The sequence below is a fragment of the Pristis pectinata genome, chromosome 2 (genome assembly GCF_009764475.1).
Source record: "Pristis pectinata isolate sPriPec2 chromosome 2, sPriPec2.1.pri, whole genome shotgun sequence".
Lineage (NCBI taxonomy): Eukaryota > Metazoa > Chordata > Chondrichthyes > Rhinopristiformes > Pristidae > Pristis > Pristis pectinata.
This window is the reverse complement of record NC_067406.1, coordinates 110,980,539-111,124,717: the sequence shown is the minus strand read 5'-3', so window position 1 is coordinate 111,124,717 and position 144,179 is coordinate 110,980,539. Positions and strand designations below refer to the sequence as shown.

The 144,179-nt window shown below is 39.2% G+C and overlaps 2 protein-coding genes across 3 annotated transcripts; both read left to right on the top strand.

Annotated features, from left to right (window-relative positions):
- Window positions 1-22,519: 22,519 nt before the first annotated feature.
- smad1 (SMAD family member 1) lies at window positions 22,520-101,692 on the top strand. Of its 2 annotated transcripts, XM_052041447.1 has the most exons (8): window positions 22,567-22,799; window positions 25,482-25,555; window positions 54,965-55,600; window positions 79,584-79,835; window positions 82,135-82,257; window positions 87,405-87,626; window positions 90,613-90,869; window positions 97,905-101,692. In XM_052041447.1, exons 3-8 carry the CDS (start codon window positions 55,198-55,200, stop codon window positions 98,046-98,048), a joined length of 1,401 nt encoding a protein of 466 aa, XP_051897407.1. In that variant the 5' UTR covers window positions 22,567-22,799; window positions 25,482-25,555; window positions 54,965-55,197; the 3' UTR covers window positions 98,049-101,692. The 2 variants fall into 2 exon arrangements, with proteins under 2 accessions (XP_051897399.1, XP_051897407.1); XM_052041439.1 differs by lacking the exon at window positions 25,482-25,555 and having other exon boundaries at window positions 22,520-22,799.
- Window positions 101,693-108,622: 6,930 nt separating this feature from the next.
- mmaa (metabolism of cobalamin associated A) lies at window positions 108,623-142,958 on the top strand. The gene is made up of 6 exons (XM_052040831.1): window positions 108,623-109,256; window positions 115,096-115,218; window positions 119,343-119,513; window positions 136,650-136,735; window positions 139,356-139,505; window positions 142,340-142,958. The coding sequence occupies exons 1-6, from the start codon at window positions 108,623-108,625 to the stop codon at window positions 142,625-142,627; spliced, it is 1,452 nt and encodes a 483-aa protein (XP_051896791.1). The 3' UTR covers window positions 142,628-142,958.
- The last annotated feature ends 1,221 nt before the right edge of the window (window positions 142,959-144,179 follow it).

Here is a 144,179-nt window from a genome sequence, read left to right as displayed (position 1 = left end):
TAAATTCCCCAGCTGCCTCAGTGGGATTCAAGCTCTTGTTTTTTGTGTCAATCAAACAGAACTAGTCCAGTAACCATGTTACCAAACCCTCGATGTATATTGTTCTTGTTTAAATTGCCCATGGATAAGTGATGTCAGGAGGTCAGAGGAAATGGCCTCCAGATCTTGAAAATAGGAGAATATTTCATTTGCCAATTTGCTCATATTCCCCAGTGTCTAGAAAATAGGCCAACAATTTATCTGATAATTTACAGAATGCTTCATAATTATGATACTGTGTCTACAAGTTTTCTTGAAGCAACTCCAGCTCCACCACTAACAGTTCAGTGGAAATCCTATTCCAGTATGTTTGCTGTGGTGGGCCCACAACCAAACCAGTTATTAGTGGGTCACATAACAACCATACAGCATGCAATGTAACTTTAAAGAAAAGCAAATCGCAATTCCTTGTCCTATTACTATAATGAATGAATTATATGAAGACTAGTAAATGAGGAATGTCTCCAAAGTGATATAAGGGAAGTGATGTTTTCTGTCAAAGTGGACGAATGACTTTTAAGGCTGTGCAGGTAAGTAATTGATGATAAGAATTGATGGCAAATTGGCACAAAGTTCAAGGGGGCCCGTAAGTGGTCCGACAAGAATCAAATCCAGTGCCTGGATAGGTACAAGTGCTCAGATCACTCTCTGAGGGCGAACCAGATGGACTGGAATAAAAACAGAACATGCTGGAAACACACAGCAGTTTAGAAGCATCTATGGAAAGAGAAACAGAGTTGATATTTTGGGTTGAAGACCCTTTGCTAGAACAGCAGCTGCAGATTTTTTCTTGATTTTCAGACTGTTTCAGAAATGAGCTTCCAACCATTGTCACATTGAATACCAAGACCACCCACTTCCATCTCTGTAACATTACCCACTACCTCCGCTCCAACCCATCTGCTGCTGAAATCATCATGCATGATTTTGTTCCCTGCAGATTCCAGTTCTCGAATGTCCTCTCAACTGGCTTCCCATTTTCTAATCTGCATAAAATTAACTTCATCCAAAACCCTGGCGCTGAAATTCTAACTCATGCCTCTTTTCTTTGACCCATCACTCCTGGGTTTGATGTTTTCACACTCTTAACCCTCATTGCCCCATTCCTGTAGCCCTGCAACCCTCTGAATTTTGCCAACTGTGGCCTTGCTGCATCCTCAACTTTTATCATCTCCTCACATTAAAATTACTGTAAATTTGAAATAAAAGAAGGAACTGCTGATTGGGTAACAACTGTGGGAAGAGAAACATATTTTACTTATCAGGTCAATGACTTTGAGCCAAAATTTTCTTTTTTCTCACCTCGTCATTGACCACCAGGTCTTTCCTATTTAAGCTCTTGATTTCCCTCCACAAACTTCTATGCTTTCCCATTTTTCCTTTTGCACTCTTCTGCTTAGGCAGTCCAGTGGCATTGAGGATGATTTGCTTCCTCTCCAGTTTTGTGGATTCTGAGGTGCTTGATGAGTTAAATGTGGTAATTGCAGAGCCTTCCACAGATGGGGCAGGAGGTTCCTACTGGTCTGGGTGATGTGCTCCTTCTACTGCCTAAGCAAGGCCTCTATGTGCTCCCAATGCATGAACTTGGGGTCGTCAACACTGTCCTGAACACTGCTTCCCCACTTTGAGCAGTCATGGGCCAGAGATTCCCAGTGGTCATTGGGAATGCTGCATTTTTTCAAGGAGGCTTTATGCACATCCTTGATCTATTCCTCTGTCTGTCTGGCAATTTCTTCCTGTGTCAGAGCTTGGAATATAGTGTCTTTCCACTACTCTGCTGCTTTAAGGTTACCTTCGGGGGTGGATAAAAGAACACCCAATGGAGAAAGGAATAGAAGTTTACAGTGAAAAGTGTAAGAGAAGGTTTATATGAAGCACTGACAAAGACCAGTAGGGCAAAATGAATCATTTCTAAACTGTAAATGTGATATAATTACATTTATTTTGCATTTCCCAATAACTCCTTCTTTGGATCAGTACTTGTTTTTGTCCGATTATACACCTGAGAAGCACCATGGGCTGGTTTATTATCATAAATCTGTTTTAAGTATACACAGTACTGTAAGTTTACTTGGAGTTTCAAAATGGAAATGAAAAATATGAAGGAAGGTATGGTAGGAAATATGAACACAATTAGAGTCATATTTCCCAAAGCCACAACATCTACGACCAAGAAGGACTGACTTGGAAATATATTGTCATTTCTTTATTGTCACTGCATCTAAGTCCTGGTAGTGTAGCGGTTAGCGCGACGCTATTACAGCGCCAGCGATTGGGGTTCGATTCCCGTCGCTGTCTGTAAGGAGTTTGTACGTTCTCCCGTGTCTGCGTGGGTTTCCTCCGGGTGCTCCGGTTTCCTCCCACATTGCAAAGATGTACGGGTAGGTTAATTTGGGGTTTAAAATGGGCGGCACGGACTCGTTGGGCCGGAAGGGCCTGTTACCACACTGTAAATAAATTTTTAAAAAAAATTTAAAACTCTCTGCAAGTACCTTCACCAGAAGAGTTGCAGTGGTTCCAGAAGGTGGCATCACCACCACCTTCTAAAGAGCAATTAGGGGTATGCAGCAAACGCTGGCCTTGGCAGCAACACCTTTAATCATAACTTACATTTTAAAAATATGTAAGTGTCGCTAATTTAGTTAAGACGTTATTAGCATAACTAAAATATTATTGATGTTTGAACAATTTTACAACTGTGAGTTAAATATTATTTTTGGTATCACAGTGTATGAATTGAAAGCAAACAAAATCAATCACCCTAAGGATAGCTGTCAATCTGTTGCTAGTCTAAAAATTGTTGACCAAATTGTTTTGGAAGAAAGATCTCTGTGAATTTATGACACAATTCATTATTAATGAAAAAATAAGGGATTCAGGGATTAACCATGAGCTGTGAATCTCCAGAACTTGCTGGTCAATTTATAACATCATTTATTATGCACACAAACATTATTCCACTGTGAGTTTCCTTCTTAATTTTTTTTTAAACTTGCTGATTTTGCAGATTAATTGTCCATCATCAACATCCTATGGAATGTTTGGTCTCACTATTAAAAGCATAATCTTATAATGCCAATGAATTTCTCTGGCCCAGAATGATACAATCTAAATTATTGTGTCTCATTCCTGCATATAGTCAATTGCAATCAGAGATGTTTTAAAAATTAAAGTTTCATTTTAAATTTATTTCTTATTTTTTCTGTTTCTTTCTTTTCTTTCTCTATCTTAATCCAATTTCTTTCACTCTCTTTTTCACTTTGTGTACCTGGTTTCACCCTAATACATTTCCCACGCTATCATTCTTCTATTTCTTTGTCGATCCATAAATCTCATTTTTGTCCCTATCATTTGCCAGGGATCTAAAAGCCATATTGCCTTGTTTGCTCTGAGGTAAGTCCATATTTCCAGCAAGTTACAGTGCAAATTATATTTGAACTGAACTATAATTAATGGTGCACTCTATGTGATGTCTTACTCAAGCGAGTATTAGCCCTTTGTGGTATATGCATACGCTTTTACAAATAAACATGGTATTTTTAAATTACATATTTGGTCACCATTATGAGGATGAGGTTTTTGTTTCCTGTTGTATTGTGTGAGTTGCCTTTACTTCCACAGAGATTTGCTTATCATTTTCAAATTCATATTTGTGAACAAATATTGAAAGCACACACCAATCAAAGCAATCTAGATGTCTTTACACTGCGGGGTGCTCTCTCTTAGGGGAGGGGTAGCATGAAGGAATATTTGGGGAGGCATAATGTGCAATTTTTTTTTCACATCGGATTTTCAGAACCCAAATGTTAGACAACAGACCCCATTCTATCAGGCTCTGGATCTCCTCTCCATACTAATTCCCTCTGTCACATCCTCCCCATTTTGTCCACTGCCTTGACTGTCTGCATTAATCAAGATGCAACCACAGAGACGGAGGATACCAATGTGATCTGCCAATATCCATGCTGATGCTACCTTTGATCTGCTGATCAGCAGGAACACATATGACTGAGTGAGACAATTAGGGAGAGGAGAGATGGAGGATGTGGAGAAAATGATTCAGAGAGTGAGAGAGAAAGTGAGTGAGAGATAGAGAGGGAGAGGGAGGGAGGGGGCAATGGGGAGAAAGAAGGGGGCAAGGGGGCGAAAGGAGATAGGAAGAGAGGGGTATAGAGATGTGCAAATCTATGTTTGACAGTCTAGTCACGTACATCAATTACCTACATCAGTAATTTTCAAATCTATGTTTCGAAATCCTCTGAGCTAATGTGATAGGTGTGCCTGCTTCTCAGTGGTTGGTCTAGCAATTTGTGGGGACATTTATGCATTGACACTCTGTGAAGCTTTTCTCCCATTTGTTTAGGTTGCAGGCCCTGTGCAGCTGCTAGACAGAAGCCAAAAAGAAGAGAACTAAATAAAATCCTTATTTTACAGGCAGCACAGAGATTTCCTTTCTGATTTCTTCTTGACATTCTAGTGAAGGATGGTAGTTAATCTTCCAAAATGTCAATAATCTCACTACAATCTAGTAGCGTTGATTGTTCCAAATTGATTTAACTCTGACAAAATATGAATTTTGTTTTCTTTCATTTAATGACTTCATAAGTAAAACATTACTTTAATCACTTCTCCCTTTGGTTTGGGTTGGTTTATTCAGCATTATTTTAGCCATTTTTCAAAATATTACCTCTGTCAAATCTTCCTGTTTTGCAAACTTTCCCTCATTATAGTTATTTGCAAACAATTTGTGGTTTAAGGTGAATAATGCAATTAGTTTATCACTCCTTGTGATTTATTAATATGTGTAGCTTGCATTGTGAGCCAAACATTGAGTTTGAGTTAGCAAGGCTTTTTTGCTGAAGTACATTCAATAATGCAATATATTAATATTAGTAATAAACTAGATGCTTAATAAAAAATTGCTATTTTTGAACTGAATATCTGGAAATATTGGAATAAATTTGTGATATCAAGTTTTATGCCAAGTTTACTTTAAGTAGGTAATGCGTAACCCCAAACATAAAATAGGCTGGGATTTGCTAGCTATTGCTAATGGTTCCTATCAGAATTGCTTGCACTCAGCTATTGAAACTGAGTACCGAATTAAGTCCTGAATTTCCATTCATGTGGAATTAATTACAGAAGCCCAGAACATACTGACAGCTACAAAGGGGCCATATTTGTCAATTTGACCCATCACTGAACTCTATGGGATCCAAGATCCCATTGATTTCAGTGGGGATTGCAGGGCAAAGGACGTTAGTAACTATAGGCATGCACTGTAATCCCTCCTCATATATCCTTCTTCTTAAGCAGTCCATCGAGATAGAGACTGACTTGCTTCCTCTCCATTTTGTGGGTTCTTAGTTGGCTAATAAAGCCAATGTAGGAGCTGCAAACTCTTCCACAGATGGGGCAGGAGGTAGCTGGCAGGGTGGGTGGGTAGGCAATTTATGAGGTAGTAAACTCATTCTGCTGGGGATCTTATGTCTCCCAGTGCAAGGCTTTGAGGTTCTCAATACCATCCTGAATTCTCCTTCTCCACTTTGTGCGGCAATGGGACAGACATGTCCAAGAGACAGCAGGGATATTCCATTTCTTCAAGGAGGCTTTGAGCACATCCATGAATCTTTTCCTCTGTGTGGCTGGTAATCATTTTCCATGACAGAAATTAATAGCGTCTATTTTGGGAGTCAGGTGTAGGACACATGCATAGCATGGCCTGCCCAAGTAATTGATTGAGAGTAACTAAGACCTCAAAGTGGGGGCTGTTAGTCTATAAGAAGATATTGGTGTTGTTCCCTTATCCCTCTAGTGAATTTGGAGGATTTTGTGGAGACAGCATTGATTGCATTTTTCCAATACCTTAGTAGGGCAGATCTCAGAAGCATCACAGGAGATCAGAGTTAGTTGTGTTCATCTCCAGCAATATTGCTGGAAGGTTATCTTGTGCTTGGAAATTGATTGATCAGTTACGTTTCCAGGTTTATATGTTCCTTGGCACCAATCCGCAAACTTAGTGATCTACTGCACATTAGAAATTTTGTTTGTGAAGTGCAATCTGTGAAAAAATAACAATCTATAGACTTAACTGTCAAAGTGGTTTGAGCTTGTCTCTGTAGGTGGCCATCAACAGATAATGAAAGTTTCAGTTAAGATAGCTACGTAAAGAAGATATCTTTCTCATCTGATCAAAACTATCTAAGTTTATTTAGGGTAGCAGACACCTGTCCCTTTCAGCAATTCATATTAGGCCCTGCTGAAATAATGAACCAAAATTACTCAAATGATAAGATGGATATGGGAACAGTGATTTGGCAATTGATTAAACCCTACCTCTCTCTCATCGTCATCCTTTTGTATTTAAAAGCATTCATGAAGTACTTACGTTGCCCATTTGTCCTTTCTGTTGTAATCATTTGAACTTAACTGGACAAAGTTGCAACTACTTTTGTTCAACGTACACACATACATTCCTTGGCTCCTTTTTTAGTTTCTGGAGTACTTCCCTTAATTTCATTACCTTTCAGGTGGATATAATTTGCAAATTTCACCAATTTACACTCACTTCATAGTCAATGTCCATGTTGGTAATTCACAATTTTGGATTTGCAGACCTTGTTGATCTTACCTGTACTTCTCAAACTGACAATGTATTCAAGGTTCCCCCAAAGACTTGTGATGGATTATGCCTGCTGTTTGAAGTACACATCCACAAGTAGGACAATATTGTCATTAGTTGTTAAAGTTGTAGCGACTCACCGTCCAAGCAAGTGAACCGGCTCGGCAGTCGGGTCGCGCGTCGTTGAAGCGGCGAGGCCCAAGATGGCGGTGGGCCTTCGTCTTCCCCGAGCGACAGGGAGAACCCGCGCGCGGGAAAGGTTTGATGACATGGTGTATACGTCATGGCTGTTTTGAGTGGGCGGGAACAGGCTCTCTTAAAAGGCCCGCGCAAGACAGGAAAATAAACCAGTTCTGTTCTGAAACCCTACGACTAGTGTCTTGTGTTCATTCCGCGGTAGCAACCGCTACAAAGTGACCACTTCACTGATTCTTCATAAAGCACTTTCAGGCAGACTTGAATGACCAATATCATGCCAATTTAGCACTGTATAGATTATATGAAGTCACTGATGCTGTGTTTAGATGCATTTAAGGGGCAATTGAAGCAAAAGACAATGACTTGAGACAAAGAAAAATAATTCTGATTATTTTTCTCAGTTATTTTCCAATTACTTTTAAATCAACAGATCTGTGAGCAAGTACATGACTCAGCAATGTTATTGAGTCCCAGGGCAGCTCAGCTGAGGACAGATATTTCTTTACCCCCAACACAGCAATGTCAACCAGTTTCCTTTTTTATCCACAGATTCACCTGCTTAATACTTCTCATAGTTTCACGTGAAGCTCTCCAAGGTGAGTACATGTGCGCATTGCTTGACTGCATTAGCTACACATGGAATAAGTGCAGTTGGCTCTCTTTGCTGAATCTGATGTTTCAGTGCATTCTGAACTGTTCATGAGACTTCCCTATGAGGGTAAAGAAAATGTTATTTTAGAAAATGTTAATGCTCAGATATTATGTCCATTCCCACAGTCTTGTTGCAGAATTCCAGCTGGTCACTGCCTCCTTCACATTGGAAAGTTAAACAATATCTCCTGAGGCACTGGGGGACAATCTTGAGAGAATTCTGTATGCTGGCCTTCAGAGACTTGAGGCAAAGGTAAAATCCTGAGGGAGGTCATTCAGGCCATCCTGTCCTTCCTGGCTCCTAGTTGAGAAATCTGGTCAGTCCCACCCCCTTGCTCTTTCCACATAGCCCTGCAAAATATTTTTTCTTCAAATTCTAGTTCATGTCACATTGATTGTGAACAATAATTGTTGCTTTAAGATTGTTATTTCTTTTAAAAATATCTCATGAGACTAATTGTGCTCTGGCTTGTGACAATGTCGAATGAGAATTCTGGGGCACTCTGTGAAGAACTCTTGAATAAACTACATATACCTTGCTTAAGCTCCTCTTGCCTCACATATTTCAGACTATGCATTCTGTAATGGTCTTCATCAGAGGTTAAGAACCCTCTCATCCCACTTACTTTACTCACAAGGATCCTATTCCATTTTGAAAATCCTCATTGTTTCTGTTTCTACTACTCCTGCAGGCAGCCAGTTTCAAGACACATTCCCTTGGAGATTTCAAGACTGTTGAAGTCTTTTTGCCTTTCTATCTGGCTGATCAGTTCCACATGGAACCTGTATCCTGTACCTCCGACGTGGAAGGAAATCTTTTGATATGAGGCAGTTTTTTTTCAAGATAGCGGCATATTCCAACCCAGTCATTAAAAATGGCTAGAGCTACCCGGAATGCCAATTAGAGCAGCAGCCCACAGAGCTTCTTGTACCTCTGTAGTAAACATCTATCTCTCTCAACATTGCACCTGGATGAAGAACAGAGCAGATAGGAACAAAGGGAAATCACAATGATAAACAGTAATGATGAGTAGTGGACTCAGCCCAATACATCACGGGTAAATCCCTCCCCACCATCAGTAGTATCTACAGAAGGCGCTGCCTCAAGAATGCAACATCTATCATCAAAGATCCCTACCATCCGGGCCATGCCATCTTCTCAGCTACTATCAGGCAGGATGTACAGAAGCCTGAAGTCCTACACCACCAGGTTCAAGAACAGCTACTTCCCTTCAACCATTCGGTTCTTGAACCAACCGGCACAACCCTAATCATTAGAGTTCAGCAATACTATGACCACATTGTTCACTTTACACTACAATGGACTTTGTCCTCTTTTGTTCTAATTGTGTTTTTTTTGTAAAAATTGTGTATGTTACGTTTCATTAATGGTTTTCTTGTGAATGTTGTGTATTTGATGCTATGTGCCTGTAATGCTGCTGCAAGTAAGTTTTTCTTTTCACCTGTGCATGTATGTACTTGTGCATATGACAATAAGCTCGACTTTTGACTTTAGCTTGACACATTTATTGTAGAATTAAAATATTACAGATTGAACATTGATTTGAGCATGGCTCCATGATATGGCAAGGCCTTGCGAGATTGGGTAAGGATGATGAGTTATCACCATTAATGAGATACAGAAGGAGACATGTTCATGTTTAGAATTTGTAAGAAGGCAAAGAAGATGTAAAGTAATGCTGCATAGGGTGGCAACTTAATCTGGGGAGGAGGTAATCCTAATTGACTGTTCTAGCCGTGGACATGGAAGAGCCCTTCAATACTTATCTTCCTGACACTGCTCTTCAGATTTCGGTATTTGGGACCACTTTTTCCTGCTACTCAATGGGAGGTCCATTCTTAATTATGGATTTGTGAAATCCACACAAGTATTTGAAATGCGCAAGATGCTATTCGGAACATGGTGCAAAACCGAACCTAAACTATCAAGGCTGCAGAGTTTCATCTTTAGAACCCCATAGACCTTTCAATGATGAATCTGGGAATGTGGCGACCTTCTCATAACAGAGTTCTGCTTATGAATTTGCCAGTCTAAAAACAGTTTGTAACTGTGAAAACAAGTGATGCATTCTTCTTAAATGAATATCAGTCTATGGTCTTTTCTGAATAGAGTTATGAGACTGGAATTCCTCTTAGTGAAAGCATTATGACAAATCCCTAAAAACTTGGCACTGACATTCAGAATTGTCATTAATTTGTGATTGGTGCTCATGAATAATTTCGACATTAAGATAGTGGAATTCATTTTTATCAGAAAACTCTTTGCTGTATAGTAAGAGACCTCAGCTAAATTTGGGTATCTGTTATTGCTTTATTAAAATTTAGAAGGCCTGTAACACAGTGAAAATGAAATTCTCTTATATAAGTCTGCTCAGGGATTCAATCCAAAATGATTGAATTCTTAACCATCCTAAAAATTGTTGTATACAGGACAGCATAACTACTATCTGGCTAACAATGCACAGGACATCCCTGCTACAGCCATGAACAGGGATATTCTATTAATTGTTCAAAGCATAAAAAGGAAGCTAAACATAGAGTCATAGAGCAATACAGTACGGATACAGGCCCTTCAGCCCAACCAGTCCATTCCGACCATGGTGCCCACCCAGCTCATCCCAATTTCCCGTGTTCGGCCCATATCCCTCCAAATCTCGCCCTTCCATGTACCTATGCAAGTGCTTCTTAAATGATACGATTGTACCTGCCTCAACCACTTCCACCGGCAGCTCGTTCCATATACTCACTACCCTCTGTGTGAAAAAGTTGCCTCTCAGGTCCCTTTTAAATCTTTTCCCTCTCACCCTAAACCTATGCCCCCTGGTTTTGGACTCCCCTACCCTGGGGAAAAGACTGTTACCGTCCACCTTATCAATCCTCTCATAATTTTAAACACTTCTATAAAGTCGCCCCTCATTCTCCTACATTCCAAGGAATAAAGACCTAGCCTGGCCAACCTCTCCCTATAACTCAGGCCCTCTAGTCCTGGCAACGTCCTCGTAAATCTTCTCTGCACTCTTTCCAGTTTAACCACATCTTTTCTATAACAGGGTGACCAAAACTGTGCACAGTACTCCAAGTGCGGCCTCACCAACGACTTATGCAACTGTGACATAATGTCCCAACTCCTGTACTCAAATGCCCTGGCTGATGAAGGTCAGCATGCTAAATGGCTTTTACACCACCCTGTCTGCCTGTGACGCTGCTTTCAACGAGCTGTGCACTTGTACTCTTAGGTCCCTCTGTTCCATTACACTCCCTAGTGCCCTACTATTCATAGTATAAGTCCTATGCTGGTTTGACTTTACAAAATGCATCACTTCACACTTATATGTATTGAAATCCATTTGCTGCTCCTTGGCCCACTTCCCTAACTGATCAAGATCCTCCTGCAATCTACAATATCCTTCTTCACTATCAACAACACCTCTGAATTTCTTGTCATCCGCAAGCTTACTGATCAAGCCTTGTGCATTTGCATCCAAATCATTTATATAAATAATGAATAACAAGGGTCCCAACACCGAATGCTGCCTCCATTCTGAGAAACAACCTGCAACCACTACCCTCTGCTTTCTACCTCCAATCCAATTTTGAATCCACTTAATTAGCTCTCCCTGGATTCCATGGGACCTAACCTTCCAGACCAGCCTACCATGGGGGACCCCGTTGAAGGCCTTTCTAAAGTCCAAATAGACAACATCCACTGCCCTACCCTCATCCACCCTTTTGGTTACCTCTCCAAAAAACCCTAAAAGATTTGTCAAACATGACTTACCATGCACAAAGCCATGCTGACTCCTCCTAATCAGATTCTGCCTATCTAAATGCTGATAGATACTGTCCCTCAGAATTCCCTCTAGTAACTTCCCCACCACTGATGTCAGGCTAACCAGCTTGTGGCTTGTCCTTGCTACCCTTCTTAAATAACAGAGTAACACTAGCCACCTTCCAGTCTTCTGGAACTACACCAGTGGCTAACAATGAAGCAAATATCTCTGCAATGATCTCCGTAATTTCTTCCATCGCCTCCCACAAAGTCTGAGGATGCACTCGGTCAGGCCCTGGGGATTTATCCACCTTAATGCGCTGTAAGGCTGCAAGTACCTCCTCCCTGGTAATATGAATGTCTTCCAAAGCATCTCCTCTTGTTTCCCTTATCTCTTGAGCAGCCATGATTTTCTCTTCAGTAAATACCAAGGAGAATTATTCATTAAAAATCCCACCCATCTCCCGTGGCTTGAGACATAATAGATGGCCCTGCTGATCTCTAAGGGGACCTACTCTCTCCCTAGTCATCCTTTTACTCTTAATATAGCTATAAAACCTCTTGGAATTTTCCTTAACCTTACCTGCCAGATCCAACTCATACTCTCTCTTTGCCCTCCTGATTTCTCTTTTAAGTGCATTCTTAATTTTTTTATAGTCACCAAGGGATTTACTCATCCCTGATCTCCTGAACCCAATGTATGCTTCCTTCTTTTTCCTGATCAGAGCCTCAAGATCTCTCGTCAGCCAAGCCTGAACTTGCCAGGTTTACCCTTCATCCTAACAGGAACATACTGCCCTGGACTCTTAATATCACACTTTGAAAAGCCTTCCACTTGCCATTCGTTCCTTTCCCTTCAAACAGGATCACCCAATCAATCTCTGCTGGATCCTGCCTAATTCCCCCAAAGATTATCCAAAGTTCCTTCTAGAGTAAGCTGCAAATGGCAGATCTCCTCATTATAAAATCTCTGTGCCTTTATACACATCATGTGGTATACTGTAATATAAGCAAACTCACAATCTCCTTTGTAACTGCTCATTCTCCTTTGCTTAGATCTGCTTGTCCTCCTTCACTAGAATAGCAAAAAGAAAAGTTATGCTGGTTGGTGGTAACAATATATGGTGAGTGGGGTTAAAAATTGGGTAGTGACTCTTTCACTCCAGAAGTTTTTGACAGCTCAGAAGCTCCAGGAAAAGAAATAATTTTGTCCAGAGATCAGATAAATATGAGAAACAACAAATCGTTTCAATTCTTCAAGCACTGTTAAAAATTTCCTTCTGATCCTCATTTGTATGCATCTAATTTACTCTGCTGCAAATTATATTTAATTGGGCACACATCTTGGAATCTCAATTCCTTCAGCCAATCAGGCATTAATATGTGTGTGGGTGAAAAAGTATGCTTTAACAACTGGAGTCCATCTGGATTTAGAAGATCAAAACATCAATGCAACTTTAATAGAAATCGGTTTACATAAGAGTTGCAAGTCACCAGGCTTTATCATTGCACTCTAAACTCATGATGACTATAACGTAATCCAGATCTTTGACAGCCTTGTGCTGCTCAGAGATACGATCACCTATGTGCAGGACAGAGGGGTGGACACCTGCCTGGTCAGCTTGGACCAGGAGAAGGCCTTCGACAGGATATCACACACGTACATGTTGGACATGCTCTCCAAAATGGGCTTTGGGGAGGGAATCAGGAATTGGATCCAACAGCTCTATACAGACATCCATAGCGCAAACCAACTCAGTGGGTGGGAAACAGAGACCTTCCCCATCAAGTCTGGAGTCAGGCAGGGCTGCCTCTCTCCCCTGTCTTGTTTGTGTGTTTTATAGAACCCTTTGCCGAATCCATCAGGAAGGACGAGAGTATCAGAGGGGTGACGTTGCCAGGCAGTGGGGGCACCCAGGTGAAAACCTCCCTGTACATGGACGACGTTGCTGTCTTCCGCTCAGACCCGAGGTCAGTTTGCAGATTGATTAGCATCTGTGACCAGTTTGAGTTGGCATCAGGGGCCAGAGATAACCGCGCGAAGAGAAAGGCCATGCTCTTCGGCAAGTGGCCCGACCGATCCAACACCCCTTCACCGTCAGGCCTGACTATCTGAAGGTGCTGGGGATCAGGTTCGGAGGGGCCGGGGCGTGCAACAAAAATTGGCGGGAGCGGATTGGGAAGGTGAAGCAGAAACTGGAACTGTGGGAACGGCGGTCCCTATTGATAACTGGGAAGAACTTGATCATCAGGTGTGAGGTGCTCTCAGGGCTGCTGTACTTGGCGCAGGCGTGGCCCGTCCCACGCTCCTCCAGTTTGGAAATCACCGATGCTGTTTTCCGTTTCATCTGGGGATCCAAGATGGAGCGGGTCTGACAGGTCACCATACACAAGTCCCTGGACAATGAGGGTAAAGGTGTCCCCAATGTCGCCCTCATCCTGATGACCACCTTCGTCTATGGCTGCATCAGGCTGTGCGTGGAACCCAAGTACGTGGGCACCAAGTGTCACTACATGTCGAGGTTCTACCTGTCCCGGCTGTTGTGAAGGATGGGCCCAGCCCCCTGGCCACAAGGCGTCCCAGTCAGCTGGACGTTGCCACACTACCTGTCCTTCGTGGAAAAGTTCTTCCGGACCAATCCCTTGGACTATAAGTCCATCAGGAAGTGGTCAGCATGGAACATCCTGCAGGCACTGCAGGAGAAGGACTGGATGGACACTGTGGGGTGGTTCCCAGAGCAGACTGTCCAGACCATTTGGAAGAATGCCTCATCACTAGAACTCACCAACAAGCACCAAGACCTCGCTTGGCTGGCAGTGAGAGGAGCCCTCCCAGTCAGATCCGTCCTGCATGGTCGGGGCATCACCCCCAGCGCGCGCTGCCCCCGGGAGGACTGCGCTGGGGATGACACAGTTGCCCACCTCTTTGTGGGCTGTGGGTTTGCGAGGAGGGTGTGGTGAAAGATGCAGGGGTCCTTGTCACATTTCATCCCCAGCAGCTGCATAACAGAGGATTCTCTGATCTATGGGCTGTTCCCGGGGACGCACACAGAGACGGACATCAGCTGCTGCTGGAAGGTCATCAACTCAGTGAAAGACGCCCTTTGGTCTGCCCAAAAATTGCTGGTCTCCCAGCACTGCGAGATGTCCGTAGGGGAATGCTGCCGACTGGCACATTCCAGGCTGCAGGAGTACGTGCTGAGGGACGCACTGAAGCTGGGCGCAGCCAGCGCAAGGGCTCGGTGGGGAAGGACAACAGTTTAGGGTTCTTCTGCCACAGGAGGGGGAGGGGTGGGGTCAGGCGAGGAAGCCCCTCAAATATTGTAAATATGGGATTGGGGTATCACCCCTGGGAGCCACACGTGTGGCATTGGTGCTGTGTTTTTTTTAATATAAAAAGGTAACACTAAGAATGGAACTGTACACGCTATGTAAAGGTTTGAACTGTTTTATTATTGTATATAGTTTCTTTTATTATGAATAAAGTATATTTTGTTAAAAAAAGTGAGTAAACAAATTTTTGTGCAGCCTTTTAATGCACAAATCCACCATGCAACAACCCCACAGAAATAACCTTTTGCAATATTCTGTACTTCTACTACAGCATCATGTGATAGCAGGTTTTTAGTGCAATAATTTCACACAATATTAAGCAATCAGATTGAACATTATTTCTAAACCAATACAAAATTGCTAAGTTTTCTGTAAATGTGGTTGAACATAAGAGCACAAGAAAGCAGGGACAGGAGTAAGCCAACTGCCTCTCAAGACTGCTCTGCCATTCAATATGACCATGGCTGAGCTCTCCAGGCCTCATCTCCTATTCTGTGTCCTCAGTTCCCAGATCTTTCAAAAATGTATCCATCTCCTCTTTAAATACCTTAAAAGATCTAGCCTCCACTACCTCCAGCTTAGAGAATTCCAGAAATTCACCATCCTCTGTGAAAAGGAATTCCTATGCACCTCGGTTTTAAATGACCATCCTTTTATCTTGTAATTATGTCCCCTCATTCGAGATTCTCCCGCTAGTGGAAACATCTTGACATCTACCCTGTCATGCCCCCTTTGGATCTTTTATGCTTCAACAAGATCACCCATCATTTTTAGGAACTTCAAAGAATTTAGATCTAACCTTTTTTAGCTGCTGGTGATAGGACAACCCTCTCATCCCAGGAATTAGTCTAGTGATTTCTGCTGGACTATCTCCAATGCTATTATATCCTTTCTTAAATAAAGTGATCAACACTGTGCATTGTTTTCCAGGTGCAGACTCTTCAACACCCTATACAATTCTAACAATGCTTTTCTATTTCTAAACTTCAACCCCTGGTAATAAAGGTCAATATGTCATTTGTGTTCCTAACTGCCTGAATCATCTGCATACAAACCTTTTGTCTACAAGACTACTATCATCATTTACAATCCCTCGCCATTTAGATAATAGTCTGCCTTTTGATTCTCAAACGGAAGTGTATGACCTCAGACATTCCCACATTAAACTCCATTTGCCAAGTTTTCATCTGCCCAGTCAACCAATCTATATCCTGTTGCAGAGTCTAAATATCCTCATCGCAGCATCTGTTTTCGTGTCATCAGCAAAGTTGGATACTATACATTCTGCCTCCTCCTCCAAATCGTTTATATAAATAACTGAGGGCCAAGAAATGATTCTTGGGGCACTTGACTAGTTACATCCTTCCAGCCTAAAAAAGACCCACTTATTCTGACTCATGTTGAGATCTGTCATATCTTTGTCAGAGTATTCCAAATCATGCTTCTCACTCCTCTCCTAACACAGAGTTTCGACCCGAAACGTTGACAATTTCTTTCCTCCCACAGGTGCAACATGATCTGCTGAGTTCCTCCAGCGTATTATTTGTTGCTCCATACTTCTTGCTCCTTTGATAACCCTCTGCCTTCATCTGTTTCTTGCTGTAGTGCAGTCAATTATCAATTTATTGGAGCACCCTAGAGAAGATCTAGAGAGCATTAAATGATTATGGTAAAATAAATGGCCAATTGCACTTCAATGCATCTAACATCCTTTTAATTAATTCTAAAATTTTAGTAAACCATAGAGTTCTGTGGTCCACCATCCATTAAAAATTTAAACAAGAAACTATCCAAGTATAGGAGAACAGAAATATAGTATATTTAGAGAAACTTGCCATACAAAAAATAGTTTATTGGATATGGAATTCCCCTATAGATAAAAACAAAATATTTCTCTCAAAACCTGCAGTAACAAGCTCCAAAAGTCTTTTAACATCCTCCAGGAACATCTGACAACCATGGAGCTTTACATCTCACAGACATGCCACATGGCCAATAAAGTGTGTTTACCAGTGGATTCCAAAACCATTCCCACTCCTGATTTTTTTATAATTCCTTTTCAGAATGTCAGTGTCACTGGCAGGGACCTCATCTATCGCCCATTCTTAATCCTTTTGAGAAGGTGATGGTGAATCAAGTTCTTAAACCCCTGCAGTCTTCTGGTGAAGATGCTCTCACAATGCTGTGAGGCACAGATTTCTCGAATTCAGACCCAGCAACAATGGAAGACCAATACTATATTCCCAAGTCAGGATGGGGCATAACTTGGAGGGGAACATGCATGTGACAGTGTTCCTGGTACTCTTGTTCTTTTTGGTGATAGACATCAAGGGTTCAGAAGGAACTGTTGGAGTGGACTTGTTGAATAGTTCAGTGTATTTTGCAGATGTAAACACTGCAGTGTTTACATCTGCAAAATACACTGTAATGGTGAAGGGGTGTGTGGATGAATTTCTACTCAAACAGGGTGTTTTCTCCTGAATGGTGTTGAGCTTCCTGAATACTGTTGAAGCAAGACTCATGCAGGGAACTGGAGTCTATTCTTTTGCAGTCCTAATGTGTGCAAGTTGTTTTTTTGTCTTATAGCTTAGCCTGTCCAACCTTTCCTCATAAGATAACTTGTCCATTCCAGTTATTAGTCCGGTAAACCTTCTCTGAACTATTACCAATGCATTAACATCATTTCATAAATAAGTAGAATATTTCTGTGCACAGTACTCCTGATGTGATCTCACCAATGCCCTTTATAACTGAAGCGTAGACTCCTTACTTTCGTATTTAATTTCCTTAACAATAAATAATAACATTCCTAATGATTTGCAGTACCTACATGCTAGCCTTTTGTGAATACTGTACTAGGACACTCAGACCTCTCTGCATTTCAGAACTCTTTAATCTCTCACCTTTTATGCAGTAAGTTTATTCTTTAAATTGTTAAAATGTGCAGTTTCACATTTTCCCACATCATACTCTAATTGCCAGGTCTTTGCCTATGCATTTGATCCATCTATATTCCCTTGTAACTTCCTTATGTCCTTTTTCACAACTTACGTTCCTATCTATCTTTGTGTAATCAGCATACTTGCAACTATACCTTTGGTACTTTCATCCAAGTCATTTACAAACTTTGTAAAAAGTTGAGGCTCCAGCAACAATCCCTGTAGCACATCACTCATTGCACCCTGCCAAGCAGAAAAAAGATGTATTTAAGCCTACTCGTTGTTTCCTGTTAGCCAGTCATTTTTCTATCCGTGTCAATGTTACTTCCACCACCATTAGCTTTTATTTTCCACAATAACCATTCGTGTGGCACTTTATCAAATTCCTTCTGGAAATCTTTATACATCCATTGGTTCACTTTCATCCATAGCACAAATTACTTTAAAGAACTTCAATAAACTCTATCACAGGTCAAACTCTATCACAGAACTTTATTGATTTTGCCCGATTACCTTGAATTTTTCCAAGTGCCTTGCTGTAGTGTCTTTAATAATAATTTCTAATGTTCTCTCTGTGTCAGCTGTTGAGCTAACTGGCCTGTAGTTTCCTGTTTCCTGTCTCCTTCCCATTTTAAATATAGGAGTTACATTTCCTATCTTTCAATCTAATGGCACCTTCTGCAAATCTAGTGAATTTTGGAAAATTAAAACTAACGTGTCATCCATCTCACTGGCCATTTCTTTTAAGACCCTGGGATGAAATTATATTTAGTGTTTGGGAGCACAGCTATGATCATATGCATTTTTAACAAGGTAATTGTTCATTCACAGATGTGGGCTTGATGGCAATGCCAACGATTTTATCCATTCTTTCTTTACAATATTTTTATTGAATCCATGAAAAAAAGAGTACATGCATCAAGAAAGAGAATAAAAATACTACTGAATACGTTTTATTAAATCATACTTAGATTACAATACTCTAAATTAATAATCACATATAGAAGTTAGTTAATAAAGGAAAAAAATTGAAATATTTTATTATAAAAATATCTACTCCCACTACCAAAACCTGAAGCTGTTAGATGGAAAAAAACAAGGAAAAACCTTTAAAAACGTAACCGTGTCAGCCAATATCTGCGTTTTAGTCCCCAAATCAGAGATTTTGAAAATAATTCAAAAAAGGTCCCCACAGGGTTTGAAAGTCTAGGTTAGATTCAAAAACTGAACAGCGAGTCTCCTCTAGATTCAAGTATGACATAACATCCCGTAACCATTGAGCATGAGTAGGCAGAGTAACTTTCTTCCATTTAAGCAATACAGCTCTCCTGGCTATAAGAGAAATAAAAGCCAGAATATGTAAATCAGAAGCCTTCAAAGTTATATCTTTTTCTCCAACAATCCCAAATAGTGCAGTCAATTATCCATTCTTAATTGCCTGTAAACTGATGGGTAATTAACAATGAATCAGAGCTAATGGATCTGAAATCACATGCAGTATAGGTCAGATGGCAAACAATAGTGAACCAGATTTTTTTTTACAATGTTGGACTAGTTACCAGCTTTTTAATTCCAGAGTTCTTTAAGTAAATGTACATAACTTCTCCAGCTGCTGTGGTAGGATTCAAATTCATGTCTTTGGGTACTATTGTGCATAGTACCTGGTTGTACGTAAGGGCATCAGTTGTACATTGGAGTCAATAGCCATCTCATCAGTGGGAAAGCTTTGTCACCCTGTAGCCACCATTTGTGCTGGTTTAAATACAGATGAAGAAATACCAGAATGAAAGCATCGTAACCACTGTTATGATACTTGGCACTGACAGCATGCTTTGCTGCCTAAAGTCTCGCTCTAGCTGGAGGTTGAGTGAGTGGATCCGTTCTTGGTCCTGGTACGCGGCAGGGTTAACAAGTGGTCCCTGCTAAGCAATGTGTGTGTAGCAAATGGCACTCTGGTCCATGGGGAAACCCACTATCTACTGAAACCACATGTTCACACTGACTGCTTGTCTCTCTGCAAGGGTCAATGAAATTTAATCATCCCTCTTTGAATGGAGAGTGTATTTGATCTTCTGTAAAAAAAACTGGAAAGTAAACTGTGAGATACTGCAGAAATATCCAGCTCTAGTCAGGAAGGAGCCAAATGTACAAAGGTTCATGAACTTGGTTACCCTGACAGTAACTGGTAATATGGTCCTTCCCCTGATCTGAGGACACTGTTGTGACTGAAGCTGGTGGATAGATTTCACTGAAATTCACCTTATGGAGTGCAGGTCTCACACATTGTCCCTCACTGATGTTAGGTATCTTGGGTTATAGCATAGCCTCCTGCTGAGATCCCTGCTATAACCCCCAACATTTGCTTCCTGCACATGCCTTGTTCTGCATAGTTTCTGTACAATTACTCAATATTCCAAGGGTAATATTTACCAATGCACTCATATCCATGAGCTTGAGTAGAGGACTTCAGCACCTACCACACCATACCCTACAGACCTCTCTAACTTGAAACAATTATAGAAAGCAACAAACACTGATGAATTGTAGCAGCAGTTGGAGTAAATCAATAGAAATAAAACTGTGAAGAGAAGATGAGACACTGAAATTGCATTGCTAGGGTCTTATTCTTGCTGCAGAATGTGCACTTAGTCATGCAAGGTTAAGGGAAGATGCTGGCTGGAAATTGATGCACATTCAGGATATGCAGTGTTGGCTCAAATCTGCCTCGCATATTGACTGATGTTGATATCTGTCTGCTCTGCATATTTCCAGTTCAAATTCACTATGCACATTATAATAGTTTTAACAATATGAAATACAGTATAATGTGCCCAATGAGTTTATAAGCGTGCCACAAACTATTTTGGCACTCTGAGTACTTGCAACATCTTATAAAGATACTGTTGATGTGATTTTTTAACATCTGTGTTAATTTCAGTGGCATAAGTTGTCTCTATGAATCAATTTGAATAATTGTTCCTTTTTTCTGATGGGTTTTATTCATAACATTGTATTCTCAACAAATGCAAGCAGCCTTACTTTGCTAAATATTTTACCTAACAGTAGAGGACAATGAGTTCCAATAAATTACCAGAAATTCCATGACTGATCTCTGTTGGACTCCAATGATAATGATAGTCCATTAATAATGTCTTGGTTTCTTGGTAAATGTTCGTTACGGAGATATGGAGAATGTTTCCTTATATATATATTTGTGTGTGTGTGTGTGTGTGTGTTTGTTTGTTTGTGTGTAGTATATATATGTATCTCAAAGAATATTGTCTTTTATTTCAAAATGTAAAAATAAAGAGAGATAATAATAATAAAATGCTAGCATTTCTGATTTTCTTCATCAGGTAGAACAGTTTGAGGCAGCTTGTTTTGCCTTGAGCTCTAAGTTAGCCATGGATGGAAGCATCAGATAAGTTTCTGATCATATTGATTGGGGTATGTGCCCCTCCTGGATTGAAGTGTTGATGGAGCATTTTGTGGGAGTGGGTTTTGACTGAAGTGATTGTTAGGTGATCTGCTGTTTCCCAGATCTAGAAGGAAACCAAACATTTATGTATGTTCCACAAATATATTTTTGGCAGGATGTACCACCACTGTTACAAAGGGAGAATGATTGTTTTTGCAGCTACCAAAGAACGTTGAGCTATTCTGCATTTTATGGAATAGGGAACCCCAACAAGTGTTAATTTGGGTCCTCTTGACTCGTGGGAACATACTGTATATATTTCTCAAGATCTTAAGTATAGAAAGGTTTTTTTTGGGTGACATCGCCTGCAATATTTTTTGTGTGTGGAGGAGCTGAACTTGTGGTGCCAGTGAACACATGATTCTATATTAACCTTCCTGCAGTTTGAAAGTAGAGATATTAAGGCTTTGACTACATGTCCTGCACCTTTCTTCCACCATTAACTGTTGCCCAATGTCTTGTCTTTGGGGATCTATATGTTTTTTTTGTTTGGTTCTTGATCATGCAGGTCAGAATACAAATGTGATGGAACTATGATCCCAAAAGGCTGGAAGAATAAAGGAAGACTGATAGTTCACATTGAAGTCTATAAATTATTAGTAATAAACATGAAAAATGCTGGAAACACTCAGCAGGTCAGGCAGCATCTGAGGAAAGAGAAATAGAGTTAATATTTCAGGTTGAAGACTATTGGTCTTAAATTATTGCAGAATTTTGAAAGTCATGTTGGGGAAATTGAAATTAGGTTCACGGCTCATGAAAGAGCAGAATCTAGTTCGTATGGAGCTAATCCAGTCAGATGTTGCCTTTTTCATGCCAAGCTTTGCGGAGTGAGCCTTTCTGGGACCCTTCCATTATACCATATTGGGGAGAGGTGTAATTTGTCTTAATAGCGTCTTTAGAAAGGAACAGGCTTGGTTATTTTGTCTCCCTCTTGGTCCCTTGTTCTTTTAATCCTTGCCAAAATTATTTCATTCAATATCGCAGTTTTTTTTCCAGCACCTAAAGGCATCAGTAAGACATCAATTACGAGACTCTAAAAAGTCTAAGTGGGAGCCATAAAAATATTCTTGTGTGGTTTTAAAAATGAAAAGAAACTCTGGAAATACCACCTACGGTTCAACTCAATTGGACATCGGGACTAAAGGCGTTTTTTAACGCAGGAAACTTCGGCGATCACAATAGCTGAATCTATACACGTTGTTTTAGTAGTACAAATTAGAAAAATAACGATTTGTTTAAACATATTTTAAAATTCGTCAAAAATATCAAGAACCTCGATGAATCATTACAGGTTTGATTTTAAACTCCAGCCTGTTAGAGGCTCCGGCAGTAGTATCTATTTATATATAATGAAATAAAAGGATAAAAGGAGCTCTAACTATATCAGGAAAATAAATGACTTTTGGAAACATAGTAATAACGTGCAATAAGGAACGTATAAATAATTAATAAATAAACTGCAAACAGAACCGTGTGGGATGTATCAGCAAAGCCGCTGCAGCATTGCAAGGTTTAGAATGGGTGGGTGCGTTAACAGGCGCTTGTAGCTTCATCTCCCCCTGGGAAAGGGATTGGGAAAGTAGTGCGTCACTCCAGCGGGCTGCTACACAGCGGGCGCGGTGAACAGGCGCAGGCTGGCTGACGCCGGGCTTGGCGGCTTGCAGCTTGTTGAATGAGCCGCAGATGGAGTGGCGGTGGCGGGGACGAAGTGGAGGTGGCACAGGGCAGACAGTCCCGGCGGCCCAGGTAACTCGACAGATACAAATCACCCCCAGTAATAGTTGGTTCATCCTTGAGCTTTTGGCTCCCTTCTGCTTTCTTTCTGTGGGGTGCTAAAATGTGGAAAGTTGTCGCGTTCTTTGCCTTCTTTTCCAAAAGTACTTTTCGACCAACATGGCGTCACCGGGAAAAGGGGCAAAAAGTAGTGAGATCCAGAGGGAAAAATGTACTGATCTCCGGGGAAACTTCGTTTAGTTTCAAGACTCCCCGCTTCCTAGCTGATAAATCTGCTTGTTAGTCCTTTTGTGTAACTATTTTAGTTCCAGTGTCGTTTATGCTGCTGTGAAAGTTCCCCCCCCCCAAAGTTCAACGAAAGGATGGAATGTTTTTTTCCCTCCTTGGAATGGAGTTGGGGTAATAACCACTCACTCCAGTCTTAAACGATGTAAATTACTGTATTGGAATGATTTTGTCTGCATTTAGATATTTCTGGTTGTGCGCCAAATAATGCTTTGCAGCTTCAAGAATCCTATCCTTTTGGATCATTCTAATGTTTCATATTTCTACTTGATTATATGAATCAAGTTTTGAATATGATTCGTTTATATCCAGCTTTGACATAAATCTTGTGAAATTATCTTCCTGATTCAATTTCCATTTCACGGGTCATCCGGTGAAACGCAGAAAGTATCAAAGATGCGCCACGTTTATTTTTCTTTTCTGTAATGAAAACATTTGGTCTAATGGTAGAATCTACCAAAATGAGGAATGTTGCAATTAACTATTTCTTTAAAGAATGCTTGGGTTGTAAAAAGGTTTAATTTAAATGTACTTCGTTTGAAAATATTCTGAATATATGATAGAAAATAGTATTTTTAAGTTCTTGTAGAAGTCTTTTTGAGTTCGTATAAAAGTATCTTTGAAAATAACTTACGAAAAGGTTTTGATTGGTTCCGTTTATTTTTTGTGCCTTTCTTAACTGCAATCCAGTACGAATACTGAAATGTCCAATGTGAATTAACATTTAGGTTACAATGTAATGTGTTCAGTAAATTTCCTTTATTTGTATGGAGGTCCTTTTTTTTACATGTGCTGGTGTATTATCTGCCATACATCCTTTTTGGCACTTTGACAGGAATCGGTTCAAGGCAGAGATTCAGTTACCAAAAGGACAGGAAATTTGTCCTTGTGTTGTTTTTTTCCCAATGTATCCTCTCACTATTAGTACTTTTCACCAGTATTTGTGTTCTTCCTGCCCTCAGTGAGTTTGATGTTCAATGGTTTATTTTGAAATGTCTTTTTAAATGTGTTTTTTTTTATATAAATGCTGTGTCCTTTTGGTGTACGTTTAATTAGTAGACAGCCTCTGACCAATTTATTAAACTGATAAGTAGTTCACATGCACATTGGCTTAAGTTTATCCCTGTTGTTGGTAAATACACATCCTTTTGAGCTTTCTGATTCAGGTGGGCAATCTTGTATTATTATCATGCTGTATTTTCTTAACAGCAAAATTCGCCGTCAGTCATTTCTGAGGGACTTCTCTGAATCTGAAACCTAAATTGCTTTTAGGGAGTTCCCAGTAGAAATTCTTGTCCCTTGTAATAATGAATTGTGCTGATATATGCCCCTTGCTTTCCTGATTTAGTGGTGTTTTATGCACTTGTGAAGTGGTATGAACTAGGTTTGCATAGGCTTTTGCAGATAGATACAGTAAGTTGCTGCTTGAATGGTAGTAGAAAAGCAGCCATAGGTTGAGAACAGTAGGCCAAACATTGGTTTTTCAATCTTTCTCTGCATAGCGGTGCCTAGTTTGAAAGCTTCATTTCGGGTGTGCTGATAAAATTCTCAAATGAATATGGATAACTAGATTTTGAATAGAAATTATGACTTGGTTGGAAAATTGTGATGGAGTGGTATCATTAGTTCTTTACTACAATGGTGAGTAATTCATTACTTGTTATTTAATAAAATTATAATTGAATTTGGTATTGTATTCCTTGAAGGTGTAGTCTTACTAATGCTCAACTGAATGCTAGCAGATGCATTTCAGTTAGTAGGTTTTATAAATATTGGAGAACATTTTGGCCAAATTCTGATTTATGATCTGAATTTAAATGAAATTTAGTTCCCTTCAAAGAATATTTTTAAACTGAACCATCCTTCTGTAGTGAATTGCATCATCTTTAGACTTGCAAAATTAGATGCAATGCTGTTTTTAAGATTCAGAATTCATTCGGAGAAGTTTTGCTGATAAGTCCTCTTATGAGATATAGTATTATCACAGGATTTTGGTGTAATTAAGACCATAAATGGACTTCAATGGGTGGAGAATTATTTTATTACTGAAAATGGAATTGCGATGCATTCTCTATAGTTTGGTTGTAGGCTGCTATTATATAGTGCCCAAATCATTTTCTCTCAGTTTGCTCATGATATTAGTTGTATGTCACCTTCCTCCTCTTTTACTGGCTGGTCATGAGGGGAAAATGAAAAGTGATTGAATTGAGTTTTAAAACTACAGTGACCATTGCAAAATGAATAATAAGTATGTCGTTTTACATAATTAAAAATTACACCATGGGGCAAACCTAATGAAAGAGGAGGTTTGATCTTTTATGAAGACTTCCTTGTTCTTGGATGCATGTGAGATTGTAGGAGCAACAGCTGTTGCAGCAAATAAGACATGTTTTATATCATGCTTTTCAGGGTTTGAAAGCACTCTTTTGCCATTGAAGTATTTTTTGGAAACGTACAAGAAAAGTCTGCAAAATAACTAAACAGTAAGTGGTCTGAAATAGTAATATGATAATGACCAGCTAATCAGTTTTTAATGATGTTTGTTGCGGCTTAAATGTTGGCCAGTACGTTCTGCTTTTTTTGTTTTTGATATACTGCCTTGGAAGTGGAAATCTCTCATTACTTAAATAGGTGTCAGCCTAGATTTTGTGCTTGGGTCAGTTAAGTGGGACTTTAAACTTGTGACTTTTCCTCTCAGACGACTATGGCATCAACTGATTCAATGCTACCAAGACCTTGGAGGTATGAAGCATCAAGTTTTAATCTGTTGACTGGATCTTGAGGTAATGGAATAGTAGATGTTGCTCTGTGAGATACAAACCAGGATGCTTTCAGTTTTTGTGTCTTAGGTCATCTGTCCTCTGCCACCTGTAAGACACAATTGATTGTAATGTTTGTTGAGAAAAATGGACCAGACTGCCCTTCGTTATTCTCAGTTGATCTTTGTTGAAGTGTATGTAGCTGGATCTAGGGGTATGTAGGTCAATAAGTTCTCAGACCAGTTTGTACCTTACACATTTCTTCCCTGTTTGAACTAGTCTCAAACATTGATGTTTAGTAGATAGAATTGTAAGTCTTAATTCTTTTTGGGAAGAACAGTAATCAGGGTAAAATCTTGCACTCAGTTTAATATTGTTTTAGGAATTGGTTTAGGAATAAAAAGTATGTTAAATGCTCCAGACACAATTTGATACAATCAATAAAGAAAGTATATTAAGATTTTCTCCTATTGGGTAGGTTTTGACATTCTCCACTAAAATGAGTTCAGGTATAAACTTCTCAGAAGCTGAAATGCCCACATATGTGGTTTAATTGGTAGATTCTGTCTCTTGCATTTGAGGTTGAGAGTTCAGGTTCCCTTCAGGAAACTTGAAACATTGACAATTCCTTTCCTCCCACAGATGCTGCTCGACCTGCTGAGTTCTTCCAGCAGATTGTTTGTTGCTCCACATTCCAGCATCTTCAGTCTCTTGTGTCGGAACAGTTGCATCTGGGTTGATTTTCCAGTGCAGTATAGTTGATATTTTATTATTTTAAAGGTGCTGCTTTTTGGATGAGACGTTTAACTGAGGTCCCTGAATTGTGCTATTTTGAAGATCAGGAGTTGGCCTCCGTGTTCTGGTGAATAATGTGACATTGCACCAGCAACCAAGAAGTACTTAATTGGCTGTCATTGGCTTTGGGACATTGAAGTTGTGAAAGTTTTGTTCGCAACTGTTTATTCTAGTTCTACAACTTAGTGCGTTTTGGTTTTAGTTTTATTGATATTTACAAACTTAGCCTGTTGGCTGTTCACAGGGTTAAAAAAAAATGTTGAAAAGTATTATATTGTTGTTTGGATAAAGTTGAGGTCTTGGGTGGTTCAGGTTAAAAATTCTGTGATATTCAGAAGAGGGGAATGCCCAGCCACCACCAGGAAAAATCAGATGACCCCTGTGATGCCAGGGGTTGTGTTCCCAGAAGACTGTTTGTATCGCCATTTTGCATAATGGGAAGCCACATCATTTGCGCATGCATCAAGAAATGCAAGTTGGGAAAAAATTAAAACTGGCACACATTCTTTGAGAGCAAATATTTATTTCCTATCTCAGTTTTTGGTAGCGATTTGTGAAATCCATACGGGTGAATTTCCATTACCTGAACTGTTGTAATGCTGGGGTCGCCTGTGGCTGATAATTTATAATTGACTGGAGCTACCTAAAGAGAAAATTTAAGAGTGCAGCATAGATTGTGAGGATTGAAATGCAAAAGCTCTTGTTTATTCTGAGCCTGAAAGCTTTAATGGACACACCAGCTACTCTTTATAAATAATGTACATTCCTTGTAATGTGGAATCCCAAGAGACTGCAGAGAAAGCATCATTACCAGGCTCTTCAACCTTCTTTGAAATCCTCAATTGATTTACAGCTCAGAAATGGTGCAAAATGATACTCTAGTCTACATCAGGTCAGTCAGTGAAAGTCAAGATGTGAGCCCATTATCCCAGACGTAGTAATTAAACCATTTGATTGGACAGGAAATCAAGTGTTTGGTATGGCCTTAGTGTTCTGAGCAGTGGGTGGCCAATAGATTTGATTACTACTGAGATGTTTTTAAAAAGTGCTAGTTTAAACCAGTTCAGTAGATCTGATACAATTTTAAAAAGAAGTCTTTGACCTGTGCAAATTGACATTTGGATCAGCAGACTGATAGAAGGTCAGGATAGTTTTGTTTTTAATGTTTGCTCATGCTATGAAACATTGTAACTGCTGAATAATTGTCTGCTGTCCAAAGGGTTTTACTTCTATAGCCTCTGTCCCCTATTCCCATCTACTCCCACCCTTAAATTGGTGAAAAATAAGGTCACGAGCAGTACACCAATGCATCATTCACTGTGCTGTGGTATCTTTATTCTACACAGGGTAACAAATGTCTGGGGTGAGTTACAGGGCTGTAATTCAGTTGTGCTTTACTGATGCTGTAAAATGTGAGTGGTTGGTGAACATCAGCAGATCTGAAAGATTGAATTACTCACTGCCAGGCTTATTTTGTATGGCTGCAGCAACAGTGTAAAATGGGAAGGCTTTGCTGTTTTGCCCTGGTGTCATGTTGGTTTCCAATTCTGGATCTACACACAGCTTGACATTAATGCAAAGCTAACACTTTTGGGGTAATTATGTGGTGTAAATGCTACTTGTATTCTGTGCTTTATTACAGTAGTTTTCTTCACATTCCCATTTTAAAATTATACTTTAATCATGTTTGATATCCTTTAGTTCAAATTTCATGGCTATAATAGATGAAGTAGCATAGAAGATTAGAATTTTACTTACTGGTTACTTTAGTGTGCTGGTAGGGGAAAGGGTAATGGGGTTGAAATTGGGTGGGACCACTTATGCAGGCTTATTATAGTCCATCTTAACTTTATCAAGTGGTTTGCAGTCATTCATGAATCCATAAATGTTTCCATGGTTTTTGAAATTCCATTTAATGTGAAGAAATACTTTGTGATACGGTCTTTAAATATGCCTGTTACTAAATTGAACCTACATCCCTTTGTCCTAATCTTGAAAGTTACTGAAAAATGGCTCTCTAGATGCACCCCATACCTTGATACTTTGAGAGCAGGTTCATGCATTCCATTATTTTCAATTATCTTTTCCTTTCACTGGTGTTCAGCGACTCCCTGAAGTTAACTTTGGCGCATATCCCCTCCCTGGTTACTGTCAGAGGTGATAGCTTAATGGTGGGAGTTTTATTTTGAACCCTTTTGGCTTGTCTGGTACTTCCAACTCAAGCATAGTCAAATCAAAATTGTATTTTTGCATAACGTGCTTCTTTGGGAAAGGGCATGTATATTATGCAGTTGGTGATGGTGTTTGCCTTCAATTTCTGTGTGTGTGTGTATGTGTGTGTGTGTATATATGTATGTGTGTATATATATATATATATATATATATAGGCTGATATGATTTATTGGGCAGCCAAACAAATATATGTTTATGGAAAAACTGCAGATGCTGGAAATCTATATGATTGTGGCTGGTTTTATCTGAAAACATGAAGTAATGTAAATTTGTTTAAACTATTAATTTATTACAATGATTGCATTAAGTGCTAGACTTGTGCCTAGTAAAGAAACAAGAGGAGAGAAATGACAGTTAAGCAGATAAGATGGATACATTGTTTGGCTAGTTATAGTTCAAATGTATCTCTGATCATTTTAATGAGGAGTCTTGCTTATCTTGGGGGATTCTGTCATTTGTATTAAATGTGCAAGTTAGAAGATATAATGGATATACTGAATGATTTGCAAAGTCAGAACAATAGTATGCTGTTCATATTCCGAAGACTTTCCAATCATTCTCTTATACATGTTTTTCTATCAGTTTTATATTTCTGTTGCAGTTCTTCGTTACTACTTCCAATAACTTGGAATGCATTTATGGATAGCACAGACTTTAATTTGAGAGCCTTGACCAATATAGTTATATCACATGCGAATAAGCCTGTGTGAAACACCTCTGTATAAATTTTGAAGTTCTACTTGCATTTGCAGTATATCAAGATTACTCAGTTCTTGTGTCTCCAATTTCCACAGTATTCAGAAGCAACAAAAAATTACCCAGTAAAATCACCTGAAAACAGCTAAGCATTTAAGTAATGGTAAACCAACTGCAGCAAGCACCATATTAAAAATATAATTTACCACATCAAACAGGCCTCCCTAAAATCCCCATTCTCGTGAATGGGCTTATGGATCTTGAGTCACATCTCACCTGGCATAAAATTGGGGAGCAGATTACCTCGTGTAAATCCTGGGAAATTTTAATGGGCTCTTTTATTGCTTTGATGCTTAACTCCAGTGGTAGTGTGCAATTGCTGGTGGAAATCAGCCACCAAGTTCAACATGTCTGTGATTACAAGGGAGACTTGAACTTGCCAACACTTATGAAGGTGAATGCCAATTCCATAAGGAACTGCAAGCAAAATCTTGATCAATATCAAGGGTATCCTGTTGAATTGGATGTCTAAATATATATTTCTGGCCATTGTGTTTGTTACCATGGAGAAATCTTTGGGCTGGGGACAGCTGTGCACCTAGGCAAAGAGGGAAGACAGCAGCTGCCATTACTTTCTGCTGGATGTAATGAGAGAGACTGGAGGATCCAGGTAGTCAACATGTGAAGGGCTGAACAATAATCTGTGCTCGCTGTGCCGACTGGGGTGCAGCCCTGAGCCACGTAACTTGGTGGCTGGGCTGTCACTTTGCCCAAAAATGGACTTTGTTTTCTTTTGTCCTTGTAAAAGTTGTGTGTAATTTTTGTTTTGAGTTTTTCTTGTGAATGCTGCTTCTATGATGCTGCTGCAAGTAAGTTTTTCATTGCACCTATGCATACGTGTGCTTGTGCATATGACAATAAACTCTACTTTGTCTTCGACATTGCTCACTATGGCCCACCTAGCCACAACCCTCATAAGCAACCTCTTGAGCTCGTGTGATTCATCACTGCTGGAGAACCAGGTTCCTGGCACAACAGTGTGCAGCAGTGGTCGGAGGTGGGGGGAGATGCGAGAGAAGAAGTTTGTGTCAGGTTTCTAGCACAGCAGTACTGTCAGTAATGCACCAAAGATTCCAATTGGTGCTAATTCATTTAATACTCTTGTTCCTAGGAATGGATGCTGAATGTTGAGCAAGGTGCCAATATACTTGTAATTATATATGGTCTTTTTGTAATGATCTTGTCCTTCATGAATGTAAACCAAGGGAAATAGTTAACAATATTTTAGAACATTTTTTGTTTAAATAATGCATTAATAAATTGGTAATTTGGTGTTGCACAGACTGTAACTGAGGAATATGAATGTCAAGTAGATATCTAGTAATTAATTTGGTACTTTGACTTAAATTGTGTGCTTATTTTGTGAGGGTAAATAACTACATTGTCTTCACTACTGGTCTTTGTAATCAGAGAAGAAAAAAAGTCTGAGGAGGTGTTGCATACAACAGTAAATGCACCTTTGTGTAGTTGTCTATGTTGAATTGTTTTTCTTTTCATTCTTGATAGGTACATCAGTTTCCGCAAGTATAGAGTTCTTGAAGAATCTGGTAATATTTTTAAGTCAGGTCCAAGGTTGACATGGGTGTAAGTTCTTCACTCTTGCAGGGAAGCTGAGCTAATATATTTTGATAATGGGATTAAGTTTGAGGTTTCACTATCAATTCTCTTCTATTTAAATATTTTTGCAACTTTGAAAGCTAACTTAGTTTTTCGGGTAGGCGGATGCTTTTGTAAATTCAATTCAACTGCATTTATGAAATTTGGTTTTCAGAGTGAATGCTTTAGCTTCAAAGTTGAGTGTTGTGGATTGATTAATTCTACGCATATGAATATATGAATTAGCAGGACTAGGCCACTCAGCCCATTTGAGCCTGGTCTGCCATTTAATAGGGCCATGGCTGACCTGATTGTAACCTTTATTGTAAACTACATTCCCATCTGCCTGTAGTAATCTTTTTGCCTCCATGCTTATCCTAGATCCATCTGCCCAGAAATTATATTGATGAACACTGTACATGTAAAAATGTGATTTTTTTTTTTTGCTGGACCTATCTAGTCTTTTTTATTGAGAATTTTTTGTACATTTTTTCTTGTACTAGAAGATGTATGAGGTTTAATTTAACTTTAGAAATGACTGTGTAAGACATTAGGATTAGACATCATAATTTGTCTGAAATTGGCCAAATCAGCAGATCAGATTAGACTTTAAAGCATAAGTTGTGTGGTCTAAATTGGTTGTGATCTTTAATAGTAGTGTTAATTTTGCTATAGGCACTCGTTCTTTAAAAAGAACTAAACCATCTGTCCCAACTTGTGATAACAGGTATGGCAAGCTTCTGATGATTCCACTCATTTGTAAGGATTCAAAGCCCTTTAAATAGACACAAAAGCATCAAAAGATGAGTTTAAATGATTTAAAAAGCATTTATAACATTTTGTGCCTTGTTGCACACCAAAGAAACCACTAAATGGTTTAATATATTTATAAATCATTTCAATGATTTTGGTATTTGCTCTCAGGAGTGCTAGACTAGACTCATCAAAAAACCTGTGATAAACATTTCCATCTATATTGACAGAATTGTACCAGGTTATCACTTAAGCCAATAAAGCAATTCAATGCTATATTTATGTTGATTGATTGAGAGATTAAAGTTATTATACATGCAATACATTATACAACTTGAGCCATAACTTCCCAGTTTTCTGCAATGAAGTTTCAAGTATAATTTGGTCAGGATTGCTGATGGCAGTCAATGTTGAAGCTCTACCTCACGAATTTGTAGGATATACACACTTTTTGAGCTAAACTGCCCAAATAAGTGGGCAGAAAAGCAGTGTTTTCTTGGTGTTGTGTGGAGCACAATGTCCAAGAGACCTTTGCCCTGCTTACTCAGATTCTAATCGTTTTGGTTGTTAGAACAAAATCAGATGCCAGAACATGTGCTTAGTACATTGGAAAGTTATCACCAGTGCAGATTTGATGGTCATCTGAACTAGAACTATGAGAAAGTTGCACATCCAAACCAGAAGAGAATTCGCAATGTTATCTGGAGCCACAAGTGGGGAAATGAGTCTTTTTTTTTGTCTTCCTTTGGACCAATCACTTGTGCATGCATGTTCTGATCATTAAAGGTCCATTAATGTACTGCACCAGACTGGTTGATTATTAAATGTCTTGGAGGGAGTACTTTATAGCAGTCTAGCTTTGACACTAAATTCAAAATCCTCAAAACTTGATGTTCTTAACTTTGATTCCTAGAACTTGTTGCTGACCATAGGTTTTTGCTTGATCGTTTGTGAACACTCTGTTTTTGAGCCTCATTAGATGGACGAAAGTTGTAGGGAAGTTCTTGTAAGAAGCATACCACAAACATAAAACAGTGTAGTTGTTAAATAATAAATCACTTCTTAAAAAGTCATATGGTAGAAAGATGATTAGCCTATCAGAAGTTTGAGCAAAGAAGGGACTTGAGGTGGGGGGGGGGGGGGCGGTGGTTTAGTGAAGAAATTCCAGAGATTAGATCTACTTTGCTGTAGGTGAAGCTATTAATGATAGGACAGGTCTTGTGAAAGAAACCAGATGAAGGAATGGCGAGTTCTGGAGGTGGGATTATGGTTTTAAACTTGGAGGTTACAGATATACAACAAGGCCATATTTGAACAGTGGGTTGGGCACTTTACAGTTAAGGTGTTTAGAAGATTGGGAGCCCAATGTAGCAGTGTGTGAAATGGACAGTGCAAGCTAAGATGTTGGATAGCCTCTTGTTTGTTGACACTTCAGTGGTGGGGAAGTAAGTTCTTGTCGATTATCAAGTCTTGAAATATTGAACAACGAACATTGGCTCAGGGGGCAGGTGTATAATGTACTGAAACTGTAAGCAGTCTTTGAGTGGGAAAAGTTATTGGACTGGAATGAGAGCAAACAGGCTGCCTGGGCTGCATGCATAATAGTTTGTTCTAAGGAGGTTGACTCTGGAGTTAGTGACAAAGTTTTCAGAGGATTAGATTTTTGTCTTCAGATACAATGTTTGTGTATTTGAGAGAGAGGGGTGGTTTTGACAGAATAGGGCATATGAATCTTGATGTCATATGGTCAGAATGGGAATGGATGGTAGCCTCTTGCTCGACAAAAGTACTTAAAGGAGTGAAGATGGGAGAATATCAGCTAAGGTACAAAACTTTCCTGGATCCACAGGGAATGAGATTGATTGGATTGCTATAATGAGAAGGCATACATTTGAAGGGCCAAAATGGCCACCACTTATGCTGTAATGATTCTGTGATCCTTTGACAGTGCTAATGCCAGCTGGAAATGAGATGTTGGTATTCTATCAATCAAACTTGGTGACCACATTGCATTATGTGACTGAAATTGATTTATGCACATAATGTGTATAGCTGTCCCTCAAACAAAATGTTCCTGGAGAAATTGCCCTACCTTGTACTGGGATGTTGTTGCAATTTATTTACTCTTTACAGTCTTGATTTCTGACTAAATTGATTTACTGTTCACTCACTGTTTGCTGTGGGTAATACCTCCAATGCATTGGTCGAAGGTGTTGTCAGCAAGTACCGTTTGAGGATTCTAAAGAAAATTATCTGAAGTGAAAGCAAGAAAGTGATTGTGCTTTAGTAAAAGATTTATCTAGTGTGCAACTAACATATTTTCCAGGTTCACTGACAGATTACAAATTGGACCCCCTCTTTCCCTGAGAACTTTCTCTTGCCAAAAATTCCTCTTTAAACTAGGGTCTGGATCTTGTATATAAACCAGAAGAGGCTCTTCTGCAGTACACATTCTCAGCTGTGAAAGAGAATGGTTTGGAAACATAGAAAAATAATACAGGGATAAATTGAAAGTTTGTCAGAAATATGAAAGCAAAGCTACTTTAGGTAAATCTCCTCAAGGGTGAGCCTGGGGTGCTAATACCAGAAAATGGGAGACACTGCATGAATATTTTTTTCCTGTCTTAGTGCTAGATAGCAAAAGCATTCCAGTAATATTAGAAAATCTGGGGATAAAATGGATGGAGGAACTTAAAGCAATTACTACCGTAGAGAAAAATACCAGGCAAACTCGTAGAACTGAAGACTGACAGGTCCACTGGACCCAAAGTCCTTCACCTGTGGCTGCAGAGAAAATGTGATCTTCCAAAGTTTACTAGATTCTAGAAAGTTTGCAATAGGGTGGAAGACTGCAAATGTAATGCCTCTATTTGAGACAAAAGGGGTAGGGAACTGCAATCCATTATTGAAGGAGGAGAAGTAGTATATTTAGAAAATCATAACACATTGATGCAGCTTGATCTTTTTTTGGTAATCTGGGCACTGCAAGCAAGGCCAGCATTTATTGGCCATCAGATGGCAGTGAACCACCATCTTGAACCACAGTGGTGTTGGGTAAGGTTTTCCAGGATTTGGAGCCATTAGCAATGAAAGGCTGATATATTTCCAAATTTAGTATGATGGGTGACTGGGAGATGTTGGTGTTCCCAAAGGCCTGCCTCTCATGTCTTGTTGGTAGAAGTCATGAGTTTGAGATGTACTGCCAAAGTAGCCTGGGTGAGTAATTGCAGTGTATTTTGTAGATGTGCACATTGCACCCACTGTGTACTGGTGGATGGACTTGTCTATGATGGTTAATGGGATGCCATTCAAGTGGGCTGCTTTGTCCTGGGTGAAATTGAGCTTCTTGAGAGGTGTTGGAGCTGCACTTGTTCAGGTAAGTGGAAGGAATATCATCAAGCTTTTGTTCTTTGTAGATGGTAGAAAGACTTTGGGATGTCAGGCAGTGAGGTGACCACTGCAGGATACCTAGAATCTGACCAGCTTTTGTGAGGATATTTCTGGCTGGTCCATTTGAGCTCCTGGTCAATGGTGACCACAGAAAGTTGGTGAGCAACTCTGCAATGGAAATGTCATTAATGTTAAGGGTAGATGGTGAGACTTTCTCTTGTTGGAGATGGTCATTGCTGGCACTTTCCTGTTGTGAATGTTACATCACTTACCAGCCCATGCTTGAATGATGCTGCTTCATTTGCTCAATAATTGCAAATGGAACTGAACCTTGTGCAATCATTATCAAACATCCACTTTGGATGGAAGGTCATTGTAAAGCAGCTGACACGGGTTGGTCATAGGACACTCCCCTTAGGAACTCTGCAATGATGTCCTTGGGCTGAAATTGTTTGATCTCCAACTACCACAAAGACCTTTGTGAAATGTGACTCCAACCACTGAAGTATGTTCCCCTTGATGCCCATTGACTTGTACCTAGGTGCCTTGATATATACTTTGTCAAATGCTGCTTTGATATCAGGGGTAGTTAATCAGATTAGGTTGATTGGGTGGTAATTAGCCAGATTGGATGCCTTTCTTTTTGTGAATAGAACATAGCTGGACAATTTTCCACATTGGTAGATGTCAGTATTGTAAATTTATTTGGCTACTAGCGCGGCTTGTTCTGGAAGGTAGATCTTCAGAACAACAGCTTGAGATATCATCTGATTGCACATTCTTTGCCATACCCAACCCAATGCTGTCACCAATCTCTTGATATTATGTAGAGTGATTCAAATTGGCTGAAGAACGACTTCTGTCATGGTGAGGATCTTGGGTAGATCTATTTTTCCATAATTCCTCATACTTTGGAGGCTATTTGGTTCATCGGATCCATGCTATCTCTCAAATCAATCCCCTCTCATTTCATCAAGTATTTCCTTGTAACCTCACCCCCCTCGTGTCCGTTAGCAACCTGCTACCCTGTCCCAATTCTCCTAGCAGCCGCTTAAAGTAGTGATAGTTTACAGTATCCAAATTAACCTAACTCCCACACCTTTGAAATGTGGGAGGAAACTAAAGTGCTGGGGAAATCCACGTGGTCACAGGGAGACCATCCCAACTCCAAACAGCACTAAGGGCTCAGAATTGAAGTCTGGTTTCTCGAGCTGTAATTCAGCTGCATTGTCACTGTGCTACCCACTTCTGTTTGGCATTAATGGATGAACAAGGTTTTATTAAAGGGAAATTATTTGATAATTTATTGGAGTTCTTTAAGGATGTTATGTGCATTGTGAATAAAGAGGAACCATTAGATATAATGTATTTGAATTTTCAGAAGGCATCCGATAGCTGCCATATTAAAGCTTATGCAATTGGGGGTAATACATAAGTATGGATAGAGAATTGGCTAATTAATAGAAAAGGGTCAGAATAAACAGGTCATTTTCGGATTGGCAGACTGCTACTAGCTTTGTGCCATAGGGACAGATGTGAGAATATCATTTGTTTGCTGTCTATCTTTGACTTGAATGAGAATACTGAGTGTACTTGGCCAAATTATATCATGTTACAAAGGTAGGTGGGCAAGCAGTGGAGACTCGAGACTCCAGATTCCAGCATCTGCAGCAACAAAGAATCTGCTGGAAGAGCTCAGTTGGTCGAGCAGCATCTGTGGGAGGAAAGGGATTGTTGATGTTTTGGGTCAAAACCCTGCACCAGGACTGACAGTTGGAGAGGTGAGATGGCCAGTATAAAGAGGAGCAGTAAGAAGGCAAGGTGGGAAAGCAAGTTGTGGAAAAGACATCAGAATCTGCGAAGGGAGATGAAGTGTTTAGGAGAGAGGGCAAAAATTAGGCACTGTAATATGAGGAAATGAGAGCTTATTTTTGTAGAAAGAATAGAAAAGCAGAGTATTATCTAACTGGAGAGAGACTATGGAATGTTTAGAGGTCTAGTAGATGAGACAACATTAACATGGAGGTGAGGCAAGTAATTTGGAAGTCAAAAAGAATGTTGGCTTTTATTGCAGAGGATGGCAAGTAAAGGTAGAGAAGCCTTGCCACAACTGTAGAGGGTGTAGTTGAGACCACTGCTGGAGTTGTTCATATAGTTTTGGTCATCTTATTTAAGGAGGAATTTATTTGGATTAGAGAAAGTTCCATTGGTTGATTCCTGGGATAAAGGAGCTGATTTATGAGTAAAGGTTAAGCAGATTGGACTTATACTTATTGGAGTATCAAGGAATGAGAGGCGATCTTCTTGAAATGTATAAATTTTGGGGGGCTTGACAGGGTAGGATTTAGAGCTAGAGAGTATAGTTTCAAAATAAGTGATGCCCACTTAAGGCAGGGATAAGGGATTTCTTCTGAGGCTTGTGAATCTTTGGAAGGTCCTGTACCAGACAGCTGTGAAGAGTTGAATCATTGAATAGATTGGATTTAGATGGATTTATTATCTGGAGCGGAGTCGGAAGATGGGGAGAACAGATAGGAAGGTGGAGCTGAAGCTAAACTCAGATTAGCCATGATCATATTGAATGGCAGAACAGGCTCCTGGAACCATATAGCCTACTACTCTTGTGTTGTTAAAATCGCAGTGACAATGATGTTAAAAAAAGATATGAAAGTTGACCCCCCACCCCTTTTCTTAACATCAATGAAGGACTGTATCCATATGGGTCTCATTTTAAAACTGGAAATTGCACCTTGTATCTTCATCAATTCAAAGTTGTATTGCACCTATGGAGATGTGCCAAATTCTATATGAGAGTCTGTTGATGGTGAAGTGCATTAAAATCACAGCTGAGTTCATAATATATCAGTTGAAAGGGACCATTGCACTACTTCCAGAAATGTTTGAAACAAACATTCAAATAGGATAATCTTCCCTCATTTCTTAAGCACTTCAGTAAGTTTTTTTTCCACCCGTTGGACAGATTGACCTGACTTTTGAACCTCCTGGCTGGCTCAAGCCTTCCAAATGCTTTACCTTGATGTTTTATATTCTACAGAGTCATAATAAGTATTAGAAATGTTGCATATTGTCTCATTGTGGTTACTCAGTAAACCTCCCAAGGCAAATTGGTGATTCTGTGTATTGTCTGCCAAAAGCATGGTCATTCCATGTTGTCCCCTTTCCCCTTGAACCCAAAGCTTTGTGTAAATTAGTCTTCAGGATTTGTATGAACACTTTCCACACCTACTACCTGAGAAGGACTATAAAAAGAAACTGATGGGGGGAAAAAAACAGTCCATTTCCCATTACTTCTATGAGTAGGCTTCTTCATTTTTTGGCGGCAGTCGCAGCTGATGTATTTGGAGTTTCATACAGAGTATCTATTCTTAGATATGAGTACTTTTAAATGTCAGCTTTGTACTATTGCCTTTTGAGCAGTTTAAATTCAAAATCAGGATTTGAGTACCAAGGTTGACAGCTGGTTTATCTTGGATGAGGCACTGTCTGTTGGGTAACTTCCTCAACACAAGGCCATGGTACTTTTTTTATATATACAGAGCAGCTATTTACCATTGTCTTTCTGTCACCAATGTGGGGCGACTCTTTGTGGTCCTTTATTTGCTTACAATACATGTTAAAATGTATATAATTGATGAATCAATAAATTGCATGTACATGGCTTTAAATTTTTGGATTACATTTATAAACTACACGTACTACATTAGTGGTTTGATACAGCCTTTGTCTAATGCGTATTATCTGCTGGTTATTGGTTGTAGTTGTAAGAAAATCACAGGGCTCTGGTAAGACCACACCCAGAGTATTGCATACAGTTTTAGTCCTATTTGGGAAAAGTGCCTCAGAAGTGGTGTGGTGAAGATTTACTAGGTTAATTCCCTGGGCTGAATGGATTGTTTTATGTGGAAGAATTGACCTCAACAGACCTTCTGGAGTTCAGATAACTGAGAGTTGATCTCATTCAAACACAGGATTTTCTATAGATAAAGGACTGGGAGGATCTTTCCTTTGGTGGGGAATCTGGAGTTTAAATGGTGCTCGGGTGCTAAAGTCTAAGGATAAGGGGTTGATTATTTAAGACTGAGGTGAGAAAGTATCCCTTGGTTCTGCATCTTTGAAATTTACTTGAGAGCTATGGATGCTGAATGATTAAGTGTATTCAAACTGAGCATTTTTTAGCATACAAGAGAATTGAGTGTTATGGGGATTGGACAGGAAATAGAGTTGAGGTCAAAGATCAGATCAGTCATGATCTTAATAACAAAGTATGCTTTAAAGGCTTAATGCTCACACTGTTTGTGTAAAAGATCAGCATTTTTAAATATTTTTCTCAATGGAAACTTAATTTGCTGAAATCCAGAGCAATGAATCATTGGTTTAGCTTTCTATCCCATTTGTTCATGATTAAGTGTTGATAAGGATTTAAGAGTGAGATTGGAACAATAAATATTGTAATCTCATACATATAATCTATTTACTTTGTTATACCATAAGCTACTATTCAAGATGAATGTCAGTAAAGCGGGGTAATTTAGTTTTGAGGGAATCAGATTTAATAATCCAACCTAGGTATTTGTGTAATTTTACTGTAGATATTTTAAATTAATATTTGTATTAATGTGATCAACTGTACCTGGGCAGTTGCTCCTTCCAAGATCAAGTGCAATTATTTATTATTAGCCACCTGATCTAAATGGGACCAGTTCCAAAGTACTGGGAATTCTACCATATTGGACTGTTGTAGCTATTTATTACAACATGGAATCATTTTGGCCCACTGTGTCCATGCCAGCTCTTAGCAGAGCAATCCCAGAACAGTTCCATTTTCCTCACTTTTCTACAGACCTCCAACTTGCTCCCTTGTGCCAATCGACTTGTAGGTAAATGGCAATAAAATTAAGAACATGTTTACTGTAGCCAATTAATTTGTGTATTTGGGACATGTAGGAAACGGGAGCCCCTGACAGAAACCCATGTAGTCATGGGGAGAACATGCCAACTCCACACAGACAGCATCCAAGATCATGGTTGAACTTGGGAACCCAAGAGCTGTTAGGTAGCGGCACTAAATGGTGTGCCATCCTTTCCCCTAGTAATACTTCAGTTTACATATAGGTTGGTTAGAAGAAGGGCTACTTTAAAATTGAAATTATTTAAGAGTGTTGATTAGAACATAGAATCTCTCATCACTTAAGCAAACCATACTTAGATCGTTTGAAGGTGGAAAAGCTGAGGAAAAATATATTCTTGTACTGCAAATCAGGGTTGCTTCCTATTATAATCATAAGTTATACAGCACAGAAACATGCCCTTCACCCCAACTCATCCATACTAACCAAGGCGGCATGTTACATTTTGTTGGATATATTCTAGATATACAGCGATTATGAAACTAAAGATGCCTTTCTCACACTTATTTTGCATCAAATGTGCTAATCTCGTGTTACTAGGGAAGAGCCATTGTCATACAGCACAGAAATGCTCCTTTTGTCCTGGCAGGTCCATGCTGACCTTTTTGTCCATCTACATAAATTCTATTTACTTGCTTTAGGACTGTATCCTTCTATGCCTTGCCTATTTAAGTGTCTGTCTAAATGCCTCTCAAGCATGGTAATTGTGTCTGATTCCACCACCTCTAGCGATGTGTTCCAGATATTATCCCTCTATTTATAAATAAAAACGTTACCCTCGCATCCCTTTTAAAATCCATTCCTGTCACCTGAAACCTATGCCTTCTTTGTTTTTGAAAGCCCTACTGTGGGAAACTTTTTTACTACCATATCTGTGCCTCCTCATAATATGTACTTCTATCAGGTCACCCCTCGGCTTCCTTTATTCCAGGGAAAACAAGCTCAGCCTATCCATTCTTTATCCATAACAGAAGTGCTCCAGTCCAGGAAACATCGAGGTGAATCTCTGCACTCTCTCCAGTGCAATCACATCCTTCCAAAAGTGTGGTGACGAGAGCTGCACATAATACTTCAAGTGCAGTCTAACCAGTGTTTTATAAAGTTGCAACATAACCTCCTAACTTTTATATTCTGTGTCCTAACCTATGAAGACAAGTGTGCCATATGTAGTCTTCACCACCTTGTCTGCCTATGTTGCCACCTTCAGGGAACTGTGGACTTGGACTCCCGGGTCTCTCTGTTCATCAGCATTCCTTAGTGCCCTAGCATTTACTGTACAAGTCCTATCCCTATTTGACTTCCCAAAATGCATCACCTTGTTGGGATTAAATTCTATCTGACAAAGGTTCACCCAACTTTCCACCTGATCTATACCCTTCTGTAGCTTTGGCGACCTTCCTTGCTTTCCACACCATTTTTATTGTCATCCACAACTTACTAATCATGCCTCCTACATTCACATCAAGGTCAGTTGATATATCACAAACAGCAAAGGTCCCAGCACCGATCTCTGTGGTGCACCATGAGTCACAGACTTTACAATCAGAAAAACATCCTTCCACCACTACCCTCTGCCTCCTATCACCAGGCCAGTTTTAGATCCAATTAGCCAGCTCGCCTTGGATCCTATGTGCCCTAACCTTTTGGACCAGCCTACCACTTAGTACCTTGTCAAATGTCTAAAGTCCATATAGACAACATCTACTGCCCTGCCTTTATGAAGCTCCTTTATCTCCTCAACAAAAAAAAGCGCTCTCAAATTAGTGAGATAGGATTTACCCCCGCATAAACCCATACTCTCTATCCCTAATTGATCTGTCTTTCCTAATGTACATTAGTCCTGTCCCTTAGAATTTTCTCCAATAATATGCCTACCACTGATGTAAGGTTCTTCAGCCAGTAGGTACTTGGCTTATCCCTACTGTCCTTGATAAGAAATGATATTAACTATCCTGTGTCTAATGAAGATGCAGAAATCTCTATCGGCCTCAGCAATCTCCTCCCTTGTTTTCCATAGCATTCTGGGATAAATCTAATCCAGTCCTGGAGATTTGTCCACCCTTGTGTGTTCCCCGTCATCTAATACTCCACTTTAAAACTAGCATGCTCCAGATTATCAACATATCTCTCCTGAACACACTCCTTCATGTCCTCCTTGTGATGACAGAAGAATTCATTTAGGACCTTGCCTGCATCTTCTGGCTCCACACATTAGAATACCCCTTTGGTGCCTAAGTGGACCCACTTTCCTTGCATATTGTCTTACTCCTAATATACTTACAGAATGAATTAGGATTCTTCTTAATCTTGCCTGCCAAAGATATTTTGTGGCCTCTTTTTGCCCTCTGAATATCTTAAGTACTCTCCCACACCCTCTATATTCTTCAAAGGACTGGCTGGATTGTCTATGCTTACACATGTCGTGCTTTTTTTGATCAGGCCTAAATAACCTTTGTCATCCAAAGTTCCTTAATCTTGCCATATTTGCTTTTCATCTTTACTGGAACATACTGGCCCTTGCTAAGTCAATCTTAAAAGACCTCTTATTTGACAGCTGCTGCTTTATCCACAAGTGTCTGTTCCGAATCTACTTTTGCCAGGTGCTCTCATCTTGTGCTGTCAAAATCAGCCTCCTCCCCTCCCCCCAAATTTCAGACCTTAACTTGAAGACCAACTTTATCTTATCCCTTCTAATAACTACTTTGAAACTTACAGAATTATGGTCATTGTTCCCCAAACAACCTTTCTGCTACCTGCCTGGTTTCGTTTCCTAAGGTCATGTATAGCTCCTTCTCTGGTAGGATAGTTTTGTTTCAAAAAAAAACTATCCAGGATGTCCTTAATAAATTCTGCCCCATTTAAGCCTCTTGTGCTAAGGCAATTCCAATTACTATCAGGAAGGTTTTACCTATATAGTCTCATTGGACGATCCCTCCAGGATATCCCCCTATGTACTGCTGTGATATTCTCCCTAATCAGAAGTGTTGTTTTCCCCCGTCACCCCTAAAACTTCTATACCCCAGAACATTAAGGTGCCAGTCATTTCCTTCACTCAACCACATTTCCATGATTGCAATAAAATCATAATTCCATGTGCCGATCCATGCACCAAACTCATTTGACTTGGTTGTGTGGCTCTTTGCATTAAATTAAATGTTTTTGAACCTACCATCATCTCCCTCCCCACCATGCACCCTAACCTGCCTCTGTCTGTTCTGCCTACTGAACTTGCTTGATTTATCCTCTACATTTGGCCAGTCTCCCCAACTACCACAAATCTATTGAGTTTCCCAACCCCCTGCCAAATTAGTTTCAACCCTTCTGAGTAGCACGAGCAAACCTCCCTGCTAAAGTATTGATTGCCTTTTAGTTTAGTTGTAACCTGTCCTTGCACTAACAGGTTACAGCTTTTCAGCCACACATCCCTCTCTCCCATCCTCTCACTTTTACCCTCACTAGGTACAGAGAGCAATAGCAAGATTATGACAGAGGTTCTAGAGGCTGTTTTCCCTCCTTCAGAATGTTCTGTGCCTGCTCCAAGACATCCCTGACTCTAGCACCAGGGAGGCCACACACCATTCTGGAGTCTTTGTTTTCAGTCATAGAAATGCCTATCTGTTCCACTTAGTAATGAATCCCTTACCACCATTGCTTACCTAGAATTTTCTCTTCCGTGCTATGCATCAGATTTGACCGTGGTGCCACAAACCTGTTTGAGAATGGAGTGACCACAGGCAAGTTCTGCATTACCTGTCTACCCTTCCTGATATTTGTCCATCTACTTTCTTCCCATACCTGTGGCATGACCAACTTGTTAAATATATAATCTATCTTATTTTCCACATCCCAAATACTCCATAGAGAGTCCATCCATAGTTCCAACTGTCCTACGTGAATTGGCTGAATTCCATTGGCTTCGGATATTTACCCGAAAGTTATGTGTAGATTTAACTTTGCAGCAATATTTCATGTAAGCACGCCAAATGTAATTATGAAACTTCGAGGTTGCAGGCATCTGTTCTCAGTACAGTCTCACCTGTAAGCAGTTTAATTTATCAAGAAATGCTAAATGTGCGGTGACTTGTAAAGAATTTAGCAAAATCCTAATAGAACATTTGATTTAACTAAGTTCCTGATGACATTGAAAGAATGTTTGTCTATTTATAAAAAGTAAAATGTGCAATGAGAATATTGTATGAAATATTTTGGAGAACAGCAAGCTTTGGTATTTAAACTTCAAGTGATTTCAAGTTACTAAGCTATTATCTAGTATTTTCATTTAATTTTAAAGCAGTTGTGTTTCAGAGTCATTAGTTTGTAATTCCTTTGGAGCACGTGAATATTCATTTTGTGCTGTTTGCAGAGTTTAAAATCCAATGTACAAATTAAAGTCATTTATTTATATTCAAAATTACTTGGAAGCAAAGTCAGCATCCTGATTTCTGTAACTCTAACCATGCTGTATTCTCCCTCATTTTTCTCTATCCCTATATATTCCTAAGTGAGTAACAGAAATATGCATAGTTGACTAATGTAGTAAGTATGGCCTTTAGTTGTAGTCAGGGTACTTGAGGTAGATCTTTCTGTTCCCATTCCTGCAAGGGCTCCTCCCTAGTTCACAAGGGATGTATCCTTGACTCTGACCTCATTTTTGCATGTGTTTGTAATCTCTTCCTGCCATATGAACTGCAACCCCTGCCCTGGTATTGACAGTCTTGTGTTTATTTATCTAATTCCTAATCTCTGGAATTCACCTTGAACCATGCTGCATTTCCACCTACCTCACCCTTTTTATGCATCTTGATCATGCTATTTTTAATCTATCCCTCTTTTGGCTTGGTATAACCCCTGTCAAGCACCTAGGTGCTATTGTACATTGAAGCTGTTAATTGTTGCTGTTACTTTCATTGGAAAGCAAGATCCTACTAATTTTACTTAATAATTGAATTTGGATTTGCTTTTTAAATTGGGTAGCTGATTTGAACAAAGAATTCAAAGAAAAAAACTGTCTCCATTCATAAATGCTATGGCAACAGGCCAAGTGTGGAAAAGTAGACGATGAACACACCTCTGTTTTAACTGGGACTCAAAGATGCTATCACGTGCTAAGTGAGAAAGAAATCTGAGAAGAGATCTTGACTATCACTACCTGCTTTTCAGTTATCCCTGTCTTTGCCTTCCCATTCTCAATAGCAGGCTGTGAACTTCAAATATAAATTTCTCTGATCATTTATCTCCCTATCATTGCAACCTCCTCCAATTTTGATCTTCCTCTGTTGCATTTTGGATGGCATGGCCATGCGATGTTTCCTCAGCTTGCTACATCTGTCTATTCATAGCATTTGAGTATGCCTTCAGTGAGCCTATCTGCTTGGGTTGGATCATTTTTCTGTTAAAATGTTTTTTATTACAAAAATATATTTATAAATTTTCATGTACAAAAAAAACAACAGTGCAAGACCCTTTATATTTGTCGTTCAGTCTACACATTCAGTGTCGTTGGTTCTATACATTAGTAGTGTTAGTACATTTTTCTGTACGTAGTACCATTGCCTCTTGTGTCCCCCTGAGGTGATACAAACTTTAGTTGATTGAGGGGCTTCCAGTGCTAAAGGACTTTAGACTGCAGTCCTCCCCTACATAGCCTTTGCATTGGCTGCACAGAGTTTCAGTGTGTCTCAGCACATATTATAGTTTAAACCATCAGTTCATGCACATCCATTTTAATTTCATTCATCACCTTTTTAAACGTAGTAAAACATTCCAGGCTGCTTCTCAGCAGTGTTATCAAGCAAAATTTAACTTCAAGGCACATGATCTTGGAGTAAATCATAGGATTTAAGGAACTTTTTGGAGACACTTAGACATGGAATTATAGTTTGGATTAAGCAGCTGAAGGACCTGATAATGGTGGAAGAATAAGAGATTGAAAGTTATGGGCTGAGGAAGTTACATATGGGTAGGGATGTCACCCTGGCAGAATTGGATAACAAAGATGAGAATTTTCAAAATAGGTGTACTGTTACTGATGGACATGTGACTTGTGGTTCATTCTGCTTTTCTTCCATGGTCAAAATGGAGGCTCCTACCACCATGACGGAACCATATCCTTGGTGACTTACATTTTGTAACCCATCTATCTTGTCTCTCCATCCTTGTTTTATCCATTGCCCTGGCTCTCAAGGTTGTAGTAGAGTGAACTTCCTTAAATTATCTGCTCCATTTTCATTTTATTGTTCTGATAACTGATGGTATTTTCTTTAGGGGCGAAAGTATTCTATCATGCCATGAGGTTAGGTTACATTGTCAGTTTCTTATGGTGACTACATTTACAGCCACGTAATTGTGCAGTGTACATACCTATCTACACAATTTAGTAGTCTTAAGCACTCAGAATATCCTCGGCCAGTTTAACTAACGCAGAATAAGGTGGAGGCTGGTACTAATGATTTCTATGCTCCTCGTGTCTGTTTCTCCGGATCCCCCGAAAGAACTATTCCCAAGGAGTGTGCTTAACTTGACAGAACTTCAAGAATGTGAAGTAGGAGTGGGCTTGTGCAGCATTAGATTAGTTAAATCAACAAGAAATAGGAATGCATGAGTTTCACCTGCAATTGATCTGAGGAAGGGACAAATGTGGTTAGTATTGGGTGTAGGTAGACTCTGAGTTGGGAGTGTATAGAATCAAAAGATGAGGTCCATGTGAAATAGGATGTCATGGTTGCAGACTGTTCAGGGTGTGCAGTGATCAAAGAGGGTTTGATTGGGTTTGTAGCAGGGAAGAAGACTAGTTTTGGTTTAGTCAATATTTAATTGGAAAGTACTTTAGGGGCTGGATGTCAGATCATTAAACTGACAGCACACAGTGGAAGTGGCGTACAGTTTGGTTGCTGTATATGTGGAATGGGACATTTTTTGGGTGATTGTTCCTTTTAGCTGAATTTATAAGAAATAAGAGATGACCAAGGATAGACTCTTGCTGGGCTTGAACTTGGGAACAGAAAAGCCCTGTGGCACATGATTCTGTGACTAGTTAGATAGGATGGAACCAGGCAAAAGCAGAACTGCATAGCTAAGTAATGGGTATTGCAGGAGGATGAAATGGTGAACACCTTGATTGCAAGCAGGTCAACAAGGATGAAGAGGAATAGCTTATGGTTGCAGTTGCATCAGATTTCCACAGAGGCAACGAGTTCAAAAACATTGAAGATGGATGATACTTTGCAAGGAGGAGGAACCAGGAGATAGTGTCAAGAATATTTTTCTTGGAGTGATGATGGCACTTTCTTGCTCTGCCTTTTTCTCGTTTGTGTCCTGTTGTCTCCTATTGCTAATTATTATTGCTACTGTTATAATCACTGAAATATCATTGTGAATTTTTGGGAAAATAAATGGTTTTAATTTGAGTTTCTACCAAAACTTCGGTGCAGCTGGCAGTTTCTGTCAAACACCTGTGAAAATCCATTGTTTTTGAGAAGGAGGAAATGATGTAAGAAGGAGAATTCCACATGGAATGTTCCCCTGAGCATTATGCAACAATGGAAAAATGTAACGGCACAGCCTATCATTTCAAGGATATCTTCCATAAATATTTCCTTTGTTCATCAAGTATAAATCCCATTACACTATGGAAAGTTGTTCACATAGAACATAATTTCATGGTTGCTAATTAGCTCTGGAACATTGTTTTTCCTTGTAACATTGCTCATTGCAGCCTCCCTTTTATAAAGATGATTGCCTAGTTTATTTATGTAATTAACTATCACAATTTGTTTTAATTGTAGTAGAAAGTAGAGCTTGGTGACTTGCCTTAGCTATGTATGTGGTGGGTTTGTTAACTTTGCTAACTTAAATATTATTTATCAATGGTTCTTCAGTGCTCCAAAAGTTATCATGGCCCAAGCACCCAAGGTTCATGCCACTGAAAGCCAGGAACAAGGGGTTAACTCGCCAGAGATGAGAGGCAGTCACTGCCTGCTCACAGGCACTCTTTGAAAACCACCTGAACTGTCATTCTGTCCTTTGACATGAGCACTCATGATTCCATCCTACAGTAGCCTATTTGGGCCAGCATACCACCACTGCTGTTCAACAAGAAGTCAAAATAGCCATATTCCGACTCGATTAAGTCTTCAAATAGATGGTATCCCTGCTGAAATCCTAAAGCTTAGCAGTGAAGAGTATCAGTTACAGATCCACAGCATCATCGCTCGCGTCTGGGAAGAGATGGACCTCCGATATTGTAATCGTGTCCATCTTCAAGAAAGGGCACACATCCGACTGCAGTAACCACAGAGGGATCTCCTAGCTGTTCAGCACAGGGAAAAATCCTCACCAGTGTCCTCCTTAACCGCCTTATAGTGACTGAAGAGCTGCTCCTTTAACCAATTTGGATTCCATCCATCTAAAACATGATGCTTACCATGCAGAACTCCCAAGAAAAATGCAGGGAAAAGCATCAGCCACTTAGCTTTTTTTCAACCTCAACAAAGCCTTTGACTTGCATCAGTCAAGAAAGAATGAGGAACATGTTATTGGAAAAATAAAAAAAAATAACTACAGATGCTGAAAATTTGAAACAAAAACAGGAATTGTTGGAAGTGGTCAATGTTTCAGAAAAGATGCAGCCTGACCTGCTGAGTATTTCCAGCATCTTGGTAAATTGGCTTATTATTGTCACATACTGAGGTAGAGTTTAAAAAAAAAACTTGCATACTGTCCATATAGATCATTTCATTACAACAGTGCATTGAGGTAGTACAAGATAAAACGATAACAGACTGTAGAATAAAGTGTTACAGTTAGAGAGTGCAGGTAGACGGTAAGGTGCAAGGTCATAACGAGGTATATTGTGAGGTCGAGTCCATCCTGTCATACTAGGGGACCATTCAATAGTCTTATAATGGTGGGATAGAAGCTGTCCTTGAGCCCGGTGGTACATGCTTTCAGGCTTTTGTAGAATGTGATGGTGCCCATGGACTCTTAGATGTGATCCACAACAACACGCAAGCCATAACACTAACTGGCAGATCTACAACAGAACCAATCTTGGTAAAGACTGGTGTCAAACAAGGCTGCATCGTTGTGCAAAACCTTTCTTAATTTTTCTTGGCACAATGTTGAACTTTGCCTCCAGCAAACTTCTCCAGAGAATGGAGCTAATCTTCAAAACTTGAGAAGTTGTTCAACCTACTGCAGTCCAGAATTCAAACTGAGCAGCAGTATGTAGATAGTGCTTCTTTTTGTATATGCTCAGTGGCTGAGCTGAAGCCATTGTTAACATGTTCACTGAAGCATATGAGAGGATGTACCTTGTATGCAAAGTCTGCAAGAGAGAGGTCCTTTTTCAAACAGCCCTTCAACAATAAAGGATCATATTGATCCTGCTATTTTCTATGTTTCTATATATTTCTAAGAACCAGACTGCAGGCCTAGAAGGAGCGGACCATATCTCCTACGTGTCCTGGTGCAGACCCGAAATATCAACAGTTCCTCCCCCCCACAATTGATGCTGCTTGATCCACTGAGTTCCTCCAGCAGATAGTTTGTTGCCTCCAGATTCCAGCACCTACAGTCTCTTGTGTCATTGCAGCATTACAGACCATGTCACTAAGCACCCACCCACCTGCCTATGCTGTTAGCTACCACCTACTCCAGTTGCCAAAGTATCTACTGTTTTCACGTTGTTCTCGTTAACCATCTCAACCCAGTTGGAGTGGAAGTAAATCATCCTAAATCCTGAGGGATTATGCAAGAAGGGAAGCACACCAAGCATAGATCTTTTTGTTTTTTTTTGGTAAATGCTCCCAAAAGACTAATGGGTGAACTCCCTTATTAAGAAGAAAGTATAAATAGGCTATAGTGAGAGGAGTTCTTGTGTTTGGGTTGATTTATTCTGCAAACTAATGACATCAAATTCCATCTTTCATTAAAACAAATATCAGAGTAAATGTATAATAGTGGAAAGTACTGTCACTGGAAAGAGTAAATTTTCTTTTCCAGTTATAGTTTAAAAATTTAAGTGGATTTGTTTGATATAAATCTTGCAGACTTCTGAAAAGTGATGGCAAAAATATATTTCATCTTTGCAGAACTATGCCAAAATATGCTTAAGGTGTAGTAATGCTATGTACTGTACACATTGTTTGTATAGACCCAAAAGTACATATGTTCTCACTATAAACAAGTGCGAAAGTTGCTTTTGAAAGGATAGTCAACCTTTTCAAAATCTTCCTTGGAGAAAGATTTCTTGTTCAAATGTTTAGAAATGTGGGTGCTGCATATGGTTGGGTATTAGTGAGCAGAATGTTGCCAAATCCAAGTACAATTTAAAGCGATGTTGTGATGTGGCCAAAGAAAGAAAACAACTGATTCTTCATTTCTTATGAAATACTAAAGGATATGGACATGGGAATGACAACTGTGTGCCTGAGCAATTACTATAAAATCCATAATTTGGTAATGACGTTGCATCAGAATCTATACTTGATGCCAAAAATTTCAACAGCAGTATTTCCACTGTAAGATGGAAAAATGGTGAAAACATCAGACACTAACACAAGGTTTTAAAGCTGCTGATGATTTCTTTTGGATTTGACCTCGCAAATTTAAACAGTAGTCTGGGTGACATCAGGATATTAGTATGTTTACTTTAAAAACGTATCGAACTCTGCATTGTCAAGGCTTCATACACGGCACTGTCCTTCAGCATACACTTGGTCTAGTGGAATTAGCTTCTGAATCTTCAGATGTTGCAGAAGGTATAAAAGGTGCACAATCCTGGTCAAGTACATGCATCAGTCTGGCCTTGCAGTGCAGTTCTCTAAAATGGTTTCAAAAAAAAGGACAAGTGAAATATGGTACAGCACCACATGCCTGACACTGAAATCAATTTGGAAGTTTGCCACTAGTTGCATGAGAAACTGGAACGGTATGAAGAAAGCTACTGACTGAAAGCTGGGGCCTCTGTGTTGCAGCTTTTCATTTGACCAATATGAAGCTCAAAGGAACTTGAGAGAGAAAGATATCCTGTATTGAACATGAATCCCATAATTTTAGAAACTCGAACAACATGTTCTTGTACTTCATTTCAAGCAGTGTTAGGCAAAGACACAGTGAGTGGCTTGTGAAGAAAGTAGAAGTGACCCTCGTAAGGTAGGATGTTTCTGTGGCCTAAATGTAATTTGTTTTCTAGCCAAGATAAAAGGAGGTTTACTCTGAAGTTTGCAGCCTTATTGACTAGCCTTTAAAAGGAGCAGACCTACAGAAGCAAGTGGTTGACAATATACCTACAGCTGCCAAAAGTACATGAAGAACAAGCATGGATGAAGTTCAGTGGTAAACAATGTGAAGGCCTGTATGGGATATGCTGCACTCATCCAAGGAGCTCAGTATTGTCTACCCCCTAATTAGTAAAGCCAGATAAAGTATAATTTGCTGCTACCACTAGCTGAAAGGTAACAGTGTAAGGAACTTCACTGTTAGAAGGACTTTGGACCAAATTATGTACAAAATTACACCAATCACACATCAGTTATCATTCATTTACAGACTTAAAACCCCATGAACTATTTACTTTCAACACAATTTAATTTGTGTGCAGTGGCAGGAGTACCCTGAATTGTGGTCCTTCTCCATGGAGCCTATTATTTTAAAATGCAATCCTCTATACAGCATACACTGGTCCTGGAAGGCATCCAATGAGCTACGATACCATGGGTGTGTGCTCAGAAGAGAGGCAAGCAGTTGGCTTGGGCAGATCACTCAACAGCCTGCTGTGTGGACCTATGAACAGCAACTCTGGCCAGGCCCAGGAGCAGACCAAGGAGCAGTCCTTTGCATGGAGTGCTCAAAGGTCTGGATTGTGGGGCTGAAATGCAACCAGAACTTGAAGCGCAACCTCTTCAAAATACTCAGACGGGCTGCAGCTTCTTGTGTTTTGTGTAAATGTGAAAGACTGACTCCTCCAGGTCACTAGTTTCTGTGAACCAACTATAAAATCTGTTGCATGGGACTGCTCTGACCACCTTGGGTCCCTGATGCAAAGGGGGGTAGATTCTCTTGTAGAACACCTCCACTTGCTGTGGGGTGGCAGAATGAACTGTCATGGCATGTTTAGACAGCAGATGACTGAAGAATTGGAGAGTGTGCAGGAGCAGGCTATACAGGAAATATCATGGTGCTGTCCAGAGTGGCACAGCAGGGCATCTCCTAGAAACTGCTCATGTTACGTGGGAATGGTTCCCAAGGAGGTTTTCGGTACCTGGATCTGAACATTCCCAGCCATGTGAGGATTGAATCGGCCAGGATGCCACACTCACTTGAGTCCTGTGACAAAACTGCCAGAGATTTTGGCTATGAGCTCAAGTGGTCGGGCAGTGAGAGTGCCTCCCTCTGCCTTGGGGGTGGTGGGGGTGGAAGAAGAGGGGGACGTGGTACTGGAGATAACCCTGCCCCAGGCTCTGAAGACTCTGTAAAGGTCTTGGTAAAAGACGAGCAATTCCTGCAGAACAGCATAGCTGATGCTTGCTACTGGGGGCTGCTGGCATCCTGAAGGTATTGCCTCTGGTGGAGGAAATGCATCACAGTGCACACCACCTAGGAGGATGGTCTATATGCAGGTATATGTGGAAAGTTGAAAGGCAGGAGAGTTTCCACCTGGGTACAGATGCACACTTATCGTTGACAGCTCTACTCAGTTGGGAGACTCGGAACTGTGGCAGAGACCCAGTGTTTGCATGTTGCCCAAAAAGAAATCCACTGGCTTCTGCTGGACCTGAACATTTAGAACTATTTTGTAATCAGTTTCTGCTGCTTTTTCCAAAGGCAGTTAAGTATAATTTTTTGTTGCTTTTGCATGTGTAAATGTAGTGAGAGGAAGGTATGAGCTGACTAGAATGTGTGAAGTGCTGGTATCTGGGTTTTGCAAGCATTCCAGATAGGTATCCTGTTCCCTTGTGGATTACATTTCCACTTGGCCATACCACTTAGCTGATGTTTTGTTAGTTTGAATTTACTAATAAGAGAGCTCAAACTTGGCGACGCCATGGAAAAAATACTAATTGTAATTGCCGTAATATGCTCAAAATTTAGTTCCCTTGGGTGGGGACAAGTAGAAGAGAAGAATGGTGGAGAGTGTGGTTGGTGATGTTTGGGGTAGAGCAATTTTGTTTTATATAGTTTTCAGTATTGATTGTAGTTGTAAAGTTCAATTCCTAAACCACCAGGAAAGAGATTTTGTTCAGGCTGATTTTTTTTTAGATTGCTTTTAAAAATTCACTGTTTGAAATTTAGTTCTATGGTCTTTCTTGTCCTTTTTTGTCCTTTTTTCACTCCTTCCTTGCTGTAGCCTTGAATAAAAGTGCAATTTGATATGAGAAATGTTCTTTTCTGCCATTGAGTTTTCCTTTGTTTTAAAATATTTTGTTTTTATTTCCCATGCCCTATATCAATTTGTCACATTTTGGAAGTAACTTGGTATATTTGAGCTGGTGATTATATATGTAAATAACTATATTCTTGCTTTCAGAAAGACCAGTACTTCTGCTACACTTGGGCACTATTAGATGAGCATACCCATTTTCTATTAGTTCTGAAGCAGTTTTGTGCTTGATGGTCCATTTTATTGGAAGTTTCTGTGATTTGAGTTTTTTTTTGTTTTAGTCAATGTGACTGATCATCCTTATTGTCACATATCTAAAGCTTACAGAAGAATTACTATGCTTTTTTTCAAAAAAAAGCATATTTATCCATGTTCCAATCTTAAATTGAAGGGGTGATGTTTATTTACTGTATGGGGAAAGCCTGGGTTCTTAAAAAATTGAGTAACTGGCAAATAAAAATTTGAGTGAATGCTAAAGCAAAGAAATGCAGAATAAATCCCGGGAATTATATGTACTGACTGATCTAGTTTTGCATCCTTTGGTTGGCGTAATGCCATAAGGTAAGCAGGTGTTGAAACAGAAAGAAATTTTAAAATTTCAAATTTTATTTACAGCGTGGTAACAGGCCCTTCTGGCACAATGAGTCCGCGCTACCCATTTTAAACCCCCAAATTAACCTACCTGTATGTCTTTAGAATGTGGGAGGAAACCGGAGCACCTGGCAGAAACCCACGCAGACACGGGAGAATGTACAAACTCCTTACATATAGCGGGCGTGGAACCCTGATCGCTGACGCTACCGTGCCACTTGTTCTTATATTTCTTTGAAATTTTTTCGTTTTTGTCTGCAAGATTTCAAATATTGGGACTTTCTTGGGGTCAAAAATGAAAGGATAACAAGCTGGTACTCTTTCTGGGCCTGCATGTAATTAAAATACTTTGCGTCTTAATAGCCATGCTGATTTTTTGGAAATACTACATAAATTCAGTGCTGGGACAAATTAACTTTGTAGTAGTACAATTAAGTTTTTAATCGATGTTGATTAGACAAGTATGATTTGTTCACATGAAACAAAATGCAACTTAAATTTAGTTAATGAAAGTAGAGTCCTGTTTAGTCTTTGTGATCATGCCATTCCATCCATGTTAGCAAAAAAATACACACATTATAAATGCCAGCCTCTATTATGGTAGGGAAAATCACTTGGAAAATATGCTTGAAGTATTCAAGTTAGGACTGAATGCATAATTAATCTTGAACAAATTTTTTAGTCTAACTTTTTGCTCTTGTTTTCTCATAGATCCGAAAGAAAATTATCTGAACACATTCCAAAACCAAATTGAAATTATTTTTCCCTGTGGATTTTAAACTAGACTTTGGGGGAATCCTGCTGAAGTACAAAGCAGAATTTCGTATCTCAAGACTGGTTTGGTGATCAGAATAGTATTCCTTTTTAAAACCACTTCTTCAGAACTACTGTTAATCTCTTGAAACACAATAGCATCCCTGCTATTGGCTTCAAAACTAGTTGAGATGACGACAATGGCAAGCTTGTTCTCATTCACCAGCCCAGCTGTGAAACGCCTACTGGGCTGGAAGCAAGGAGATGAGGAGGAAAAGTGGGCTGAAAAAGCAGTTGATGCCTTGGTGAAAAAACTCAAGAAGAAGAAGGGAGCCATGGAAGAGTTGGAGAAGGCATTAAGCAGTCCTGGTCAACCTAGTAATTGTGTCACTATTCCTCGGTCTCTAGATGGTCGTCTTCAGGTATCACATCGAAAGGGCCTACCACATGTTATTTATTGCCGTGTATGGCGATGGCCGGATCTTCAAAGTCATCATGAACTGAAGCCACTAGAGTGTTGTGAATTTCCATTTGGCTCAAAGCAGAAAGAAGTCTGCATTAATCCATATCACTATAAACGAGTAGAAAGTCCTGGTAGGTGGCTTAGAGAATCTGTGTATCTTAGACAATGTTAATGTCTTGAAAGCATGTGATAAAGATGAAACATGCACTGCCAGATTTTTTTTTTGCCCCTCTGTTGGAAATGACTACCTGAGCCAGATCTAGTCTTTGGCAGTTACATTTTGTTTTACAAGGATTCTAATTATCATATCCTATGACTTATGAAAAGATATCAAGCACTGAGAGAGTACTTTCACAATGGCTGCTGTGGTTCAAAAACAGCTCAACCATTTTCTCAAGGTTGGTTAAGGAATTCTGACCTTGTGATATCTAGATCCTTCCATTGAATAAAAATAGCACCATGATAATTTGTGGGCAAAAATGCCTCTACGATTAGGCAGGGCCCGTGCATGACAATTGTTAATGTACATTTGGACCTCCATGTTATTTTATCTCTGAACCCTTTCTATGTTATGAGGGGAAGTTTCCAAATTAATTTCAGAGGAAACCCTCCAGAAGCCCTAAACTGAAGCTGAGTTATTTTTACAACCTATTTTCACCAAAGTTTAGAAGGATATGCAGGAGAGCACCTGTATGTTGCTTAGAAGCTTGCTATGTAAAATAAAGTTAAGTAAGCCACAATAGTAGTTCCAATTACAATTAATCCCATTATAAGAATTGGCATTCTTTCATTTCTTGAAAATGAAATTATATAAATGGCTAAGACAGCCCTTTTATTGTTGGAATACCCTTAACATTACATGAGTTCACTATATTTTTTTTAAAAAAAAGTCATTTTCATTGGCAGGTAATGTTCCCTGTGTTACTAAATTGTTGTGGGTATTTGGAATAATATCTCTGTTCTGATATACTTTGACCACAGTTTACTCAAATGTATGGATATACTTTATCTACAAGCAGCTTTCTATACTGTCCACCTGATTAACAGTGTTTGGGCTTGGTTTCATCTGGATTAGACCAATAATTGAGCACTTCATGCCCAATAATATATTTAATAATATATATATTGGGGAATAATATATATAAGAATATATTGGGGTTCTACTTGAGGGTTCCTTGGCCTTTTTTCATGTGTTATTTTCAGCAACTATAGAGATTTTAAAATTACATACAACTAATGGATGGGAAAAGCCTTATTAAAAGGATACTCAAGTTCTGCTGGGTATGACACTGGTTGGCTGAATTTAACTGCTTATGTTGATTTGGTTGTTGTTGACCTCAAAGTGAGTATAGAGTTTTCTGGGTTTTGGTCAAGGTCTTCTGGAAATCACCTACATGGCATTACAGGTTGGATTATTATATCACTGTGGCCAGAAGAATATACAGAGAAGCAACAAGTCCAAAGACCTGAAGTGCAGGGGGAAGCTGCAAGGGGAAAACTAAAGTGTGCAGGAAATAAATCACCCTTGCAATTCACTGCAGAACATGTAAGGAAGTTCCACAGTACCATGAGGCTGTTACAGAGCTATGTTTCTGCTGGAACACCTGATTGCAAGTTGTCACCAGGCATGGCCTAGAGTTTATAGTCTGAGTTGTTAACTTTTGGGGTCATTCCAAGCTACAGGTGTTGCTCACAACATTAGTCAACCAGCTGTATGTGCCCACATCAAACAAGTAAGAGTCCAGTAGAAGGCATGATCTTCAATTATTTCCTTACTACAATTACAAAATAAAAAGGGTGAGAAGACTAAGTGCATTTTGTCAGTTGCATAATATTTTTGACAACAGTTGTCCCTAGAGGCACTTTAGGAAAATTGCCCCTTTTTTCATGTACCAATAATTTTCCTTACAATTTCCAATCCTTGTACAATAGAGTTGCACATGACCCAAATGACACCATGGGACTCTGTCAAATTTGTTGAAATGTTGGGAGATTATCAGGGATGCTGTCTCCCTGAGAAAGCATGACATGCCTTTTGTTGCCAATGCCACTTGCACTGTTTTAGGTGGCAGTCAAAACCATGCCCATGTAAAATCTGGAAGCTAGGGGAGGTGGACCCCAGAATACTAGAAATGTTAAGCTTCCATTTAAGCTTTCACTTGAGATATTTGTTGAGGACTCTGGTTCAGCTTTCATATTTTGACTATGCAGATTATGGTTATAGGGTTGCCTTAACACAATGCTTGATCAACCCCTGCTGCTATGTCACTCTGTCTGACATACTGCATGTGATTACCAGCAAGCCTTCAGGTGCAAGCTGGTACTTGCCATCAGTCTTTTAAATGCTGAATCCTGGAAGATCATCTTTGCTATGAAGCAAAGATGCAAACTGTGTCCTTTTTTTTTCTCACGTATGCACAGAAGTCTTCCTCTAAAGATCCTTGAAAGGAACTCCAGGTAGATGTACTGTTTGTTTTTAGTTGGATGCTATGACAAATGATGGTACTTTAGGAAGAAGTTCAGTCTTAAAGTGTGTGTGTGTGCGCGCATACACACACATCTTCAAGCCCATCAGATTGTCAACTTACATGTGTGAACTTGAGATTCAGACTCATCCCTGTGGTCACCAGGACTGACTATTTCCATATCCATAGCATTATTGACTCCTCTTACCTTGGCTCATCTAAGCTATGGTATTGTTGAGATAACTGACTTCAGGTACCATTTAATTATATCCATGTGCAGTGGCTCAGATTTAATTCTCATGCTTATTCTCTAGTTCTTCAGCCCCTCATCTCTAATTCTTGTTCATCCATGATTATAATTGTTCTACTGCTGCCAGCCATGAGACCTGAGACTTGAGTTTCAGGCTTTGTATTTCTGTCTTCTTCCAACATGCTTCCTACTTTGACCAAGGTTTGTTGCTTGTCCAGAGCTTTCTTTGATTTTGTTTTGAAATTTTGATAATGCATCTGTAAAGCACATTGGAATATTTTCTGTGTTAATGGTAGTACAAAGTTAAAGTTGTTATTAAGGGTTGCATGCAATGTGGTTGTTCTTCAGACCAGTGGCAGGTATACCAATTTCCTCCCAGATGATCTAAGCTCTGGTAGAGAAGGTATCATTTTGGTGTTTGTAGATTACATGATACTGATCTGAAGTAAACGCTAAACTAAATGAGAGTTTTGAAAAACTGAGGAAAAGTTGTATCTACTAGCCATCATTGATTGCACCAGCACAATAATTTGGTCATTTATATCCAAGTTATTTTACTATAAGTACGTGAACTTATGCATGTGCATACAACTGTGTGTGAAGTCGGTGGCCTGGGATATCTTGAGGATCTGAAAGACATTGTATAAATTCATCTTGCTGAATCAGCATGTCCATTGGAGGGAGGAGAAAGTATTATCTCTGTGGCACTTGGAATTTTTGCCCTGTCCTACCTCCCAGAATTAGAAACTGAAGCACATGCCTTTTTATGATCTTTCACATTGGAACTAATGGGACTTCAGATCATGGTTCACTCCTCCCCTCTGAAAGACATTGACATAACTAAAATCCAAAAGAATTTTAATGACCATGTTTTTAATCTCTGAATTCCTACATTCTATGTGCAAGCAAAATTTTGAGCAACTGCACCAAAAATTGTACCAGAAGTTATTAACATTTGTGAAATTAGAATGGCAGCAAAATGTAGAATATCCAAATATTAGAATTTACACTAAAACCCTGAACCAGAGACTTAGCAGTACTAATTTTAAAAACACTCTCTCATACACAATAGTGAGCCTTTAATTGACATTGGTCTGTCTCATTTTTTAGGGCAAACTTTATTCTGAGTAGATTAAACATGCTTCCACCTAAACTGTGGTGCAATATCTTAGTGATTCTCCCATTCAGAAAATAACATTTTAACTAAAAAAAAGTTAACTTCCTATGAATTATGGTGTATTCAGTGGTTCATAGATATGGAATGGTATTTTAAAATTTTGCACCATTCCCATTCTTGACAGTGGAAGAAAGAATATTTTTATAAATGTGTGCATTATTCAGTTTGGTTGAGCTGTGCTGAAATGGCAACCCACTCCCTTCTATCCATCATTCTACACATTTCGCCCTGCATGAGAACATACTCAAGAGAACTTGGATCTCTTTGTTTACTAGGTATACCTCTGTACCTATTGCAACCAGCACTCTTTTATTAACCTCCTTCTCAGGAGGAAACCACCACCTTTAACCACTGCAGTTCCTAAAGTGAATGTTCTCCTATCTCTGTTGCAGTTATGAGTAAAGAGACATTAAGAAGACATGTTTAATCTACAGTGGAGAGGCCATATAAGAAGCTATATCCCAAAAGGTTTTTTGAAAAAGCAGAAAGGCACCAGCAGATGGGTAGGGCCAACAATATCCTGACAGTTAAAAATCAGAGCATGATGTTGAGGGCACAAAAGGTTGTAACTTCAATATGTATTCAAATGATACACAATAGAAATAAGATGCCATGCTAAGTACTGTAGTGATAGGGAATTGCCATGAGTTGGGAAGGGAAACCTGGCTCTGTTCAACAACTAGAAATTTACTTAATATCCATGAATGTGTTTTTTGGAAAAAACATGATGCTGAGAAGAGGTGGTGGTGTAGCTCTGTCAGAGTTTTAGGTGAAGCAAGTAAAGCTGATTTGTGGTGACGGGGAGACATTTAAGGCCTAGTTAGAAATTTTGTGTGAATAAATTCTCATTGGCACACGAAGGAAGGTGGTTCTGGTACATGAAGAAAAGTACAAGAACTAGGTGCAGGAATAAATCAAATGGTCCTTTGAGCCTGCTTTACCATTCAACAAGATCATGACTGATCTACTTCAAATCCCCTTTCTTGCCAGACCCCTAATTTGTTTTTTAATGAGCAGCTGACTAATGGTGAAAATCCACATTTTTCAACCTGTCAGCTTCATGACTACACATTTTTAACTAGTGTTATGCAAGACTGCTTCATGACTGAAATGAGGAAGCCATGAGTGTTGCCATTCACCTTGACCAGATATTTGTGAATGACCCAGTCAGTGCTCAGGAATTAGAAGATTGATCAGATTCAAAGTGATGAAATTGAATATCATAGATTAAGTAACAGCTTTGGTCTGGTGTAGAGCTGAGGATAAATTCAAAGAAATGGCAGAACTAAAAAGATAAATCGCTCAGTGATATTTCTGGTGATGAGAAGGGAAGTACCATGGAAAAAATTGCTTGATGAACGTATTCCTAAAATCAATACAAAATATAATTAAAAGTTATACACACACACATTCTGCAAAGAGGGAATAAGGAGCCGTTTGGCTGGTTAAAAAATGTGGAAGCATATTGAAAGGGTGGTATGAAAAGACTGGGAAAACATCAGTAGCAAATAATTTCAGTACTCTGGCATTGAGAATAGATGAAAATACGAGAAAATGGTGTGAAACAGAATGCAATAATTTACATGTAATGAAGTGAATAATGATCCCTCCCTCTCTCCTTAGATTTTCTCCCCACAGACCTAACCAAAGTAAAATCAGGGCCAAAGCAAGATGACCTTGGAGATGTATGGTTGGGATTGGTAAGAAGCAGATTTGTGAGGTAGTGGCTGCTGTTACTAAGTTCCTGAATAATGTGCTGCTTCAGCACTGTCAAGACCATCTACAACCCTAAAACCTGGACCCAACCCCAGTGAGAACCAGAAATGGAGGTGAACATTAAAAACGGGCAGCAAATCCCAATAGAAGGAATGCTTCAAAGAAGACCTCAAACATGACTAACTTTGACTTGAACGCCTTTGACTCCATCCCAAGGCAGTCGATTTGGTCCAGCCTTGCTGACACTAGTGACCAAAAGTCCAGAAGGCCATATCCTAACTTAAAAAGTAACAATGTCCAAGGAGCAGAGGGTATTCTCAATGAAGTTCTAAAACTCCTGTGATCAAAAACTTCAGTTGCAAATCTGCAATCTCATCGCAAGAGGATGATGTACTTAGGGGAACCTAGGGCTGCTATCATCATGACCATCTTGAAGAAAGGAGACAAGTTTAACACTAGCTACGAAGGGGTCTCCCTCCTGTATGCTACAAGGAAAATTGTTGCCAGATCCTGCCCAACCATGGGCTGAAGAGCTGCTCCCCAAATCAAAACTCAAGGGGAAAAGAAACCACAGGAAAATGGGTGTAAGGATAGGCCACCAGGCCCCTCAAGCTTGTGCTGCCTTTCAATATGATCATGGCTAATCTATGCTGACCTCAACTCCTCTTCAGTGGCAGTTCCCTATAGCTCTTAATTCCCTGATCTTTAAAATTTTATGTATCTTCACCTTAAATACTTCGAATGAGCTAGCCTCCACAATCCTCGGATTTGGGGGGGGGGGGGGGAAGGCAGAGAATTGCCACCCTCTGTGAAAATAAATTTCTTTGCAGCTCTGTTTTGTATGACAGCCCCTTGTATCAATGTCCCCTTATTCAAGATTCTTTCACTAGTGAAAACATCTTGGCATCCATTCTGTCATGTACCTTCAGGGTCTTGTATGTCTCCTTAAGGTTGCCCCTCATTCTAAACTCCAAAGAATATAGACACAAACTGTTTAGCCTCTCCTGATAGGGCAACTCTCTCATCCTATGAATTAGCCTAGTGAATCTCCTTTGGACTCCCTCTGCTACTATATCCTTTTTTCTTAAAGATAAGGAGACCAAAATTGTGTGCAGTACTCCAGCTGTGGTCTTGCCAACATTCTGTGCAATTGTAACAAAGCCTTCCTGTTTTTAAACTCTAACTCTTTGCAATAAAGGGCAAAATGCCATTTACTGCCTTAACACTCATTAAACCTGCCCACTAGCTTTTTGTGGTTCAAGTGCTAGAATGCCCATTTGCAGTCTTCCTACATTTAGAGAAGAATCCACTTTTTCCTCCTAGAAATGCATGACCTTGCACTTTCCCACTTTAAACTCCATTGCCAGTTTTTGCCCAGTCACTAAATCTATCTATATCCCATTGCAGGTCTCAATATCCTCATCACATCAAGCCCTTCTGTCTATTTTTGTGTTATTCACAAACATGGATATATTGCAGTTGAGCCCTTTACTTCATATAAATAATTGACAGCCAAGAACTGATCCCTTTGGTACATCCTTCTTCAAACTGAAAAAGACCCATTTATTTCAACTCTTTCCATGTGATAACCAGGTCACAGTCCATGCTGACATGCTTTCTCCAGTGCCACGAGTTCTTAATTTATGCACCAATCTCTTGTATGATATGCTATCAAAAGCCTTTTGGAAATCTAAATACATTATACTAGAAGGTTCCCTTCTATTCCCTTTTACATTCACAAAGAACTTAAGCAAATTTGTCAAACAACTTACCTTTCATAAAACCATGTTGACTTGGTTTCATTATATTAAACTTTCCTAAATGATTAGTTATTTCCTTTTTGTTTATTGACTCTAACATTTGCCAACAGTGGATGTTAAATGAATTGGTGTATAGTTTCCTGCCTTTTGTCTTCCTGCTTCCTTTAATAAGGGAGACACATTTGCTGTTTTCCAATCCTCTGGTACTCTCAGAATTTAGTGAGTTTTGAAAAATTTCATTGTGTTGCACATCTCTGCAGCCACTTCCTTTTAAAAGCCCTGGAGTGCAGGCCATCTGGTCCTGGCAACTTGTCTGTCTTTAGTTCTATGAGTTTATCCAATACTTCATCCCTGATGATAGGGATTTTTTCAGGCTCTTCCATGTTATTTGAAATTGGCCTATCTATTATCTTTGGGATATTTTACGATGTCCTTCACGGTGAAGATTGATGTTTAAAAAAAAAATTGCTTTAAGGTATCTACCATTTCTTTGTTTCCTGTTACTAATTCATTAGGCTCATTCTGTAGAGGCACTACACTTACCTTAGCCACACACTTTCTTTTTGTATATCCATGGAATTTCTTGCTATTTGTTTTGATACAACATGTGCATCTTTCTCAAAATCAATTTCTCCCTATTTATGAGAACTTTAGCCTTTTGCTACTGGTTCCTAAAACAAATTCCCAGTCCTCTAGTCTACCACTAACTTTTGCTGATTTGTGCCCTACTTTTTGATTTAACATTATCCTTGACCTTTCAAACACAGACAGTTCCTCTTTCTTTCTCATGGAATCTTTGTTTCTAATTGGGATAAATTTCTGTTGAAAATTATGGGCAAGTTGTTTTGAATATCTACCACTGCTCATCTACAAACCTATCTCTTAAAATATTTACCTATTGCAATCTAGACAAACCCACCTTCATACCATTACAATTGCCCTTGTTTAAGTTAAAGACCTAGTCTTGGACCTGGGGTGTTGTTCCTCGAACTCTATCTGAATTTCTACCATGTTGTGGTCAGTGTGGATTCCATCTAACTGGAGGCACAGTGGATGTAATCTTTATCATGTGACAAATCCAAGGGCAATGCAGGGAGCAGTACCAACCTCTGCACATAACTTGACGTCTCCAAAACCTCTGTCTTGAACTAAAGAACTTGCTCCTCAAATTTAGCTGCCCCCAGAAATTCAACTTCAATTTGGATTTGCTTCAAGATGGAATGCAAATCCAGTTGGACTATTTTGGAGTCAATCTCGGTACAGACTGGTGTCAAACAAGGTTGCGTCACTGTCTTGACACTTTTCAGTACTTCTCACCCCATTGCTGCACCTGACCTTCAGCAAAATTTCTGTTGGAGTGAAACTAATCCTCAGAATTAAAGGCATACTGTTCAACCTATGGCACCTACGCTCCAGAACCTAAATTCATCCAAACCAAAGCCTTACACTTAACATCTGCAAGACAGATCCCCTATCAACCTGTTCTCAAATAATAAAGATTATTTTAAAATGTGAATCAGTTCTCTTGGAGCAACCTTTCAGTAAAGGTAGATATCAGTGGTGAAATCTGCTATTGTCTTTAATGTGTTGGAAGAAATTTCTCCATCTTGCAGCCTAAAAAACCTACCTTTCATTTTGAAACTCTGTCCCCTGGCCCTGGACTCCTCAGCCAGAGAAACCTCCTCCCTGCATCTAGCCTGTCGAGCCCATTAAGAATGTTATAAACTTTGTGAGATCTTGTCTTATTCCTCTAGTGAATATAGTCCCAGTCTATTGCTCTCTCCTTACAACAAACCCGCCATCCCTGGAACCAGTCTCCTGAATCCTCATTGCACTCTCTCATTCCTTGGGTAGGCAGACCAAATCTGTACACAGTAGTCCAGGTGCAATAATGCTTTATTTCTTTATTGAAATTTTCTCAAAATAAAGGCAAACATATCATTTGCCCTCTCAGTAACATAAGAACATAAAAAATAAGGAGTAGGAGTGGGCCATCTGGCCTATTGAGCTTGCTCCACCATTCAATAAGTTCATGGCTGATCTGGCCATGGACTCAGCTCCTACCTTTTCCCCATAATTCCCCTACTATGCCAAAATCGATCTAACTGTCTTAAATCTATTTAATGAGGTAGTCTCTACAGCTTCCCTGAGCAGAGAATTTCACAGATTCACTTCTCTGGGAAAAGCAGTTCCTCCTCATCTGGTCCTAAATCTACTGTCCAGAATCTTGAGGCTATGTTCCCTAGTTCTTGTCTCACCTACCAGTGGAAACAACTTTCCTGCTCTATCTTATCTATTCCTTCCATAATTTTATATGTGTAAGCTAACCCCTCATCTCCAGAATCAACTTAGTGAAATTCCTTTGCACTGCCTCCAGAGCTAGTATATCTTCTTTCAAGTAAGGTGACCAGAACTGCAAGCAGTTCTGCAGGTGCGGCCTCACCAGTACCCTGTACAGTTGCAGCACAACTTCCCTGCTCTTAAATTCAAGCCCTCTAGCAATGGTCAACATTTCATTTGCTGCCTTGATAACCTGTTGCACCTGCAAACCAACCTTTTGCAATTCATGCACAAACACTCTGAAGTCCCTCTACACAGCAGCATGCTGCAACTCTTTCACCATTTAAATAATACACTCAGTCGCCTCTTCTAAATCATAAATGTATATCGTGAACAGTTGTGGGCCCAGCATTAAACTCTGCGGCACTCCGCTCACCACTGATTGCCAACCCATTTATCCCAACTCTCTGCCTTCTATTGGTTAACTGATCCTCCATCCATGCTAATACGTAACCCCCAACTCCATGCATCCTTATCTTATGGGTAAGTCTTTTATTTGGCACCTTATTAAATGCACCTGTTCCCCTCTATCCACTGTGCTTGTTATATCCTCAAAGAACTTAAAGTTTGTCAAGCGGGGCCTGCCCTTCCTGAATTCGTGCTGTGTCTGTCTGCCTGATAGAATCACTTCTGCCTGGATATCTCGCTATTTCTTCCTTAATGATAGCTTCAAGCATTTTCCTGACTACAGATGATAAGCTAACAGACCTATAGTTACCTGCCTTTTGCCTACATCCTTTTTTTAAACAGTGGCATGACATTTGCTGTCTTCCAATCTGCTGAGACCTGCCCAGAGTCCAGAGAATTTTGGTAAATCATCACACTTTGCCTCTACTATAACTTCTGCCGTTTCTTTCAGTACCCTGGGATGCATTCCATTAGAACCAGGATACTTGTCTACCTTTAGGCGCACTAGTTTGCTCAGCACCACCTCTTTAGTGATGGTGATTATATTGAGGTTCTCACCTCCCATCACATTCATAACATCTCTCTTTGGCATGTTAGATGTGTCCTCCATAGTGAAGACCGACACAAAATAGTCATTCCAAGCCTCTGCCATTTCCACATTACCCAGTATTAATTCCCACTTCTCATCTTCTGAGGGACCTACGTTCACTTTAGCCACTCTTTTCTGCTTTATATAATTAAAAACTTACACTATTCATTTTTTATATTTTGTGCTAGATTACTTTCATAATCTTCCCTTTCCTTATTGCTTGCTTAGTGGCTCTGTTGCTTTTCAAAGCTTTCCTGATCTTCCAGTCTCCCACTATTCTTGGTGACTTGAGTGCTGCTGATTGCTGTTTCTGCACACTGTCCTAGAGTGTCTTTTTGTACACACACCCAGATCCCTTTGAATGTCAACACTACTCAGATTCTCACCATTTAACAAATACTCTGCTTTTATGTGTACCAAAGTGGATCACCTCACTTTATTTCCACATTGTATTCCATCTACCACGTTCTCACCCATTCAGCATGTCCATATACCCTGTAACAGTCTCTGTCTTCCTCTGTACTTAAATTCTACCTAGTTTACTATTGTCAGCAAACTTAGAAATATGACATTTGGTCTCCTCAGCCAAGTCATTGATGTAGACTGTGGAAAAGCTGAAGTCCAAACACTAATCTGTACAGTGCTTCATTAGTTTTATTCTACCAAACTGAGAATCTTGCTTCTTGCATTCTGTCCAGTGACCAATTCTCAATCCGTGTCAGTATGTTACCCCAATTCCATGTGCTCTAACCTTGTTGATCATCCTTCTGAGGGGGGACCTTGGTGAAATCCAAATACACCACATACTCTGGTTTCCTCTTCATCTAGTCATATCCTCAAAGAACTTAAGCAGAATAGTCGAACACTATTTTCCCTTCACAAATTCATGTGAACTTTGCTCTGTCCTTTTATCTTTTCAAGGCATTTTAACTACCACTGATGTTAGACTAATAGGTCAGTAGTTTCCTGTTTCTCTCCCTCCCTCATCGTAGAATCACGTTTGCTACCCTCAAATCCACAGGAAGAATTCCTGAGTCTAGAACTTTAGAAGATCAAGACTTAGACCTGGCCCAAGGTCATGGTCTACAGAGCAAAGTGAACCCAGAGGCCTTCTGAAATTGGGGCATCAGGAACTCCGAGCACTGGAAAGATATCATTTTGTCAACACAAAATCCTCTCTCCAAATTCAGTGGAAGGATATTGGAACCAATACAATGCCTTCTCACAGGCCAACATCCCCACTATTGACACCTTAAGTATACGTGGCTCTGAAAGGCAGGCCACTTTGCTTGCATGCCAGATACCATAGTCCTGAAAGTCTGTTCTGAGATCAGAATCAGATGTACTATCTCTGACTTGGGTGTTGTGAAATTTGGGGTTTTGTGACAGCAGTACAGTGCAAAGACATAAAATTACTATAAATTACAAAATAAATAGTGCATTTGAAAAAAAGGAATAACAAGGTGGTTCATGGACCATTCAGAAATCTGATGGTGGAGGGGAAGAAGCTGTTTCCGAATTGAATGTGGGTCTTCAGCCTCCTGTACCTCCTTCCTGATGCTAGTAATGAGAAGAGGGCATGTCCTGGATGGTGAGGATCCTTAGTGACGGATGCTGCCATCTTGAGGCACTACCTCTTGAAGATATCCTTGATGGTGGGGCGGGTTGTGCCTGTGATGGAGCTGGCTGAGTCTACAACCATATGCAGCCTCTTGCAATCCTGTGATTTGGAGCCATCACACCAGCCTGTGATGCATCCAGCCAGAATACTGTCCACTGTACCTCTATAGAAAAGTGTAAGAGTCTTTGGTAACGTACTGAATCTCTTTAAATTCCTAACGAAGTAGAGCTGCTGGTGTGCCACCTTTGTGATTGCATCAATGTCATGGGAAGAGATTGTTACATCTTTTCCCTTGTCGCAGGATGTACTCACGGCTGTCACAAAGAAATGCAACATCCTCATTGACTCCTGGGAATCTCTGGTCATGACCCTTCAAAGTGGAGAAGGAACATTTAGGATGATATTGAGATCATCTGGTTCATTTTTTTGGAAGAATAGATAGGCCCTGCATAAGTGGAGGAAGGAGGGCACAAGCTACCCATCTACCTGTTCAGGCACCTTGTATCTCATTTGTAGAAGTCTGGCTCCTATAATAAAAACAGAAAAAGCTGGAAATGCTCAGCAGGTCAGCCAGTATCTGTAGAAAGTGAAACAGTTAACGTTTCAGGTCAGAGATCCTTCATCGGAACTGGGGAAATTTAAAAAAAACAAATGATTTTTAAGTTGCAGAGAATTTGGTGGAAGGAATAGTTGGGACAAAGAGAAAATCTAATAGGATGAGATCAGTTGGGTTAATATTAGAGGCTTTTTTGTAAACACTGAGCCAAAATCAAAGATGAATCACAAAGTGGAATTGCTCAATTCTGATGCAAAGAGGACTAACTAAAGTTGGCGAATTTAATGTTGAGTCATGAATGCTGCTGCATTCCCATGCTGCCTTCTGTGGTTCTTAAATTGATTTCATCAGTTACCTCAGAACCTGCAAATTGGAGTGGAAGCAAGTCGTCCTTGATAGCAAGGGACTGCCTGAGGAGGAGGAGGATAATAGTAGAGGTAGACCAGAAACAAACCTATGTGATAGTTATATTTTTAAATGGTATAATAAGAGTGACTTGCAACTACAAACCCATTAGGCCTGATTCTGTTTTGTGTCATGTTATGCGATTGTATATCAATTGAAAACCTTAAAATTAGCTGTTCCCTAGTAAGCTAATGAACTGTTAAGTCATCTGACTTCAGAAGGAAAAGGTCCAATCTCACTAAATTTCTTTAGGCCATTGGAGAAAAAAAGCAAATTGGACCATGGTGAGACTAGAACTAGAATTCAGGATAAGGGGCTGTCCAGTCAGGACTAAGGTACGAAATTTCCTACTCAGAGATTTGTGAATCCTTGGAATTATCTACTCCATAGTGTAGTGGGGTGTATCTGTCAATAACATGAGTTAATTATTACAGTTTTGGCCACTGAAGCAATCAAGGAATATTGGTAATGACAGTGGAGTTGTTGTACAATTAATGAATCGTGGAACAAGTTCGATGGGCTGTGATCTATTCTTTTATATTCTAATACATGGTGTGAGGTTAACCTTTAGAATAATTAAGGACTTGGTTAAAGTACTCGGCGTAATGTTGGGGTCAAAATGTGAGGATTGCCACGACTGGCTCCTTTTTTTGCGCACACAGTGTACAACAAAATAAAAGATGCAAAGGATTTGGAGAATGAGTTTTTGGGATATAATGTCACTGGTATAAAAGAAAAGGTAATAACCATGGAGGCTGTCATCCTTGTTGCACTTTTCAATATGATCACAGTTAAACTTTGTAATGTTATGTTCCATATTCCTTGATTTCTCCAGTGGCCAAAGTTTAAACCACTTCAGTCTTAAATAAAATTTTTCCCATTTTTCATCCGTATTCTAGCTTATCGTTTTACACAATTCAAAAATGAAAAATTCTCATCAAAGTGTGATGACGTGAAAAATATGTTCATAACAAATTCCCATTTTTGTCAGTTAAACGTTCCACTGTAATCTTCATTGTTTCAACACTGAATGTTTCCTCCATTCAAACTTATTTTTGCTCCATTCAAACTTATTTGTATGCTCACCCCGACTCTGCTTTCTTTAACTATTTCAGTGACCTCAATCCACAAATCAGGACAACTTCAACCAGTTCCTAATATCTCCTAAAACCCAATTTCCTTCCAACTTCATTTTCTCCAACATCTGCTCCTGGATGAATTCTTCTCCTCGGAGACAGTGGCATGCTATTTATACTCAAATAATTGTCAATCTGTTCAACTATTCCTTCCCTCCCTTTGTGTAGTTTATGTCCCCAAATTTCCTATCAGTTCTCCTGAATTGTTGGTCCCCTCATGTGATACAGCCTTGACTATATCCAGTGCATCAGTCCAGCAACAGTGTAGATGAATAATGCCAAATTTGCAACCTCTGCCAAAGCCTTTGTTCCAGTGAATGCCAGCAGAAAAAGATGACCTGCAATTTTTTTGCTCTGCCTGGGAAGTTCATGAACATCTTTGCTAATGCTGAGATCATCCATTTAATGTCTTCCTTCCAAAGTCAAACTACTCTTTCCCAGGGCACCAATGCTCAAGGCAAAAGGGCATGGCTTTAAGGTTATGGGTGGGAGGTTCAGGGGAGATATCAGGGGGAGGTTTTTCACCCAGAGAGTGGTTGGTGCATGGAATGCACTGTTTGGGGTGGTGGTGGAGGCAGATACATTGGACAGGTTGAAGAGTTTGTTGGATAGGCATATGGAGGAATGTGGGATAGAGGGATATGCGGGAGGAAAGGGTTAGATAGTGTGAGGGTGGTTTGATGGACGGCACACCATGGTGGGCCAAAGGGCCTGTTTTGTGCTGTATGGTTCTGTGGTTCTACTAGAGGCTTCCTTTGCCTTAGCATTTCCTATTTTAAGTGTTTCTAAGCCTGTTTTGTCTGCAGCTGCTCCTCCATGATCAATAAACTGCTGACTACTCTTCCTAATCCTCTTGTTAGCTGCTAAATAAATGTCTTTCCCTCTGCAAGCATTGTCACCTTTGAAAATTGCCATAGTGAGCTCTCTTGGAACTCCTCTTGACCCTTTAGCACTTGCAAACTACCTTCCATCTTCAACCTCCCTATCCAATCTTTGAATACTGTACCATATACTAAATCTATGTCTATCTTTTCCAGGGTGAGAATACATTGCATTGCAATATCTTTGGCCATCTGACAGCAGCTCTGGATGAACTGTGTCAAGCATCATTTGATTTCACTGACTTTTTGCATAAACTGCTGATTATCCAGGAGATTAAAGATAAGCCCCAGGCTTTGACTCTTTCTAGTTGTTTCTCTACCTATGGCACTGAAGCAGCCCTATTTGATGACACAAATGTAATTCTTTACAACTTTTTCTCTTATTAGTCATGAGAAGTGCATGTTGTTGGCTTTTACTGCCAGTCTCAAATTGGCCTTTAGAAGGGGATGCTATGCCACCTTCTTGAACTGTTACACACCTGGTGAAGGTACTCCCATGGTGCTGTTCAATGTAGGAAGCAAGGATTTTTGACCCATCTATGATGGAAAAACAGTATATTTCCCAGTCAGGAGGGCAGCTTACATTGGTGACATTCCTTTATCCCTGGAGCTGTCTTCTGGGAGTCATAGATACAGCACTGAAACAGGCCCTTCAACCCATTGAGTCTACACTGACCATCACCCACCCATTTCATACTAATCCTATGTTAATCCAAAATCTATTCTATCCACGTTCTCCAACTCTACCACTTACCTACACGCAGCAATTTAGAGCAGCCAATTAACCTACCAACCTTCTCGTTTTTGGGATATGGGAGGAAACCAGAGAACCTGGAGGATACCTACATGGTCATAGGGAGAACGTGCAAACTCCAAGCAGACAGCACCCGAGGTCAGGATTGCATGTGGGTCTCTGACACTGTGAGGCAGCGGCTATATTAGCTGCACCACTGTGCTGTGTTTTACAACTGTGTTGTAAAATAGAGTAAAAGTTGTTGGTTTGGGACTTGCTGTTGAAAAAGCCTTGGTAAGTTGTTTCCATTTATTTTGTGGATGATATACATCAATGCCATAAATGTACTGCTGATTGAGGGGGTGAATGTTGAGGGTGATATTAATGAAGCAGGCTGCTTTATCTGGGATTGTGTTGAGCTTGTATTGAATCTGCATTTGACCAGATAAGTTAGAATATTACATCACATTCCTGACTTGGGTCTTGTAGATGATTGAGAGGCACGTGCAAGGAGCAGGATCAAATATTCAAAATCAAGAGGCTAGTCACTCAGTGAAGGGAACACAATCTGATGTAGCCACTGTATGTGTGTGGCAGGATCATTTAAGTTGCAGGTCACTGGTAACCTGGAATATTGATAGGGGGTTCCAGTAAAAGTAATACTGTTGAATGTCATAGGGATGTGGTAAGAAATCTTTGTTGACAGTGGTCATTATCAATCGCTGCGGCAAGCAAAATTTATGTCCTACAAAGAGAGACTAAATGGTTTTGTCCTGTATTCCTTGGAATTTAGAATAATGAGGGGTGACCTTGTTCAAACAGTAAGATCCTAAAGGGAGTTGACGGGGTGGATGTTGGGATGTTTTCACTAGTGGGTGTATCTTGAACAAGGGGACATAAGGTGCCAGCCATTTAAAACTGAAGCACAAAGAAATTTCTTTCCACAAGAGTGTGGTGAATCTCTGAAGTTGTCTCCCACTGGGTGGTAGAAACTGGATCATTAGAAGTATTTAAAGTGGAAGTGGACAAATTTGATAGATCAAGGAGTAGAGGGATATGGAGAAATGGCCCAGAAGAGGAGTTAAGGCCAGCCAAGATCAGCTGTGATAGTATTAAATAGTGAAGCAAGTTTGAAGGGCCTGATGACCTGCTCCTGCTCCTACTTTCTTGTGCTCTTGGGTCATGCATCAACCCAAACCTGGATGCTGTCCAGATTGTGCTGCATGACCAGATCTTTGAAATCTGGTCATGTGCTCTATTTCTACATATTTTAGATCCCCTATATAGAAAGTGAGTGTATTCTTGTCCCATTTAAATTTTCTCCAAGCAATTTTTTAAAAAAATCTTAATTACTATGCTATGGAAAATCTATTTTTTGGCATGGTTTGCTGTGGAAGTTGATATTCAGTTTATTGATCAACCTGTTGACTTCTGTGACATTGGACAAATGAACATGGGTCTCAGTGTCCTTTTTTTTCTTAGAAAGTAATAATACTAGTAGAGAGTAAAAAGTTATCTGATTTGACAGGGTCAGCTGGCCAGTATTGAATAGGCAGGAAATATCAAACTGAAAATGTGGGCTTTGTTTTGAGTGCACACTCTGGTAGGTTTTTGGTCATGTGGCATTTTGAGAAAGATGGACACAGGATCTAATTCATCTGGAATGGTATATAGATAAAACTAGGAAGAGCAACCCAAGTTCTTTGGTTAACTTTGGTATTGGCATCAGTCACCTTAACTGTTCTTTTGATTCTACACAAATAATGTACATGATCATATCCAATTTCCAATATTTTGGAGATGATGTAATTCACTTTTGCCTGGAATCTGTAGTAAGACTAGAAACATCAAGGATAAATTTGAATACCTGCATTTATATAGGCTCCTTACAAAAATGAACGTAGGTGCACGGTGACTTGTGTAATTTATACAATATAACATGTAAGCTATAACCAACATAACAGTCTGTCTGATTCCATAAAAGGCTCCGTTCCTCTGCTTTCCTGGGTGGTGTGCCTCCCTTTGCTTGGTTTTGTATTTTTATTTGAAATATCTACCTGACCACTATCACCTGAGGAGCCTCAAAGGATCCTTGGATCAGTTGCATTTTCTTCATATGCAGATTTCTGGTTGGATTAGCTTCATGATATTAGCATGTCATTCAGCTTTACTACTACATAATCTTTCTGGCCTTCACTTTTGCATCTCTTCTCACCTACCAGAATCCCTTGGCTGTTAGATAATCTGATTATCATTCAGTCTTGGATGGATATCATTTTCTCTAGCTGAACATTGGGAAAAACATGCTGTGGTGTTCAGACCTGCCACAAATTCCATAATATTACCTTGTACTTCATCATCCTTTCGCCCCTAAGCCTATACCACAATTCTCTGCCTTGCTAAATAATTGATCCTCAAGCTAATTTGATAGACTCTTGTGTCTGCTTCATTGTGAAGGCCACATCCATCTCCAGCATGTCTTGCTTTACCCATGGTGAACCTGCAAACAAAGAAAATGATGCTCAAGAATAATCTGCCCTGTCTATGAAACTTCCTTTAAGCAGTTTTGATGCCTGAAGCATCAGATTCAATACTGTATTCATTAACATCCACAGTTACGCCTCAGAGGTTGTCACCATCTCTGACAACCTCACTTGACATAGAGATCAGCCTGTGCAATGGAAAAATTGCCACAACTCTTCTCAGGCTAATAAAAAGGGTGTGGTAGAATAACTAACAGTGTTCTTCAAAGACATCTATAAGAAGCACCATAGATGTTAACGAGGACAACTGGGAGACAGCTGCTCAGGATTTCATTTAGTGGATCTGCAAAGACCTCCAAAGGAGTAGAGAAGCAAACACTATACACAAGAAAGAAAAGCCCACAAGAAAAAGAAACTCTGCACTGGACATGACTAAGTTCGTCTTCAAGTGCAGCAGCTGCAACATGGATTGTTGCTCTGGTGTGGGCCTCAACAGCCATAACAGATGCTGCGCTACAGATTGAGTACACTATATAGGGTGTGAATTCGTAAGCTCTCAAGCCTGAAGGATACCATGAGGACGATGACACATCAACAGCTGTGTAATCTAATGAAGACAGGAGCACAGGAAATTCCAGTTGCTCAAACGGGCCTGACAAAGGGTCTGCACTATGGGAGCAAAACTTCCAACCCTTTTTCTTTTGAAGTAAACCATGGGCTTTACGGGCTCTGAACATGTTCATGCCTGGATACATATTTTAATTTATGCTATCAATTTAATGAGGTGAGTTGTTAGAGGTGAGTCTCGCCGGCTGGATGTGAGTGATTAGAGTGGGTCTCACTGGCTAGAATACAAGGAGATAAGCAGACAACATACAAACATCCTTAGTTAATAACACCAGAGAACAGACTGGAGGATAATTCTTTCCTCCTGGACCATTTACTTGTCTTCTATAATACAAGGTCAATGCATAGCTTCCACTAGAAAAATTGTAAATCTTGCCAATTTATGGAACGTTCTCCTGCAAAGTAACTCTTTTGTAAATCAAAGAGTACTTCTATATGAATTTTTAGAAATAAGGCAATTACTTTGTCTCCAGTTGTTAAGCATTTACTGCTGTAAAAGTAATATTTCAGGTGCTATCATAGGCTTAAGGCAATGCAGGAGATTCTGCCGCTTGAGCAACACTGCTATCTGCCTCCCAGTGCTTTATTCAAGGTAATGTTGGACACTTTATAGAAAACTGGTGGATGGTAAATATAAGATTTAAGAAAAAAACAAAGATGCTACAGAGTCTGAAGATTCACTTGAAACAGAACAACATGTATAGAGCTCTGAGACTGACCAAATTAGTGGTTTCACTCCATTTTTGCTAAATCACTTCTCAGCCAAGCAAAATTGACTATATCCCAATTTAGATCCTTTTCTTTATTTATTTTTGTCCATTGACATAAGTCTACTACATATAGCTGAATTGTGATCACGACCACAAGTGTTTTCTCCACTGATATATTCCTTCCACCTTGCCCATCAGATTGCACTCCCCACATGCATTCCATCCACCCCAGCCCAGTTGCATACTGGTTAAAATGCAGATCAGTCATTCTGTGCCCTCTATACCTTCTGTCAATATTTGGGTAATTAAAACCCCCCACTATTATAATCCAAATAATTTTGCATTTGTTAAAAATTTGCCTTCAATCTCTTGGACTGAAGATCTATAGTACACTCCCAATGTTGCAGTTATCCCTTTTCTGTTTTTTAATTCAACCCATATGGCCTCATTTGATGATCTTTCTATCATCCCTTCTCACAGCTGTGTTTGTTTCGTGAATCAATGTTACCATTACACCCTACCATTTATTTTTAATTTTTGAGTTGGAACAATCCAAGGGGATTATAAATCAATTATTTTAATATTGGTGGTAGGAAGAATTAGAAGCTTTTCTGGCAAAGATGTAATAATTACCCTAACAATCACACATTCTATTGGTAGTGAGTACATATTTTGAAAGGAAGGTCATGCTTGACTATTGTTACTGGCTTTTTGAAGAAGAAACAATTGACGTGGGTGATAAAATGTACATTTGTGAGGCTGCGTATTGGACTCCTAAAGTTAGAGCACCTGAAATTGGAACAACAGACTGGATAACAAACCAGCAACAATTCAGAAGGAGGAGTTAGATGTAGTTGCTCAGCCTGGCAGGAGGTGAGAAATGATGGGACTGCTGTTCACTTTACATGGTTTGGGCTCTTCAGCCAGAAGTACAGTGTATAATTTCACTGAGGCAGCCAAATTGAAGGGTTATTATTAATACTAAGGAAGAATGAAACAAAATGCATTTAGGATAGTTGACCTGATTTTTGTGGTCAGCGGCGAACAAATGGTATTCATTCTGCTGGCTGCATCTCTGTGTGGATTTTTGAATCAACTTCGAGTAATTGGGAATTGCCCTTAAGGATATGTCCCGTTGTTCTAGAAACCCTAACAGATGAATAGTTTTCCATTTTTTACTCAATCATCAGCCTTATTCAGCTTAAAATTTTCCTCTTCAAAGCTAATATATATTTCCTAAGTTCCACTAGTCAGAAAGTGAATGTTACTGCACTGTCTATAATACATAAAGAGCCTCTTGTTTAGAGAACAAATGACAGTTCAACTGGGATGATACTAGTAGTTTGTGCTGTTGAATCTACTTAAAACAAAGTATAATAATATTTCTCTAGGTATAACATAATTAAGTGATGTACCCAGAATAAACTTTGCCTAGCTCTTGTTGCCAGTAGTGAATTTTATATTGATCTCCTGAAGCCAAACTGAGAAACTTGAAGATCTCTGTGTATTGTGATGTTATTATCTATACAGCAAGTGAACCAATAATTTAGAAATAATAAAGAATTCTTGTAAGGTGCTCACGTGAGGAATTGCAAGGGTGAAGGTCACATGGGATTTGATCTTTCAAAATGTGGAAGATGTATATTAACTCATAATGAATTAATGAGCAACTTGCCCTTGAAAATATGAAATATAGACTCATTGTATGGTATGTTTTGCATGTCAGTTTAAAATGTAGTCATGTTGGGAGTGGGTTTATTTGGGGATCTATTTCTGATGAGTGTGCAGAATAGTATCATTAATCAGCATTGCTCATTTACTCTTGTTTTTTTTAATATTGATATTGTATTACTTTAGCTGCTTTTTCTTGCACAGAGTCCATATTGATTTTTTTTGACTGTGGTAGAAAAATGACAGACTGATTGCAGTAGGTGAGATGATCATCAGATAGCTTGGTTAGCTAATATCAAGGTTCTGATGCATACTCATAGGCAAAGGATGACCCAGTTTCACGGAGTAATGCAATCAACAGTAATATGGGATCCTGTCTTGTTGAGCAGTGGATAAAAGGCATTTGCAATTGTGAACAGTCAGCTAATTTGATGCACTCAAAAATTAAATGCATCCTGTTTGTGTATAATAACATGCACCTTTCTCAAATGATTATTGTATTTTATAAACACGTGCATTCTGTAAAGCTAATGGTTGGATAAATTATTGTATTTTATAAACACGTGCATTCTGTAAAGCTAATGGTTGGATAAAAAACTATCATTAAATATTGAATTTTAAATTATTTGATCAGTATAAGAATTTAAAGAAGGATGAGAGAGGGAAGTGGTTCAAGTTCCTCTCCATTGCCTGGTTTTGTATACATTTATTGGAAATTGCTGTAAACGAGATAGGTGCATGGCATGGAGGGCCTTTAGGAAAGGGGAACAAACTCCTTGGGGACATCATCACTGTCAAATTGTATAGTATATGAATGACGTGCTGTATTTGAAAATTTTTGTATGTTATGATATTGGTGTCATGACAACAACCTTTCCCTCAATGTCAACTAAACAGAAGAGCTGGTCATTGACTTCAGGAAAGGGGGCGGTGTACATGCACCTGTCTACATCAATGGTGCTGAGGTCAAGGGGGTTGAGAGCTTCAAGTTCTTGGGTGTGAACATCACCAACAGCCTGTCCTGGTCAAGTCACATAGATGCCACAGCCAAGAAAGCTCACCAGCGCCTCTATTTCCTCAGGAGGCTAAAGAAATTTGGTTTGTCCCCTTTGACTCTCACTAACTTTTACCGATGCATCATTGAAAGCATCCTACCTGGATGTATCACGGCTTGGTACGGCAACTGCTCTGCCCAGGACCGCAAGAAGCTGCAGAGAGTTGTGGACACAGCCCAGCGCATCACGGACACCAGCCTTCCCTCCTTGGACTCTGTCTTTACCTCTCGTTGTCTTGGTGTAGCAGCCAGCATAATCAAAGACTCCACTCACCTGGGACATTCTCCCTTCTCTCCTCTTCCATCGGGTAGAAGATACAGGTGCCCGAGGGCACGTACCACCAGACTTAAGGACAGCTTCTACTCCACTGTGATAAGACTATTGAACAGTTCCCTTATACAATGAATGGACTATGACCTCACGATCTACCTTGTTGTGACCTTGCACCTTATTGCACTGCACTTTCTCTGTAGCTGTGACACTTTACTCTGTACTGTTGCTGTTTTTACCTGTACTACATCAATGCACTTTGTACTAACTCAATGTAACTTCACTGTGTAATGAATTGACCTGTACGATTGGTTTGTAAGACAAGCTTTTCATTGTACCTTGGTACAAGTGACAATAATATACCAATACTATACAGCAAGTGAGCCAGTGTAATTTTTAGAAATAAAAATTCTCCCCAAGATACCCACTGGAGGAATTGTAAGATTAGTACAGCTTGACAGCATATGTTTTATTTTTGATTTCCCAATAAAGAAAAGGAAATGGGAGCCGAGTTGTCCAGGACTATGGTCAAGTTTTAATTGTCATCGTGTCTTCAGAGTATTAGTTTTGAGATCAAGTAGGGACTTCCATTGAGATTAATTCATTCTTCACACAAGTACCCAAGACTGTAGTACCTGAAATATGATTGTGCTGTTACTTTTACCTTCCTAATCACCCACTCCTTTGGCAGATTTCTAAGTTAGAAGGTCAGTGGTATATCTTGCCTTCATTTATCAGCAGAATATTACCTCGTGCACAGCCTTCTAGGTGAGTTGTCATCTCTTGATGTTGAGACAGGAAATGTCAATACATTGTTCCAAAAATTTGTTTTATCTCTTCGTGGCAACAGGTTATTCATTTGTCTCGTACTATTTTGCTTTAGATGCTTCAGTCTCTGATCCACAAGATAAATTAATTAAAGGTCATTAAATGTTGTAGGTGGTGAGGATATACAGATATTTGGGTAGTAGACTAAGAGTTTAAACTTTGCTGTAGCATACACTAATATGAGCTTTAAGATTTTAGTTAGAAACGGCTCTTTCTGCAAAATTTGCCCGAGGTGTCATTGGTGCTGTTCTATTTGGTTTAATGGAACTGCTAGTCTTTGGGTAGTGGGAATGAAGTTCATTGCATGTGCATTGGCTGCATGCTAGTTTTAAAAATGTATTTTTGGAGAAGCTGTTTCACTATTTTAAAATCTTTCAGTCTGTATTTGCTAGCTTTTCTTGTAAAATATTTAATTTTTGTCTTTTCTTTCTAGTTCTCCCTCCAGTGTTGGTTCCAAGGCACAGTGAATTTAACCCACAGCATAGCCTACTTGCACAGTTTCGTAATTTGGGACATAATGACCCTCCTATGCCACAAAATGCTGCCTTTCCAGTTTCCTTTCAGCAACCAAACACCCACCCATTCCCCAACTCTCCCAACAGAAGCTATCCAAGCTCCCCTGGAAGTAGTACATATCCTCATTCTCCGGCAAGTTCTGGGCCCAGCAGCCCATTTCAGATGCCAGGTAAGAGCAGTAATGTTCAACTATAAATACAATATTACCTTTCCTATTTGTGTTAACAATCAACTAGATCTTATCCAAACCAGTACATTTTGATTTAGGAATATTTCCCCAGAAATAGACTACAATAAAAAAAAATGTAGTCTTGAAGCACTTGTACTTTGTAGAAGGTGGAGGGGAAAGATGATGATGATGATTCACTCTGTGCACACAAATAAATTATGACATTTTTAGAACAGTGAATGAATGCTCAGAATTCACTGTCGTAAATTGGTCTATACTCAGTAAGTGGGATTTAGTATTTCATTGTTACACCAGACCTGCCAGGTACAATTAATTGCATACTTTAGTAATGAAATTAAACTGATTTAATCAAGATTGCAGTCATAATAGTTCTATTGTTGAAATTGATTTTGGGAAGTTATTCATGTTGGTGAAGAACGAAACAGAGGTGGTAAAATACTATGGTTGAACATCCAATTCTAAGTCAAAATTGTAGAAATGTTTAGGATAACAATTGTACCAGTGATCATTTGGTATAGCTGCAAACTGATGAATGTAGAATTTTGAATTACTACCAAGTTACTAATCTCTAGTTTCACTGAAGAAACTAATGCCATGCCAACAGTCAAAGAACTCTTAAGACAGTACATTGAACACTAGGAAGCAACATAATGTTTAAGATGTTACACTTGTATGAATTTAATGCGCAGCTTGTTATTTAATTTTGCATTTGCAGTTATTTTCTGTCCTGGATTTACTTAAGATTTATTTCTAAGTACTTGGAATGGAGCAGTTAAAAATTAAATGTACCCTTGAATACATAGGGTTGCTATAAAAAGTATTTATAGATTAAACCACAGTCCTGACAAGTTAAAGCTAAATTTTCTTTATTATTTTTATAATCTTTATCCAGTTATTAATCATGTTAAATGGATGTATGCAAGATCCTTGCCTCCATTTTACATTGTATAAAACCCATTCAACTTATCACATTTCCTCATTTCTAGCATGAGTTATTATTCCATTGTTTTATTTCCCCCACTATCTAACCAGGCAGTTAATTATTTTTGTTTGGAGAAATTCCTGATAGCGGTCACAGATATCCTTTTTACAGTTTGATCACTTCCTCAATTTCATTCCACTATCTTGAATTAGAGTGTTAAAAATTACTTTATTCCATATGGTGTTTTGTGTCCTTGGGTCCCCTATAAGTTGCCAAGATGAAAATTCCGGTTTCTGTCCTTTTTTTTAAATCGGCGCTCTGTTAGAATTTGAAACTAAATTTATAGCCATTGAAATACAAAATCCTGGCAAAGTCATTTATATCAGTGATTAAATACGTACATCTCCTCCAACTTCAAGGGCCTCTTTCAAACCTTCCCTATATTCCCAAGCCTTGCATTGTAAATGCCCTGTTGATCTCTAACAAGATCTGTGTGTTTTTTAAATGTAACTTTTTATTTGTTCTTTTCTGTTAATTATCCTTTATGATCATTTTTCATTGTTTACTTTGAAGTGGAAAGGTTCCCTTGTCCATAGTTTTAAGTCAACACAGTCTTTGTTGTAACTCAAAAAAACGGCAGATGCTGGAAAACTGAAATAACAGAAGTGCTGGACGTAGCAGGTCAGGCAGTATCTCCCAAAGGGGAAACCGAGTTAGTGTTACAGGTTTTAGACTCCTCTGGAACCCAGTCTCTATTCTTCCAGAGAAAAAAGTGCAATCTATTTAATTGTTCCTAATTATATCATTTTTATTCTGATACCTTGGCCTGTATTCATTTCAGTAGGCATGATGATTTAGTGATTTATAGCGATTTTTGTAATTCTCGTCTATGCTCATGTCTTGAATTTGGAAATTTTTCAACTTGGCAACTTCAATCACTTTCAAAATACAGTTGTTAAAGTTTACCCTCCTGCTTACTATTTCAATTATGGAAATATGTAATTTAAAACATTTAGGTATCTGGCTAGCAGTGAAATTCTTTGTACATTAGGTGCACTGAAATCTAACTACATTAGATGCACTGAAGTCACACATCTGAGCTCTATAACACTTGATTTAATGGTCCTTTCTCCAGCTAATATATCTCTTAACAAATGTTCACTGCTTCCTCCTTCCTTCTCCAGGTTAATAAGGAGTGCCATGATGTTAAGTACCTGCATTGTGTAAGGAATTAACATCTTCATGTGCTAATCTTGAATTTTCTTTTTAGTTTTGTGCATCTATGTCACATACTGTTTACACTGATACAGTTATATTTATTTGAAACTTGGTTCTTACTATTTTGCCTGTTTACAGCTGATACACCTCCTCCTGCATATATGCCTCCAGATGATCAGATGACACAAGATGGTTCACAACCCATGGATACATCAAATGTTCTTGTACCTACAGTACCACCAAATATAACCAATAGAGCAGGTAAAATATGGGAATTGTAATGAAATGAAAAAATATAGAGTTCTTGTTTCTTGTGTGTATTAAAGTTGTAAACTGGAAAGTTTGAGCCACATTGGGGCTATTTGTGATTGTATTTGCAGGTATGTTTCGGCTGTACATTATATGTTAATTTGTGAGTCTGTATCTTTCACTCTCTATCTTAATTTCACTCTGACATTATGGATAAAGACCTAGTTCAGTGTAGGACTGAGGCAGAAGATTAGAATCTTTCATTTCCAGACTCTGCTACTATTTATCTCCAATTAGTATAACATGAGAGCACTCCATTTAAGCTAGGCTGGGGGACCATACCAGCTGTTGATTCAGCAGTAAGTGTGCAGGAACAATCAGCGAATTCCTGTGGAGTTTTATGTTAATGAATATTTGAATGAAGTTCAAAAATAATGTTATGGCTAATTGTAAATTTCCACCCGTATTGAGCTGGAAAATTCATTGATTTGGTTACTGCATCTCAGTTAAGTTTGCATAGTTTTCCTTGGGATGAGGCTACCCTGGCAAGACCATAGAGTTGTACAGTACGGAAGCAGGACCTTCCGCCCAACTGGTCCATGCTGACCAAGATTTCGATCTAAGCTAGTCCTGTTTGGCCCATATCCCTCCTAAACCTTCCATATCCAAGTATCTTTTAAGTGTTGTTAATGTACCTGCCTCAACCACTTCCTGTAACAGCTCATTCCATATACTGACCACTCTGGATGAAAAAGTTGCCTCTCAGGTTCCTATTAAATCTCTCCCCTCTCACCTAAAACCTATGCCCTCCAGTTCCTGATGCCCCAACTCTGGGGGGGGGGGGGGGGAAGACTGGGCACATTCACCCTATCTGTGCCCCTCATAATTTTATACACCTCTATAAGATCATCTCTCATTCTCCAGCACTCCAGTGAAAAAAGTCCCAACTTGCTCAACCTGTCTCAATAACTCAGTCCCTCAAGTCCTATTAACATCCTTGTAAATCTTTTCTGCACTCTTTCCAGCTTAATGGTATCTTTCCTATAGCAGGGTGACCAAAACTGAACATAATATTCTAAATGCGGTCTCACCACTTTTGTTGTTCTAAGTAGATGGAATGCCTTCCCCCTTGAATTGTATTTTTTGTTGTGACAGTAATGCTATAAGGGGTTATGTGTGGAATTTCCCAACTGATCCAATGAAGCTGAGCAATATATGGCTATGTCAGTATAATATGCAAGTTGGAGATGATTTAGTTGCCATAATTTTACCAAGGTTTTTGGGTGGTAGAGGACACTGGAGGGGTACCATAAGTTTGGCCCTTTGCAGTTGGTCAGTAGATCATGCTTATTGTGGACACTGGGATAAATTCTGAGAATGAGTACAACTAAGTGGAGTGTGCTTGGATGACATGCCTTATCAATGGGTACAGCTAAAGTACCATTCACTAGTGATGAACATTCCATTTGACTGATACCTTGTAGATAGTAGAGAGGCTTTCAAAGTCCCGAGAGTGTCCTAATGGCTTTAAAATAACTGGTCTAGTTAAAACTTGTAGTCATTGGTGAATTTCAAGATGTTGTTGGGATGGTGGGGATGACAGTGGTTCTGTTGATGCTCAGGTTGAGATGGCTGGGTATAGTATTAATGTTAACTTCTTTAATTTGTGGGATGTAGGCAGTGCAAGTGAGGGCATTCTTCATTAAACTGACTGGCCATTGGCATTACAGTTAAGAATCAACCATATTCATGTATAAATTAGTCCTAACTGGCGTGGCATGGCTGATCTTTGTTTCCTAAAGGACATAAGGGGACTTAATGAGTTATTACAACAGTCTGGTCATTCCATATTCATATTCCCTAAAAGCAACTCTTCAGTGTCAGTTTTATTTAATTAACTGACTAAAATCTCCAACTTTAATGGGGTATGAACTTGTGATTCCAAGTCTTCAGTTAACCACTGTCATTGTACATGCTTGTGAGCCAAAACCTGGATATTGTTGAAATGTTACCATAATCTGACATGGAAGATTTGCAAGTGAAATCCTCAGTTATCACTGTCACTCCTGACTGACAGCAGGATAGTCATTGAAGGTAATTGGACTGTGAATTCTTCTGAGAATGTCCTTCAGGGTACGGAGACTGTGGTAATTGTCCATTACACGTGCACTCTTTGTTTGGATGTTGCTATAATATTATCTTAATTGACTGCTCTTTGGCTCCTTGTGTTCCTGTCAGGAGGTATTGACGAACAAATATTGCTTGATTGGATTATTGTTCACCTAATGATTGATTCATAGGAGGTTCATAGAGCAGCACTTGTCTGGATTATGTCTTGCTGCATTAGCCTTGTGCTTTTTATGGGCAGGACGAACTTGGGAGATCTTCCATGTTCAGTTAAATACCATTGTTGCAATGGTGCTACAGCAAGGGGTGGCTAGCTCTTGGATATTTGTGGAGATGCTACCATTCTTAATTGCACAACTTTCTGACAGCAGTGCAGCTTGAAACGTTCATGGTCTTGGGAGAGCTAGATTCCTACAACCAACAATACCATTCTTAATTGGATGTGTATTGTTGGTTGTAGGAATCTAGCTCTCCCAAGACCATGATCGCTTCAAGCTGCACTGCTGTCAGAAAGTTGTGCATTGTTTATGGAGGATAGAATTCTATGCCTTTGAGTAAGGGATTCCTGTGCTTGAGAGGTTTAATGTACTTTGTTTCTGATCACTTTGCACTAAAATGGACTTTGTTTTTGTTTTGTTCCAATTGTGTTTTTATTTCTTGTAAAAATTGTGTATAATTTATGTTTAATTTGTTTTTCTTGTGAATGCTGCTTATATGACGCTATGTGCCTGTGATGCTGCTGCAAGTAAGTTTTCAATTGCACTTGTGCATATGACAATAAACTCTGACTTTGTTAGTGTGATTATCATTTTCTTTCACTTTTGTGATTCTTAAAAGTAGGCCATCTGTCTGATTGTAATTTAAAGAACTTGGCTGACATTTCAAATATCTGGTTAATCGTTTGGGAGTTGAATTTCTGAAACCAAAGTATTAAGTGGCATTCAGTATTTAATTGCAGTTTGCGGCAGTGCTTCAGTGTTGAAAACACAGATAGTTTGTCCATTATTGATTTTGGGGATTGAGCTACTCTTAAGCATGGAATCTGGATGTTAAAGTTCTTCTGCTTCCTTGGCAATTTTTGCTTTTTGAACATAACCCCTAGATAGCAAGATTTTACTGTATTTAGATACATCAGAAAGCACTTCCCAAACTACTGCCTCTACAACCAAGAAGGACAAGGGAAGCAGGCCAATGGAACAGCGTCACTTGAAGGTTCCTCTTGCAAATTATCCTGATCTGGAAATAGTACTACTGTTCATTCATCCACTCCTTACCTAATAGTATAGTGGGATCACCATCACCAGATAGACTGCAGTGGTTCAGGAAGGTGGCTCACCATCTCAAGGGCAATTAGGGATGGATAATAAATGTTGACCTCGCTAGGGATGGTTGTAACCCCCCAATGACTAAATTTAAAAAGAAAAATCAGAATAAAGTGACTTTTATCAGAATTGGACAAGCCCATATAGTACACCTGAAAACATTATCCATGATATTGGTCTACTTTGACCCAACACGTGCTTTTCATTTTGGTCACTACTGTGGTATTTAATTTTGATTTCTCCACATTTTGAAACTGATGATGGATTTGGAATGGTTGTGCAATACATATTAGAAAGTGGTGTAAGTTCTGAAATGACTCATTGTAGTGATTCAGTGAAGTGCATCTCCTTAGTGAAATCCTGACCATTTGTACCTTTTAATTGTAGGTAGAATGCTGATGATCTTTGAGTGACAGATGAAATCACAATTACAGGAAAACCTAGTCCACTCCTGTAACTTAAATTATTAGTAGATTTTTTTTGCAATTAAAGTGGAATGAATAATACCAGATTTGGATGTTGGGAATGCTATTCATCTTGGACAGTTGTAAAATTATTTTTTAAAAACCATCTTTAATGAACTGCATCCAGTCAGTGCTGTAAGTAATTTCTGGGATTAGCATATTATCAAATTAGAAAGCAGAGCAACTACTCTGAGACCTGAAGTAAATCATTATTCATTTTATTAAAGTTTAATTGGCAGTGGTCTGCTAATCCCTTATTTGTCTTGATTTCAGATCACAGATTTTTATGCAGGAAAACAAGTTTCAAGTTTCGCATTTCTTTCTAAAAACGTGTAGTTCTTTCCTGAATATAGTGTTATGTGATTAACTACATCATGGTTTGACCCACTCTGTGCCTTTCTTTGAAAATGACTGCAAGTTGGTGTGATAGACCACCGTATATACACTGCTCTATCCAGACATTTAGCAGTGTGACCTCTGGATTAATCTTTTTTTGTAAGCAAAAGCCATTGTATTGAGGAAATTATACAAAGGCACCTGCTCACTGGTGCAGTGAATTTCTGACTTTTATCCTGTTTGGAGGGGGTGCTGAGCAGTGGAAAAGTGCCTTCCTCAGGAGGACCGGTCTCCTCTGATATTCCTCGACAGCCCCTTGTGACCAAACAGTAGTTTGTCCACCATTGCGTAGTTTTTCTTTGAAACATAGGGACCAAAATCTTGTTTTAAATTAGCTGGCTCTTTTAGTTTAACACATTAAGTATTAAATGAGTAAGCTGTGTAGGTTGGTTTTGCTCTTGTGTGTTAGCTGAATTGGATTGAGGTGAAGTTGGCCAGCACACATGCTCCTGATTTCCAGCTAGTGACCCTGCTTCAGATGATATGTCAATCTGCATTAGTTGTCATGTGCCCTTTGATCCCACAGCATAGTCGCACAAAAGGTCTATGTTCAGGTTACATATGTACTTCAAGGTCTCAGGATATCTCTGAGACATGTGAAACAGTGCCCAAAGTGTAGTTAATTCCTTCAGTAGAAGAACTGGAACACAATATTTCAGATTATTTTCCCTCTTAGAGGAGAAAATAGCGAAGTGACTCATTGGCTGGTTTACATAGCTCCAATTGTAATCAGCTGTATTTGGTGTAATTGTGCAAATATTAAGACATTGTTTTCTATGTAACTCATTTGTTGGTGATGGGAACAGCTGTTTAACTAAAAGAATATTAATGCCGACTTTCCTTCTTGCAGATGTTCAACCAGTTGCTTATGAGGAACCAAAACACTGGTGCTCCATTGTCTATTATGAGCTAAATAATCGTGTGGGAGAAGCTTTCCAGGCCTCCTCTACCAGCGTCCTAGTTGATGGTTTTACTGATCCCTCGAATAACAAGAATAGATTTTGCCTCGGCCTTCTTTCTAATGTGAATCGTAACTCAACTATTGAGAACACCAGGAGACACATTGGCAAAGGTAATCTCCCCCTCTCCATTTTATGGCGAAGGTTGACAAAGTGACTCAAGAATTTGATACATCAGTCAGTTTTGCATCCCTCCTTTGGACTGAATGCCACATTGTAAAGATAAAGTTGGTATTGTTGAAGATGCTACATTTTATTTTAAAGAGCAATGTTTTAAAGGCATTTTGCTGGTAAAGATCATTGCCAAAACCTATGTCAATTATTCTTAATGAGTAAAAATTCAGGAGCAGGTTAAGGTTCAAAATGTTTAAAGGTGTGTTCTGATCCCGGATACAGGAGAGTCTAATATAACACTCTTTATGGTTATCCAAAGCCCATTATTGGATGTACTTCATAATCTTCACTTTTGCAAATCCAAAGTAAATGCACCCATTTGGTTTCACAATTCAGGTCGGTACAACCACTGGACCTTTTTCAAAAAAAAAATCATGGTTGCCATCAAGATTTGGGGGTATAAGCTTTGTTTATTTCATTCTCTGTTCTGGCTTTCAGCTTCAAATTTTATTTTAAGCAATGTGAAAATCTGAACATTCCAGGATTCCTCCCTGGAAAGCCCCAGCAGACCATACATTAACCTTCCAAAAGCTTTGAATAAAATTATACCTTAAATGAAGTGAGACACTAGTTTCATTCAGTGAGCATTTCTTGGCTTTTTTAAAAAAAAGGATTTCTGTATCACTTTTGAGGCCTCTGCTCATCAAAAGTTCTTTCACTGTATAAATGTCAAACGTTTAAAATAATTAATTGCAATGTTAAACAAGACCAGATTGTGCTTAATCCAACCCATCACTGCACTTGTAATTGAGTACCAGAGACTCTGCCCCAGCTCCTGACAACTCGGGTCAAAGGATTCTTTCTTAAATGTCTCCATGGAATGGATTAATCAATTTTAAAAATTAACCATGCAGTTGAAATCAATAAAAATTAAAGACTTAGCTAGATTTATCTTTTTCAATTAAGTGGCTCGATTCACGTGAAGCTGAAGTGCAAGAAATGAGATGTATCTGGCTCAGTACATTCTGGACTCATTGCATGGTAGCAAAGTCAAGCTCAGAGGAGGAGGTCAGATGTGCTATATTTCTGTGCTGCAGTAAGCAGAGGTGCAAGTTGAAGATGTATTGACAGCACAGGATGATAGATGGCAGTTCTATAAAAAGCATAACACGTCCCTATATATTTTTTTGAATGCTCTAATGGAAAACACTTTACCTGTATAAAGTCCCTAGTATATTTTAAAATTCTCATGTTTAATTTCTCTGGGCTTTCTACCACGTATAGCCTTCCCTAATGCTGCATTCCTTGGATCTGTGTTCCTCAATTTCAGGGCCCTTGTATGTTTATTCCCTTTGCTTGCCATTGGTGACCTTGTGGTCCTTTATCACATTGGTTATACATTTATAAAGGTTGTTTTGATGAGATACTGCCAGGGAAGGGAAATAAGAAGCCCAAGTAAATCAATCTGAGTCTGGTAAAGGTTTGACTGCTCTCGATAGCCACCATTTCCAGGTGTTCCTAATGGACTAAGATGAGGCAATTTCAGTTTTAGGGTGATATAACGGAAGCAAGTCAAATTCAGATTGGGCGAAGATCCAAACTGCAACTTAGTGAAACTGATTTCCATCAGTCCCAGTGCTGGGCAATTGCCTTAAACATGGTGAAATCCTGAGCTAATGGCTGGAGAGCTGGCGACAGATCACACTGAGCTCTGCCTTTTCAATCAAAAGAACAAAGTCTAGGTGTCTGTGCCACAGCAAGGATGGGATTTGGCAGCATCTCGTACACTTGCCCAGCTCAGTCTCTTACCAGCTCCCTTCCATTCTCATTCCTCTCTCTTCCACTTTCTTGACCATCAGTCCTGCCTGCCCCTTATCAGCCCTCAGTCTTCCCTTCCATGGCTTGCAGTAACAGCATGCAGGAATGGTGGAAGAGTTGAAAGTGGCAGTCTGAATATGGCCTTTGAGAGGTGTTGTGGTTCACTTTTATCTTCATTTCTCATTAATGTTTAAAATATTGTCACTTTAATTTGTAATTGCATTAATTATATGCATTAACAGCAATTAACTGATGTTCCTACCTGAGAAGCAGCCATAGTTCTAATCCATGCAGTTTATACAGAATGTTCACACGAGCACAACTGTGTTAATGACGAGATTCATACTGTTGTCTGGGGTGATAAATGTTGGCCAGGGAACTGAAACTGCCATGATATATTTTTATATACACTTCCATTAAATGGGTAAATGCTGGTTATTTTCTGGCATTTTACCAACATCTGTTAAGATGAGAGGAATAATCGGAATCATTGACCAGAATAGGGCATATGGGCCAGAATAAAGCTCTATGGTAGAGGCTTTAATGTGCCTTTTGGAAATGCCTAAATTTGAATTGGAATAGGTAATCACCATGTAAAGAAGTAATTTGCATTTATTAGTACAGAACTTTAAGGCAACTTGTTTTTAGTTTGTTTAGTCAATTTCTTAGCCCAATTCTAAACACTGCCTTGTGGCCAGATTAAGCACTTCGGACAAAGACCTTAAAGCAAACATTGTTCCCTTTTACCCATATAAAGCTAGCAGGGCTAAAACACTTTAAACTGAGAGGAATAAAGGGTGATAATCTACTCCTTTCCAAATGTTACCGTAGACTGTTTACTTCCCCCATCTCACTTGGAACATATGGCTTCTGATATTGCAGCATTGCCTTAAGATTGTTCTGATTGTCTCTAAGTATTGAACAGGATAATGTATTTTTATTATTACTACAGCACTTGAGTGTCATGTGCCATATTTTGCCCATAGATTTTTTAATATAATTGGGAAGATGTATTTCTGCAGATTGCCATAATTTAGAGGAGCTTGAATGTACAGTAAACTTTATTGAAGACATTTCAAAGCATTTGCAATCAGTGAAATTACTTTTTTTATCAGACACAATTGGCAATATATTATGGAAAGCAAACTTGTGTCTATTGGCTTGCAGGTGTTCATCTCTATTATGTTGGTGGAGAAGTGTACGCTGAATGCTTAAGCGACAGTAGTATTTTTGTACAAAGTCGAAACTGCAATTATCATCATGGCTTCCATCCAACAACTGTCTGCAAGATCCCCAGTGGATGCAGTTTGAAGATCTTCAACAATCAGGAGTTTGCCCAGCTTTTGGCCCAGTCAGTAAACCATGGCTTTGAAGCGGTTTATGAACTAACCAAGATGTGCACCATACGAATGAGTTTTGTAAAGGTAATAAAATTGTCCAATATAGAAGGAACATACATTGCTAGTTTTATCAGTAAAGGAAACTAGCTAAGTGTACAGCAGAGAAAGATGAAATAAATAGAATGGGAGGAGGCTTGTGTTCACACTGGCATATTTGCAGTGTGGTGGTTAGTTTGTGATGTTGAAGTGAAGTCTCATCTAATCAAATTTTGTCATGCTCCAGACTGAATATACTTTGAAATTCTATGATTGGGTTTACAAAGTTATGACATTCAGCCATTTCAGCATTAGTAAGACACTTGGTCCCTTAAACCTGTTCCACCATTCACTAGATGCTGAAATTCCATCCACCTGGCTTGGTTCCACACCTCTGTATCCTAGCCTATCAAAATGATGTGATCATTATTTAAAATAAATTATGTTCCACTGCTTTTATGGCAGCATTCCATATTTTTCCTATTTCTGATTTGTAAGAATCTTACCTATCTTCTCTCTTGAATAACCTGGCTCTGGTTTTAAGTTTAGATCCCTTTGTTCTATACTCCTAGCAAGAAGAAAAAAATCTTTGCATTCTATCAATAGCTTCAATCAAATTACCCTTAGCAATACATATTGTAGTAAATTGAATGCAGTTGTAACCTAATGAATCTGCAGTCTATCTGTAGTAACCTTCTAATGAATCTGTAGTGCACTCCTTTCAAGGACACGTATCCCTTCTGAGTTTGCATCATCTCAGAGCTTTGTATAACTGTAGCAAACCTTGTAAAAGCTAGCAGTTAATTAGTTTTCTAAAAAAGATTGTGCCATTTTTCCATTTTAGTGACCTTTCTACAGGGATCCTCAAACCTCTGGATTCATACTATTTCTAGCTTTTCATTATTTAAATAACAGATCTATCTTTTCAGTCCAAAATATTAACGGTAATCTGCTAAATTTTTCCTTGCTCATTTATATGTCAATATCTCTTTGTAATGCTAAATTCTTATCTATACTGTGTCATTTAGCAAACCTGGACACACACAAAGGGCTTTGTTATGATATCTAATACATTAATAATTAAAATAAGTAATAGTAATAATCTAATATATATCTTTATTGGATACTACTAGTCCATTCCTTCTGATTCATGTATATATCAGCTTTCTGTCTGTTTCTGCTGCCTAACCAATCCTCTATCTCAAAAATTTGCCTTTAAACTTTAATTTAAACCAGCAGTGAATGCAATTCATTTCCGTCTTTTGAATGTCTTCTGTAAATCCATATAAAACAAAATGTATAGATATCATTCAGTCATCTACCACAGCCAGATCAGAAAATTAACTTGGATTCATTTAGATTTATTAGAGATAATTTGCTCTTTACGAACCTGTATTGGCACTCCTGTTGACTCTGGTTTCTCAGCCATCAAGCACTCTATCATAGAGTTATACAGCATGGAAACAGGCCCTTTGGCCTCATTGGTCCATTCCAACCAAGATGCCCATCCAAGCTAGTCCCATTTGCCATAATCTTGTAAATCTTTCCTATCCTTTTAACAGACATTTGGACATGTACCTGTCCAACTGTCTGTTAAAAGTTGTTATTGTACCTGCCTCAACTACTTCCTCTGGCAGCTCATTCCGTATATGTACCACCCCATGTGTATATAAATAAAAAGAAGTTCCCCCTCAAGTTTCTACTAAATCTTTCCCCTCTCAACTTAAACCTATGCCATCTAGTTCTTGATTCCCCAACCCTGGGAAAAAGACTGAGTGCATTCACCCTATCTATGCCCCTCATGATTTTATACTCCTCTGTGAGATCACCTCTCTGTCTTCTATGCTCTAAGGAATAAAGTCCTAGTATCCAACCTCTCCCTGTAACTCAGTCCCTCAAGTCCTGGCAACATCCTTGTAAATCTTTTCTGCACTCTTTCCAGTTTAATAAAATCTTTCCTATAGCAGGGTGACCAAAACTGAATACAATATTCCAAGCGTGGCCTCACCAGCGTCTTGTACAACCACACCACAACCTCCCAACCTTTATACTCAATGCCCTGACATGCCAAAAGCCTTCTTCACCAAGATGAAAAACACGATGATGCACGAAAGGTCCTGACCCGAAATGTTGACTGCCTGCTTTTCTCCACGGATGCTGCCTGGCCTGCTGAGTTCCTCCAGCATCATCGTGTTTTTCATCTAGGTTCCAGCATCTGTGGTCATTTGTTTCTCTAGCCACCTTCACCACCCTGTCTACCTGTGACTCCACTTTCAGGGAACCATGTACCTAAACTACAAGGCCCCTCTGTCCTACAATACTCAGTCATTGATTCTGTGAATTTCCCCACAACTGATATAGTAACGGCTCTATAGTTAAACAAATCCTCTCTTCCTTCCCCCTCCCCCATTTTAAATAATGGAGTTATAGTTACAATTTTCCATTCAGGGGAAAATCCTTGAATTGAGAGCATTTTGGAAGACAGTAGACAAAAGATATGCAATTTTCTTCATAACCCCGATGGAGACCAACTTTTGGGGTTTTAGTTTTTGATAACTTTAATTTTCAGTATTTTGCTTTTCCTGTACTGTCCTTGACTTGAAATAATGTGTTTGCCGTTCCTTTTTTTTTGATTTGTAATGTTAATTTTGTCCCTTTTAAAGATACTGCTTTTTTAATAAAAAAAGAAAGCATTGACTCTTAAGGCCCTCTGAAGTGGGCTAAAAGGCCACTGAGTTTTTAAAAACTGTTCACAAGATTCATCATTTCTACACAACCTTCTCAACAATTCCAAATCCAGCCTTATCTTGTGGCTTATCTAGCCTTATTCAAAATGGCTTATCTTCTTTAATCATGAGTTTCCATTAGCAAGAATGACTTCAAACTAATTTACTGAAACTTCAAATTTCAATGTGGAATCCTTACCATTTACAAAAAAAAATCACATAGGCAAACTCTGATAACAATTACTTACTTGCATTGACAGTTTCAAAGTTGCTGGTTATTACATCTTAAATGCTCCATGATTTACTTTTGTTCACATGCTGATTTTTTTTACATTGTTTCTTAGGGTTGAAGATGTTATTAACCCTCAGCCCATCGTAATTATGACACCCATAATTTAAAACTAATGATGACCCAAAATTCGATACTGAAAATATTAGTTTTGTACCCATAATAATGTGTAATCTTGCTAAGACTGCAGAAGCCTGCATATACAAGATTGATCATTTGGTTATTCCTTACATTAAATCAGTTGTTAGAAATCTTTTTAGCACTTTGATAATTTATCATTCAACACATATTTCTCATATAAGGCAAGATTCATTCTTGTTTCTCGGAGATCTCTTCCTTCTCTTCCCACCTTCCTCCAACATCTTGGTTAAGTGTCCTTGGCCTTCTGTAAAGCACTTTTTTTTCCCCCAAAGCAACATTGGGGTAAACTGAAGTATTAGTATCTGATGCATTGTTTTACTTGCAGGAGAAACTGATGTTTTGTAACTAGTATTCACCTTTGCACTCCTGTATCATCATATTGGCTATCTGTGCCTAATGTGTTAGTCATTTCTTTCGTTTTTAGTATCAGAAGATGGAACATAGAACAATACAGTGCAAGAACTGGTCCTTTGGCCTACAATGTCTGCACTACACATGATACTGAATTAAACTAAATTCGTTCTGCCTTTATATGATCCATATCCCTCCTTTTCCTGCACATTCAAGGACGTTGCCAGGACTAGAAGGCCTGAGTTATAGGGAGAGGTTGGCCAGGCTAGGTTTTTATTTCTTGGAACAGAGGAGAATAAGGGACAACCTTACAGAAATGTTTAAAATTATGAGAGGCATAGATAAGGTGGATGGTAATAGTCTTTTCCCTAAGTCCAAAACTTAGGGGGCATGGTTTAGGGTGAGAGAGGGAAGATTTAAAAGGAACCTGAGGGGCAACTTCTTCTCTCAGAGGGTGGTAAGTATATGGAATGAGTTGCCAGAGGAAGTGGTTGAGGTGGGTACAATAGTATCATTTAAGAAGCACTTGGATAGGTCCATGGAGGGGTAGGGCTTGAAGGGATCTGGGCCAAACAGAGGACATTGGGACAGCCAGATGGACAACGTGGCTGGCACAGACTGGTTGGACTGAAGGGCCTGTATCCATGCTGTATTGCTCTGATTCTGTATTCATGTGTCTATTTAACAACTTCTTAACCGCCACTATTGTATCTGCTTCCACCACTCCCCCCGGCAGACTGTTCCAGGTACCCAACACTCTGTATTTTAAAAAAAAAATTCCCCTGCACATCTCTATCAAACTTTCCCCCTCTCACCTTAAATGCATGTCCTCTAGTACTTGATATTTCTACCCTGGGGGAAAAAGACTCTGACTGTCTATCCTGTCTTTGCCTGTTCTTGTAAACTTCTATCCAGTCACCCCTCAGCCTCCAACACTCCAGAAAAAACAACTCAAGTTTGTCCAACCTCTCCTTATGGCTCATATCCTCTAATCCAGGCAGCATCCTGGTAAACCTCTTCTGCACCTTTTCCAAAGCCTCCACATCCTTCCTGTAATGGGGAGACCAGAATTGCATACAGTCTTCCAAGTGCGGCCTAACCAAAGTTTTATATAGCTGCAACATGATTTCCTGACTCCTATACTCAATGCCCCAACCAGTGAAGGCAAGCGTGCCATGTGCCACCTTTACCATGCTATCTACTTGTGTGGTCACTTTCAGTGAGGTGTGGACTTGGACCCCCCCCCCAAGATCCCTCTAAGTCAGTGCTGTTAAAGGTCCTACCATTTACTGTATACTTTCCCCTTGCATTAGACTTCCCAAAGTGTAACACCTCACACTTACTCGGATTAAACTACTTTGTCACTTCTCTGCCCATATCTGTAACTGATCTATATTCTGCTGTGTCCTTTTAACAGCCCTTTATATGGTCCACAACTCCACCAATCTTTGTGTCATCTGCAAACTTACCCATCCATCTACATTTTCATCCAAATAATTTATATATATCACAAACAACAGAGGCCCCAGCACCAATCCCTGTGGAAAACCACTGGTCATGGACCTCCAGCCAGAATAACACCCTTCCACCACTACCTTCTGTCCTCTATGGGCAAGCCAATTCTAAATCCAAACTACCAAGTCACTGTGGATCCCATGCATCTTAACCTTCTGGATCAGCCTACCGTGAGGGAACTTGTCAAATGCCTTACCAAAATCCATGTAGACAACATCCACTGCCCTACCCTCATCAGTCACCTTTGTCACCTCCTCAAAAAAAAACTCAATCAAGTTGGTAAGACACAACCTGCTCTTCTCAAAGCCATGTTGACTGCGCTTAATCAGGCCAAATGCACTTAAATCCTCTCCAGTATCTTCCCTACCACTGATGTGAGGCTCACTGGCCTAAAATTTCCTGGACTATCCCTATTTCCCTTCTTGAACATAGGAACAACATTGGCTACTCTCTGGACCTCTGATTTTAAGAATTCTGAAATTTTCTTAGCAAACTTTTGAGTTAATAAGTCTTGTTCAGTCCAGTCATCTGTTTCTCTTGTGACAGTTTTTAATTGACTACATTCTGTATTGGCCAAATCACGATGGAGATGTTCAGAAGCATTCCAAAAGCTTAATGGCTTTGACAGTTGCAAAGTTTGTGACTTGGCGTTTTCAGCAGGATTAGGCCCTGTATCTGCTGGGACTTTATGCCTGCAAGGTCAGCCTTGTAGCTCTTAACCAGTTAAGTATAGCATAGTTAGTAGTACATACAGCAAGTGCAGTTTGTGAACCCTTCTCCGTAAAAAAAAAAAGTAATCTGGGGCAGAAATTTTCCATCATGAAATTTGATATGTGGTGCAGGAATTATGACATTAAGGAGAAATTAAAATGGTAGCTGATGAACTTTCTGGGTCTCTCTATTTTGTAAATTTTGACTAATTACTGTCATGGTGAATTAACTACTGTGTGGGGGGCGGGGAAGTCATGATACTCATTGTGAACGAAGATGTTCAAAGCATTCCAAAAGTTTCATGACTTTTGTCTTTGCTCATCGGTAGTTTTAAATTATGTGGGTCGTAATCTCAGAGATCAATATTAACAATACCTTTAACCTTAAGACACTTCAATAAAATATTAACATATTGAACAAAAGTAAACCATGGAGCATTTCAGATGTAATAATTCTTCAGCATTCTATGCTATAAAGAAAAGAAACCAAGCTTATCCAATTTTTTTTTCACATTGCTAGAATTTCCTAGTCCTGACAATAGCTACATAAACATCCTTTCTATCTTTTGCAATGTAGAACTGGATGCAGTTATTACATTGTGGTCCAACTAAAATGTGTACAGTTCTAGCATAGCTACATTGCTCTTATATTCTATATCTTGGTTAATAAAAGAAAGCATCCTGCATGCCTTTCTGAATCAACATTTTTTTGGAGCGTTCTCAAACCTGTGCTTGATAAATTTAGCTTGTTAAAATGACATCAAGATAAGTACGTACTCCAGGGTCTACATACTGAGTGGTTGTGTCTGGCCAAAAAGACATGCAGATCTTTATAGTAATGGTGCACGAGACACCTTTTCTAAAATTGGGTTAAGTTGGGTGAGCGGCAGTTAGTGCTGCTGCCATGCAGCTTTTGACTTCTAGGTTTGAACCTGACCTTGGGTACTATGTGGAATTTGCATGTTCTCCATGTGACCACATATCACCGAGTACTCTAGTGTCCTCATGCATGTCAGGGTGTGCTGGTTGGAAAGTTTATTGGCTACTGGAAATTGCCCCGAGTGTAGGTGGGTAGCAGGAAAATTGAGAGAGAAGGAAGTTGATGGAGATGTAAGGAGAAAAATGGGTTGTTGCAGGATTAGTGTAGGTGGGTGCTTCATAGTTAGGGCAGACATGGTGGGCCAACAGGCCTCTTTTTGTGATGTGTGACTCTGTATTAGCACAGATTGATAATGAATTTAACTACACACTTAACCTAATAATTTGTTGCTTTCTTGGAGAAAATATATTTCCTGTGTATTTGAATATTTTAAAAATTGTCAAATAATTCGTGTTTTTGTTGCATTTTTAGGGTTGGGGAGCTGAGTATCATCGACAGGATGTAACAAGTACCCCTTGCTGGATAGAGATTCATTTGCATGGCCCTCTGCAATGGCTGGATAAAGTTCTCACCCAGATGGGTTCCCCACATAATCCTATCTCCTCTGTGTCGTAACAGTGCTTGTTGTGCTGCTTCATAGTGCTCATAAATCCTTGAGTGTTGATTTTCTGGAGTTTGTAATCACTTGAAGGACTTATAAAATGGGTACATTCTGGACTGTAATGAATGGGAATCTGGAAGTTACTTGACCTTTTGTGACCAATTGTTGGAGAAAGATGATCAGTCTTTTTAGTATACTGCTGTTCTTGTGAAAGTGTTCAGTTTACACTGTAGTATTCCACTTCTGCCTAATCTGAAGAACTTATCTAGGTTATGATTTTAGAATGCTAAAATGATGAAAGGTGACCAAGCATAGATAATTCACTTGAATGTTAACTGATGTTTTTAAATACTAGTTTGTGGACAAAAAATAGATGCAAAGTCTTTTTTCCATTGTAGCACAATTGCTGCACAGTTGGTATGTTGAAGTTGAAGGTATATTGCATGGATGACTTGCAAATCCTCTATACATTAGGTCACTTTACATCTAAAGTACAAATGTGGAAGTGGACAAAATGAGCCTTGTGTGCAGCTCGGTCTTAACAAGTGCTGACATTAACTTTTTTTTTATAATTAAACCAGAGTAGTGTCAAGTAATAGCTTCATTCTCAGTGGATTTCCAAGATGTGTATGGATGCACAAGTATGATGAGAGTTAGAGTAGTTACATTTGTCCTCATTTCAATTGGGTTGGGACTTTCAATTTGACAATAGAAGGAAGTAGGTAAGTGGGCAATGTGACCCCTGTGCTGTTTGGTGAATTCAGTATTTTTAACCATTACCTATAATGTGTACTTAAGTCTATGAAGCTACTGTTCACTTACTAGTAGCTAAGCATTAGTTTTGAGGTTGTTAATTAAATATTTTTAAAAACACAATTTTGGTAAGCAAGATTTGTAGTGTATACATCGTTCTGGCTTTGTCACCTTTTATGTGCTAATTTCTCTTTAAAGAGAAGCATTGAGATATTTCTATCAATCCTCTGAGTAGCTGATTAGTGGATACCAACAGGTTAGATATTTATACAATGATAAAGATAGTCTTGTACATTTTCTTCCAGTTTTATTGGTTAAAGTTGGCTGGATGTTTGCAATACATTGTTAGTTTTCCAAGTAGTAAATCAGCTTGTTTTATAAATAATGCTCAATTCCTTTCAGTTCTTGTATATGCACTTTTACACAGACTTTTGCTGTTGTGCTGTGGAATTGGGAAGCAACATTTATTTTGAGGATTGCAAGTCCTTCATTAGAAACCATGTAAATTTTTTGTCATGATTTTTAAAGTACATGTTTCGTTTGACTTTTTGTAACAAATTTGAGAATTGCACCACAACAAATTCTATATGGTAACATCTCTCTAAAATTCTATCTTTGAAGACATTAAGGACAGTTTTATCCAACTAACCCAGATTTGCAATTATTTTGGTTTATTTGTTTAAATATTTAATCTAACTATCTTTAGATTACTATTTACTTTTTGTGTGCGTGCTGGGTGGGATTGAGGGGGTGATGCAGGGGAAATTTTGGGTTTTCCTAGGCAAGGTTATAGATTGTCACCCTATTCCCAGACCTGTGCAAAATAATCTAACGAGACATAGGAGAGACGAGAGGCCATAGTCCGTGATTTCTTTTTTAAAACAAAAGCATATTTGAGGAATGATTTTGTACTGAATGTTCATTGGTGCATGCAAATATGGTTCATAATAGGAACATACTAATTTGTTGAAATTTCATCATGATTACATGCTCAAAACATCTCCAATAAACCACATAACTTTGCAGTGCAAATGTTGTAATGGTTGAAATTGGCTATTGCCGTAATATTTAGTGATTTACTTCTGATAATATGTGCTGCAAAAGAATGAAAACATTCTAAAAGATAGATGAAAACTCTGCAATGATGATGTCTTGTAGCTTCCATGTGTAGGGTTCTTCACCCATGCCAGAAAAAAACAACCATTTTCCAACATTTTGGACAAGATAATGACACAAATTCTGCAGATTGTTAGGAGGAATTCTCTAGTTTTGTTTGGAGATCCACATCTACATTCCCCGTGTGGTTTCAGGTGATGCAGTTATCTCTGCATGTGTTTTGATGTCCATCAACTGCAGGATTTTGTCATTGCTGGATATACTTAGAGTGTCATTCAGCAGACTATATAACTGTCTTCATTTTTTTGGGAACGAGTAGAGTTGGGGCACAGGGTCTTGTGGTTGCCGGAACATTGTTATAGTACAGTGGTCTCCTCAATGTTATTGGGTATCGAGACAGGTTGCTGTGTAGTTTGTGATCAAGTTTGCTTTCCTGAGTCTTACACCCCTGTGTAGATTAGTGTTTTGGGGCTTCCTTGTAACCAAATCAGTACAAAGAGTGTTCTTCTCTAAACATAATGCTTTCAAAAAGTCTAGTCTAGGCAGCGATGCCCATGTGGTGCTCTCATGAGATTGTTCTGTGAGCTCAGATTTTCATACCATTATGGGAAGCCAGCCAAAGTTCATGAGATATGAGCCTTTTACCCTAACTTTTATAGGGGCGACTCTGGTTGAACCAGGTGGGACTTCATTAAATAAGTAGACCTCGTGTCCCTTTTGCCTTGTGATCATCAAGCATAGGCTGTTTGTTTGGATACTGTTGGCTACTGGCTTCTGCTGAGGCCTGTTGGTACCATTAGGAAACATGCAGTCTTTTGGTGAAGGGTTAATGAATGTCAGTGAAAATGAAAGTGTAGAAACTAATGGTACCAGTAGATTGTCCACACAAAATAGCTTAATGTCCTGCCCATGGTGCTTAACAGTAAGATGTGTGCTCTACAATGCTGCAATCTTCATCCAGCTGAGAGCCAAGACTCAGTGGCTGAGTTTGTCATGTCTGCCCTGCAGTGCTCAATGAGTGGCTGTTGGCTGGAGCATGGTTGTGCTATCATCCATATATTAGGATTCTTCCATCGTTTGAGCCCTTACCATTCACCCTCCTACTGACAAAATGTCATATATTAATTATTTTGCTCAGGTGTTGTAGCCTTTTGATTTAGAACAACAAAGAAACTGGTTGGAGACCAATTGAGAACTTAAGAGTTCCGTCATAGTCAGTGGTATATCAAGGTTCTAATGGTAAAAGGGCAAGTCTTGCATTATTTTTGGATTTATTCTATCTTCACTTCAGCTATTTTACATATAAATGGTAACTAGTTTAGCTGATCCAGTTCACCAAAATTCCCTCAAATGACATCCATGAAAGGATTCTACTTTTCGTACTATTATATTGCAGGATAACTGTTTCGATCATGTTCAACATTTTTGTAAGCATGTTGTATGATCGACTTTCTGCTTGTTGTTTCTCTTGTCTCCATCCCACAATGGGCCAGTATGTAAATTGAAGTCCCCAGAAATCAAAAGACTTGAGGAAGACAGCAAAGAAGTGTTTTACAGAAGTGACATGTACAAAATAAACATGCTTTTCACTCAAGAAAATTTGGGATATTCTTGAGTACTGTGTTGTGCTGTGATCAAATTGCATGAAATGTTTCAATAAAAAAAATTCCGTGAACTACTCGACCATTTCTTCAATGTAACATTTGGCTTCAAGAAGTAACTAATATTATAGTGACATTAATTTATCTCCCGTGCTGTTTAAAGACAACAATTAAAGTTTAAGCTTTCATTTGTGTGTTTATATTTGCCTTTTGTCTTCAACACATTCAGTTTCTCTCTTTTATATGGTTTTTCTATTCTAGAATTAGAAAGTCCTGAGCCCAAATTTTCCACATACACAGAAGTGAGGTATTTAATGCAGCTGGCAATATAATGCACCTCTTTGCCTCTAGATTTTTTACAAAATTAAATATTTCATTACAATGTGTATATATATGATTTTCCAACAATCAGGAATATATTGAATATTTACAATCGATACATTCCTAGTTAGATGTTTCTGTAAGGCACACCACAGACCATGGCATCTTGTATAAAAACGAAAATTGATGGAAACTCAGGTTGAACAGTGTTTGTGAAGAAAGAAACAGTTGGCATTTCAGAGTGATAAACTTTCAACATAACTGGGAGTTTTTTTACGTTGCGGAGAAGTGAGGGGGGTGGGAAGAACAAAAGGAATTTCTAAGGTGCGGTGGTGACCAAAGGGACTGAATGAGATGTGGTGGTGCCAGCTAAGAGGTGCAGAAAGTTTGTTAATCATAACCTGGAGGAGATGAGATGAATGGAAAAGGGAAGAGAGGAAAAAAATGCATAATAATGCTTCTAACGTTTTTCATTTTCTTTAATTGTGGTTTCCACTTCATCACAATTCACAAGGTTCTGATCCATGTCTGGGATATCTTCCTCCCTATTGCTCTCATTCCCTCCTCACCCAGGACAAGAATTAGGTTTCCCTTGTTCCCTCCTTCCATGCCACCAAATTCTGCATTCAGCAAATTATCCTGTTTCTACCACCTTCAATGTGATGTCACTACTAGTCACACACTCCCCTCTTTCAGCATTCTAAAAGGACTTCCCACTACACCTCCCTGGTTTATTCTTCCAAATCCACCAATACCTACTCCCCTTCTCACAGTACCTGCCCTTTTACCTTTGCCCACCACCTAGGGATCCATATACTGCTTCAAGCAGTAGTTAACTTGTACTGTGGTTTCCTATTTAGAGAAACAAAAATGCAGCTCTGGTCACTGCTTTCTAGGATACCTTTGTTCAGTATAGAAGGCTGACACTGAGCTTCCAATAGAACCATAGAATAGAACAATACAGCACAATATAGGCCCTTTGGCCCACCATGTTGTGCTGACCTTCAAACCACACCTAAGACTATCTAACCCCTTCCTCCCATATATCCCTCTTAAATTCCTCCATATGCTTATCTAACAATCTCTTGAACTTGCCCAACGTATCAGCCTCCACCACCACCCCCGGCAGTGCATTCCATGCACCAACCACTCTCTGGGTGAAAAACCTCCCTCTGAACCCACCCATTACCTTAAAGCCATGCCCCCTTGTATTGAGCATTGGTGCCCTGGGAAAGAGGTGCTGGCTGTCCACTCTATCTATTCCTCTTAATATTTTCTATACGTCTATCACGTCTCCCCTCATCTTCCTCCTCTCCAGTGAGTAAAGCCCTAGCTCCCTTAGTCTCTCGTCATAATCCATACTCCCTAATCCAGGCAGCATCCTGGTAAATCTCCTCTGCACCCTTTCCAATGCCTCCACATCCTTCCTATAATGAGGTGACCAGAACTGGACACAGTACTCTAAGTGTGGTCTAAACAGTTTTGTAAAGCTGCATCATTACCTCGCGGCTCTTAAACTTGATCCTACGACTTATGAAAGCTAACATCCCATAAGCTTTCTTAACTACCCTATCCACCTGCGTGGCAACTTTCAGTGATCTGTGGATCTGAACCCCCAGATCCCTCTGCTCCTCTACACTGCCCAGAATCCTGCCATTTACCTTGTATTCTGCCTTGGAGTTTGTCCTTCCAAAGTGTACCACCTCACACTTCTCTGGATTGAACTCCATCTGCCACTTGTCAGCCCAGCCCTGCATCCTATCAATATCCCCCTGTAAGCTTCGACAGCCCTCCAATTACCAGTGTTTCCACCCTACTTTGAATTATGTCTTTTGTCTCTTGCACTTCCAGTAAAGTCCAATGCTAGTTTGAGAACAGCATTTTGTCTTCTGACTGGGCAAGTTATAACTCTCAGAACTTGATATTTTATCCAACAACTTTGGACAACCAGTCTTTCCACTTTGTAACAGAACTGGCCAGTTCTCAAAGATTTGTCAAGCTGTAATGTTAATTCTTGTTTCTCTCAGCACAATTACAGCCAGAAACACACAAAATGCTGGAGGAACTCAGCGGGTCAGGCAGCACCTATGGAGGGAAATGAACAGTTGACATTTTGGGCTGAGACCCTTCATCAGGACCAGAAAGAAAGAGGGCAGAAGCCAGAATAAAAGGGTTGTAAGAGGGGGAGGAGCATGAGCTGGTAGGTGATAGATGAATCTAGGTGAGTGGGGGAAGTGGAAATGATGCGAGAAGCTGGGTGGTGCTACCTCACCTACCTACCTTCCCCTCACTTGGAGTTTTACTGTAGTTTCTTCTCGGTATTTCCTTCTGAAAGACCAGAAGGTTTCAAATGGATCAAGGGTGTCTTTTGCCAACTTAAAACTTCAAAGAATCGATCTGTTTTGATAACAAGAGTTATGTATTATTGAGCTGTGAGAAACAAACCAGTACAATACCAATTCATTTACCCCCAGAATATCAATGGACTGCATCAGGGTCTATAGTTGTGATATGGCTTACTCCTTTATATAACCAGCTCCCAGAACTGCTGATGACATATAATGCTTGATCCTCCCATGTGATGGGAGCGAAACTCAGGTCAGAGGTTTCTCACTGCTCAGTGATCTAATTGTGCTGAAGAATCTTGGAGGTGTCTGGAAGGAGGCCATAAGAGAAGTGGCATGCCAAGGAAACTGATTTGCATGCAAGTGCAAGGTGGATGGTTTGGCGATCACAGGGATTCTGCCAGTCTAGTCACTTTCCAACCAGAAAAGAAATACTAGTAGTTATTATAGCCTGTGGGTCAGATAATCTTCCCTTTGTGTTGCATTTTTTTTAAACCAATATACATTGAGTATTCATACAACATCACTTTCTCTGCCACCTTTTGAGTCAACATGTTGACATTTGATGTTAAAACTTGCTATCTTAGCAGAACCCTCTCCTGTGTTCTAATGAGGAATGCTGCACTGTTGGAAGAGCTGTTTTTCAGGTGAGATCTTGAACAGAGGCTGTTTGCCATAGAGCTACAGATAGAAACTCATAATCTACGCTGTTTATATATAAAAAAAAGTAAACCTGAACATGTAGAGTTCATTGCCACTGGATAGCATTCACATAATGGCGAATGGTGAACTTGGATTGTGAATAGCCAAGTGTTCCTAGGTTTGTCTGGAAGAGGTAAAGATTTTAATGACAATAAAGAGTTTAGAAAAACAAAAGAGTATTGAACACTTCTGACCGAAAATGGTAAGTCTAGGCAGAAGTTTTTGTTTAAAATAACCCTTTTTCCCCCCCCCCCTCAAATTTTGTGTGAAAATATATGTATGGTGACCTGTGGTTTAACACACAGTGTTGCTAGGTACTTTTGGCACCTTAAAGCACAAATTAGATTGAAGCTGCAGTTTAGATGGGTGACTGTTCTATAATTTGTTGCCTATGTGTTTAACATGTTCTAACCCTGCAGTTACACAGTGTTAGGATTCACCCAGTTAACCATAATTTGAGGTGAGTTTACAACTAAGGGAACTATATAATGGGAAGGGATTGGGGATTATTATTGAAGCAATGGATGTTGGAATGGCTTATGTGTAATAATGGGCAATTCATAGACATTATTATACTTGTTGAGCTGTACAAGTGAACTTCTGCCCATTTAAATATTTTGGTTGTTTATAATGTTTAAATATGTAATTGTAGTACTATATACTCAGCCATCCAGCATCCATGTGGAATAGGAGGTACTGGATGCATGAAAATGCTGGTTCCATGAGGATTGCTCAAAACAAAATCATTACTGTATATCACGTATTCTTTACATAAACTTTTAAATAAATTGCTGAACCATATGTCATCTTACCCTTTTAAATAATGTTTTACACTGCAATTCAATATTGTAAGGCTAAATAGAATTAATGTAAAATACAGCAAGAATTAATCACGTTGTTTTAACATGGTCATTTAGGAGTGAAGTCAGGATGCAGTCTTCACAAAGGATACTGAAAACTAAGGGTTATCAGAATGGTATGAACTTGAAAGGTTTGTGTCAATTAGCATAGGTTTTCCCCACCCTCTATCCCTTGTAGTTCAAAGATCTGTCAGTCTCCACATTCGATACATTCAATGATTCCATTTCCACTACCCATTGGGATGGACAATTCCAAAGTTGCAATCCTCTGAAAAGAAATTAATCTTCATCTCCATCTTAAATGGATGTCCTCTTGTTCTTACCACATCTGCCAGAGGAAACGACCATTAAGCAGCCACCCTTGTCAATTCCCCTCAGAAATTTTTAGTTTCAATAAATTACTCTTTGGGGTTTAGAAGAATGAAAAGTATGGGCCCAATGTGCTCAATCTTTCTTCATATTGCCAGTCTCTTCATCCCAGGAATTAGCCTCGTGAATGTTCTCCATACTGCCTCCAATGCAAATAGGACCATTCTTAAATGTGGAGGCTGAAATGGTGTGCAGTACTCCAGATGCGTAAAATCTTCCCTACTTTTATACTCTACCCTCTCAATGTGGCCAACTTTCCATTAGCCTTTTTGGTTATGTGCAACACCTGCATGCTAACTTGTGTTTTGTGCCTTAGGACTCCATGATTTCTTGGGACCACACCATTTTGTGCTTTCACTTTTAAACATTTGCTTTTTCGTTTCTTTCACTCACTTAAGCCAACAACATCCCTTTGTGTGTTCCTTGTGTCCTACAAATTGTTAACCCACCTATCTTTGTATCATAGATTTGTCTTGTGGTACACCTGCTCCTTCATTTAAAATTATTAATACAGTGATCCCTGTTGTACCCCCATTAGTTGCTGATTGGAATTGGTTTATTATTGTCACTTGTACTGAGGTACAGTGGAAAAACTTGTCTTGCATACAGTTCATACAGATCGTTTCATTACACCGTGCATTGGGGTAGTACAAGGTAAAATAATACAGAGTAAAGTGTCAAAGCTACAGAGAAAGTGCAGTGCAGGTAGACAGTAACAGTAATAGTCTTATAACAGTGGGATAGAAGCTGTCCTTGAGCCTGGTGGTACATGTTTTCAGGCTTTTGTATCTCTGCCCAATGGGGAGGGAGAGAATGTCCCAGATGGGTGGGGTCTTTTATTATGCTGGCTGCTTTACCGAGGCAGCGAGAAGTATAGACAGAGTCCATGGAGGGGAGGCTGGTTTCGGTGATGAGCTGAGTTGTGTTCACGCGTGCTTTTTTTTCCTGATCATACGATATATTGCTCACAATCCTCTATGCTCTTATGTGTTCAGCAAACTTTGAGGATAAAAAAATAGTAGCATATGCTAGGGATATGCGATGGCTATCTAGTCGTGAGTAAAGCTATCAGATTGTATTTGCTCATCTTGTCAGTTTGCATAGAATTATGTTGGTCCCTGACTGTTAAAATGACCTGTTTATGCACTGTAAAATTTCACTAACTGTAAATGAGCTAATTGACCACCTTTGTCCAGTTAAGTTTCTGTTTTAAAACTTGTTTATCTCAACTCTTTCTAGCAGCCTGAAACTTTATTTCCACCACCAGACATATTTTTCCCTCCCCTTTCAGCATTCTATAGGGATTGCCCAGTTTGCACCTCCTTGATCTGCACTTGTGTCGCTGTTTATTATTTCCCTGTTGTATGGTACTTTCCCATGCAAATGCGGCAGGTGTAACCACCTCTCCTTTCACCTCGTTCCTTCCCACTATTCAGGGCCCTAAACAGTCTTTCCAGACAAGGCAGCGATTCAAATATACTTCCAATCTAGTGTAAATTAATTGTTCACAATGTGGCTTCCTCTGCATTGGAGAAACCAAATATAGATTGGATGATCGATTTGCGGAGCACTCGTGTTCAGCCACAGGAATGACCCCGAGCTTTTGGTTGCCCGATCCCTTAATTAACCACCCCTCTCCTACTATCGTTTTTTGTCTGGGCATGTAACGGTTCGCAGGCTTTAATATTAATGTGTCAGACTTTAGAATTCGCTCGCTCTTTCTGTTTATATTAGGAGTGGCCAGTTGCCTCTCTCCCCCCCCCCCCCCCCCCGCTTTTATTTGTATAGTCTGGTCTGCTGGACGACGGAGTTTAACTGTCACATTATTTCCTATTCGAGAAATTCCCTTTGTTCCACCAATTCTCACGGAGACCAACTCGTTTCTCTCTCACTTCTTGAAACGTTAACTGTTTCTATCGCCATGGATGCTGTCTGAACCACCGAGTTTTTCTGAGTATTTTCTGTTTCTAATTTCTGTAACTAACTCTTGGCAAATGCGGCCCGGTTTGCTGCATATGTGCAGCATTTTAGATTTTCCTTTCAGCTGTAACCGTGGTAGTAATTCATTTCGCTTGAGGCGTTATCCAAAAGGATTGGAAAATATTCCTGGAGACTCGAGACTGCAGATACTGGGATCTGAAGCAAAGCAAAACTGCTGGAGGAACTCAGCGGGTCAAGCAGCATCTGTGGAGGCAGAAGGATGGTCGACGTTTCAGGTCGAGACCTTGCATGAGTCCAGATGAAGGATCTCGACCCAGAACGTCTACTATTCCTTTGCCTCTACATTTGCTGCTCGACCCGCTGAGTTCCTCCAACAGCTTGGTTTCTTTTAAACTGTTAAATATTCCTCCACGCTTTTCTCCACGGATGCAGCCTGGCCTGCTGAGTTCCTCCAGCATCATAGTGTTTTTCACTCCTCCAGTATAATCGGAGCTACCCACCCTTGGTATGGAGGAGCTGCTGAAGCCTTGGGTGGACCCCTCCCTCGCCCTGCAGCAAGACCCAGAGCCTCTGAGGCACAATGGGTGCTCCGGCCAGGGGCAGAGCGTCAACTAAGCGCATGCGTGCAAGTGACAACCCCTCGGGAGCATGCGTGAAGCGCTGTACGCCGGGTACCATCGGCCCGTCGAGACAACTGCCGTTTGGCGCCGGGGTAACGAGGCGCTCACGCCCGCCAGCCGAGTCGGCGGGGACGTCCCCCGGCCTCCGCCGAACCGCGATGTTACAGGCGCTGCGGCCGTTGCCGGGCGGTTGGGCTCGCGCGGCACTGCAGGGTTGGGGACGGGCGCGCGCCCCGGGGGCAGCCTCGCGCCCGAGCGCGCGCCGGCGCGCGCCCGGGACCGGGTTACCGGCGTGGGCGCGCGGCGTGGCCAGCCAGGGCCTTGGCCCGGCTCCCGACGGCTTCCCGGGCCTGAAGGCCGAGCAGCAGCAGCAGATGGCGCAGACGCTGACCGACTGGGAGAGGCGGCTGCTTGACCGTTTGGGCAACGGGCTGCTGAGTGGAAACCGGTCGTGCCTGGCAGAAGGCATCACCCTGGTGGAGTCGACTCACAGGCAGAAGAAGCATCTGGCTCAGCTACTGCTGCAGAAAGTGCTGACCTGCCAGAGGGAACGGGAGCGGTTGAATGGCAGGAGACCGCTGGCTTTCAGACTGGGTCAGTACCGAGTGGCCTTTTAAAGCACCGGTTCATGGTGATCAGCAATTGCGACGCCATCAAATGAAGTCGTAGTTATTGTACGAGACTACTTATTTTTCTCAAGATCACTATCCGGTGGATGTTGGAAATGAGAAATATTTTGACAGCATCTGGGGAGAGCGAAACTCTGTCATCAAAACTGGGAAGAGGTGGTTTTTAAAACGCAGTGGAAGGAGAAAAGAGAACAAAAGTAGTCTGATGGGCTGGAAAACAGGAGAGATTAAACGGCAAAAGGTTGATGGTATTAGGTGAAAAGAAGTAACAACGAGTAAAGAAACAAAATATTGGTCTGGAGGTGGTGTAAATGGGAGACAAAATCATTATTTGAAATTACATATAGAATTACTGTGGTTGCTTTTCCTTTTATTCTTTCTCAACCTGTTTCAAGGTATCTTGAAGGCTCTGTTCTAACTTTTTACAATTTGATGAAAGGTCGTTGACCTAAAATGTTAACTTTATTTCTGACTTCAAATATGCTGCCCAACCTGCTGAGTATTTCCTGCATTTATCCCAACTTTGCAGAAGCCAACAAGTGGAGCCTGTCCAGAACTCACTTGATGTTCATGGATTACCCATTGATAGTGAAGACTAAGGTTTATGGAGATGGTAATCTGTCAATCTGTGTAGATTTTCTATCATGTACTTCTCAAAATTTAAACGAGTATTTTGCCATTCCTTTAAATCTTTGGATGTTATTGTAGAAGGTGTTATGGTCCTGTTGTTTAAAGAGCCTATTTGGATGGCTGGATCCTTGCATCGTAAGAAGAGTCTTAATATCAAAATGGCAGGTCTGGCCATGAGGGGATCTCAACATCCAAATTTGGAAACCTCTGATCTGAATCAATCCCTGTCTCACTTGGGCTGGTGCTTTGTGCACTTGCACTGTCTTAAGGATAGTCATGTGCTTGGCCTGTGAAATTCTAGAGTGAGGGATTCTCTTCTCTGCAGAATCCTTGAGTGGAGGTTTTCACATTGATTTATTGGTTCTTTTAATCATTTGTGTATGTTAGTCAATGGTGGCAAAACCAGCATTTGTTGCCTATCCATAATTGTCCTGAAGAATGTTTCGGTAGTTAACCCAAAGAATGGATGAAACTGTGTGAAGAAATTACAACTTTAGTGGTGTTGGGACAACTCTGGTAAAGAAGCCCATTCAGTTAAATATATTTCAAAAACATTATTCATTTGTAGGTTGCTTTCCCAAATATGTATGGTACTCAGAAGTTTTTATAACAGTCCTATAATTTCATGGTCATGTTTATGAGTACTGACTTTTTTATTCTGGATTTATTTAATAAATTAAATTTAAATTTCCTATCTGCCATGGTGAGATTTGAGTCCGCATCTGTGGATCGGTGGTCCAGGTCTCTGTCTGTGAGGGTGCTGACATACCAGGTCCTGTATTTCATAACAAGGGGTGGAACTTGTCTGTTCATGATGAAAATGTTGACAGAGCAAGGTCTTGGGCATCCGTGAGCGCTTATAGAGTCATAAAATCGTACAGCACAGAAACAGGCACTTTGGCCCAAGTTGTCAAGCTGTGCTAGTCCCATTTGCCTGCATTTGGCCCATACCCCTCTAAACCTTCCCTGTCCATTTAAAAATATATTTTAAAGGTTGTAATTGTACCCACCGCTACTGCTTTCTCTGGTATCTTGTTCCATATACCGACCACCCTCTGTTTGGAAAAAGTTGCCCTCGGTTCCCTTTTAAATCTTTTCCCTCTCACCTTAAGTATATGCCCTCTAGTTTTAGATTCGCCTACCCTGGGAAAAACACTGTGACCATGTATTGGTATTGGTTTATTATTGTCACTTGTACCGAGGTACAGTGAAAAACTTGTCTTACAAACCGATCTTACAGGTCAATTCATTACACAGTGCAGTTACATCAAGTTAGTACAGAGTGCATTGATGTAGTACAGGTAAAAAAAAACAATAACAGTACAGAGTAAAGTGTCACAGCTACAGAGAAAGTGCAGTGCAATAAGGTGCAAGGTAACAACAAGGTAGATCGTGAGGTCATAGGTCATAGTCCGTCTCATTGTGTAAGGGAACTGTTCAATAGTCTTATCACTGTGGGATAGAAGCTGTCCTTAAGTCTGGTGGTACATGCCCTCAGGCTCCTGTATCTTCTACCCGATGGAAGAGGAGAGAGGAGAGAATGTCCCGGGTGGGTGGGGTCTTTGATTATGCTGGCTGTTTCACCAAGACAACGAGAGGTAAAGACAACGAGAATCCAAGGAGGGGAGGCCGGTGTCCGTGATGCGCTGGGCTGTGTCCACAACTCTCTGCAGCTTCTTGCGATCTTGGGCAGAGCAGTTGCCATACCAAGCCATGATACATCCTGATAGGATGCTTTCTATGGTGCATCGGTAAAAGTTGGTGAGAGTCTACATTATTGACGCCCCTCATGATTTTATATACCTTTTATAAGGTCACCCCTCAGCCTCCTATGCGCCAGGGGAAACAGTCCCAGCTTATCCAGCCTCTCCTTCTCACTCAAGCCATCCATTTCCAGTAACATCCTCATGAATCTTCTCTGCATCCTTTGCAGCTTAATGATATCATTTCTGGAGTTGGGCAACCAGAACTGCACACAATATTTGCCACCCTCCCATCTTCTGGTACCTCACCTGTGGCTAAAAGATGATGAAATTATCTGCCAGGGACCATGCAATTTTTTTTCCTAGCTTCCCACAATGTCCTTGAATATACTTGGTCAGGCCCCAGGGATTTTTCTTTAAGACTGCCAGCATCTCCTTTGTAATGTGGATATGTTCCAAGATATCACTATTCATTTCCCTTAATTCCTTAGCTTCCATGACCATTCTCCTTGATAAATACAAATGAGAAATATTCATTTAAGACCTTAAATCTTCTGTGGCTCCACACATATATGACCACATTGATCCTTAAGGGGACCTGTTCTCTCCCTAGCTCTCCTTTTGCTCTTAATATACTTGGGATTCTCCTTTACCTTATCTGCCAGAGCTATCTCATGTTCTCTTTTTGCCCTCTTGATTTTCCTCTTTAGTGTACTCCTATATCTCTTACACTTGAGGGATTTGCTAGATTCAAGTGGCCTCTACCTGTCATACGCCTCCTTTTCCCCGATCAGTGCCTCAATATCTGTCGTCAACCAGGGTTCCCTACTCCTCCCAGCCTTGCCCTTCACTCTTAACAGCAACATGCTGTCCCTGAACTCTCCCTATCTCAATTTTAAAAGCCTCCCATTTGACAGACATCCCTTTACATCCAAATAGCCTTTGCAAAATCCTGTCTATGACTTCAAAATTTGCCCTGCCCCAATTTAGGGCATGAACTTGTGCACCAGTCTTATCTTTCTCCATAACAATTTTAAACTAATAAAATTATGGCCACTGGTCCCAAAGTGCTCCCCACTGACATTTCAGTCACTTGCCCAATAGCTTGTCCAGTGTCGTCCCGTTTATTAGGGCCATCTACATATTGTTTGAGAAAACTTTCCTGGACACATTTAATAAATTCAGCCCCATCCAACCCTTTTGCACTATGGCAGTCCCAGTCAATAGGAGGGAATTTGAAATCGCCTGCTATTACAACCCAATTATTCTTACAGCTATCTGTAATCTCACTAATTCCTGCGGACTATTGAGCGGCCTTTAATATAGTCCCATCAAAGTGACCGTCCCCTTCTTATTTCTGAGTTTCACCGATATAGCCTCACTGGATGATTCCCCAAAATATCACACATACACATACAGACATACAGACACACTACAAAACTAGGGCACATTTTTCCTTACCTCTGTCCTCCCACTTACCCTCCTTGCCATTCTTATTCTTGATCCTCCCCATCCCTAAATTTCCTGCCCCTTATTTAGTATTACCTCACACCCTCCCCGACCTAATGGCCTGCCGCCTAACCTCTTCCTGCCAACCTCAGTCCCCCACCCTCCAGCCCTTTCTTGCACCCTGCTGTTCAGCTTCATCCTCCTTTTCCTGATTTGGGTATTTCCCGCGCCCTCCCCCCCCCACCGCTCTTTTCCCTCTGGTCCTTTTTTTCTCTCCCCTGTGCATTTTCTCATCCCTCCCATCCACCTTTGACTTTGAATGGCATTCCCTTAGCAAGGGGCTAAAACTTTGGACAGCTGAGTTGTACAGCACAGAAACAGGCCCTTTGTCCCACCACATCCATGCTGACCTTTTTTGCCCATCTACACTAATCCCATTTGCCTGCATTGGATCCATATCCTTCTATGTCTTGCTTATTCATGTGGCTGCCTAAATGTCTCTTAAACATAGTGATTGTATCTGATTCCATCACCTCCTCTGGCAGCAAGTTCCAGATTTAAACCACTCTGTGTAAAAACAAACCTCTTGTTCAAATCCATTTTAAAACTCCTATTTCTGATGGTGGCAGCCTTAGGTTAGTGACTTCGCAGAGTGATGGTCCTTAGGGTCACTGTTGTGGCAGGGTGTAGTGAGGCCAACAGAAGGAAGGCCCATGCTGGAGGCCTCTGGATTACTAGTTCAGTTGCATACCTGCATCTTTCTTTACCTCTATAAATTTGATCCCTTTGTGGTGGGATGCTTTTCATACTTTAAAAACCTCAACTGGATAGATAGATATCTTTATCACATGTACATCGAAACACACAGTGAAATACATCTTTTGCATAGAGTGTTCTGGGGGCAGCCCGCAAGTGTCACCACACTTCTGGCGCCAACATAGCATGCCCACAACTTTCTAACCCGTACATCTTTGGAATGTGGAAGGAAACCAGAGCACCTGGAGGAAACCCACACAGACACAGGGAGAACATACAACCTCCTTACAGACAGTGGCTGGAATTGAACCCGGGTCGCTGGTGCCGTAATAGTGTTATGCTAACTGCTACACAAGACTACCCAACTTGCTGCAGGAACATCAAATGAAAGACAGATGAGAGTTCTATATCAGATTCAGGAAAAGCCCTGCACTAATATTCTCTTGATAAATTTTCACAATCACTGGTGATTAATCTCTCCATGTGCTGTTAGTCCAAGGAAACCTAAGATTCAGAAGATATTAGCTAGTAGTCCATTCTATCAATCTCTTGCAGACAGTTTTTGAGTGTAGATCAGTAGATTGAAATTCAATATCATAACATGTGTATTTTGTATTTTATGCATTGAAACTGAAAGATTATGAAAGATATCACTGAAATGAGATTAGAATGGGTAATGTATCAACCAATGTGCAGTACAGTGGTGTAGCTAGTAGAGCCACTGCTTCACAGTGCCAGTGGTCTGGCTTCAATCCTGACCTCCGGTGCTGTCTGCGTGAAGTTTGCACATTCTCCCCATAACCACATGGGTTTCCTCTGAGTGCTCCAATTTCTTCCATTGTGTGGGTTGGTAGGTTAATTGGCTATGTAAGTTGACCCTAGTGTGTAGGTGAATGGTAGAATCTGGGAAGAGTTGATGAAAATGTGGGGAGAGTAAAAATAGGAGTAGGGCAGGATTGGTGTAAAATCGGTCGTTGATGGCCATGGTGGACTCATTGAGCTGAAGAGCTTGTTTCCGTGCCATATCTTTCTATGACCATGACAATGACATACCTTGGATATTATGGGCTTTTAATTAAACTGATCAGATTTAGTCCTGCCTATTTCAAAACAGTAACTTGTATTGAATTATTTTATTCCACACCCTTTCCAATAAAATGTTTTTGTTCAATATTACTGAATTAAACGGAGGAGAGTTCAAAGATTTGGAACTGGTTGGAAACAAGTCTAGCCTATGATGACTTAATTTACTGATTTGCTCTTCAGGACTGTCTGGCCCACCTGGTGCTGGGAAATCCACATTTATTGAAAAATTTGGAACAACGTTGACAGAAAAAGGACATAAAGTTGCTGTTCTAGCTGTTGATCCATCTTCGAAAACCTCTGGAGGTATGTAAAGTTGCACATAAAGTGAGATACCTTCAAGGCAATACAAAGTCATACATTTATTTCTCCTAAACTCAACCAGTTCAAAGTTCCACAATATTTTCTCGATGTTTTAACTGGAAGCTGGAAATTCTATGCTGAATTTCAGAAGAAAATAGAGAAAACATTAAATTGAGTGAGAATAAATTTATAACTTTCAGGTTCCTGTTATAAATTAGAAAGATCCTTTATATTTTTTAAAGTCTACGTAAATTAAGTTGTTGTTGAATTGGTAATGGAGGACATTTAATGAAATTAATGCTTCAAGGTTGTTATTTATGTAGAGCAGATTCAGTTATGTTTCAAAAAAGAATTAGGTAAGTACTTGAGGTTAGTTACTTCTGTTTATTCAAATATTATTCATGTAATCGTATATGTTTAAAAATGTTAAACTGCTTTTTCACCCCCTCACTTCCCTCACCATGTATGTTTCCACAACTCCTCTTTGTCTTCAGTCCTGTAGTATTCCATGAAATGACCATTGCACAAGTGCCTCAAAAAACATAATCTGATGATAATCTTTCAGTTGTCCTGAGAGATTATGATGTGGGCTGTTTCCCAATACATATTACTCATGCTTCCGTAGCCAAGAATGGATTAAAACTTGACTTTTTCCATGGTGTCTGGAAGCAATCCTGTCATAATTTAATTTAGTTGTGTCACCCAGAGAACTTTACATATGTCAGGATTAGAAAAGAATTCCAGAAAGGACATTAAACCCTTACAGAAATGCTTTATTGATTCACTAGTTCATAGCTGTAGTTAGGAGAGATGTGGAATTCCAGAACTATTTTATAAGAACATAAGAAAATAGAAGCAGGAGTAGGCCACCAGTCCCTCAAATCTGTCTTGCTGTTCAATATGATTTTGGCTGATCTGCCCCAGGCCTCATCGCCTGTTCTGTGCTGGTTTCCCGTAGCCCTCAGTTCCATGATCTTTCAAAAATATATCTACTTCCACTTTAAATACTCTCTATTCTAGCCTTCACCACACTCTGGAATAGAGAATTCCAGAGGTTTGCCACCTTCTACAAGAAGTAGTTCCTATGTGCTTGCTTCAAATGACTGTCCCCATGACCTGTCGTTGGAGATTCTCTCACTAATGCAAACAACTGAACATCTCAACATCTACCATGTCAAGTCTCCTCAGGATCTTGCATGTATCAGTAAGATCACTCCTCGTGCTTCTAAGCTCCAAAGAACATAGATCTAATTTCTTATGCTGTTTGTGATAGGAAAACATCCCAGGAATTAACCTTGTGAATCTCATTTGGACTGCCTACAATGCCAGTGTATCCTTTCTTGCATAAGGAGACCAAAACTGTGCATAGTACTCCAGGTATGTCCTCACAATCGTAACAATACTTTCCTATTTCAAAACACCAACACTCTTACAATAAAGGCCAATGTGCTATTTGCCTTCCTAATCACCTGCTGCATCTGCTTGCTATCTTTTTGCAATTTGTGTATAGGAACACCTACGTTCTTCTATACTTCACACATCTACAATCTTTCTCTATTGAGATAATAGACTGCCTTTAGATTCCTTTTACTGAAGTGCGTGACTTCATACCTTTCCACGTTAAACTCTGTTTGCCAAGTTTTCATCCACTGAGTCAACCTATCTTTTGCAGAGTCTAGATAATCTCATTGCAACGTGTCCTCCTAGCTCTTTTCATGTCATTGGCAAATTTTGACATATTACACTTTGTGCCCTATATAAATCGTAAATAATTGAGGGTCAAGAACTGATCCTTAGGGCACTCCAGTAAATATATCCTTCTATCCTGAAAAAGACCCATTTATTCTAATTCTCTGTCTTCTGTGTGATAACCAGTCTTCAATCCATGTTAACAAACTTCTCCTAATACCCTGAGCTCTTGTGCAGTAGCCTTTTATGTGACACCTTATTAAACGCCTGTTGGAATCCAAATATACATATTCACTACTATTGACTCTGCTTGTTATATCTTCCAAGAACTCTAGTAAATTTGTTAAACGTGATGTACCTTTCATAAAAGCATGTTGACTAGGTTTGATTGTACCAAGCTTCTCAGAATGATTAGCTGTTTCTTCCTTGAGAAGGCTTCTTCAGAGAAGAAAGAAAAGTGTGACATAGAAATGATGGAGAAACATGCCACTTAGCATAGCTGGTCCATTCCAATGTTTATTTTCCACCTGAGCCACCTCCTGCAGTTTATCTTTTACATCAGTGTAACTTTCTACTCCTTTATCCGTGATGGACCTGACAACTTACTTTTAAATGCATCTCTGATTTTCACTTTGGATACTTCATGTTGTAGTAAGTTCTACATTCTGATTTCTCAGTTTTTATATTTAAAAAAAAGTTTAATGAAAAATGTAATAATTTTTTATATATAAATGGTTGATGGGTTTTATAGTGTTAAATCAGGAAGTTCTATTTATAACTGTCGAGTAATCAAAGGAGATTCAGAAGGGAGAAAGAGAATGGTAACTAATTGGCCTTGTATCAGTAAAGCAGAAAATGCTGGAATCTGGAAGTGGTAGCAGGGCATTTAAATAATAATAGTATTTGGCAGAGTCAGGACAGTGTTGATTTGTGAAAGGAAAGTTTATGTTTGAGAAATGTTACCTTTTTGAGGTTGTACCAAGCAGAAGAGTATAAATGAATTGGTGAATGTGGCAGATGCATTTTTAGCAGATTAATGAAAGGATGCACTTTGGAGGAAAAACAATTCCAAGAGACATGATGCTATTTGAAAGAAAGTTGGATAGGAAATCACTGATACTGAGGATGAACATTATTGCATCGTTAGTGGTGATAGGGCAAATTGTTCAGGTAATTAAGAAGTCACCATGAAATACTTAGCTTTATATATGGGGAATTGAATACAATCAAGAAAGTCGTGCTCAACCTGGTATAAGTCACCAGTTAAGCTTCAGCTGAAATATTATGAACATAGAACAGTGACGCAGCTACTAGAGCTGTTGTCTCACATTGCCAGAAACCTGGGTTCAATCCTGATTTCAGGTGCTGTTTGTGTGGACTTTACACGTTCTCCCTTTGACCACATGGGTTTCCTCTGGGTGCTCCAGTTTCCTCCCACATCCCAGACATGCAGGTTGGTAGGTTAACTGGTCACTTGAAATAGTTCCTAGTGCATAGGTGAGTGGAATCTGGGGTTGAGTTGATGAGAATTTAGGAGAATTTTTTTAAAATGGGATTAATGTAGGATTAGTGTGAATGGGTGCTTAATAGTCAGTACAAACCTGGTGGGCCAAAGGGCCTGCTTCGTCATTGATTCTAATTCTAAGCACTACATTTGGAGCGGTGCAGATGATGATTACCAAAATGATATAACGGATTAGAGGCTTCACGTGTTTGAAGAGATTGGAGAAATTCAAATTGCAAGGATGCTAAAGAGAGGCCTGATTGATGTATGGAAGGCAAGAATATTTAAAATAATTGGCATGTGAATTAAGGGCAGATGAAAATTTATTTTACATTTAATTTTTTTTTTACATAGCTGATGGTTATGTATTATCCGAAGGTGTGGTGTAATCAAATTTCATAGGAACTCTCAAAGAATATTTGAGGATGTATTTGAAGAGAATTAATTTGCATTGTTCGAAAAGCAAAAAAAACTGGATGCTGAAAATGGGAAATAAAAACAGAAAGTGCTGAAAGTTCTTAGCAGGCAAAATTCTAGGCAGCATCTGTGGAGTGAGAAATAGGATTAATGTATCAGATTGATCAACCATTAGAAGTTGTAGTTAAAAAGAATAGCACTAACTTTAAACATCTCTTTCAAAGGACTAGTGGAGGCACAGTTTGTTTCCGTGTTGTAAGGTTTTGTGATTCTGCACTGTGCTTTCTTTATTTTGATAGTTTTAACAATTTTTTTAGCAATTGTTCGTATATCTTATTTAGATACTTGAGATCTGGCTGGAAAGAAGTTACGAAGACCTTTATTTTTTTTTACCACCCATTGGAATAAATAGAAGTCATTCATATTAGAACATGTAGCAAACTTATGAAATAGTGTTATATATACTACTATATTTTGTGAAAGATTTTAATAACTATTTTGCAATTCCAAATTTTAGGATCACTTCTGGGTGACAAAACTCGTATGATTGAACTTTCAAGGAACATGAATGCATATATTCGTCCATCACCCACTTTGGGTACCTTGGGAGGAGTTACCAGAACTACAAATGAAGCAATTATTTTATGTGAAGGGGCAGGATATGATATAGTTCTTGTAGAAACTGTGGGTAAGTTATTGTGCATTTTTATCTTAAATTTTACACAATATAAATTTCTTGGATTATAAATTGATTTATCATTTAACCAGCCACTGTGAATATAATGTTTCGTCAGTGAATGTTATTATTACAGGGCACATCTTGGTGAATTGGTTAATCTTGTGCCATGCCCTATTAAACTTTATTCACGTGTTCAGATAACTTTAAAAAATGTCTAAAAAGTTACTGGAAGTAAAGTTGATAATGGTACAGAGAGGCAGCAAGGTGTCTAGGACTTTGATGAGTAACAGGATAAATTTCATATTTCAAGAGCCAATGTAATTCAAGGATCTCTGAGGGTGGGTGGGGCAGGGTGGAGAGGAGAAAACAAGAATGAATGATTGAGTGGGTGGAATTTGGAGAGAGTGAAATTTAATCATTTGCATTATAGGAAGGAAAATAAGGAGAGGGGAACAAAGATTGGATTAGCAGAGAGAGATAAGGAAAGATGATGATGAAATGTAATGTTATTTTTAAAATCACTTCACAAAGCACAACATAAAGGAATGAAACTCAACATTTATAATTGTTTACTTCTGAGTAAAGGAGCTTGATTAACAGTTATTAACTTAATGTAAGAGTGCAACAACTTCTTGATGATAATGTGGAGTTTCAAGTGTATACTCTGCTCACAGACCTTCCTGACAGTGTAAATAGTTTATCCTTGTATATTGTATAAAAATCCAGCTAAATTTTGAATACCTATTAAATTTTCCTTTGACTGTTTTACAACCAATCCTATCTTCTCTGGACTCTAAATCCCTGGTTGCAGTCTGCTAAATATTCTCTCCAAGGTTTTGACATTCTTCCTAACTTACAGGGCCCAAAACTGGAGGCAATATTGCCATCAGAGCCAAACAAGTGATTTTATAAAGGTTTGGATTAAGTTCCTACTTTTTATAAACCCAAGATCCTGTGCACTTTTCAAACAGCCAAAACTTATGCCACCTTTGAAGTTGTCTACATAGACATCCAAATTTCTCTGTTCCTGCACCCCTTAAAAATTGGATCATTTATTTTCCAGAATGCATTATTTTATACTTTTCTAGCATCTTCAAATTTTGAAATACAGGAAGTCCCCAGATTACAAACGAGTTCAGTTTTTGAGCCTGTTCGTAAGTTGAATTTGTATGCAAGTCGGAACAGTTACGTATAGTTCACATCTCATGTCAATTCATCAAGTGTTTGTCTTAGTATATAGTATATATTTTACCTAAAACATCATAAATATAATAATGCAGTAATAATAATAAATGTAACTACAGTACAGTATTTATAATTGTTATTTATTCAAGTTAAACGGACCCATTTCGACGGTTTTCGTTACGTTTCTTTTTTTATTCTGTGCGGGATGCAGCGAGTTAAAGTTCAGTGGGTCGCGGGTGATATTAACCGAATGCGGAGCAGTTATTAGCATTTCTTTACTTTATCAGGGGACGCGAGAGGCCTCAATGTGCGAATAACTCTCAGCCCGGAGTTACACTCACTGCCAAAGCTTTTAGCACGTTATCCGATGGCAATTTGAAGATAATCTAATTGTCAAGTGGGCTGATTAAACCTCCCGCACTGCATTTACATTTGCAGGGTGCGCAGTGTCTAATGCAATTTAAAAAAAACGCTGATTCCAGCTCTGTTCACAGTATAGACTGCATGGGTTTTCACTTCAGATGACATTGAGCATTCTTTGCTCCTTCCACCGCATCCTCGGCACTTGAAGGTGCTCTGGCGAACAAAAATAAATGAAGACCCCATGCCAAAAATAAAATGCAATTATACACAAAGGCCATCAGCTACAATTTTTTTCAGGCAGAAATGAGAATGGGAGCCGCGATATGGGAACCGACGGAGGTCGGTTCGTAAGTACGGGCGTTCATAAGTTGGGCGTTTGTAACCCGGGGACTTCCTGTAATGCCATTTATGCCCAAGTGTATGTTACTAATAATATCAATATTGACAGTCTTAATAACTACCCCTCAGGGCACTGTAGTATATTGCCCTTCAGTTGGTATAACAACCATTTGCCATTGCTCTGATTGTATCTTAGCCAATCATATTCCACTGTGCCTTTATTATTTGATATTTTATCAAAAATGTTTTTGAAAGAGCATATATTATCAACCATGATAGCCTCTTCAGTCTTTTTCCATTATACTTCATGAAATATTTCAATCAAGTCTGTTAGATGCCACTTAAAAAATGCATGTGCAGGCTGTAAATTACAAACCCATATTTTACAGATTGACAATTTTGTCTGAGCTTTGTCACTAAACATTTCATACCATAATCATTTGACTGGCCTTCAGTTACCAGATATACCTATCATCCTCTTTTTTTTGTTGTTGAAAGATTTGCAAACCTCCACTGCTTTGGCATTATTCTTGTGTCTAGGGAAGATTGAAAGATTGTAGCTGGAACTTCTATTTTCACTCTTATTCCTCTCAGCAGTCTAATATGCATTATTCATTTGGTTAAGTTTTCTGCTTTGAGCATTTATAAGTTTAAAATACTAATTTATTTTTATCCCATCTGATTAATCTCCTCCTTTACTTTGGCATTGACAGCACTCTCTTGTGAGGCAGGTGCAAAATACTCATTCAAGATATTTATTTATTAGTCACATGTACATCGAAACACACAGTGAAATGTGTCTTTTTGCATTACTGGGGGCAGCCCACAAGTGTCGCCACTCTTCCAGTGCCAACATAATATGCCAGCAGCTCCTAACCCGTACATCTTTGGAATGTGGGAGGAAACCCATGCAGCCACAGGGAGAACGTACAAACTCCTTACAGACAGTGGCTGGAATTGAACCCAGTCGCTGGTGCTGTAATAGACTTATGCTAACCTCTGCCTCTACCCTTTTGTATTCATGTTTATACAGAAAGTTTATGTTTCAGTTTAAGTTGTCTGCTAAACCTTTCTCAAATAAACCCTTTCCTCTTCCTAGTTCCCTTTTTGAATTTTCATTTTCTGTCTTTTGTTTGATTCTGCACCATTTTGAATCTGGCACTTCTCATGAATAGACCTTTTCTGTTTAGTTTTAATGTCTACACCTTTAGTCATTCAAGGAGCTCTTTCCCACTCTTTGGGAAGTGTCTTTATTCTTTAAAGTTCTCTGATTGCTAAGTTAAAATAGTCAATGACCAATCTAGGTTTCCATTCAAACTGAATGATATCCCTTTTCAGCCTATTAAAATTGGTGCTCTTTAAATTAAGCATCATTGATTCTTTCTTAACACTTTACATTAATCTAAACCAATTACAATCATTGCTTCATCAATGTTTTCCCACTGAAGCATATCATTTACTAGAAGTAGATTGAATGCTTCTTCCTTCCTTAGTAATTTAGAAATGTTGATTTGCAGATGATGAAAAGTACCAAAAGTAGAGAAAGTCTGGTTTGAAGGATTGTCTTGTACTGTCTTGGGAGGGTAATAGATCTATTGTTATAGACTATTATTCATTCTGTATCAATGACAACAATTTTACGTTCCTTTAAACATGTTGGTAAATGTTCTGTGAATAAGAGGCAAAACATAAGAGACTAGAAACCGTATATATTTGCTGAAAATTAAGATAGCAGAGGCTTATCTGATTTGTTTCTGGTGGAAATAGGGCATTTTGTCTTGGCTGCATCTTGTCATGTAACTTCTGATGAATGTGACAGGTAATCATGGGCATCCAGCTATTTGTTAGCCCTTTGACTGACGTAAACCAATTTTTACACAATGAGTGATAGTATTTTCTTGTTGAGACTGTTCCAATGTAACCCATCCGTTACAGTATTGTCACAGCAAGAGTAATGTTGGAGTCTATCTTAAAAACTTGAAGAAAAACGGGAGGGGAAAAAGAAGCTTTGTTAGTAAAATCGTAGAATCCTAATCAGATACAATTGAAATGACAATTTTAACGTTTCAGCAGTTGACTTCAAAAGCCGGTTTCTGAATTTAAAGTGTTAATATATATTGTAAAATATGAATTTTGAATCTCCCTTATCATGAGATCTTTTTGTGTAAAATATAAAATATGGGGGCTGAACTAACTGAATACCAAAATGGGGATCTTGGTGCAGGATTAACCTGAGCAACAAGCCAGCATTGTCTGCTACTTGTTGAAGTGTTACAGTTGGAGTGTGAACTGCTACTTAATATGATTCCAATATGTAGCCACTGCTAACTACACTGTTCAGTGGTTGCATACATCACTAGTGGGTCAATATTGTGGGTGTCTAGCACTACTGAAAATCAGCCTACATATCTTCAGGGGCTGGTGCATTGTGAATGGAGCAGTGATTGGAACTTATTGTATTGAGAAAGCAGATATATCAGTAGCATAACTTGGAAGATAATGGGTTCCAAGGTCTAACTGAGGCTATTTGTGTGGCAGGTAGAGAGGAGGTACTTATTCTATGGAAGGCAGGGAGGTTCTCTGGATCAACTCATAAGTGGGAAATACACTAGATAGCTGTGATGGTCCATTCAATGAGCTTGGATTCCATGCTGCAAAAATTTTAATGACATTACGTGTGGTTAAAGTCTGAATGCATCATCACATAACCTATCCTCCTAACTTCCACTCTGCACTCAGGAACTGTTCATTGCCCCATCACTATTAAGTTTCTAACGATCAGAACTTAATAGGTTGCAATGTCTAACCTGCTGTTTGCCAGCTTCCTACCTGAGAGTAATGGCTTCAATGCATGCTGCTCACTGAAGTCTCAGTAATTTCAGCAAACAAATCCTGCAGCAAATCCTCTCCCATACAGTCTCAACAATGCGCACAGGAGGTCATGAGATCCACGTGTGCTGACGATGCTGGAGTTGAAGGTAAATCAAACAAAACTTTTTTTTTCCAAATTCATGGGCAACATTATTTCTTTAATTTCTTAATTCCTTTAGTATTAAGGAATTATGGAATAAAAATATATCAGAGCTAAATAGGACAGTTTATTTTAGTTGATTGTGGTCCAGGAGATGGAACAACATTAATTATATCACAAAACAGATTCAGGAGTTCAGATATTTTCCAGTTATCAAAAGGTAGCAGCATATTGCCTCCTTCAAGATTATAGCACCTGTTAAATATATAATATTGTGTATGCCACTATGGGATCTGCAGATCTAAAATTCCTAAAGGGCATTATTATACAATTAGTCCTACGAATCCAACTCACTGGTGACACTAGGCAGAGAGCGCACACATACAAGTAGAGACATAGCAAACCTCTAAAGGTATTAGAGGTGAATATTGCTAAGGAGTATATTGCAGATGGAAAGGCTAGAGGAAAAGTTACATTACATAATTCACAGTCATCAGCCTCATGCATCCCAGGTCAGTAATCAGACTAAAAATATGCCTTTGTTACTTACCCCTTTTTGGTTGAATGATTAGGTAAACTTGCTGATTAAAAGAAACATTTTTGCATCCTTTATTATTTTGTAGGTACATTACAGGATTCTCAAATTATGGCAGCTTCTGTAGTACCCCTTCTTCCAAGCCACGGTCATGCAAAAGACTCAAGTTCCTTCTTGGGATCTCACTTAACCTGGATATTCTCACATTAAGTGGTCCAGATACTGCAAAAATTCTTGGCAAAGCCTGGATTGCTAGCTGAGGAGGTTGCCTGGTGATGCAAAGGCCAAGAATTTCCAACTCACAGCAGCATGGTGGGAGACCAGCTTCACTGGTGAGCAGGTGTGCAGTTTGGCAACATGTGGATCTGCTAACCACCCTCCTTCTGTCTAGAAACACATTAGTAATAGTAGTAATTGATGTTGGTGAATCAGATAGTCAGGCCCAAGATTCATAGATTTACCTCATCCTAAACACTGCAAACTGTACTTGCATATCTTGGAGTTTGCATGTGCAGTCAATTATCAAACTCTGATAATCACATTAAACACATTGTGCAACAATCACACACTTAACCTTTACTTGCAGGTCACTAGAGGCAGCATAGCTAAGCAGAGTACCAGCATTCTGCATTCTCTGAATCCCAAGGAGAAGATGTTGTATGCTAAGATCGGAGCAGCCATTATGGAGGTTTTGATCAGAAACAGGGCTAAAACAATAGAAAGTAAAGGCATTACGTACATGACCCCCTTCTCAGAAGTACTTCTTCCTTGTTCCACAGCTCTTCTGTTTTAGACACCTGGATGCTGTAAGCTTTCACCTTTTGCTCTCTCCTGCTTCTTCCCTCAGTTCACCTCTACTCTTGTGCCTTTCAGTTACCAAAGAACTGCCATCTGACTAGGCAATAGTAAAAGAGCAGCAGATGTAAGTGCAATAAGACAGTGAGAGGAAAGAATGTCACCAAATGATTTCACATCTGTAGCAGCCACCACCTCAGATACTGCAGTCACCATCTAGCTACTGACTATGTGTGTAGATTAAAGGAAGTAGTTTAAAGGCAGGATTGACATGTGGTGAAACACTAGACATGGATAGCCAACAAGAGGCAAGGATAACACAGGTGCTGGGTCACTGGAGGGTGAAGTTGCCCTCATGTTCTTCTGCTGATGTTTCGGACAACCTCGTTAATAGAATAAAGACTAATAACTATGGACATTGAAATGCTTGTTGCATTGGCAGTCCTTCCAAAACGCCTGCAAGTAATATCAAGGAACATGGAAGAGCTGAGCGCCAACTTGCACAGAGCTTTCTGCAGAGCTCAGAGCCCTCTCTTTCTCCTGTGGAAGTGGTGTAGACCCAACCATGACAGTTGATGTCTTGGTTTTCATTGTAAGCTAAGTAAATCTACCCACTTTCTGGATGCCGCAGTTAATGCTCAGACTTCTAGAGTACAAATTCAACTTCTTCCTTCCTAGAAGTCCAAAATTGGTTTGCTGTTACAGAAGCTGAGACTGCTGCTGCAGCTGGCAGCAGTTACCGGCGTTTAAGGTGGCTTTCAGTGTATTGCAACAGTACTGCAGTCTGTTCTGTAATGGATTCCCTAGGTGCCTCAGCAATCCTAGTAGTTGCATGGAGCAATGTATGAGAATGCCTTCATTTTCTATCGTTTCAGCCCCATTGCTGGCCATCAAGTCTATAATGGCTCCTCCATTCTTAGCATACACCATCTCCTCCTTGGAATTCAGAACATGCAGCTATACCAGCACCCTGGTTAGTTGCTGCTACCTCTAGTGACCCGCAGATGAGAGGTAAGTGCATAAGCGAATAAATAATATGTTTGAGATATGACTGTCATCAATTAATAGTGCTGACTATCTTAGTGCGATGACAGCTACCCTGTTTCACAACAACAGGACTTGAATTTCTATTTCTGCCACTTTGTCAATGCTATTGCTATCACTCAGCTTTTTAGATTCCTAATGGGATTGCAATTCAGCTGATGTGGATATAATTCATCAACCCATTACGTTACCTCTGATGGACACACTCCACCACCATTTACCTGGTGTCGGAAAAGTGTCCTGCCACCCCTTTCCCTGCTGTCAGACTTCCCCAATCTGCTTTATCCTCATGCTGTCCTGATAGCCCATGTAGGAGTGAAGGCCCACATATTCGGCCAACTACAGATTTTAGGTAACTATGATCATTTCAAGCAAATAGTTTTGTTCTGTTTCAGGTAACTACCAGGGAGAGGGATATCTAGGGCATCTAGTTTCTAACAGGTACTGAAGACTGTGTCTTTAGTTTTCACAGTTAGTAGTTGGAGAAAACTGCTGTTAAACTAACATTGGATGTCTGGCAAGCAATCTAACAATTTAGAGAGAGTGCAAGGGCCAAGCAATTTGGTGTCATCATCATAAAGATGGAAACTAATGCTCTTGGATGATGTGCAGTGTGGTGATATATACAGAAGAAATAGGAATGAGCCAAACATAGATGCTTGAGAGACATCAGATGGAACCATATAGATTCAGAATAAGAAGACAGTTCAGGAAAATCTCTAACTTTATCTGAAGAAATAAAAATGGAACCCAGCACCCACATGGATGCTGATGGAGAGACTTTGGAGGATGTAGTCATTTGTCGAACACCGCAAATAGTTTGAGAAGTAAAACAGGTGGAAATGGATTATCTTTGTCACAATCATACATTGGATGGCTTTAGTAGCTGTTTTTGTTCTATGGCATGGGTGAAAGCTTGATGAAGGACTCCAAACAAAGCATCTGGGAAAGATGGGCATAAATTTGGGAATGTTGAAAAATAAATAGACAAAGGTGCACAGAAAGTGATCATTGAAGAACCAGACCAATACACAATATTCCAGGTGTGGAAGAACCTTGAAGATTAATTGAAGTTTCTAGGCAATGTGCAAGCTTTGATCTATAAATATTATTTGAAATGTTGGTTTTACTTCTATTTTTTCATTATGGCAAAGTGTGATGGGATTATGTAGGGATCTGGTGAGACTACACCCAGGATATTGTTTATTGGTCTAGTCTCCATACCCAAGGAAGGATATTCTTAGAATAGAGGGAGTGCTACAAAGTTTCAGCAGATTAATTCCAGAGACTGAGGGTTGAATGTTACCCCACGAAGAAAGATTAGGCAGACTGGGCTAATGATCTCTGGAGTTTAAAAGAACAAGAGTTAATATCATTGAAAAATTCAAGATTACAGAGATTGACAGGATAGATATAGGGATGACCAGAACTTGGATTACAGTCACAAGGGTGGCATAGTAATGCAGCATTTAGTGCTATTGCCACACAGCTCTAATGACCCAGTTTGAATCTGATCTCAGTTTCTTTCACCTTCTTACCATGCGAGTTTCCTCTGCATGCTCCAGTCTTCGCTCACATCTCAAAGTTATGCTGGTGGGTTAATTGCCTATTATAAATTACCCCTCCTGTAAGAGATGATAGGAGAATCAGGGTAGAATTAATGGGCATGTGAGAGAGAATAAATTACAGGGAAATAAGTGAGAGAAGTGGGACTGACGGGAATGCCCTCAAAGCCAGCATAGACTCAATGACCAAGTGGGGCCTCCAATGTCATAAGAAAGTTAGAGAAAATACACAACTAAGGGCTTGGTCATTCAGGACCAAAATGGAAGAAATTTCTTCACTAGAGTGTGGGAATCTTTGGAATTCTCTGTCCAAAAGGATCTTGCATGCATTCAAGATGCATGAAACCAAAAATGCTGGAATCAAATCAGCCAGCAGCCATGAAAAGAGAAACAGTTAATGTTTCGGATTAAAAACCCTTCACCAGAACTAGGAAAGTGAGAAGAGTTAGTTTTAAGTTGTAGAGAGGATTGGGGGTGGGGGGTGAAATTGATAGGACAATGGGAAAATTTTTGATAGGGTGAGCCTAGGATTGTTTAGATAATCTTAATATTTATGGAGTCATCTGGTTAATAGATTAATGAGGGCAGTTTGAGAGAGGGAGAGAGAAAACAAAGGGTCATGTTAAAGCCATGAAATGCAAGTCAGAGCTGCTGTTAAAATCAAAAAATAATACTGGAGATGTCCAGCTGTATGTGGAGAGAGGAAAAATCAGACCAATATTACAGGTGGACATTTTACAGTAGAACTAGCCAGTTCTGATTCAAAAAGGAAAAGTGAGTTGATTTAAATTGTTGAATTCAATACAGAATCCAAAGGCTACAACATGTTTAGATGGATGATGAGATACTGTTGTTCAAGCTTATATTGGGTGTCTTTGGAACAGTGTGGGAGGCCTCTACTCCTGGCCAGAGCAATGACAGGTTTACCTGAGTACTTGCTTTCTATCCTACCAGCCTTTGCATTTAATACTTCATCCTTTGTAATTTCCAGCACCATCAGTAAGGTTCCACCACCATTAACTCTTTCCCTTTTCAGCATTCCAAAGGGACTGTCAGGATATAGAAAATGGAAAGGTGGGCTATCTGTAAGTGTTGAATTCACTGTTGAATTCTGAGAACTATAATGTGCCTAGTGAGGTTGTTGTAACCAGCTATTCCTCAAGCTTATGCCAGGCTTCATTGGAATAGTGTGAGAGGTCAAAGTGGGAATGAACATAAGAAATGAGCAGGAGCAGACCAATTGGTGCCTTTCATTCAATTTAAATCATGGCTGATCCAATCTTGACCTCAATATCACTTTCTTGCTCTCACCTATGTGGTCAAAGCATCTGTCCGTTTTCAGTTTGAATATATTCAATGTCTCTGTCTCCACAAGTCTCTGATAGTGAACTCCAAAAAGTCATACCTCTACAGGAAGAAATTCCTCCATGTTATATGGGTGACCTCTTATTCTGAAACCATGTCTGCCCCACCAGTTCTAGATCTACCCTGACAAGTGGAATCATCCTCTCTCTTAAATGTTTCCATAACATTACCTCATTGTTTTAGCTTTTAATGAGTTAGGGCTCAACCTGCTCAACTTCATCTGGGATAAAGGTGCTGACATAGGAAGAATCAAACCAGTGAACCATCTTTGCCCTGCCTCCAGTGCAAACCTTGCATATGGTCACTTGTGGTCTTACCAGCTCTTTCTTCAGTTGCAGAATTGGTTTGAGAATTAAAGTAACAGGCATTTGCTTTGACCTCTGCATTCTCCCTTCAACCCACCCTATCCTGTTCTACAACCTGTGTTTAATTTCTAATCCTGATGAAAGGTCATTGAATTGAAATGTGAGCTATTTCTCTCTCCACAGATACTTCTGTTTATATTCTGCAAAATATTAGTTCCTTCATTAAGGGACATAAACTCTTTTGTGATGTGGCAACACATTAAGGATCATGCATTACACACTAAAGAATGACTTCTTATTGAACAGCTGCATTGATTGGTTTTATAACCATTTGTGGAATCAACTTTCATCATTAACTGTTCTGCAGTAAGGATGAATGTGTAAATTGCTGGAGTTATTAACTTTAGCATATCATTGTGTAGCAAGTACCTTAGCAGCTGCAGAATGTCAAAAATGCAGTATCATGAGATGAATATTCATTAATCTGGAGAGAAAACTATAGAGGTGCATCAGTGGTTTAGTCAAAAAAGGATGAGTGTTATGGTGATATTTGTTTTTGTAATTTCCTGTTGTGTATATGAAGTTATATTCTTCTTTCTGGCAAAGAATCGTTTGAATTATGCAGTGTCTTCCACTGTGGAACAGCAACATCAAGGCCAATATGACTTGGTAGTTTTAGTAGTTGGATCATCATTTCCTGCACGAGGAGTAATTGAACCTTTTTTCTAAAAAAAAGTATGATCAAAATAATTCTACTAAATTATGAAGCATTGAATTAAATGGTGAAATTAAACTTGTAAAATTGATGTTAGCTATCTAGTAAAATAGATGTGAGATATCCCTTGAGAGTAATTTAACTTTGATGTTGGAAAGCCTCAAGTCATCAATCAGTACTCCCTCTGTTGCCGCTGTTAGTCTACTTCCTCTCCTTTGGACAGTCAGCAAAGGGACTTGCTTTAGACTGTACTCTTGGTCACATGAAGCTGCTGTCTGGGATAGCTAGCAATGGACCAAAAGTGAGCATGTTGTGTGAGAGCCACTGGTGAGAGTAGAAACATTGACTTTGTGAGGGGAGATGACCATGTCTGGCTCCACACCGTCAGCAGGCCAGGTAGATGATGGAGTACCAATCTGCTGTGACTAATGATGCACCCTCATATTTTCAACCTGTCTAATCCCTGTTTTCTTCAGATTCTGAGCAGCATTTTGATTCGGGGATGGTGTGGCATGATAGTGGTAAACAAAATTTCAGTTTCTGTATGAGGTCTCAAAGACATAACTCTGTTCCTGGTGGAGAACAGCAACTTGCTCATGTGGCGGTTCCCTGTTCCCAGAAAACAGCAAACTTCTCAATAATGGCATCTGTCTGTTCCTGGTCATGGATGGCATTTCACTGTTCAGTGAGAACATCAAGTGTCATCCCTCTGCTCAGTGACAGCAATCTATTGATGAGTCGCAGCTCTTTTTTATTTTGAAGATCAGCATGCTGGTATCAGGGAAGAAAGATCAGAGCTTTACTTGCATCAACATTATACAACATTGACGTACTAAGATAACAGAATCAGATTTATTATTACTAACTTATATGAACTGAAATGTGTTGTTTTGTGGCAGCAGTACAGTGCAAAGACATAAAATTACTATAAAAACTACAAAAGTAATAAATAATGTAAAAAAAAATAATGGATTCATAAACTGTTCAGAAATCTGATAGCGGAGTCCTCCACTTGTGCTTCAATGGATTGTTTTACCCTTGCACAGAAGTATCACCTCTAGAATGAAAGTGATGCTCTCTTGGTTCTGCACAATCATTTGCTATGGATGGGAAATTGAGTTCCTCCATGTTTTTTTTGCAACTTTTGCACTTGGTCAGGCAGGCCAGACAATGCATAACCATCTCAGTAAGGCCACCCTAGCCACCTCATAAAAGATCCATTTCATTTTTCTCAGCTGAATCCTCTGGGGCAGTATGGATATGCAGACACCTCCTTCAGAGCCTCCAAGCCAGACTGTTTTTGCCTCTGGTGTCTGTGTGATCGTAGAAATAGGGATGCGCCTTGTGAAATTTTAGAGGTTGGGGTACCAGTGTGTGCATTTTTGCAGCAGTGATGGCTTGTGTGAGAACCCCTCAGACCTTTTGATCTGAGGAGGGTGCTGGTGTAAGCCCACCACCCAGTATTTGGGGAACCTTGATAAGCAGGTGCAACAGAAATTGCTGGAAATGTCCTCTTCCTTTCTGCAATTATTGAACACGTGGAACTATTCAGAAAATCCTGGTATAGTGTAGTTGCCTAATTGGTCACCATGTTTCTTTTTCCTTTTCACTTCACCTGGAAATTCTGCACTTCACACATGCAGCAGAGATGGACTCTGGTTTTAGTCCATGTTTTAGCAGATTTCCATGCCATTTCTCTCTCCGAGTTGGATAACGTGCTGCTCCTATGTTAATTAATACAATAACAACACAGTACTCGGATATACTGATGTATTTGAATAAGTAAATTTAATTTTATGGTACGGTGTTCTGAGAATTTACCAGTATTTTATAACTTTTGTGTTGCAAATTGTAAATATGTTATCTTGAACATTGCATGTTATTTGGCCTATGTATTGCTTAGTTTGTTCCTCTTGACTTATAAGACCTCAGGGAGATGGAAATGTGGTGCAGATATGGAGCAAGTTTGTACAGATTGGAATTGAAAAGAGTGTTGCTGTTTGCTTTAGTAGCATTTTGGCAGTATACTAAGCTTAAATTGGATTGATAGGAGTGGGAGGTGACTGGGAGCAGGTCACTTTGTAATACAGTGCACTGCAGAGAAATTTGTCTTTTGATATCAATGGCAGTGACATTTGGGGTGCAAGCTACTGAGTGATTCTTGGCAGTGAGCACAGTATCAGGCAGCAGTGAGTTGTGTTAACTTTCTGAAATTATTGGAGTGAAGAAAAATAAGGGGTCTATTAGAACTAGAATAGGAAATCCCAGAATTAAGAGACTGCTGGAATCTGAAATACTTTAAGAATGTTACAGAGCATAGAGGAGGACCCAAATCTGGAGGAACATAGGGAGAAGTCATTGTGACTGCACTGGCAGAGGAGGGGACGGAAGATCATAAATTTTGCTCAAGTTAACGATGCTCAGCGTTTGACATAATACAGCAAGGGATAGCTTAGGGGAATCTGGTCAGATCAGCCCATGCCCTGATCTTGGCCATCAAGAAATAGAATTAAGTCTCATTAGATCTATGGAACTAGGAAATTGAACACATGCTACTGACTGTAGGACAAGATTTACGCATAAAACATCGCTTGTCCTATTATGTGTTAATGGTTATACTATTTGGACTGCTGATTTTTTTGAGAATGAATAAATGAAACTGTAAGTACATGTTTTGCACCTGTAGTACAGATCTGTACTAATTAACTAATTCTAATTAAGATATAATTAAGATCTAAAATTAACTAAGATCTGTACAAATCAACCTATTAATGCAACATTTGCGATCTCAGCTGACAGCCTTCCTGACTTGTAGAAACTCTGGGTTACCATTTTCTCAGGAATGGTATCCTCACATAACCTGTGGAGTGTCCTGTAAGGAAAGAACAGTTCTCGGGCTCAGAGGAAGATGATCAGGAGCAATTTCTGTGGTCCACCACTGGTTAGGTCCCAAGGATGCCGGACTAGAGAGTTTCAATTTGTGAGGATTCAGCTGCTATGAATTTTTGGCAACATTTGCCTTTTTTTTAATAAATGTTTGCATAATAATTGCATTTATTGCTCCTTTTAAAATCCCTGCAGAAGAGGGTAGCAAGGATGTTTCAGGTAGGAGCTGGGTATAGGAGTAGTTCAGTTGAAATGAAATTTTTTGTTAACTCGAAAGTATACCATTAATCTTTGTTTCCCAATTCTAATTTCTGTTTACAAAAATCATTACAGTAAAATGCCAATTGTTGGGAAATCCTGATGGTCTGCAATTAGTCCAGACGCTTATTGTTCCAGAATGTGAGCCAGGGTCGAGAGTGCAGTCAGGGCTGGGGACCGGACAGTGGGCTGGGTGTGTGGCCAGCGTCAGCATTGGGGTCTGGAACACCAGGGGTTGAGAACGTGGGTAGATTTGCAGCCAGAGCAAAGGCCTGGAGTGCTTATATATTTCCCACTGTTTAAAATTGCCAGAGTCACTGGAAAATTTATTATACTATTGTGTAACTTGTAAAAAAAAAATAGTGAAATATATTGTATTAATCAGAGTAACATTCAGTCGTCAAGAAAATCTACTTGTCTAGCACTACCAAAGTCAAAAGGTGTTAATAGGGTTTTACTGTTTATTTGAATTCTAGGTAATCAGGCCATTTATGTGCTTGGGTAAAAATATCTGATTTGTACCCAGTGAATTAAAATTAAGTAGTTAATAGCATGCTGCTCATGTTTGAAGTGTATGAGGATGGGGGTTCAGTCTTCTGCTGAACTTACAAAGGGCAGCAATGAATTTATTCTTGAAATGCTAACCATGAGAACAAAATCCATAACAATAAAGTAAAATAAACTCAGAAAAATTGTACTATAATCAGGAAGACCAACTAAATTCATTCAATATGATCATTATGTTTAAAGGCTTAGATAAAAGAAAAGATGTAAATTGAACATAAATGTCATATAAACTGGTTGTGGTAATGGTAACAACAATACAGAATTATGCATATGACATTTAAAGGACATTATAGTTACTTTCCTGGCTGTGACAATCTATCAGTTTTGCTGGACTCTAAAATTTATTCTTTCTTCTCCTGCCAGATTCTGTGATCTTTATTTCAGGTCTTAGAATCCCAATGCTTCCCAATTCCAAGATTGTCCCCAGTGCAAAAAATCCACAAAATCCTCCTTAATGTTCCTAGATGCTTCAGAGAAGTGTTTTAAATAAAATTTAACACTGAGCAATATGAGATATTAAGACAAAATCTTGTTAAAGAGGATTAGTTTTAAGGAATGTCATAATTGAGGAGAAAGCAGTGCACAGTTGAAGGCACTTAAGGAGGAAATTCAGAGCATAAGACCTTGGATGTTGAAATCACAACCACAATCAATGCTTGCAAGATGCCAGAATTAGATGAGTGCAGAGATCCCAGAGAATTATGGGATAGAGGGGCAAACCCAAGGAAGGAATTTAAACTAAGAAGCTATTTTACAAGTCGAAACATTTTTGTTCTGAGATACATGTAATAAAACCTGTCATAACCTGTGCCACTTAAGAGTTGCTAGCCTGTGTAAACACACAGATTTTCCATGTTATGGTAAAACAAAGTATTTGGACTTCCTTTCATCTGGTTCTTTTATCCTTGTATTGCTGTTTTGCACTCTTTTTTTTCATTGGGTGGAGGAGCATGATGTGAAAGAGAACTCCTGATTACATTTTCCAAAAGTTAATGTGAGAAGAATGTAGCTTACTGCTCTCCAACTTCATTTCTATCATTCTTCCCTCCCTAAAGTTCCTCTTACTGCTTCCACATTCCATTCAATCCCATATCTCTCTGTGTTCACTTTTGCTTCCCACCACCTCTTCACTCCCCTTCCACTTTGCACTCCCCTCACTCCTATGTTTTCTTCCTCCTCATTCCATTGATCATGAACAGCTTGAAGCTCACTTCACTCACCCCTTTAAGTTTCCCCCAGACAGGCCCACCCGCCAAGAAAATTTCAGAAATTGAGATTGAGCTGCAAGGGTATGGTGGCTTGAGTAGAACCAGAAGTGAGCAAACGAGGAAGTAAAGACACGTGAATAAATGGGTGATTGAGGGTGCAACAATTTGTAATTGGAATACTAAGTGGAAAGGCAGTGGATAAGTATTACTACAGCAGAAAAAGGAAAAAAGATAGGTCTTAACTTTTCCATAGAGATTTGGCACAGAATTCTTAATAATATTCAAAGAAGTTAAGATTTCCAGGTTTTACAACATCCCATTATTGATCATTTTCATTATTTCTGGCTATTTAACTTCATTAGCAATATGGAAGTAACTAATTTCTCAAAACTGAACTAAAATTGGTACCAAATTCTGGTTTTGAATTGCATGGAGATGCAGTTTTTTGTGACTTTTCTCTGTAAAATGTTAAAATAAATCTGATACAGATTCTGACATGTTAACTAAAACATTAACTCAGTTTTCCTCTCCACAGTTGCTGCCTAGCCTGCTGAGTATTTCCTGCATTTTCTGTTTTTATTTCAGATTCCTAGCATCTACAGTAAAAGCGTTTATTTGAACCGTACTAAACTAGATTTTACAAATTATTTGATTGAATAAGAACACAAGAAATCGGAACAGGAGTAGGCCATTAGACCTCCTTGATATCCAGAAAACTAGTAAACTAAATTTTATATGAAACCATTATGGAAATTATTTAAACAAACAGAAAGAAAAAAGGCTCATCAAAGTGGTGTGAGATTTCATTTTTGCAATCAGTAGAAATTGAGATTTCCCAACTTTGCCATTGTTTCATTAGATGTAGTTTGAGAATTTTTACCCTCATGTTCTGTTGGTCATCACTGAAACTATTTAGTTCCTTGTTGATCATGCTTTTCAACAATTTTTTTTGATTGATTAACCCTTCTGTTTCCAGTTGCTTGATGTAGTTTAACTAAACCATATTTAGTAAAGCAATTTGAATGTGTTTTCTGTTTTACACAGGTGTGGGCCAGTCTGAGTTTGCAGTAGCAGACATGGTGGATATGTTTATATTGTTTATTTCACCAGCAGGGGGAGATGAACTCCAGGTGAGATGGAAACTGCCTAATCATTTTGTTTTAACGCATTGCTCCTTGACTTATGAAATTAAAGAATAAATAGAAATAGCATATGATGTAAAGTAAATGATTTTCTTCAAGAAAATAATTCCATGTAATTTTTTTTCATTTTCATAGGAGGATAAACAAGCCTTTGAGTTGCAAAATAGTATTGAAAATTATGATTAAGATTAAAAGATATGGTTAGATAAAGAAGGCAATTCTGAGCAAGGACACAGAGGTAATTCACAGGATGTTGCTTGGGTTTGAGCCCATGGAATCCAAGGCAAGTTGGCAAACTGGATCCAAAATTGGCTTGACAATAGGAGGCAGAGGGTGAAGGTGGAGGATTGTTTTTGTGTTTGGAAGCCTTTGATCTGTGTTGTGCCACAGGAATCGGTGTTGGGACCTTACTGTTTGTTATATACATAAACAGCTTGGATGTGAACGTAGGGGGTATGATCAGCAAATTGGCAGATGACATGAAACTTGGTGTTGTTGATGGTGAGGAAAATAATGTTCGGCTAAAGGATGATATTGATCAGTTGGTAAAATAGGCAGTGCAATGTCAGATGCAATTTAATTCTAATAAGTGCAAGGTGATGCACTTTGGGAGGACTAATAATGAATAGTAGGGCCCTAGGGAATGTTGAGGAACAGAGGGACTTTGGTGTACAAGTCCAAAGATCCCTGAATGTGGCACACAGGTAAATAAATTGGCAAAGAATGCTTGCTTTCATTAGCCAAAGCATAGAATATAAGAACACAGAACAACTTTATGAAATATTGGTTAGCATACAGCTGGAATACTATGTACTATCTGGTTACCACACTATAGGAAGTATATGATTGCACTCAAGAGTGGGCAGAAGAGATTCACCAGGATGTTGCTCAAGATAGAGTGCTTCAATTATGAGAAGAAACTGGGTTTGTTTTCCTTGGAGTGAAGAAGGCTGAGGGTGATATACAAAATCATGAGGGGCATAAATGGGATAGAGAGTAAGAAACTTTCCCCTTTAGCAGAAATATCTAATACTACAGGACATAGATTTAGGGTAAAGGGTAAGAGGTTTAGAGGAGATCTGAGGCAGAATTATTTTCAACCCAAGGGTGCTTTTAATCTGGAACACGTTATCTGAGGGAGTCAAGTAGTCCGTCATTTGAGATGTATCTGGGTGAGCATTTAATCAAAGCATAAAAGGCTAGGGGCTAAGTTCTGATAACTGGTTAAGTATAGATGGGTATTTGATGGTCATCATGGGCACAGTTAGTGCAAGTTTCTGTTTCAGTTCTCTATTATTCTGTGACTCATTCTGCTGAGCCCTCTTATCCCCTGTTGATATTATGTAACCTATTTGTCTGGATGCTCATTCAGGGTATGTATTTATCCTGAGTGCTGAGGATTATGCCTATAAAGACATTTCTCAGTTCTTTCCTGATTTTTTTAAAATATCCTCTTGGTCAAGTTACTTACTGTTTTTTCTGTTATTAATATATATCACTGCACAACAGAACCTTAAATGATAAAGAAACAGCTTCGAAATTGAGAAAAGTTAGATGTACTGAGCATATTATTTATCCATTCTATGTTGCTTTTTATTTAAATATTCGATCTTCTCTTGTAAGAACTTACTTGTAACTAGTAAACTTACTTGCAACTTGTAAGCTGGTGATTACTAGAATGTTGCTGGTATCCATAAGATGTGGTTATCTATAAATCTACTTAATACACGTGAAAGATCATTTGTCGACAAGAATGTCACAGTGGAACACAATCCTGTATTATCCTAATTGTTAAAAGTGCATACTTTTCAGCAAGAGCCATTTGTATAGTTGTTAGGAGAGGAGACAAGGATTTTTTCCCATTTCCCCAATTTATATTCCTTCACTTCATAGCAACTTCATTGGGCAGAATGGATTCTTTCAGCCAAGTAGAATCATAGACTCATACAACGCAGAAGCAAGTCCTTTGGCCCACCAAGTCCATGCTGATCATCGAGCACCTGTTTACACTAATCCTACATTTAGCCCATTTTATTTTCCCACATCTCCATCAACTCCTCCCAGATTCCACCACTGACTTGCACACTTGCGGCAATTATCCTACTGACCCGCACTTTTTTGGGATGTGGGAGGAAACTGGAGCACACAGGGGAAGCCCGGGGAGTCATAGGGGAAACTGCAAACTCCACAAAGCACGGGAGATCTGGATCAAACCCAAGCCACTAGAGCTTTGAGGCAGCAGCTCTACTAGCTGTATTATTGATAGCAGCTGTAAAACAGTCAGTAGCCAAGATCATTACCTCTTCCATGAAAGGGAAATTGGGATGCAACAGAAAATTATGAAAGGAAAATATTGAAATTTTAATTCAATATCCACAGTTTGTTTAATTTCATGTGCTGACCTCAAGGACTAAACTGTTGTTTGATTATGTATAATTTTGATCTCTGTTTGGTGCCAACTTAAAATTAAACTGAACACTGTGAGATTCCCAAATGGCTTTAAAAGTTTCCACAGTAACTTGCAGGGAAGGATTTAAAAATATAGAAAATATTATTGCAAGTTCATTAAGCAGATTCCAAAGGAGTTCAATTTTCTTTTCTTCCTTAGGGAATTAAACGTGGTATAATAGAGATGGCAGATTTGGTGGTTGTAACGAAATCTGATGGAGATCTCCTTGTTCCTGCACGAAAGATCCAAACTGAATATACAAGTGCTTTAAAGTTGCTTCATAAAAAGTCCAAGAGCTGGAAGCCTAAGGTTGTATGCATAAAGTATGGATGATGCATGGTTTACAAATGAATTCCTTAGCTTGATCTTAGTCTTATACCAGTATTAATCTCAGAGTCTCTGAGATACCATTTAATGTTTGATATTTTCTTTCTCTTTTTTTACTTAATGAAGTTGTAGTTTTATATTATTGGTGAATTTGTGATTATCATATTAAAACATAGTTGTCAGGAAATTGATATAGTCAAAAATTTGGAATATGTTCCAAATAAATGATTCCTGCTCTTGCATTTAGAAATTCTGTACTTTCATTACACAGGCACAATTTAATATTACAAACATGTCCAAACTCATTTTGCAGTAGAAACATTTGGATTTTCCAATCTGTACCCCAGCATGCTTAGCCCTCTTAGAGCTCTAAATTATATAAATTAATATTAATTATTCCCTTAATTCATTCACCGAAGTGCTTTGCATTATAGTTCCTCATCCACCAAGTGCATACTTAAAACAACCAATAAGAAATCTTTGTGCATTTTGCTTCACAGAGCAATTATTGAAGCAGGTACTCAGTTTGCACATTAGATTTATTTTTACTGTTTAAGAGTGTCCCGGAATCCCTAAAGCTACTTCATAACTCAACACCAGTTCATCCAGACTCTCCACAGTGAAGGGGCAGTTCTTGAGTAAGCAGTCAGCCAATATCAAAATAAAAATATTCTGCGAGACAGAAAGGAGAAGGTGGCTGGATTGGAGGCTGTTGGGGGTTACTGAGGGTAGGGGGCATGGAGATGGATACTGCCAAAGTGGACTTAACTATTGAGCATCCATTGAAAGGAGATCCTAGCCAAACAAGTGAACAGTGATCAAGTGCAAGTAGAAAAAAAATTGCCTGGAGCATATTGAATTTTCCAATCCCATGGAATTAATAGTCAAGATGTTTCAAGTTGTTCAGTTTACTTTATCCCCAGATTTGGAATTTGAGGGAATGGATGTGATTCAGTCTTTTACTGCCCCACAATATAACAAAATAACTTAATCTTCAATTTCAGAACTGTGCCATTTTGTGCACAATGTTGACTTTCCATTTCCCATTCAAAACAACCCTTTTTCCAGAATGTGATTTTGAATTTAATCCAAATTAGATTATTATATACTTTTCATCATGCAGAGTCTTGCCCAACGTTCCACAAAGAAACCTTATGCAGACTTCATTTATAAACCTAGGTATTATCCAAACGTGGGTCTAACAGTTGAAAGGCAAACTGATGTTCTAAGCTGGGCACTACAGTTGAAAAGTTTGTAGAAGTTATGAAATGGAGAGTATAACTAGGTTGTAATCCACTTAGAGCTGTTCTTTTTGAATACTTGTTGTACATCTATGTAATTTGATCTTGGGTCCACCACACATTAACAATGTGTATAAAAACAAAAGTTGCTATTTATTCGAAGTGTCACACATGTATGCCATTTTTACTCTTGATTAACTTAAATAACTATCGTCTGTGTCCTGCCTTGCCACTTTCTATATAAAAGCAAACACTAATAAATTAAGTCGCTCATTTATTTTCAAATCTACCAATGAAAAACCATCAAGGTTTACGAAATGAAAAAAATCAGATAACTAAAAATTTTTTCCTATTTCTTCATCTTATTTTCTTTGGATAAATACTGTTTATTAGTTTTCAAAAATTTGTAAGAGTTTCCACTTCCTCAATATTGCCTAGGTTTTGTGAAAAGTCAATTTAAAAAGAATAAGGCTGCAGGTAATAGGTTGTGTGCTGGTCTGTTTTACTGTCCTCGGCCTCATTCTTTCTCCCCTTCTCTTAGTACATCCAAATTCCTTCGTATCCATTCATCATCCCATGCTTCATTCAAACCCTAACTCTTTCATCTGAACATCCATGAACATCCAAAACCTTTTACCCGTCTGTTCATAGGCCAAACATTGGATTTGAAATTCTACAGAAATGTCTTTGTCTCCTGCTTTAATGGCTGAGAAAACATCGAAGGATTATAGCAGAGAATACTCCCCCTCCACTCTCATGGAATTTCAGAGTTGCAAGCCCAGTTTTTTTCTATCCTCTATGTCTTTTTCTAGCTAACAGTACATCTATAAAATAACACATAGTTATTCCACATAGACAAAGGAGACACTTGCAGAGATAGTAAGACAGAAACAATGAGAAAATAAATGGCCACCAATTAGAAACACCACCATGAAAAAGGTTCATCACATCCAACCTGATAGGGTGAAAAGACTAATGATTTATTAAAAAAAACAGAGAGAAGGTCTTAAATAGTAACTATAAGCAGAGGTTGCAAAATAGTTACAAAAAAGATAATGTTTTTTGTAGTGACCAATACTATAGTCTAAGAACAAAAAAGCAAAAAAAAAACTTCAGAAGCTAGAAATCTGAAATAAAAATACAGAATGCTGGAAGTACTTAAAAAGGCGGCAGTATAAGTTTCAGAGAAGGGGGAGGGGTGTGGAAAGAACATCTACAATAAGGTGTTGACCAATGTAGGCTGAATGGCACACATTATTTGTGGTTCGCAAGTCTTCATCCTCTTCCAGCACCACCACTGTGCTTCAAGCAGTCTTTTTTTTAATGCCATAGACTAGAATTAGTTGTATTTGAATATATGGTATAACTATCATTATAAAATGTTTACCTTCCAACTTGCAGTGCCATGGAGCTTCATCAGTTACATGGTGGTGTAGATTTGGATTTACAGTTTGCATAGTATTAGGTAATTATTGGAGTTTAGTGATTAGAAAAAATATGTTGCTTTATTTGAGGTGTTGTCAAATTAAACATCCATTTGTGAGATAAGTTTATGGATTTTCCTTTCTTTCTTAGGTGATGCGTGTGTCTTCAAAATATGGAGAAGGGTTTACTGAACTCTGGGAGAAAATGGTAGAATTCCACACCACATTAGTTGCAAGTGGTGAGTTGCAAATAAAAAGGCAAAATCAACAAAAGGTGTGGATGTGGAACATAATCCGGGAGAATATTACTGAGTACTTCTGTAACCATCCAGCTGTGAGGAATCAAATTCCCAGTTTAGAAGAAAAAGTCGTCAGTGGTGACGTAACTCCTGGACTAGCTGCAGACATCCTTCTGAGGACATTTTCAGCAGTGGAATAAATACTGTAATTGTTGTAAATACTGATTGATTATAGATTATATATTTATGAAATGAGCATGATATTTGCAATGGTAATTTCTAATCATTCAAAGAGTATTAAGAAACATTCCTGGGTGATTTGTTGGAATTTTTATGTTGTAGCATCTTTATGGAGATTTTATTGTATTTCTATTACTCAAAAATAAAAACCTCCTTTGTGTTTATACAGAATATTTCTTGGACAAACATACAAAGTGATCTGATTTCCTGTGCTGAGCCAACATGATTGTATTTTCATTTTCACTTTTTCAATTTGATTGCTCTAAGGAAATAAAAACTATATGAAACAGCTTTCCATGAAGTAGTATCTTTATTAATGTAAGGTTTTACCATATTGCAATCAACTTCTATATAGAATGTTAACAAAAAATATTTTATGCACATAACTTTTTTTTCCAAGTATGTACGTAATAAGAAAGTAGTAGTTTTTTTAAAAAATGCTTTCTCCCTGTGATTTTTTGACATACTTTGCAAGGTTTTCTGCTGCTGATAATTGTATGAATTCCTGTAGAATAATTGTACTTTGGATAAACCTTTGGGAGGGGAAAGCTTTCTATCATATGATCTAATTTTGTCTAACTTTACCTAGGAAAAACAAGCATTTATTTCACTTGTTGAATGCTATTTCTATGGATTAACTTTATTGGTTGAAGTACCGGTCATTTTGGGGCTTGTACTTCATTTCACCAGCTAGGCTCTGCTTCATTCTTATGACATAATATGCATCATGATTGCAACTTTTGAGACGTAATCTTTTGTATGACTAATTTGGAGCAACAATTATGAATGTAGTTTATGTGTTAACCTTTCTTCTGTTGCAGAAGAGTGGGAGAGTATCTCTAAAATCAACATCAAATGTGGACAGAGTGATCCGGAGTTTGAACACTGTCATCATAGTCCTATTTTGTAAAACATTTGGTACACCATTTCTGCATCAAGTGACATAGTGCCCATGCTCCACATGGATTTGAGTTGGAGCCTTCTATATTGTGTTAGGTCAAAACATGGAGGCTGGGCTATTGAGTTAGAGATTAGATGTCTTTTGGTTTCAGGAAGATCACATTGGCCTTCCAATCAATGGAGCCACATCTAGAGAAATTAATTTCTCAGTTTATTGTTCTGGACAAAATGTATGGCTTTTAACAGTTAAAGAAAACATGTTGAGTGTGACTTTAGAGAAATGGATTCAATATCCAATGTTACCCTTAAGTGCCTGAAGAGGTTTTTTTGAAAGCAGAGTTGACCATTTTTAAAATGATTTGGTTGCACACTGGTGCTGTACTAAACACTAATATGCTTGTAACTTTACATATAACTTTATATCTGTAAATTTGATTGCTTCTATGAAATTCATACCTTTGAATATAGTCAGGTTCATATTTGTAAGCAATAGTTTAATTTCAGTCACTTTTCTTGTGTGATTCCAGACAGTATAAACTTTATGATCATTAAGAAAAAGCCTGATCTTGTTCACACCAAACATCCTGCAGAAGCCATTAGCTTATAACCTAG

Coding starts and splice junctions, on each gene's coding strand:
- mmaa (XM_052040831.1), top strand. CDS start 108,623: ATGGGTGCTCCGGCCAGGGGCAGAGCGTCAACTAAGCGCATGCGTGCA. Junction 109,257..115,095: donor ACCGCTGGCTTTCAGACTGG/GTCAGTACCGAG, acceptor TTTGCTCTTCAG/GACTGTCTGGCCCACCTGGT. Junction 115,219..119,342: donor ATCTTCGAAAACCTCTGGAG/GTATGTAAAGTT, acceptor TCCAAATTTTAG/GATCACTTCTGGGTGACAAA.
- smad1 (XM_052041439.1), top strand. CDS start 55,198: ATGACGACAATGGCAAGCTTGTTCTCATTCACCAGCCCAGCTGTGAAA. Junction 79,836..82,134: donor CAGCCCATTTCAGATGCCAG/GTAAGAGCAGTA, acceptor GCCTGTTTACAG/CTGATACACCTCCTCCTGCA. Junction 82,258..87,404: donor AAATATAACCAATAGAGCAG/GTAAAATATGGG, acceptor TCCTTCTTGCAG/ATGTTCAACCAGTTGCTTAT.